General features: G+C 37.1%; 3 protein-coding genes across 3 annotated transcripts; 1 reads left to right on the forward strand and 2 right to left on the reverse strand.

Moving 5' to 3' along the window:
- Positions 1-4681: 4681 nt before the first annotated feature.
- On the reverse strand, positions 4682-9772 carry FBXO48 (F-box protein 48). The gene is made up of 3 exons (XM_023224041.2): positions 9542-9772; positions 7177-7518; positions 4682-6681 (listed from the first exon to the last, which is right to left on the reverse strand). The coding sequence occupies exons 2-3, from the start codon at positions 7480-7482 to the stop codon at positions 6520-6522; spliced, it is 468 nt and encodes a 155-aa protein (XP_023079809.1). The 5' UTR covers positions 7483-7518; positions 9542-9772; the 3' UTR covers positions 4682-6519.
- Positions 9773-10042: 270 nt separating this feature from the next.
- APLF (aprataxin and PNKP like factor) lies at positions 10043-116004 on the forward strand. Its single transcript, XM_023224018.2, is given in 11 exon segments — positions 10043-10138; positions 32866-32937; positions 46928-47100; positions 56251-56398; positions 56714-56813; positions 56816-56842; positions 70017-70198; positions 77797-78152; positions 86701-86820; positions 106542-106588; positions 115737-116004. Coding segments are annotated over 11 exon segments (1521 nt in total). The 3' UTR covers positions 115937-116004.
- On the reverse strand, positions 41936-42795 carry LOC111550541 (gamma-aminobutyric acid receptor-associated protein). The gene has a single exon (XM_023224019.1). It carries the CDS (start codon positions 42722-42724, stop codon positions 42371-42373), a length of 354 nt encoding a protein of 117 aa, XP_023079787.1. The 5' UTR covers positions 42725-42795; the 3' UTR covers positions 41936-42370.
- Positions 116005-144179: the final 28175 nt, after the last annotated feature.

Genomic DNA, 144179 nt, shown 5'->3' on the forward strand with positions numbered 1-144179 from the left:
ACCTAGCCTTCAATCCAATATCTCTGTAGTAGGAGTAAGTGGAAAGCCATCCACTCCACGAAAAACTCCAATCCTTAATTGCTGCCTGGCCAACAATTACTTTGCGCAGTCGTTCCTCATTCCCAGCTAAAAAGGGCCCCTACCGAAAGCAATCAGTGGAAATCAGTTTGGCTTTCCCCCACTCGCCTCAAACTTACTAAATTTTCTTAACTATCTCATACTCCCCAACCTTGCCACGACTATCCTTCTGGGTTTTGCCCATATTCCAACAAATGCTTCCATTCCTCATTCCTATACTAATACTGTGCCTTATTTTATTTTTCATCCCTGCGTCCAAATACCAACCATGGGCCCTGACCTTAATGACGCCCCTTAACAGCAGGAAGTAGCCAGACAGACCACGGCGCCCCTTTATCACTATTATCAATAAAAGGTTGGACTGTTTGGACGAACGGAGGCAAGATGGTGCACTTCCGGGTTCTTCATCCCCCACCCCCAACTTTTCCCGCGTGCGCGAAAATGCAGCGGGCGCCCAGGGAGGGTGCAGACCAACTGGGCATGCGCCAGGTGACGTCAATCTGAAGAGACCAAGATTTACCTGGTCGCACCTGCGGAACGCCCCTGACACGCCCATGCCCCACCTATTGCCCTCCCACTCCTAGAAAAGCCGCTCTCCGCCATTGAGCCACGCAGCCTTCTCACAGCCCCAGCGGCCTTCTTGCAGCCCCACTCCTGTCGGGATGTCGGGACTGTGGGAAGTCTGTCCGAGAGCCCCACCGCGGGGGGACTCTGCCGGCCTCCCTTGCCGGAGGCCGACAGACTTCTCCCGCACACCTTAGGTTACCAAAATAAACGTGCAGTTTTGCGCCTGACCTTTGCCTACTTGCTGGTTCTTTTGTGCTCGCTCTGGTGGTCTTAGAAAAACAAGACAGTTTCCTCATCCATAAAATGGATATAGAGTAAGCATACACCGTATAAGCACAATGCTTGGTACAAGAATGCATTTAATGACTGTCAGCTGTTATAATTAATCAGCTTCGTCCATTGTTGATTTGATTTCATCAATTTGATGTTTTCGGTCTTAAACTCCAAATAAAAAATGTGTGATCTTCCATCTTATGTATTCTTCCCAATCCATTTCCTGAAGTTACTACTCATCTCACTTTTTGTTAATATTATTAGGGCATTTGAAGTCTTGTAGAGAAGACATGATATAAAGTCAAAGCAAAGATGAAGTTAAAGTGGTCAGGGGTATGTTACATTTTTTTTTTCTTTTGACATAGGGTCTCACTCTGTCACCCAGGTACGATCATGACTCACTGCAGTCTCAGTCTCCAGAGTTCAAGCAATCCTCACACCTTAGCCTCCCGAGTGGCTTGGATTACAGGCATGCGCCACCACACCTGGCTGATTTTTAAAATTTTTAGTACAGACAAGGTCTCACTATGTTGCCCAGGCTGGTCTCGAACTCCTGAGCTAAAGCAATCCGTCTGCCTCAGCCTCCCAAAGTGTTAAGATTACAGGTGTGAGCCATCGCACCCAGCCACAGTTTTAAAATTAGGTTTGTACATATGCAAGTGTCCTCAGGTTGAAAGTTTATATTCATAGAGATTTTACTGATGATTATGTTCTGGTCTAAGATTGGGTTATAAACCAGAAGAAACTAAAAAAAGGTTTCCAAATTTATTTTTCTAAATACTAGATCTTAAAATGATTAAAAACACTCAAAGTTCCTTAATACTCTTCCCCAAGAATCTTGCTTCTTGTACACAGGGTGCACACTTAACATGTTATTTTATCTATGAGTGAGAACATTCCTTCCTTCCATGCTGCTACACCTACTCATGTTTTCAGATGCCAATGGCTTGGCCTGATAAATGCATGGTTCATTCTAAGCCCATACCATAAATTTATCACTAAGTTCCAAAGGTTTCCTTTCAGTGTAGACTTTGATCATAGCACATAATTTGTTAAAGAGTTATTTTAGTGCAGTAGTACTAAAAAAATAGAAGCTAATGTTCATTCACATAATTTGCAAAGCTAATACTTAAAACTGATGGGAGTGATTCAATAATTCAAAATAATAACTGATATTTCTGAGGTTAAGTTTATTTTCAAGAGTTCAAAAAATAAAACATTTTTATTTTCCTATTTCCCTCTTACAGGTTTTGAGAAGACTGGAACAATTATTTGTATATTTGTATTACTATCAAACACCCCACATACCTTAAGGATTGTACACTGCATTTCGATACAATCTTCTTTACTAACAATATAGTAAATTATTTTTATACATTCTGGGTGGGATTAAAATAAATAACTATAGAAATAATTTAACAAATCTTTATAGAGCACCTAGTGTGTGCCAGGTTTTGAAGACACAAAAATAAATAAAAAATGGTCCCTGCCATTAAGAAGCTCACAGTCTAAAGGGGCAAACACACAAATAAAATAGACAATTTCATGTTATATGACAGCTTTGAGAGAGGTCTATACAAAGAACTACAGGAACATTTAAAAAGTCACTTAATCCAGAACAGTAGTAGTCACTGGATTGTTTCCAGGCCAAGATGATAAGTTTTACAATAGATATTGCCAAGAAAAGAATCAATGGTGGGGGTCAGTCCAGGTATATCAAACAGCCTGCACAAAGGCAGAGAAGCGAGAAAATTTTTATGAAATAGTTTTGTAAGACTGAACTAAAAGATACAGGGTGGGGCAGTGGTGGGAGAAGAGGCTGGAGAGGTAGGCCAGACCACATCATTAAAGGCCCTATGGGCTCTAGTGGGGAATTTTGATTTCTACCTGAATGCAGTCAGGAATTTAAGTTGGGGTGATGTGCTAAATTTGGGGTTTAACAAAGATTATACTGCTAACAGTAAAAGGAAGGAACTGGAGGCAGGAACATCAGTAAGAGGTTATTTTAGAAATCCTAACTTCAAATAAGGACAAGAATTAAGTAATGAGGCAGAGATAAAGATGGAGAAGAGGTGAATTACTTAGATATTTGGATGATAAAATCAGTAAGAATTGACTCGACTGAACAAGGAGAATGATGGAGACTAGTAAAATATGGTGATTTTCTAACAAGACATGTCATTCACTGAGATAGGAACTGGAAGAAGAAATTTCATGAGATGGTAAGTTTTGATTCAGGTGTTTATATATAAACTATCTTTGGATATATTATATAAAATCCTATATATATATAAAAATCCAAAAGATAGTAGCATATGTATTTCTGGAGCATCTCAGGGAGATCTGGTGTTGGGACACAGACATGGATGTCATCAGCACCAAACATGGTAGCGGACACAGGAGTAGTAGATGGGATCACCAAGGATGTTAGAGTATAAAGACGACAGGACAAAAGGCGGAACCTTGGGGAACACTAACATGTAATGAGCAGATGAAGGAAAGTGAGTCTTTGGAGGAAACTGAGAAGACGGGTTAGAGTAGGGAAAGAAAAGTCCAAGAGACTATAGTTCCAACCCATGGAGGAGAGAGTTTTAAGAAGTATTTACGTGTGTCAGTGTGAGTGTTTATGTGTGTCAAACATATTAACAAGTAGAATGCATCCAGTGGATTTAGACATTAAGTCACTTGTAATTTGGATACCAACAGTTTCAACCACATAGAGTGATGGCCATATTATAGCAGATTAAGACCGACTGGTGAGGAAGTCAGAGTGAAATCTAAGATGCTAATGTAAGCCACAATAATACATATTTGAAAAATGGGCAAAGAAACCACATCAGGTGGGGGTCCCAGTATGATGGTGAAACTGAATTTGAATTAACTTAGGGAAGCAGATGAGGAATGGCTGGGACCAGAGTCTGGAATATAATCAGGCCTCTTGCCCTGCAATTGTTCTTTCTCCTGGTGGTTCCATATTCTCTTATTTAAGATTCGTTTTCTTTGTGTGGCAAGGAACAGTTTCATCAGCAAAGGGGAAAGGGCTTCTTTCTTCCAACTTATGAAAAGGGGGGACTGGGGCATGTTTCCATCCTTGGACTAAACATGGTGGCTAGGGAAAACAGGATAATGTAAAAAAACAAAACAAAAAACAACAATAAAAACCCACCTGGGTGTGGTGGCTCTTGCCTGTAATCCCAGCACTTTGGGAGGCTGAGGCAGGTAGATCACAAGGTCAGAAGTTCAAGACAAGTCTGGCCAAGATGGTGAAACCCCATTTCTACTAAAAATACAAAAATTAGCTGGGCATGGTAGCGGCGCCTGTAATCCTGGCTGCTCAGGAGGCTGAGACAGAGAGTTGCTTGAACCCAGGAGGTGGAGGTTGCAGTGGGCCAAGATCATGCCACTGCACTCCAGCCTGGGCGACAGAGCGAGACTCCATCTCAAAAAACAAAAACAAAAAACCGCCCCCCCCGCCCCCCGCCAAAAAAAACCACACACATGTGGTTGGAAGTGAGAAGGGCGAGTCTCCCTAATTAGGATAACTTCTATTAACAGATGATGGTGATAGATAGTAAGGGGGTTGGACAAAATAATCGACATCCATTACAAAAAAAAACCAGCTAAAAATATATGTTTACATAAACTATTGTACACAGATGCTATCCAGCAAAATGCTTATAGCTTTAATTTTTCCCATACTTTGAAAATTTCCAAGTGCTTTCTTATCTTTTATGAAATAAAATTAGTAGGATACCTTTCTTTCTTTTTTTTTTGAGACGAAGTTTCACTCTTGTTGCTCAGGTTGGAGTACAATGGCGCGATCTTGGCTCACTGCAACCTCGGCCTCCCAGGTTCAAGCGATTCTCCTGCCTCAGCCTCCCAAGTAGCTGGGATTACAGGCGCCCACCACCACGCCGGGCTAATATTTGTATATTTAGTAGAGACGGGGTTTCACCGTGTTGACTAGGCTGGTCTTGAACTTCTGACCTCGGGTGATCCACCCACCTTGGACTCCCAAAGTGATTGGATATCAGGCGTGAGCCATGGCGCACAGCCCCTTTTTTTTTGTTAAGAGTAAATGGGCAGAACAGAATGTTGTTGGGTCTAGAAATTATACTCTATAATCATCAGTGGAATTGGAGAGAAGACCTAGGAAGAGACAGGCTAGCAGTCTTCAAATATCAGGCAATCATAGAGAGGAAGGAATGAATCAGCCTGGTTCTAGAGGGTGGAAGTGGGACTAGAAGGCAAACATTACAGAGAGGTGGTCTTCAGTTCAAGCCTAGACTACAACTGGACTGTTCTGTGACATAACAGATAATGCTAGTAGTAGAAGTACAGGATTTGAGCTTGGGCTGGCTGACTGACAGTGTTCCTACTGAGAAAACTACTGAATAGTCCTGGAAACTTGACTGCCTGATTTTCAAGGAATCTTCCAACTCTAAGAAGATAGTAGGAAACAATTAATTATCTACTGCTCTATTCAACATAGGGAATTTGCATATAATGGGGCATCTTTCTAATATTTGCCTATTTGTTAAATATTACTTTCCTGGATTCTTATATTTAATGCTATAGAGAACAGTTTTTAAGAAGAAAACCCCACGCTAACTAAAGCATTTTGTAGACACTTTTTACTATGGTGGTAACCACAGATTCAGAATAAACAATTTGTGATAGTGAGTAGTATATGATGTTTTATGAAAAAAGAGAAACAAAAGTTTTAAAAAATTAAAATAAAGGTTCCTAAAAAGTTATAAACTTTAACAAAGACAAGTGTTAAGGATTCTTTAGAATAATAGTTTTTAATATGGAGAAAACAAAAAGGAGCTGTAAGCCCTTTGTCTTGGTATCTAAGAATAGCACACTAGATGGTGCTATAAGGCTGTCAGAAAGAGAGTTTTACCAGGCTAGCGTGGCATTCTGATGGTAGTTAAGTGTTCTGGAAACTTTCCACATACTTTCAGCTCCTGAGAGCCATTCCAGGTTTATATAAAAGTAATGGGAATCTCAATTGGATAAGCTTTAGTCCTAAGATGACATTAACTTAAAACTAAACCACAGGCTTAACACATTTAAAATAGTTTCATTATTTGACATTTCAATCTGATTCCACTGAAATAGAAATGTTAAAGTCATTAAAATGCCAATGTATTAATTTAAATGTATTGCTATTAATTTCACTTAGTCTTCCCATGAGCCAAGTTATATCCACCACTTAATCTTTAAGTCAGTTTCAAGTGGCTTCCTGAAATTTTGAATTATCATTAAGCTGAACATACAAATCACTCTTTCATTTAGTATTGCGAATATATTAACACAAATACACGAAACATTATATTTGGAAATCACTCTATCAGTATATTATTTCTTATAAAAATAACATTTCATGATTTTTCCACATTACAATAAAAGCAGAAAAATTTTACTAAAGTGCAAAACAAAAATAAGGCTTTACTTTTATATTTCCATTTCACTTTCTTTTAAAAAGGTGAACAACAACAAAATGAACGAATAAAGATATAGCTTTTGCAACCTAAGACTCATTTGAGTTTTAAATTTTCAAAGACCTGAGATTTGTTTGTGATTTTTTTTTCCTCCTTATCTTTCCAGTTCTGCTTCTAGAATTTCTCCCCATGTATCTGCATCCATTGGGTACATGGTTTTTTCTGGTAGGCTAATGGGAGAACAAATGTTGCTGTATCTGCCACTTAGCCATTCGTGTTTCACTTTACTCTTCTGGTAATTCCTCAGCAGTATTACCTGAAAGAGGGAAATCACTGTTCAAAAAGACTGTAGTTGGTGGTTGGTTAGTGAATGTGTTTAAAGCAAGAGAAACAGATTGACAGGGCTGAAAAAAAGAGTAAGTATTTACATTGATATACACTTTTAATAAATTTATGTGTCTGTGTACGTGTGTGTATGTATATGTGTATTTATACAGAGTGCGCCATATAGTTTACTGGGGGTTTGGGATACGGTGAAGTGAAAAGAAGGAGCTAATTCCCTTCTGGTTAATAGAGGAAAATTCCCGAATTTAGAATTTAAGAAATGCAAAAGGATAAATGAAAGATAGTGTGGAAACAGTGTGGTTAGCAGGAAAAGGCTAATATCTTTAACTCATTTCCAAAAGTCAACACACTGTTTATGTTATTCTGCATATGCAATTCTGTCTCCTCCAAGCATAAGTTAGAACTGACTCAAACCTGCTATCCTAACACTGTCAACAACACTGCAGATCGCAAAGATTAAACTTACCCTCCAGGAATAACCACTTTCTAGATCATCATCTATTTCTCTTCGGCACACAGCTCTTACAGTCATGCAGTGAGGTTTCCATAAAGAGTCACTGTTTCTTATTGCGTAATTCCAGCTCCTGCATGTCAATGAAGCCCTGCACAAACTCCGAATGTCCAGCTGACTGAAAATTTTAAAAGTGAGTTCTTGAGGCAGCAGTTCAACAAAGTTGTTTTCACTCTCATTTTTTTCCTTCTCAGCATCCACAGAGTTCGCTTCTGTGTGAGAAACTCTTGAATTACTGTTTCTCTTGGAGTTTTTATGCATAGCTTAATGTTTTAGTAAATTATCCTCATATTTAACCTAAAAGGCAAGATTTAAACATGCTCAGTCTCCAAATAGGAGTAGAAATCCTACTTTGAGTCAGATGCTTTTTGGGTATAATTTAAGAACTCTTTCTTGACTTTTGGTTCTCAGTCTGTAAAATGGACCAATGCTGCCCCTTTCCTGAAAGTTCTTGCAAGGATTAACAGGGATACTGTGTAAAACATCTAGTCTTGCTACATCTGAATTGCACATGGGAGATACCTCAACATATTAGCTTCACTCTCACCCAGGCTGGAGTGCAGCTGTGTCATCATAGCTCATTGCAGCCTCAAACTCCAGCCTCAAGTGATTCTCTCGACTCAGCATCCCCCCATTTTTTTTTTTAAACAAACAAACAGAAAACCAAAAACTGTTTTTTGGAGAAATGGTTTTTGCTATGTTGCCCAGGCTGGTCTCGAACTCTTGTCCTCAACCAATCCTTCTGCCTCAGCCTCCCAGAGTGCTAGGATGACAGGTAGGACCCACCACACCCGGTACTTTCATACCTTTGAAAATATGTATGAATCAATCCTATTAAACTCCTGAATACTTGTTGTATATAGGAACTGATGCCTCATCATTAATTTGTAATTTGTGACTTAATCATAAACTAGATGGACTTCTAGTTGTATAAGAATTTTATCTACTTGTATCTAATGGGTAGGTAGGTGCTTACATTTGACACAAATACCATCTGAAATGGACAAGAAGATGAGATCTGGATTATGAAACAAAGTCCTAAATATTCATCTCAGTCATAAGAGTGGTGTTTTAAGAAATGGCCCCTTGAAGCTATCCTATATGCATAGTTAATTATGAGCTAAGGATAACAGTCACTGAAGACATCAAGCAACAGTGAGTGACAACTGTAAACAATGTTGAGAACTCAGCTAGGTATAGTATGTGACTATTTGAAGCCCAGATATAAAGCTCAGTTTCAGCTAATTTACCTAAGGTGAATGGTGTAGGCTTCCCAAATCAGTTGAAAGCATGACTGGGTAGATCACCACCCTTGAGTTACTTTTGTATATAAAGACAGCTTGTATTGACTTAAAATCAGTTTATTCCATTTTGCACTTCCTTTTATAATGGGGGTTGGATGTGCAAGAGGAGGGGTTTGAGATACAGCTAAATACTTCTTTTAACTCAGCTGAACACAAATCTCTTTTCTAGATGAGCTACTCAGCTATGTTTCTGGACTTGACAAGACCACGGTGGTTCCCATTCATGATCCAGATTAGCTGTGGTGGCTGGAACTGTAGTCTGTGTTCAACAGAGGTCTTCTTTTTGAGGGTTTGGGGAAGTAAGAAAGCAAACTGGTAAAAACGAGTGAGTCAAGAGCAAGTTTTTGCCATGCACCTTGAACGCTTCCACCACCAATACAAACCAAAGCCAAACCACAAGGTTCTTGAAAAGAATCTCACATTAGGAAAACGTTACAGTGTATTTAAACGTTACGGTGTGTTTATCCACTTCTCCCAGGATCTTACTGGGAGAATAAAATGCCTCCCCTTGTGGAATTCCTGCAACGGGAATGAAGGTTTTTGAATTTCACAGCAGGGTATGCCTTGGCGAGGTTCTAAAATCCCACTAGGAATCTTTCTTCTACGTCCAGGTTCGCCTGGATGCCTGGAAACGACCCCTCTTCTGCCCTTTCTCCTTTATGAACCGAGTTTTGCTGAATTCTCTCTCAAGTGAGGTAAAAGCTCGTCTCCCTTTCAACTATCACTCGGGAGGATAGATTGGCGGCAGCGCAGAAGGAGGGGCGGGGAGCCCCACTCCGCCCACATCCCGCAGGTCAGGGCTAATCACCCCACGTCCCATCTGAGCCACCCTCCTTGTGTCCCGCGCGGGTTGCAGCTGCTGGAACCCAAGAACACGGAACACTGACAACTGACAACAACAACCGTCAGCGCTGTCACTGCGGCGCCAGGCCGCGGAGGGAAGGCCGAGCTTGCGTCAGGGCCGCGTCCCCGGGAGCGTAGACACCTAAGCCAACGGGAATGGAAGATCCTCTTACCTACTGGGCCGCGGTGGCTTCTCCTCCCGCGATTTAAATCCTCCGGAATTCAAATCTTTCCCCATAGCTCTTCTCTTCCCGCCCACCTGAGCCTCACCCTGCTGGCTCGGAACTCGCGCAGGCGCCGGGAGGGGCGCGCTGTGCCTTTAGGGATTGGTAGTTTTTTCCAGGGCGTCGAGCTCGGGAAAGGACGTGAAGAAAGGCGCCAGGACTACAAGGCCCGGCGTCCTCCAAGATGGGAGGGAGGTGAAAAGGGTGGTGGGGAATAAGCCGGGGTTTTTAAACAATAATTTTGAGGCGGCGTGACTGGGGAATCCCCGATTGCGTCATCAGTAGGCGTGGAGGGACTGGACTGCGCTGGGGCCGGGCTCTGACAGTACCGGCGCAGGCGTGGGGAGCCTTTGCGGCCCTCCCCAGGTGTTTTTCCCAAGTCCTGGGCTTGCCCCGCGCAAACAGCGGAGGGGCCAGTCTCCTGGCGAAGGGGCCTAATCCTTGCCCGCCATGTCCTGGGGCTTCGAGCTGCAGCAGCGGGACGGCGGTCCCCGGGTGGCCCTGGCGCCCGGGGAGACTGTGATCGGCCGCGGGCCGCTGCTGGGAGTAAGTGTGGGCGGGGGCTCGGCGGACACCGAGAGCCGTGGAGGTCCGCTCCGGCTCCTGAAGACCGGCCCTAGTCCTAGTCCTATTCCCCACCGCGCTGGTCCGCCGGTCTGGATTTTATAAGTTTGGGGCCGCAGGTTTTTCAGTTACCTTTAAGCCATTCACAAACATTTCTTTATGTTGCTTTAAAAACACTGACTGTATTACCATTATTATCTTATCCAGGGGTTGGCAAACTAGTCTGGGGGCCAAATCCAGCCTATGTTTGTATGGCCCCGTGAACTAAGAATGATTCTTAAATTCTAAAATGTAAACTGTAAACAAAAAACCCACCAATTTTTCCGAGAGAATATTACTGCAAGGGTTGAGGGTATTGTGGCTTGTCCTGTAAAGCCTACAGTATTTACGGTAGTCTCTGGCCCTTTACAGAAAAGTTTGCCAAATCGTGATATTATGCCTTCTAGGCTAGTTTCTTTTAAGCTTTGGTCTCCTTTGCAGAGCTGTGTGGACCTTATTTATTTATTTGTATTATTTATTATTTCCAGTAAAATGAGTAGCTAATCCTTAATAAGGAATGTGTATAGCGTTCCAGTCATTGGTCTAAGGAGACGTTACCTATACCAACATCTTTAACTGTCAGGTATTTTTATTATCCTCATTGTTCAGATGAGAAAATTGAGCCATACATACGTTATTTAAAGTCCATGCATAAGCTTTTGGACACATAATGCCACAAAACTAAATATTCTCTACCTTCTTTGGGAGGTTTAGGAATGAGAACATTTGCATATTGCATTCCAGAATTCTATAGAGCTCTTCTTAAGTACATCTAGTTTTTTATTTTTTTCTTTAACATTCAACATTTCTTGTTTAGTATTTAGTAGAACATTTTGCAGATTCTAGCACTGTGGGGCATACAAAGATGAATGGAACATGGGTCCCTGCCCTCTAGGAGTTTTCTCTTGGGACTGGGGAGACACCTGTGTCAGTGAGCTAACACCAAGGAGTAAGGAGTGTTTACTGTTATCCTGGTTAACTTCCAGAGTCTAAATGGAACCATTAGTACTTGCCTTAGGTCCCTTCTGGGAGCAGGGAAAGGAGTTGTAGTTTAAGGTTGTGTTATGGAAATTGGTCCTAAAGGGGTGTGTGTGTGTGTATGGTGTACATACACATGTGCGTGTAGTACGGTTATTGAGAAAGTAGATATTCAATTGCTGTTCTTTTTTTTTAACTGGACAAGTGATTATTTAAATGTTTAACATCATTTCAATTTTTTTTTCATCGTTTATTAGCCTATACAAACACTGGAAGGAACTGTCTGGAGGCTTTATTTTTCTGTTTTTCTTTTAAATTCGTAGGTTAGAAACTTAGAGTATGTGTTTCATTTAGTAATCATATGTCTGGTGACTAATGAGTTTTGACTTGCTTAAGAAATTGTCACCAGTAGAGTACCTGGGTCTGGTTAAAAGATGGATGAATTTTAGGGCTGTGTTTTAGAAACTTGGCAACAGATTGCAGACCCTTTCATTATTTGTAGCTTGTTCTTTGTGTTGTCGACTTGCTAATGTGAGATGAGCCTATTTGGTATCTGTTTTTTAAAATGATAGGGAGTGAAAGCTGGGCAATTATCTGGTCAAGATCTTGCTTTTCCTTTTAAAATAGCATTCAGGGATAAGATTCTGTTGCCAAGGTTGGCAGGTATCAGAAGTGATTATGAATGACATCCTAAGTGTGTTAAAGGAAAAATTTGGAGAACAAACAAATCACCTTGTAGTTTCTTCGATTTTGGAGCTGACAGATGCACTCAATTCTTCTCCGCAGTGGTTAAAACACAATGTAAGGGCTCCTGTTTCCAACAACAGGAATTCCAGTGAGACTTATTTTTGTATTGTGAGAGAGTGAAGACTGAGTTCTAAGTGGAAAACTCAGTAAGTTCATTGTAAATTGGTATACATTGGAAACGATTAATATAAATAAGGATGATTTTGCACTTTCTTAATTGGGCACGTTTTTCTGAGACAAGCTTCACAAACCTTGATGGCCACACAAACATAAAAGTTTATAATCCCACTGTGTAAAATAGTCTTGGTAGTAAAACAGTTTGAGAATGAGAATATTTTTGTGTTTTTACGGTGGTAGGAAAACACAGAGAAACCTGTCACAAACAAAGGACAATGAAATTTAATCTTTCTTGTGCCCTTTGCTTTCACGTGAGTCATCAGAGAACCCCAGCTCTTTGTTTACTAGATTTTGATTCTGCTGCATGATTGGCATCAGTTAGATGGTTTTACAGCAGGATTTATCTTCAGAGAACTTAAGTTAAAACAGCCAATCCAAAAGATTACATATTGTGTGATTCTATTTATATAACATTATTGAAATTGCAGATTGCAAAATTTCAAAAATAGAGAACAGATTAGTGGTTGCCAAAGGTTAAAAAATTAGGCTGGAGGGCAGAAGGGAATGGATATGGCTATAAAATAGCAACATGGGGGATATTTATGGTGATAGAAATGTGCTTTGTCTGGACTGTGTCAGTATCAATATCTTAGGTTGATGTATTGTACTGTAGTTTTGTAAGATGTTACCATTGGGGGAAACTGGATAAATGGTATAAGAGATGTTTCTATATTATATCTTTCAACTACATGTGAATCTACCATTATCTTAAGAAATTTTATTTAAAAGGGTTTTATAGAACAACATGTCAAGCACTGTTAGGCCAAAGTATTTGCTTTATGATTTTTACTTCAAGCTGTTACACTCTTAAATGAAATCTACTATTTTTGATTTCAGATTTTTCTTCTTTTGTTTTGACAGCAGGGATTATATGACACATTTCCTTATGATCGATTTCCCTTCTAGGGATATCTAGTGAGACTTTCTCATTGTAGATGTAATTAAATTGACTGCTTTTATTAAAAAGAGAAGAGTCCCCAGTTGGGGGAACAGGGAAGGTCATAGGCTTCAGTATAGACTCTTCAGGTGGCATCAGTTCACCACTTCTAAGAATGTTGTAAATATTCTACAAAGTTTACACAAAGTAACCATCCCCTGACCTGACAGCTCTATACTTGAACTGCTTATTGCAGAATCCTCCTGGCTGTCCTGGAACGCTGTTCCTACCTGCTCCAACATAGGTTTCTTCCCTGACACTTCTTTATTTCTAGATTTGCCCTTCCCTCATTTTATTATTTAGCCTACAACTAGTACCTAGCACATAGTAGGGCTTCAACACATGATTTCTTCTTCCTTCCACTTCTGCATCTCAGCCTCTCATTCACTCTACCCTCAAAAAGAGCCTATTTGTGACTTAAATATGAAAAAGGGTTATCATTGAGTTTTGAAGTGAATTTAAATATAGTAAAGATGCAGTCCTACCAACTGCTAAATCTTAAGGAGTAACATTCACAATGAATTAAGTTTTAACATTTTTCCTATTTTGTTGATTGATAATTCGCTAAATTCGGGAAATAGTTAATAAATAAATACTATGGTTGGATGGGAGGGAGTATAGGAGAAATAAAGATGAATGAGAAACAAGTCCTTGCTCTCAAGAAACTTACAGTTTTGTAGGTTTGAGAGACAAATAAACAAGTATTAATAACTAAACAAGGTTACAACCTCACACGGGGACTGGAGCCAGGCTGACACTTGGAGTGAGCGAAGTGGGAGGGAAGAAGAAGACAACATAGGGACAGTGATAAATGACAACAGTTCTGCCTCAGTGTTGGGAAGGCCACAAGGAGAGGGTCTCTGTGCAATCCCTGCTACTTTCCCCTATTCCCACTTGGTAACAGCGTCATATTGTTTTTTTAAGAATAGTAAGAAATTTGAATTTTTAGATATAATCCTTGATTTTTAAAAGGTCACATTTTATTAAAAGTTATGTTTAAATACCATGAGTCTGTTGATGAAGAGTTAAATTCTATAAAATATTTCCAGAGATTTATTCTGAGCCAAATATGAGTGACCGTGGCCCGTGACACAGCCCTCAGGAGGTCCTGAGAACATGTTCCCAAGGTGGTCAGGGTACAGCTTGGTTTTTATATATTTTAGGGAGGCATGAGACATCAATCAAATACATTTAAGAAATACATTGGTTTGGTGCAGAAAGGTGGGCCAACCCAAAGCAGGGGCTTCCAGGCTATAGGTAAATTTAAACATTTTCTGGTTGACAATTGGTTAAGTTTATCTGAAGACCTGAGATCAAAGGAAATGTGCAGGTTAAGATAAAGGCTTATGGAGACCAAGTTTTATTGTGCAGAGCTCTCAGATCGCAGACTTTAGAGATAGCAGGTTGCAAAATGTTTCTTATCAGACAGGAAAGGGTTCCTGGCTCTTAATTGATTATCTCCTGGATCTGGAAAGGAAGGAAGGGAAACAAGGGGGGAAAAGGGATTCCCTGTAGAATGTGGATTTTTCCCACAAGAGACTTTGCAGGGCAATTCCAAGATATGGCAAAGAAATATATTTTAGGGTAAAACATTTTGATTTTCTTCCTTGTTATGCCTGAGTCAGACTGGAAAGTAAGTCACGTTATACAGGGTTAAATAAAACTCATCTGATGAGAATTTATAGTTTGTAGGGCATGACTTCCCATATCCCTTAGAAAGGAATTTGGGCAAGATTTAAAAAAAAAAAAAAAAAATCAGAGCTTAGTCCTCAAGCTAGACAGAATGATGTCACAGGGTACAGAGAAGTATAAGAAGGAACCTGAAGTTAAGAGGTGGGATCAGGGAAAGAAAGCTTCATGAACTTGGTAGCATGTTGAGTTTGACTGTGGTGTGTTGGGACAGTTAGAATTTTGGTAGGTGAAGAGTGGGTGGTGTAAGGAAGGGTTTGTGTGGTTTAAGGCTCTAAGATATGGCGTGTTGGATAATTGGGTGTTGACCAGGCTTGTGGGATGATCACATTATGTCAATGATCCCGTTTAACTTTTACAAACATTGTTTTTAAATATATTAGTTTTTAAAGTAGACTTTATTTTATGGAGCAGTTTTAGGTTCACAGCAAAACTGAGTGGAAAGTACAGAGAGTTCCCATATACTCTCTGCCCTCTTACATGTACAGCTTCCCCCACCATCAACATTCTGCACAGTGTGGTATATTTGTTGCAATTGATGAATCCACACTGACATGTCATTATCACCCAAAGTTCATAGTTTACACTGGGGTTAACTCTTGGTATTGCACATCCTGTGGGTTTTGACAAATGTATAATGCCATGTATCTACCATTGCAGTATAATACAGAATTGTTCCACTGCCCTAAAATTTTCTGTGCTCTGCCTGTTCATCCCCCAGAGGCTCCCTGGGACTCCTGGCAACTACTGGACTCTTTTACTTTCTCCATAGTTTTGCCTTTTTCAGAATGTCATAGAGTTCTAGTCATATAGTACATAACTTTTTCAGGTTTCACTTAGTAATATGTATTTAAGGTTCCTCCAAGTCTTTTCATAGCTTGATAGCTCATTTCTTTTTAGTGATGAATAATATTCCATTGTCGGTTTATCCATTCACCTACTAAAGGTCATCTTGGTTGCTTTCAAGTTTTAGTGGTCGTAGATAATACAACTACAAACATTTGGGTGCAGATTTTTGTGTGGACATAGGTTTTCAGCTCATTTAGGTAAATACTAAGGAGCACAGTTGCTGGATTGGGTAGTAAAGTTGTATAGTAATAGTATGTTTAGTGTTGTAAGAAACTGCCAAACTGTCTTCCAGAGCGGCTGTACTATTTGCATTCCCACCAGCAATGAATGACAGTTCTTGTCGCTGGACATCCTTATCAACATTTGGTGTTATCAGTGTTTTAAATTTTGATCATTCTAATAGATGTGAGATAAATAACTTTTCATATATATATTCTGAGTGGACAAAAATACAACAGTCAACACAGATGACTCCTGTGTCATCGAATATGTGGTGATTTCCCCCTACCAATGAGCAAGCAGTCACTTTTGCAGCAGACATCAACTGGGTGTCCTCTAATTCAATTTAATTCTGACACCATCTATCTGGAGATAGCATCAGCTCCCACAGGTTGAGGGCTCAGTTCCCAAGATTTCCCCCCACTTCTAATGCCAATTACAAGCCCCAAGTTGTTTTACCTATGCTTCTGAACCACTGGCTGTAAACTGGGGATCCCATGGCCCTTTCCTTGGGCTCTATTAATTTGCTAGAGCAGCTCCTAGAACTGGTTTGTTATAAAGGATATGACAAACGATACAGATGAGGAGATGTGTAGGGTAAGCTATGGAAAGGGGTACTGAGCTTCCATGCCCTCAACAAGTGTGTCACCCTCCAGAAACCTCTACATGTTCACCTGTTTAGAAGCTTTCCTAACCCTGTCCCCTTTGGGTTTTTATGGAGTCATCATTATTTAGTCTTGATTGATTAAACCATTGGCCATTAGTGATCAGCTAACCCTTCAGCACCTCTCATCTCCCTAGAGGAGTCTGGGACTTGGGGCTGAAAGTCCCAATTCTCTAATCATACCTTGGTCTTTCCAGTGACTGGCTCCCACTCTGAAGCTATCTAGGGGCTGCTAGCTGTCACCTAACTCATTAGTATACAAAAAGACATCACTGGGGAGATTCTGAGGATTTTAGTGGTTATGCCAGGCAATAGGGACAAAGACTATATTTTACAATTAAATATATCTTCCCCTGAATTAATACCTTCAAATTTTCATCCCCCATTTACTACTTATCATGAATATGCTATCTTCTCACATGTCTTCATACTTTTGTGTGAGTTCCTTCCTTTGGTAATTTGATTCTGTAGGTAGTGTCTGGGTATATGTATTTTTTTGAGATGGAGTTTTTTTCTCGTTGCCCATGCTGGAGTTCAATGGTGTGATCTTGGCTCAGCACAACCTCCGCCTTCTGGGTTCAAGAGATTCTCCTGCCTCAGCCTCCCAAGTAGCTGGGATTACAGGCATGTGCCACCATGTCCGGCTGATTTTATATTTTTAGTAGAGACAGGGTTTCTCCACGTTGATCAGGCTGGTCTCGAACTCCTGACCTTAGGTGATCTCCCCACCTCAGCCTCCCAAAGTGCTAAGATTACATGCGTGAGCCTCCACTCCCAGGTGGGTATCTGTATTTTTAAAAGCTCTGAAGATGATTCTACTGCAAAGCCAGAGTTAAAAACCACTTCTAGACACACTAAGTAGAGTACTTGGCACAGAATGGGTCTTTAAGAAATGTCTGCTGAACCGAACTGAATAAGCAAAATAACTACTTAGACACATTAATTTTCCAAAGTCCCAAGTGGTGCTTTAAACCCACTTTTATCTTCTTAAGCTCTCTTTATGTCTTTATTTACTGCGTTGCCTCTGTCATCATCTATTAATGATGAGGATAATGTTCTCACACTTGTGCAGCATTCACTGTGTAAGCAGCATTGCAAGCCAAACAGGTAGGATGAGTTGAAATTTCAGTGACATCTTGATAGTCAGCACAATTTCGTCATATTGGCTGACAATTCAGCAGCCTTGAATTCGAGCTCAAAAATCATTGGATTTACTTTTTAAAATCTAAATGATCCATATTAATCAGTATTGTGAATTAGACAGGTGTTTGTGAGGTTGCCTGATAACCTACCATTTATACCATTATTCTTATGGGAAAGCATATTCACAAGTTCCAAAGAACATTTCACATCAAATATATTAACCTTTTAAAGAGAACTTGATTTCTGAATTGAAGTGTGTATGGAGAGTCTCTGGGCAAAATCAAGTCTATTTCTTCATACTGGCCCCTTTTTAACATCAGAAGTTGGACTTTGGTACATTCCAGATGCAATAATGTTAAACATCTTGTATCAACTACTTTTGCTCTATTGAGGAATAAGACTGACCTCTCATCAAATATTATGGCAGAGTCTCAGCATAGATGACTGAGCTCTGGAATGTGTGCTGGACTTGGCACTGGGAAGATCGCTAGATAAGAAAATTTTATGATTTGTAGACTTCTTTATAGTAACCAGTCTGGATTCAGTTTGAGTCTTTATATATATATGCTTTTTTTTTTTTTTTTTAGGTTTGTGCATTTCACCATAATACTGGCTCAAATCCTATACTAGATGACTTTCTGTTTTTCTCTACCATGAAAATTTGAATTTGTCTTTTTTTGTCTGTTGTTGATACAGCAAACTAGATAATCTTTTGGGAAAGTACTATACATTGTGAAGTATTGTGTAAAGTAATTTTTTTAATGTATTATGCTCTTCCCCAATTTTGCAAGATTATATAGTCAGTGTAGAAAATGTAGGACTTTCGGCTGTAATCCCAGCACTTTGGGAGGCCGAGGCGGGCGGATCACCTGAGGTCAGGAGTTCCAGACCAGCCTGATCAGCATGATGAAAGCCCATCTCTACTAAAAATACAGAGATTAGCTGGGTGTGGTGGTGCACGCCTGTAATTCCAGCTACTTGGGAGGGGAGGCAGGAAAATCGTTTGAACCTGGGAGGCAGAGGTTGCAGTGAGCTGAGATTGTGCCATTACACTCCAGCCTGGGCAGCAGAGTGAGACTAAAAAAAGAAAAAAAAAAAGTAGGAATTTCACCAAAATCAAGTAAGCAGGAAGACAAAATAAGCACTTCGAAGTCAATTACCAAGAGATAAACACTGTAAACATTCAATGTACTTCTTTCATATATTGAATCTGTGTACATAGGTATATATATTTTACTCAGTATATGTATTGTGCAATAGTTACCAATGATTTTTCATTAATATTATAAATTTTGTTATTAATATTCTAAATAGTATTTTCAGTGCAACCTTCCAGTGGCTTACTGTCACACTTAAAACCCAAAGTCCTAATGGGTATGAGGTTTCCTTTTGGAGTGATGAATACATCCTGGAAATAGAAGTGATGGTTGCACAATTTTGTGAATACAGTTAACCCTGAACAACATGGGTTTTGAACTGCATAGGTCCACTTCTATGCAGATTCAACAAATATATTGGAAAAGTTTTTGGAGATTTGTGGCAATTTGAAAAAACTCACAAACTGTATTTAAAAAACATTGAAAAATTAAGAAGATATATAATGAATAAATGAAATATATGTAGGTAGTAGTCTAGCTTATCATTTACTACCATAAAATATATTCAAATCTATTGTAAAAAGGTAAAATTTATCAAAACATACACACACAAACACAGAGTGTACATAGTGCCATTTGCAGTTGAGAGAAATGTAGACAAATGTAAAGCATAAAATTCACTGTAGTACATACTGTACTTCTGTAATAATTTCTAACCACTTCTTGTTGCTGTTTTGGTGAGCTTTACTGTTGCAGGTATCTGCTTACAACAACATGTGATGTGAATCATCTCAGCATAAGCAGTTCAACTCTCCAGTAAATTGTGTATCATAATAAAAATAGATCTCAGCTGGGTGTGGTGGTTCATGCCTGTAATCCTAGCACTTTGGGAGGCTGAAGGACTCCCAAAGGACTGCTTGAGCCTGGAGTTCAAGATCAGCCTGGACAACATAATGGGATTCCATCTCTACAAAAAGTAAATTAAAAAAAAAAATTAGCTGAGCATGGTGGTGCATGCCTGTAATCCCAGCTACTTGGAGACTGAGATGGGAACCTCACTTGAGCCTGCGAGATTGAGGCAGCAGTGAGCCATGATTGCACCATTATACTCCAGCCTGAGTGACAGAGTAAGACCTTGTCTGTATTAGTCTGTTCTCACACTGCTAATAAAGACATACCCAAAACTGGGTAATTTGTAAAAGAAAGAAGCTTAATTGACTCACAGTTCCATATGGCTGAGGAGGCCTCATAATCTTGGCGGAAGGCGAATGGAGAGCAAAGTCAAACGTCTTACATGGATGGCATCAGGCAAGAGAGCTTGTGCAGGGGTGAGACTTATTTACTACCCTGAGTGAATTTTATGCTTTACATTTGTCTACATGGGAGAAACTACCCCTATGGGAGAAACTACCCCCTGATTCAGTTATCTCCACCTGGTCCTACCCTTGACATGTGGGATTATTACAGTACAAGGTGTGATTTGGGTGGGGACACAGCCAAACTATACTATATCAATGTCTTTAGAAAAAAAGGGGGGGATCTCTCATGAGTCTTGTATTTTTCTGTTGTGTTTACTGCAATATCGTAAACCTTGATTAACACACCATGGGACCATGGGACCTATGTGAAATACCACTACTGATGCTGGAAGTTCTCCCAAAAAGCAGAGAAAAATAATGGCAGAAAAAAAAAAAGCAGAGAAAAATTATAAGAAGTTGAATTCCTTGATACATACAATAGATTAAGGTCTGCAGCTGTGTTGCCTGCCATTTCAAAATAAACGAATACAGCATATGGATGATTGTAAAAAAAGAAAAGGAAATTCATGAAGCTTTCACTGCAGCTATGCCAGCAGGTGGGAAAACCTTGCACTTTTTGTAAAACACCTTTTAATCTTGTACTGAAAATGCAATTTTTATGTGGATACAGGCTTACTATAAGAAAAACATACCTATAGACTCTAATATGATTCAAGAAAAAGCAAAGTCATTATATGACAACTTAAAGCAAAAGGAGGGTAAAAGATCTAAAGCTGGAGAATTTAATGCCAGCAAAGAATGGTTTAATAATTTTAAAAAGATGTTTGGCTTTTAAAATGTCAAGGTAACAGAAAATGCAGTTTCTGCTGCCCAGGAAGCAGCAGATGTATTCCCAGATGTCATTAAGATAATCATTGAGGAGAAAGGATGTCTGTCTGAACAGGTTTTTTAATGTGGATCAAAGTGCCCTACTCTGGGGGAAAAAAAATGCCACAAAGGACAGTTATTAGTAAGGAAGAGAAGTGAGCACTGGGATTTAAGGCAGGAAAGGATAGGCAGTTTTACTGTTTTGTGCTAATGCAGTTGGGTTTATGATTAGTACTGCCCTTATCTACAAAGGTGCTAACCCGTGAGCCTTGGAGGGAAAAGATAACCACCAGCTGCCATTCTTTTGGTTGTACAAAGAGAAAGTCTAGGCAGGAAAATCCTTTTTCTGAATTGGTTCTATCAATGCTTTGTCTTTGAAGTCAGGAAGTACCTTGCCAGTAAGAGACTGCCTTTTAGAATTCTTTTGAACAATGCCTCTGGCCACCCAGAGCCCCATGAGTTCAGTAATGAAGGTGCTGAAGTGGTCTACTTTTCCCCAAACACAGCATCTCTAATTCAGCCACTAGATGAGGGAGTCATAAGGGCTTTTAAGGCTCATTATACACAGTACTCTATGGAAAAGATTGTCAGGGTTATGGAAGAGAACCTCCCTAGAGAGAACATCACGAGTCTGGAAGGATTACACCATTGAAGATACCATTGTTACAGAAAAAGTCATGAAAGCCATCAAGCCTGAAGCAGTGAATTCTTGCTGAAGAAAACTGTCCAGGTGATGTGCATGACTTCACAGGGTTTACGACAAAGCCAATCAAATAAATTATGAAAGAGATTGTGGATATGGCCAAAAAGTCGGGGGTGAAGGATTTCAAGGTATAGATATTGGAGAAATTCAAGAGCTAATAAACACTAATTAACAGAAGACAACTTGATGGAGACATGCTTCTGAACCAGTGCCAGAAATGAGGAAGACGATGTAGTAAAGGCAGCAGTGCCAGTAAACAAACCGACACTAAACACTCTGGCAGAAGGGTTATGTTTATTCAACACTACTTTTCTTTTACAACATGGACCTTTCTATGATACAGATCCTGAAACTAAACAAATGGTAGAATAGGATTGGAAATGTATAAAAACTTTTTTTTTTTTTTTAAAGAAATGGAAAGCAAAAAAGTTAGGCAAGTTATGTATTTTCATAAAGTTACACCAAGTTTGTCTGCCCTTTCTTTTTTTTTTTTTGAGACGGAGTCTAGCTCTGTCGCCCAGGCTGGAGTGCAGTGGCCGGATCTCAGCTCACTGCAAGCTCTGCCTCCCAGGTTCACGCTGTTCTCCTACCTCAGCCTCCCGAGTAGCTGGGACTACAGGTGCCCGCCACCTCGCCCGGCTAGTTTTTTATATTTTTTAGTAGAGACGGGGTTTCATGGTGTTAGCCAGGATGGTCTTGATCTCCTGACCTTGTGATCTACCCGTCTCGGCCTCCCAGAGTGCTGGGATTACAGGCTTGAGCCACCGTGCCTGATCCCATATGTCTGCCTTTCTTGCCTTCCCTTCTACCTCCTTTACCTTTTACACCTTTGCCACCCTGAGACAGCATGAGCAGCTCCTCCTATTCCTCCTCCTCAGCCTACTCAAGGTGAAGACAATGAAGATGAAGACCTGTATGATGATCCACTTCCACTTAATGAATAGTACATATATTTTCGCTTCCTTATGATTTTCTTAAAACATTCTCTTTTCTCTAGCTTACTTTATTATAAGAATACACTGTAAAATACATATAACATGCAAAATATGTGTTAAGCAATTATTTATAATTGATTAAGGCTTCCAGTCAACAGTAGGCTATTGGTAGTTAAGTTTTGGGGGAGTCAAGGTTGGTTCCCCTAAGCCCCATATTGTTTTAAGTTAAAGTATCCTCTAAGTTTATTGAATTTGTTTATCAGTTTTAAGAGTTCTTTTGGTGGAGTCTGTAGGTTTTTCTAGATGTGAGATCACGTTATCTACAAGCAGGGACAATTCAGCTTCCTCCTTTCCATTTAGATGCTCTTATTTTGTTTTCTTTCTTTCTTTCTTTTTTTTTTTTTTTTGAGATAGAGTGCTGGAGTGCAGTGGCATGATCTTGGCTCACTGCAACCTCCATCTCCCGGGTTCAAGCATTTCTCTGCCTCAGCCTCCCGAGTAGCTGGGATTACAGGCACCCACCACCATGCCCAGCTAATTTTTGTATTTTTAGTAGAGATGGGGTTTCACCATCTTGACCAGGCTGGTCTTGAACTCCTGACCTTGTGATTCACCCGCCTTGGCCTCCCAAAGTGCTGGGATTACAGGTGTGAGCCACCATGCCCGGCTGATTTTTTTTTCTTACCTAATTGCTCTGGCTAGGACTAATAGTACTATATTTAATAAGAGTGGTAATAGTGGGGCATCCTTAGCTTGTTCCATTTCTTAGAAGAAAAGGTTTCATCTTTTCCCTTTTCCATATGATGTTAGCTGTGGGTTTGTCATATATACCCTTTATTGTGTTGAGGTATGTTTCTTCTGCACCTGATTTGTTGAGTGTTTATCATGAAGGGGTGTTGAATTATATCAAATACTTTTTCTGAATCTCTTGAGATCATATGGTTTTTGTCTTTAATTCTGTTGCTGTGATATATCACAGTTATTGATTTGTGTATGTTTGAACCATCATTGCATCCCTGGGATAAATTTCACTTGATCATGCTGTATAATCTTTTTAATGTGTTCTTGGATTCAGTTTGCTAGTATTTTTTTGAGGATTTTTGAATCTATATGTTCATCAGGGATGTTGGCTTGTAATTTTCTTTTTTTGTGTGTTTGTGTGTCCTTGTCTGGTTTTGGTTTCAGGGTAATACTGGCATTATGTAATGAACTTGTAATAGTTCCTTTCCCTTTAATTTTTTGGAATAGATTGAGAAGAATTGGTGTTAGTCTTTTTTAAAAATTTGGTAGAATTCAGCATGAAGCCATGTAGTAACTCCTTTAAGTATTTCTTGTAGGGCTTGTTGAGTGGTGATGGAATTCCCTTTATTTTGCTTGTTTGGGAAAACTTCATTTCTAAAGGATAGCTTTACTGGGTATCCTACATCCTGGCTGGCAGTTTTTTTTTTTTTTCCCCCTTTCAGCACTAAATATATCATCCCATTTTCTCAGCCTGTTAAAGTTTCTGCTGAGAAATCTGCTGTTAGTCTAATGGGCATTCCCTTTTATGTGACTTGATGATTTTTTCTTGTTGTTTGTAGAATTTTCTCGTTGTCTTTGACTTTTGAAAATTTGACTATAAGTGCCTTGGAGAGGACCTTTTTGGACTGAATTTATTTGAGAACTTCTGTGCTTCCTGCATCTGGATGTCCTTCTGTCTCTCAAGACTTGGGAGGTTTTCAGCTATTATTTCATTAAGTAGGTTTTCTATGCCTTTTCCATATTTTCTTTTCCTGGAATTCTCATAATGTGAATATTTGTTCGCTTAATGGTGTCCCATAAATTCAATCGGTTTTCTTCATTCTTTTAAATACTTTTTTCTTTGGCTTGGGTTATTTCAGAAGACTTAGTCTTTAAATTCAGAAGTTCTTCTGCTTGATATAGTCTGGTGAAGACTTGATTTTATTTTTTCTTATTCTCTGAATTCCTCAGCTGTAAGATTTCTGTTTGGTTCTTTTTTATGATATTTCTCTCTGTTGACTTTCTCTTTTAGATAATGAATTATTGGGTTATCTGCATTGTCTTCTATCTCGTTGACTTTCTTAAGGTTATTTTGAATTCTTTTTCTGACATTTTATAAATTTCTTTTTTTTTGTGGAGTCTGCTATTGGAGAATTAATGTGTTCCTTTGAAGGTGTCATTTTTTTTTCATGTTTCTCGTGTCCCTATATTGATATCTGCTCATCTGGTAGAATAGTTGCCTCTTCTAATTTGTTGGAGTAGCTTTCACAGGGAAAGACCTATTCCTTTAGATGGGTCTTATGGTGTCTGATGGGTAGAGTGCATTGGTTTCGGTTCTGAGTGAGCACAGTAGTATGGTCTCTGTGCAGTTTCCTCAGCTGTAACCCATATTAGTAACGTTTGCAAGTTCCTCAATGGCCTAGGCTGTGGAAGTATGCGGTGGTGGTGGTGGTATGACTTTGCCAGAGATGGGCTCGCCAGGCTGGTTGTTGGGCCAGGGGTATGCATGTACACATAGTCAGCTGGCTTGGAGATTGGGTCACTGAGGGCAGGTCTACTAGGCTACTTCTCAGGCTGTGGGTGCTGGTGTGCAGCTGGTTGGTCAGCTGAGGGACTGGCTCTCTGGGCTGTTTATCAGACTTAGGGTGCAGACATGTTGTGGTTTGGCTGCTCAGGGTCTGGCTCACTGAGGAAAGAGCCAGCAGGCTGTTTATCCAGCTAGGGCTGCAGGGGTGGGGCAGTTTGGCTGGTTTGTGGAATATGTCCGCCTAGGGTGGTTCCACCAGACTGTGTCCTCAGTTGGGGGTATGGACACACAATGATTAGGCCAGTTTGGTGGCATGCCCCCTGGGTGGACTGCTGTTTCTCTGGCTGGGATGTGAGCTCACAATGGTTTGGCTAGCTTGGGGAAGGGCGTACCAGGAGTGGGCTGCTATGCTGTTTCTGCAGCTGGGGGCACAGGCATGTGGTGGTTTGGCCAGCCTGGGCTTGGCTTCCCCATTATGCAGTACCAGAGTCATGACTGTCCCTGGGCCCAGGCTCTCAGTAACTGGAGTCATTGCATTGCAGTCCTTCATGTGGTCTTTATGGAATGATGGTAGAGCCTCAAAGCTAGAGAGACACAGTGGCTACTGGCCCCCAGAGCAGGACACCCTCCAGCAGTGGCTCTGGTTTCAAGAAGGTGCTATGCTGTAGCAGCTTAGGTTATGCAAGGGTGGGGAGTGCATAACACGAGCTCCTACTGTGGAGTAATGTAGCTTTGTAAATTCCAGGTAGCTCTCCAAACAGCTTAAGGCTTGTAAGGACTGTGGGATTCTCCTGCAGTAAGGACTGCAAGTTTCTGTGGTTGGGGCCCTGTGCTTACCATTACCCTGTAAGAAGTCCCTCCTGGCTCCCAGCCAGTCTCACTGGGGAGATGGGACAGCAGAGGCAGGGTGCATTGCACCTCTTTTCATCCTGCTTTTGTGCTCCACAGGGATCTTGCCACTCCCTTGCTGCACTTCAGCGCTCTCCCTCAGACACTCCAGTTGAATTGTAGTTGTTAATTCTGTGTTTGGGTCCCTTTTTAGGGGGCAAGGGCACTCATCGGGCACCTCTAGTCAGCCATCTTTCTGATTTTATTCATACAAGATAATTTTTATAAAATTAAAGTATAAAGTATCATATAATTATCTTAACCTTTCCTGTGTAATATAGTTTATACTGAAAAACAATTTTTACTATAATATACATCCTGTGTACTATATTTGTACTATAATAATATCCTGTGTAATATAGTTTATACTAAAAAACAATTTGTAGTATAGTTTATACTGTAAAACGAACTATTTTCTGTTCTTATATTTACAGGAACCAAGTTACATGAGAACATTGAATTAATGTGATATATTATAACTGTCTATGGTGTTCAGAAACTTGTCTAGAAAAGCATTTTACAAAAAATTAACTTGTGTTGTCTATATTGTATATAGACAAAAAATGAAATGAAAGGTACCACCCTATTCTATTTCAAGATCCAGTAGCTTTTCTGCTTTTACCGTATTCAGGGTTGTTTCTTTAGTTTTTAGAATTTTGAGAATTGCAGTCAAAGAGATCACAGACTTTGATTCAAAATAGCTAAGTATTTCTGCTCGTCACATCATAAGATAATTTCCATTTTGTTTGACTTCAATAAATACCAAAAATACATATTTGGTAACAAACAGATCATAAACAGTTCTTTTATGTTTTCATGTGTTTATCTTTTCTTCTGGTATAATCTTCGTATCTTAAAACTAGAGAAGGGATCTGTATGTATATTATAGTGGATGAAGTATTCTATTAATATTTAAAACCAGAAAGTCAAATATAAAGGATCCTCATGGTATCACTACAAAAGTGATGTAAGAATAGACAGACCTGTTCACATTCAAGAAACAATATTAAGAATTCAGTTTAGGGCTGGGCACGGTGGTTCACATCTGTAATCCCAGCACTTTGGGAGGCCGAGGGGGGGGTGGATCATTCAAGGTCAGGAGTTCGAGACCAGCCTGACCAACATGTTGAAACCCTGTCTCTACTAAATGTAAAAAAAAAAAAAAATTGCCAGGCATGGTGGGGCATGCATGTAATCCCAGCTACCTGAGAGACTGAGGCAGGAGAATCGCTTGAACTGGGGAGGAGGAGTTTACAATGAGCTTAGATTGTGCCATTGCACTCCAACCTGGGCAACAGAGTGAAGCTTAGTCTGAAAAAAAAAATAAAAAGAAGGCAGTTTAAGACCAGGCACAGTGACTCATGCCTGTAATTCCAGCACCTTGAGAGGCTCAGGTGGGCAGATCACTTGGAGCCAGGAGTTTGAGACCAGCCTGGCCAAAATGGGAAAGTCCCATCTCTAAAAAAAAATAAATATAACAATGGTTAGAGGAATGTGTATTAATCATAGTTGCTTTTGACTACAAGTAACAGAAATTTGACAAACAGCAATTTAATCAAATAAGGCATTGATTTTTCTTCTGTAATGTGTGTGTGTGTGTGTGTGTGTGTGTGTGTGTGTGTGTGTGTGCGCGCGCGCGCGCACACATTTTTTTCTTTCTCCTGAACACAGTTGAAAGTACATACATGCATTATGGCAGTTCATCACTAAATATGTCAACATGTGTCACCTAAGAATGAGGACATTTCTATATAGCTATATTCTGTTATTATATTCTAGAAATGTGTAACTGTGCCATAAATTTTAATGTTCCATACTCAGTTTTGTACATTGTTTTCAATAATGTGCTTTTTGCATTTTTTTAAAAAAATCATGATCCAGTTAAATTTTTTTGTATTTAATCTAGAATGGTTTTCTTGCCTTTTGTCTTTAATGACATCAGTGCTTCCGTGGGTCCAGGCCAATTATTCCTAGAGTGTCCCACAATTTTTGTTTGATTGTTTGCACATAATTTGATTCACATTAAACATTTTTGGTGAAAATATTAAGTAGGTGATGTTTATTCAGAGTACCGCATTAGGAAGCGCATCTATCAGTTTGTCCTGTTGTGGTGATGTGGTAAGTGTAATCACCTTGATAAGGTGGTATCTGCCGGATCTCTCAGTTAATCTGCCATTTCCTTTGTCAGTAATCTGTGGAGTGATACTGAGACTTCATGAGTATTTTTTCCCAACAAACCTTTTAATTGTTAGGAAATAAACATTCTTTTATCCTTTCCTAACTTAATTTTTACATTGATAGTTAAAAAATAGTGATTTTTTTGGTTCTACCATTTTTTCTACTTTAGCTGGCATTCTTTTATAAAGAAAAGCATCTCTCCCAGCCTTACCCTCTGATAATACTCGTATACAGCACATTGAATCAAAAAATAATCCATGATTCATATGGAATCTTTTTTATTATCTTTGTTTTTCTTTTTTTGAGACAGAGTCTCACCCTGTCCCCCAGGCTGGAGTGCAGTGGCGTGATCATGGCTCATGGCAACCTTGACCTCCTGGGCTCAAGCAGTCTTCCTACCTCAGCCTCCTAAGTATTAATATTTGGGACTATAGGCACATGCCACCCTGTCCAACTAATTTTTTACTTTATGTGGATTGGTACGGAATCATGGATTATTTTGCGATTCAATTTGCTTGCTGTATTCCAGTATTATCACTATTTTGGTGCTCAAATCATTCTAAATTTGGTCAGTGAGAGTTTTTTCGCACTGGTTTCTCTGTCCTTCTGACATGCACCCATCAATTTTTGAGCATTTCTTTGTCCTCTGGCACAAGAAGATATCCTAGGTCCACATTATACTTTTTGTGCCTCAGACCTGGAATATGACATTTCTCAAAAGAGCTCTGGTTTCTTTTAGTGGGGAATGGTATTTTGAAGCCAAAATCTATATTATTGGATTTATTTTTTTCTTCCAAGTATCCTTCTTCTTTCTGAGAAGTGGTGCCTTTACTGCACTTGCTATACCTGGTTCGACATATTTTTATGCCTCTCTTTTGGATTCTCTATTAGCTTGGCCTCTGTAATGTTGGATCTGAAATATGTTTTTAGTATTTCCCACTAAAAGTGTGACTTAATTTTTCTGAGAGTGATACCTGTGCTTCAGCACCCCTAGATTCCCACTCCCTCTCTCCTCTTTTTTTTTTTTTTTGAGACAGAGTCTTGCTCTGTCGCCCAGGCTGGAGTGCAGTGGCCACGATCTCGGCTCACTGCAAGCTCCGCCTCCCAGGTTTACACCATTCTCCTGCCTCAGCCTCCCAAGTAGCTGGGACTACAGGCGCCCGCCACCTCGCCCGGCTAGTTTTTTGTATTTTTTAGTAGAGACTGGGTTTCACCGTGTAGGCCAGGATGGTCTCGATCTCCTGACCTCGTGATCCACCCGTCTCGGCCTCCCAAAGTGCTGGGATTACAGGCTTGAGCCACCGCGCCCGGCCCTCTCTCCTCTTTTTCTGTCATTTGCCACCTGATTTTCTCTGCTCCAGCATAGGTTCTGGGGCTTGATCTTCTGAAATTGGCATTTCTCATCTCTCTTACATGTAAGTTAAAGTTTTTAGTAATCTCCATCTCCTAGTTTTGCATTAGATATGGGATGAGATATGGGTGGTTTTATTTGCTCTATTTGTTGATTTCTATGAAGAATGTGTATTGTGATTAGAATTTAGGTGACTATAATTATTCTATAAAAATTGGAATTCCTCAATTTAACTATTTTTATGGCTTTCTAAGATGTGAAATGTCTGACTTTCAGTTGAAGTTTTAATTTAAACTTGGTGACTCTAGTAATCAGTAAGTAAACTTGGGCAAGCCTTCAGTATATTTTGAAGTAATTTATGCCATTTGTCCTCCCTAAATGGCCTCTAACCAGTGTATTCTTTTTGAGTCCTTGGGTTTCTTTGCTTTTTAGTAGCCTTTCTCTTTCCACTTGCAGACTAACATCAGTCATTTTCTCCTATTGTCAGTATGCTGTCTACTAAATCCTATCCACTTTACGAATAGAGAATTAAGAATTTGGATGACGTATCTTGTTAGACTTAGGTATACCATTAGATAAGCAGGACCAAATGAAAGTCTGAGGTCCTCTTGGAGCTTTATTTAGGATCTGAATCTCTTCTGAATGTCTATTTGATTATTAAATAGCCATTTCTGCCTTATTTTCAGTTATTTACTATGTTCTAGTTTGACAGTTAAACTGGGTAATCATCTTAAAAACTGGGGTTTTGCTTCAGGTTTCATGTAATGATATTGAAGGATGAGATACAACATTTAGAGCATGAATGGTTCTGGAATCTGATTCCTTAGGTTCAGATCCTGGCCCTACTACTTATTGGTTGTGTAACTGAGTAGTTACTTAAACTCTCTGTACTTCCATTTTCTCACCTATGAAGCAAAGTATAATAATAGTATCTTCTTCACAGGTTTAGGTGATACATGACAAGTCTAGAACGGTGCTTTGCTCTGATAATTGATTGTTATTACAGTTGATATATTAATAAATAATAAAAATGTGTTGGATATTCACTCTGTATAAGGAGCAGTGATAGGCTGTTAACGCAGATATTCAGATCTTTAGGATAATCTGTTTGTCACTTGCTCCCCACCCCTCTCCGTATATCAATCCTGAAATTAAAATGTTTTAATGATAATTTATTAAACCTTTACGCTTCCCATTGAGAAAATGCAAATGATTATTTTATCACGTATTCACTATTTAGGGGTTTACTTTAAAAGGAACACTATAAATGAGTGATGTTAATTTCAAAGACTGATTATAGCATTCTTTTTGTATTCTATAAAGACACATAGCTTGTAATAAAAGTACACTGTTGTGGAGTTATGTGTCCACTAGAGGTCATATTATACTTTTATATTACTTAAAATGTCTTTTATCTTCATAGTGTCAGTGATGCCTACTTCAAAGAAAGACAGAGATAGGAAAAGTTCATTTATTGCTTCCTGAAAAAATACAGTTTAAATAGAGGAAAGAAGAAAGAGGAAAGAAAGATGGTGGACTGTTAAAGGAACCATCTTTATATGCCATAATTTTATATTTGATAGCTTGTTACTTTGTTGGTTAGAAAATTGGTTTGTAGTATTGAAGTAACAATGAGATTTTGGTACCCAAGTCAGAAATAGGAACTGCTTACTCTCAGTCACAGAATAATGTGCATATTTTGAAATTACTTTTGAGTGATTGCATGTAGGTATAGTCATGTATAAATGTGTTCTCATATTTATTACTTTTTTTTTTTTTTTTGAGACAGGGTCTCATCCTTTCCCCTAGGCTGGAGTGCAGTGGTGCCGATCATGGCTCTACAACCTTGACCTCCTGGGTTCAAGCAGTCTTCCTACCTCAGCCTCCCAAGTATTAATATTTGGGACTATAGGCACATGCCACCCTGTCCAACTAATTTTTTACTTTATGTGGAGATGGGGGTCTCACTGTTTTGCCCAGGCTAGTCTTGAATTCCTGGGCTCAAGTGGTCCTTCCGCTTCAGCCTACCAAAGTGCTGGGATTGCAGCCACCGCACCCTCCCTATTACCTATTTTTATTAAAAAGAGTGTGGCTTTGGAGTACTGCCTACTTGGAGAGTGACCTACCCAAGTTACCTAAATTCTCTGGACTTTGCATTTCTATATAAAGTGTGAATAATAGCTATGGCAATGTTATGTTGAATCACAACATTTAAGCGAAAGTTCTGTGCAAATGATGCAATGAGTCATCAGATAACTGCTGTTGTTTTTAGCCTGCTAGGTACATTCTGGGGAAAAAAAAGGAATCTTTAAATTTTTAGCCTCTTTTTTTCTGAAAGAATAGATACTAGTTTGTACTTCTTGGATAGCCATTGTGGCTAACAATAGAGTATGAAAAATTTATTCATGTGATACTCATTGTGATGCTTGATATTACTGTCTATGTCACAGCCTTAAGTGTGGAACTGCTATCTGGTTAAAAAAATGAGTACTGACTTCTGGCAGTTTCACAGTTTTTGTGGAACTAGGAGGTTTAATTGAGTTTATGTGTTGACATGGTCTATTTTTTACTGATGATTTTGGTCCTCATGCGGATAATGCCAGCATTCAAGTGCTAAATACCAAGGTTACCAAGAGATGGGGTCGGTAGTTATGGTGTTAGTGAAATTGGTGCTTAACATGCTTTCATTATCTATCAATCAACCATAAATAAAAAAGGCAATCTTAACTATTGTGTTTACAGTGAAAAGGGAAAGCTTTGATTGGCACTGTCAATTTTTGAACTTTGGTATGCAGAAATTATTGTGAACATAAGCAGAACACTGTTGGCTCAAAACAGGAAGCAAATAGATATTTTTAAAAAATGCTGATTTCTTTCTTACTGCCCATGTTTTTCACTATTCCGCTTCTTGCCTTCCTGAACTCGTAACTGCTGCTGATGGCCCCAGAGTTTGCATGCAGTTCTGCCTGATCTGGGTCTTTTTGACCCCAAAGCCTACAATCAGACTCTTTTACACTTACCAGATCCTTGAGCATGGGATCTCTTCCTTTGAAAACCTTTATCATCGTTACATACTATATGTTTCTTGTATTTGAAATGTTTTCTGGTAAGTACATATTATATAGGTACTTTTCCTATTTTTGAATTTTCTTGGTAATAATCTCTAGTAGATGTCTGTCATGAATGGAAACTATCATGCAAGGTTTTGAGATCCGTTAGATTCTAGGCTTGAGGCTCTGTTGTTGACTCTTCCATGACTTTGGGCAGGTTTTTTTAATCTCTGAGTTTCATTATTTGTTAAATGAGGACAATCATTTCAACATATAGTTGTTGAATGAATGATGTGTTTCATAGCTAGTCTACTGATTTCAGAAACGTTGCCAGGGGTTTTGTTTGGCTTTTTGTTTTGTTGCTTTTTAAGAAGGTGGCTATTCTTAATCTTTTAATTTTTTTACTGTATAGATAACAGACAAGAGAGTATCCAGAAGACATGCCATTCTTGAGATGGCAGGTGGTCAGCTTCAAATCAAACCGGTAAATATGTTATTAATGATTCATTTTAACTTTTGTCTCTTACCCTTTCAGTTCCCAAGCAGAGGTGCCTATTTTCTAAGGTTATGGGAATAGGGAATTAATGTCAGAATATATCCTTCTGATTGCCAGAAAATAATTAGGAGATAAATATCTAAACTATGAGTAAAACTATGTATTTTCTCATAGGACAATGCCACATTTACATAATTAGAATTTTAATGAAAGATGACTGCCAGTTCATGTGTACATTACGATTTGGTTTAAAATTGAATACGCCAAATAATATCCAATAAGAAAGCCCATAACTATGTAATGGTTGTTTTTTTGAGCTGGGGTAGTGACCAAAGTAACTTAAATGTTATAGGGATATTTTAACATATTCTCTATCACTGTGTGTAGAGTTGAATAGTTCTGAAATTTAGACCTTGTTCAACTTTGAGGTTTGAAAAATGATTTTAATTTGAAAGTTTTTGTTGAGGGCTAGAATTTTAATTGTTTGCTTTATAGTTTCCTGCTGCAAAATCACTGATGATATGCGGTGACAGCCAGTTTCTAAGAATATACAATGTGATTATTCCTTTTCTTTTGCAGAGTCTATTGTGTAAGAGAATGAAATATGTGCATGAGGGTCCATTTATTTTAGACTAGATCGTATGGTGGTAAAATTTCATGGAATTAAATTCATTATAACCTTTTTAAACCAATTTGTATTTTCATATTTTATATACAACTGCCTGTTATAGCATTAGTTCCTTCTTTTACACAGATAGTACTTGCTTTTTTATCCTATGTTTAACTGTTTCCAAATTTGGAAAGCATCTTTTAAATTTTAGTACTTGGAAGTTTTTTGAATAAAAAATTATTCAATGTATTCACCTTATCACAGCCTTGAATAAATAATCTGTAAAAGGGTTTATGTCTCATCGTCATTCTGCATTATCTTAGTGTCTTGAAAAAGTGTTAATATCTGGAGCCAATATTCCTGTAGGAGCCACTTTATTTACCATTAGTTATTCATCTCTGTATCCTCTCCAGATGACTTATTCTTCTGAGATGACATACTGGATCACAAGGTCCTTGAATATAGGAACTCTGACTAATCTTTGTATCCCTAGTGTTTATCATAGTGCCTAAGACATAGTAGGTATTTAATTAATATTTGCTGAATGCATGAGTAAATGCTGTGGTGAGAACTATCTATGGCATATGTAGGAGTGGGAACATGATAGATTTTTACAAAAGTATGTTCTTCTCTATTGCCCAATTTCTAACACCCTGCCAATGGACTACCATGGCTTAAAATGTTTTTTTTTTTGTTGTTGTTACTAAAGTATATTAAAGGAAAGGATAGAGAGATCTTGAAATTCTTATCCTACCTTTTCTAATAGAACGTGTTTATTAGATTTACTTTTTTCAAAATAGCAATTCTGGCTTAATATTACCCTTGGCTTCTCAAGTGAAGGAACCATTACTTACCACTGATTTTCTACATGATTTAAATTTACTGCTCTATAATTCATATTAACAAAAAGAGGAACTTTATAGCGAGTACTTAATTTTTTTTAAGTAGATCATTTAAATAGTCCTTAATGAGTGGATTTCTAGTTATTTTTATACTAAACCAGAAAGTATCAGCTCCTGCAGTAGAGGAATAGACTTTTCTGGTTTGTGTTGTTAATATTCAAATCCTGCTGATAACTATGCAGATGTTATAGAAAAACAAATCAATAAACTAGTAGTACTTTTCACTCTGTTATGAAGGCAAGCTCTTGATTAATACCTGTTAACTCTTGTTATAGCTTTTTTTTTTTTTTTACCTCTGCTTTTGCTCCAATGATATCTGAAAAATTTATAGTAGTATAATATTTGTAAATGGTGAGTGATTCATTTTAGGAACTTAACATATATAGAAATGATTATTTTTCATTTATATAGATTTAGGGAGTACAGTGCAGTTTTGTTACATGGTTATACTGTGAAATGGTGAAGTCTGGGCTTTTAGTGTAACCATTACCTGAATAGTATACATTGTACCCATTAGGTAATTTCTTAATGCTGTCCCACCTCTCACACTACCACCCTTCTGAGTCTCCAGTGTCTGCTGTGCCACTGTGTCCATTTATTTTGTGAGCAAATTAACCAGTGGAATTGTGGACAACTCAGTAGATATCAGGTTTTCTCTTTACACTCTTTATTTACTCAATGATAAGAAGAAACCCTTCTTATAACAAAATTGACATGGCATTAAATTTTTTTATATCAAAAATAGGTCATTAGAAAACTGTCATATTTACTAATGCATGAATATTTTGAACATTTACATTTTTTCTCAGTGTTAAGGACATTTATATTTTAAAATGTTTTATAAGTTGGCTTTAATAAAGGTGCTTAGTTGGAGTTGTGTCTATACTTGACTGAAAATTATTCAGTTATATTTTGTACTTCTGTGGTTATTCAAAAGAATACTAATAATGTAAAATAAGTATGCCCACATTAAAGATGATTTTATTAGTTGAAAATCTTGAGTTAAATTTTATCCAGTATGTAGTGAGCCAAATTTCCATGTGGGATTTTAGCAGTGTTCAATTATAAAAAGGCTCGTTTTTGAAAATACTCTTCACTTTTACTGAGTCTTTAATTAGATGGTACTCAGATCATAAAACCACTATGTATTACATTAACAGGTGTCTTTTGAGCACAAAACTGTAGTAGAAATAATGCTAGAAGCTAGAGCAAAAATTCCTCATGAGACTAGATATAAAACTAAAATTTGGAATGATTTATTTAAGTTTTACCTCTGTTTGTGATCATTTAAATCTTATTTAGTGTAATTTTCTAAACTTTCCCATAAGTGTGATGTTTAGACATGGGAGAAAGGTAGATCTTTTTTATCCTTTTTTGAGTAACTTTTTTTTTTGACAACTTAGAATGTCACAGCCTTCTGCAGAATGTCTGATCTTAAATACTCAGCAAATTCTAGAATGGGAATGAGAGCCCAGGTTCTTTGAACTCTGTGTAGTATTTTCTTGCTGTTATATTTCTGAAGTCAGGATTCCCTTGGCATTGGGTGTCTCTTCTTTAAAAAAATTTCTTTAAGTTACAACTAATTGATGTTCTATCTTAAGAAGTTTTAGTGCCTTCAGTTGAATAAAATTTTAGAACTGAAAGCAACCTTAGATTTGGACTTATGTGTGTGGAAATTGGATTGGGCCAGGGCTAGCATTGTGTGTCAGTGGGGAAGAGGAATTTTGATCAGTAAATGGTACTGGGACAGTTATCTGTTTGGAAAAAAAAATTAGACCCCTACTGCAGACCCAACAAGCTACTCCAGGTAGATTAAATGTGAGAGTCCAACTATTAAACTCTTAGAATATAATATAGGGAAAAACCCTTATGACTTTAGAGTAGGGAAGGGTTTTTAAACAAGATATAAAAAGCATGAACCATAAAAACAGTTGGAAAAAGCCAATGAAATTAAAATAAGAAACTTCATTTATCAAAAGACACTATAATGAAAATGATAACTACAACAGAGAGAAGATGATTAAAATACATGTAACTGGCACATGTAATTAGGCCATTCATGCATTGACATAAAGAAACTGAGACTGGGGAATTTATAAAGAAAAGAGATTTAGGCTGGGTGCAGTGGCTCACACCTGTAATCCCAACAATTTGGGAGGTGAAGGTGGGCAGATCACTTAAGATCAGAAGTTCAAGACCAGCCTGGCCAACATGGTGAAACCCTGTCTCTACTTAAAATACAAAAATTAGCCAGGCTTGGCCAGGCACAGTGGGTCACGCCTGTAATCCCAGCACTTTGGGAGGCTGAGGCGGGTGGATCACGAGGTCAGGAAATCGAGACCACCCTGGCTAACACGGTGAAACCCCGTCTCTACTAAAAATATAAAAAATTAGCCGGGCATGGTGGCAGGCGCCTGTAGTCCCAGCTCCTCGGGATGCTGAGACAGGAGAATGGTGTGAAACCGGGAGGCGGAGCTTGCAGTGAGCCGAGACCATGCCACTACACTCCAGCCTGGGTGACAGAGCGAGACTCTGTCTCAAAAAAAAAAAAAAAAAAAAAAAATTAGCCTGGCCTGGTGGTGGGTGCCTGTAATCTCAGTTACTCCGGAGGCCAAGGCAGGAGAATTACTTGAACCCCAGGAGGACAGAGATTGCAGTGAGCTGAGATTGCACCACTGTACTCCAGCCTAGGAGACGGATGTCTCAAAAAAAAAAAAAAAAAAAAAAAGAAAAATGGTTTAATTGGCTCATGGGTAGGCTTACAGGAAGCACGGTGCCATCATCTGCTAGGTTTTTGGTGAAGCCTTAGGGAGCTTTCAATCATGGCAGAAGGCAAAGGGGAAATAGGCACGTCACATGTCGAAAGCAGGAGCAAGAGAGAGAGAGTGAGGGGAAGGTGCTACACACTTTTTTCTTCTTTGACTTTTAAGTTCAGGGATACACGTGCAGGGTGTGCAGGTTTATTACATAAGTAAACGTGTGCCATGGTGGTTTACTACACAGATCATTCCATTATCCAGCTATTAAGCCCAGCATCCATTAGCTATTCTCCTGATGTTCTCCCTCCTCCCACCCTCCACTCTTCAGTAGACCCCACTGTGTATTATTTCCCACCCTGTGTCCATATGTTCTCATCATTCAGCTCTCACTTATAAGTGAGAACATGCAGTATTTGGTTTTCTGTTCCTGCATTAGTTTGCTGAGGATAATGGCTTCCAACTCCATCCATGTCCCTTCAGAGGACATGATCTTACTCCTTTTTATGGCCGCATAGTATTCCATGGTGTGTGTGTGTGTGCGTGTATATATATATATACACGCACACACACATACATATCACATTTTCTTTGTCCAGTCCATCATTGATGGGCATTTAGGTTAACTCCATGTCTTTGCTATTGTGAACAAGCCACACACTTTTAAATTACGAGGTCTCACGAGAACTGATGCACTATTCAGAAGATAGCACCAAGCCATGAAGTATTCCCACCCCCGTGATTAAAATACTTCCCACCAGGCCCCACCTCCAGCATTTATGGATTACAATTCAGCATGAGTTTCAGGTGGGGACAAATACCCAAACTATATCATTCTTCCCCTGACCTCTCGCACATCTCATATCCTTCTCACATTGCAAGATACAATCATACCTTCCCAATAATTCTCCAAAGTCTTAACTCATTCCAGCATTACCTCAGAAGGCCAAAGTCTCACCTGAGACAAGGCAAATCTCTTCTATTTATGAGCCTGTAAAATCAAAAGTTATTTACTGCTAAGAAACAATGGGAGTATAGGCATTGAGTAAACATCCCTGTTTCAAAACAAAGGGTCAGTAGGCCCAACACAAGTTCAAAACCCTTCAGGGCGGCCGGGCACGGTGGCTCAAGCCTGTAATCCCAGCACTTTGGGAGGCCGAGATGGGCGGATCACGAGGTCAGGAGATCGAGACCATCCTGGCTAACACGGTGAAACCCCATCTCTACTAAAAATACAAAAAACTAGCCGGGTGAGGTGGCGGGCGTCTGTAGTCCCAGCTACTCGGGAGGCTGAGGCAGGAGAATGGCGTAAACCCGGGAGGCAGAACTTGCAGTGAGCTGAGATCCGGCCACTGCGCTCCAGCCTGGGCGACAGAGCGAGACTCTGTCTCAAAAAAAACAAAAAACAAAACAAAACAAAAAACCCTTCAGGGCAGTCAGTAAATGTCAAAGCTCCAAAGCAATCTTTGACTCTATGTCCATATCCTGGGCACACTGATGCAAAGGGTGGGCTCCCAAGACCTTTGGCAGCTCCACCCCTCTGGCTTTGCAGGGTACATCCCCTGAGGCTGCTCTCACAGGCTGGAGTTGGTAAATATACTATGTTTGGGTCTGGAGGATGGTGGCCCTCTTCTCACCGCTCTACTAGGCAGTGTCCCAAGTGAGGACTCTGTGTGGGACCTCCCACCCCACATTTATTCTCTGCACTGCCCTAGTAGAAGTTCTCTTGTAAGGGATTTGCCCTTGCAGCAGGCTTCTGCCTGGATACCCAGGCTTTTCCGTACATCCTCTGAAATCTAGGTGGAAGCTGCCAAGAATCCACCACGCTAGTACTCTATGCACCCACTGACTTAACACCATGTGAGAGCTGTCAAGGCTTATGGCGTGCATCCTCCAAAGTGGCAGCTCAAGCTGTACGTGGGTCCTTTGAGCCATGGCCAGAGCCAAAGCAGTGGGAATGTGGATAGAACTGTCCCAAGGACATGCAGGGCAGCCGGGCCCTGGTACTGTCCCATGAGATCATGCTTCTCTCATAGGCCTCTGGGCCTGTCATAAGAGGGGCTGCTATGAAGGTCTCTGAAATGCATTTGAGGCCTTTTCTCCATTTTCTTGGATATGGAGAAATAATTCTTGGAATAATTCTTGGATATGGAAGAATAATTATATAATTCTTGGATATTATAATTTGTTTGTTTGTTTTTTGAGATGGAGTCTTGCTCTGTCGCCCAAGCTGGAGTGTAGTTGCATGATCTCAGCTCACTGCAACCTCTGCCTCCTGGATTCAAGGTTCAACCTGCCTCAGCCTCCCAAGTAGCTGGGATTACAGTCACATGCCACCATGCCCAGCTAATTTTTTGTAGTTTTAGTGGAGATGAGGTTTCGCCATGTTAACCAGCCTGGTCTCGAACTCCTGACCTCAGGTAATCCACCCGCCTTGGCCTCCCAAAGTACTGGGATTACAGGTGTGAGCCACCGTGCCTAGCCTGACTTTTATTTTAGTTGTGCACATATTTCTAGCAAGTGGTTGCTTCACAGCCTCCTTGAATCCTTCTCCTGAAAAAGCTTTTTATTTCTCTGCCACATGGCTAGGCTACAAATTTATCAAGCTTTTGCACTCTGCTTCCTATTTAAATATGTGTTGCAACTTTAAGTCATTTCTTTGCTTATGCATTTGAGTGCAGGTTGTTAGAAGCAACCAGGCTACTTCTTGAACACTTTGCTGCTTAGAGGTTTCCTCTACCAGATTCCCTAAATCATCTTTCTTTAGGTAAGACTTCCACAGATCCCTAGGACATGAACCAAGTGCAGCCAAGGTCTCTGCTAAGGCATAACATACTTGACCTTTGTTCTAGTTCCCAATAAGTTTCTCATTTCCATCTGAGACCTCCTTAGCCTGGACTTCCTTGTCCATATCACTATCAGCATTTTGGTCACAAATTTGCTGATCATTTGGTCATTTAACCAATCTCTTAGAAATTCCAAACTTTCTCTCATCTTCCTGTCTTCTTCTCAGCCTTCCAAACTCTTCTAACTGCTGCCTGTTAGGCAGTTCTGAAGTCACTTCCACACTTTTAGGTATCTTTGTAGCAATGCCCCAATTCCAGTCCCAATTTTCTGTATTAGGCCATTCTTAATATTGCTATAAACTGAGACTGAGTAATTTATAAAAAGAGGTTTAACTGGCTCACAGTTTTGCAGACTTTACATGAAATGAAGCACGGTGCCGGCATCTGCTCGGATTCTAGAGAGGCCTCAGGAAGCTTACAATCATGGAAAAAGGCAAAGGGGGAACCAGCACATCATATGTTGAAAGCAGGAGCAAGCAAGAGAGAGTGGAAGGGTGATATGGTTTGGATTTGTGTTCCTGCCCAAATCTCGTGTTGAATTGTAATCTCCAGTGTTGGAGGAGTGGCCTGGTGGGAGGTGATTAGATCATGGTGGCATTGGATTTCCCCCTTGCTGTTCTCACGATAGTGAGTGAGTTCTCACGAGATCTGGTTGTTTAAACGTTTGTAGCACTTCTCCCTTCTCTCTCTTTCTCCTGCTCCAGCAATATAGTATTTGCCTGCTTCCCCTTTGCCTTCCACCATGATTGAAAGTTTCCTGAGGCCTCCCCAGCCATGCTGTCTGTACAGACTACAGAACTGTGGGTCAATTAAACCTCTTGTTGTTGTTGTTTTTAATAAATTACCCAGTCTTAGGTGAAAACAGACTAATACAGAGTGGGAGGTGCCCGCTCTGTATTAGTTAAATGACCAGATCTCACGAGAACTCATTATCTTTAAGACAGCACCAAGCCATGAGGCATCTGCCCCTATAATCCAAGCACCTCCTGCCAGGCCCCACTTCCAGCATTATGGGTTGCAATTCCCCATGAGATTTGGCCAGTGACACATATCTGAGCTATATCAGGAAGGCTATCCAAAACATATGACAGATGCCTTTAATCAGTGAGAAAAAAATAAAGAATCCAGTAGAAAAATGGGCTAAAGACTTGAGTTGCACATTAGAAACCTGACTAGCTAATAACCTTGTTTATATTAATATGGTTTCAATAAAATGCCCATTATCTTGAAATAGATTGATATATTTATTCAGCAGCTTATTGTAGCTGCACTGTCTACAAGGTGCAATTTAAAGACATTTAGAGAATTTCTAACACTGATTTTAATTGTTAGTGGAAGTTTAAAGATCTTGAAAATCAGAATGAGATGGACAAGTGACTTCTAGTTCATTCATTTTATCTTAATGTTTGTCAAATATCACTTATTCTCTGTTCCCTCATCAGTCACAAATTCTTTGATCTACTAAAGCAAGGTATCTATACAAGTGTAATGAAATGTCAAGAGGGAAATTTTAGTTAAAAATATTTGTAAAATTACATAAATGAATATAGCAAATGTTTTGTTATGATGATCCCATCTGTATACTGCATACCTCAAATTATATTTAAGTGATTAAATGTTTTTCTACTTTTCTTTAACTTGGAAATCCAAACTTACCACCAAATAAAAAAATAGCTTTGACAAGGAGAGTTGAATGCAATAGGGCAATTTGTACTTTTACACTGGATGACTTTCTGCCTTTTTCCCTCTAATATGTCTCCTATAAAAAATGCTGTAGCTCTGCAGCAGTTCTTGGAAATGGTGCATGAGGAGATGGTGCTAGCTCATGAGGAGAGGATGTTAGCTTTTTTATATGTCATTTATTTATTTTTATTTTTTTGGTGGTTTCCTCTTTATTGATGTGCCTCCTACCTTTCCCCCCACAATTTCAGTCCCTTCCAACTACCCCCAAAAAAGAAGGTAGTGAAAGGAAGGGATTGCTGGGGTTCTGAGCCCCTTGGGCAGTCAGAAAGGGAACAGAAACCAAAACAATCACTGGATGTGACAGAGACTGACAATCAAGAAGTCTAAAGCAGGATGGGAAAGGCAGGCAGAGAAAGGGGAAGAAAGGAGAAAGGAGAGGTACAAGATGCCAACTCCACCATTACCCCTCCTAAGAGAGGCTGGGGAGAAAGCCTCAAACATTAAGAAGTGCCCGTCCTGAATAAGGGAGGTGGTGTTTGAGCTTGAAGGAGGAGGAGGTCAAGAAAAGGGGGCCACCTCTCTCTTTGTAGAACGAGACCCCCCTCCAGCTGAGGGACAGCAGCTTCACAGACCGTACACACTTTCGTCACTGTAGGCAATGTAGAGAAAGAAGTCTTCTTCATGGTGTTCCTGGTAGAGCTGACCCATTGTGGCACTGGTGGGTGGAATGACATTGTTGACAAAGAAAAACAAGGCATCCTCAGCTCGGAGATGAATTCGCTTCCGGATCAAGAAGTAGAACTGACCAACTGTGAGATCAGAAGGCACCAGGTATTTCTTTTTGTCCAGGTCTCCTATCCGAGCTTTGGGAGCCTTTTCTACTATCACCGGCACCCGGTCCGGGTATTTCTTTCGGATTTTCTCGCCCTCAGAGCGGCGTTTCTCGAACGGATGCTCTTCTTTGTACACGAACTTCATCCTCCCGGGAACCGGGCTGGACCGGGCTGGGCTGAGGGAACCCGGGGGGGCCGGGACGGGGGGCGGCGGCGACGGCCTATATGTCATTTAAATTTAATCTACAGCCTAGTATCAGCAGAGAGAAAAGACATTACAAAGGCAAACTGATGATGATGTTCTTTGTAAATGACTGTATCACCAGTGATTGGTTATGCCCTCAGGGTAAATTCATAGCTGTCAGTGCTTTTATTTCATTTTAATAAAATCTTACTCACTTGGGGGTCTTGGATGATTGAGGCAGTAGCTCTATAACTACATATAAGTTGCAGTTTTTCTTTTTTGCCTTTTGTTATTGACTCTCAAAATATACGTCTTTGGGTGCTTGTTATTTTTTTTATTGCACAAAGTTCTTGAATTGAGATTGTTTTTCTTCTCTTGAAATGAAAAGTGTACTTGTGAAATATCTGGAAGATCCTATAATAATAGCCTTCCTCAACTTATTTTGTTAAAAAAAAGCTATCCAAATTAAAAAAAAAAAAAAACACTGAAAATAAGGTGCTTTTGGGGGTATACATCTATCATTCTTTGATATTTAATGATAACTCTAAGAGAAAGCTGTAGGAAATTGATTTGTATTTTAGTTCCATTTTTTGCAGGGATAATGCATCCTTTGCACCACTTTTAAAGTTATAGCATAACCTATTGAAGTTTGAATTTATAATCTCATGAATTTGTTAAAAGGCACACACCAACATTACGTCTCTCGTGTAGGTAGTTATATCTTTTAATCACAGTAGGGTTGGGTTTGCCAATATTTTTCTGCCCCTTGTTTGCTTTTAGAATCAAAGTTAAACTTGTCTCATAAAGCAGTTGGGGATCCTTAACACTTTTGTGATATGAAGAAAAGTTTGAATATTCAGAAAAAGGGGTTTTGGCAGGGATTGAAAAGATTTTTAATTATTGATTGCACTTTTGAAATATTACAAGTCCAATTCAATCGCCTTTCTATAATAATTAAATACTCTCAAGCCAGGTGCAGAGGCTCATGCTTGTATTCCCAGCACTTTGGGAGGCCAAGGCAGGTAGATCACTTTAGGCCAGGAGTTTGAGACCAGCCTGGCCAAGGTGGTGAAACCCCAGCTCTACTAAATATACAAAAATTAGCCAGTTGTGGTGGCGGGCGCCTGTAGTCCCAGCTGCTCAGGGGGCTGTGGCACAAGAATTGCTTGAACCTGGAGGCAGAGGTTGCAGTGAGTAGAGATCATGCCACCGCGCTCCAGCCTGGGTATAAATAAATACTTTCAAACAGGCTGCACATACATACACGTAAACATACTTTAAAAAAATCTATTTGGTGTTATTAGGTGATTGTCTATTTTGGCCATATTTACAAATGTATTGCTGTAAAGTATTTACAGTATTCTGTTATTTTTCAAAACTTTTATGTTTTATATAATTATGTCATTGTTTTCATTCCTAATTTTTTGGTGTGTAATCTTCCTTTTTGTTTATTAATATTGTTAGATTTTTGTATACTTTGTAACTTTTTAAAAACTACCTTTTGGACTTCATGTACGTGTAGCATTTTAGTTGGAGCATATGTAGTTTGACATTGATTTTTTAACTTATTCAGTGAGTAATACAAATTTAGGTTTACATTAGAGGATCAAACATTAGACTTTAATGTCATTTTTACTCTTCATTTTGGAATCTCCTGTATGAACAGTTTTAGGAAAAGGAAAAGATGATCATGGACCATACTTATGGGTTCACTTTCTTTGTGGCTGGATTTGCTGACTACCAATGTTTAACCAACTATAATTTAAATATTAAGTGCTTTCCACTGAGGAAAATATACTCAAACAGAATATTGCATTATCTTTGGGTTTGTGATACGTTTGTAAAGAAATGTAGTTTCCTTAAGCATTTTACCTTTTCCACTCTTACAGTTTTATGCCTTTGTATTTAACATCCTAGCCTTTGTAAGTTTGGGACTATGTCAGTATTTAACGTTGTTTAGAGACTCATCTGAATTTTTTTAATGCTCATGAGTAAAAACATGAGCATTAAAGGCCTTAGCCTATAAATGCCTATAACATGAGCATTATAGGCCTTAGCCTATAATCAGAAGCAAGCCTCACTTAAAGAATATTCAGAGTTCAGACCAAAGCTATGTGGATTCCTGTTCTGACTCTTGCTTCTCCTGTTAGTTCAACATTCCTGACTCTGATGACCATGACATACTCAAGGAAAGGGAGCCTTTGCCCAAAAGGATGAGGAATACAGGGCACGATTCCCAAGTTCAGCAGTGGACACAAGCTCAGAGCCTGTGGATTTGTTGTGTGCTTGTTGCACTCAAAAGCTCAACCTGCTAAGAGCCAGAGGACAGCTTTGAGAGAGAGAAATTAGGAGTGGCTGTTAGCATGGTGAAAGATTTCTAAACATTGTTAAAATTATAACTTGAATTTAAATATCAAACATTCACTACTCTTTTTAGGAATACAATATTGCATAAATCACACTGCATCTCCATTCTTATGCAATCTTGTGTATAGTTTGACTAATAAAATAATGGCCAACCAAATTTGTATCATCTCTGTTTTAAATTTCTACCTCTGCTCTTTATCTCCAAGTTTTATTTTACTGCTTTCTTGTAACACAGATTTAAAGGATAGAAATATGATGTATGGCCAGATTCTCATGAAATTGAATGGTCAGAACCAGGTGGATTATATTCATTCTAGCTTCAAAGATGTGTCTTTTTTGTTGTTATTATTGCTCAGCATATGTCCATTCCCAGGGTGGTAATTACTTTGCTGTGATATCTGCAGAAAAAGTCTCATTTAAACTGATGAAATAGATAGAAGGAAGGGTAATAGAGATAGGTGCTCTATATAAGATTGTGCTTTAAAAAAAAAAAAAAACAACAACACAAAGATCTGCACTATGTAGATTACCTTGTCATATCCTAAAGCTTATTTATTATAAAAACCCAGTGATATTGATGACAAAAAGACTATTTGACTCATGGAAATGGCCAATTTTAGCTTGAATCTGGTTAGAATTTTTAAGGCACCTCGTAATAGGTCTTTTTTGTTTTTTGAAGCAACTCTTGTTATCTTTGCTAACATGGAAATAGTGGCAAACATAATTTAAAATAGTGGATATTGCAATAGTTCTAACTTTGAGATCTCTTTACTACTTTGATTTGAATGTGGATGATCTTCATAGTGGGAATTTCATTTAAACAAATAAGATGATTCCTCTTTCAGGAGGTAGAAAGAAAGCCATGTTGTTTGTTTGAGAGATTTGATTAGAATCTTCCTTCCCATATGTCTTAGTTCATTTTGTGCTGCAATAACAGAATACCCGAGGCTGGGTAATTTATAATGAACAGACATTTATTTGGCTCACCGTTCTGGAACCTGCAAAGTCTAAAATGCCGGGGCCACATCTGGTGAGAGCCTTTTTGCTGCATCATAATGTGGTGGAAGGCATTACATGGAGAGAGAGGATGCATGAGACAGTAAGCAAGAGAGGACCAAACTTGCATTTATGACAGACCCGCTCTTGAGATAGCAAACTTGCTCCCGAGATAATGAATCCACTCTTGTGATAATGTCATTAATCCATCCATTCGTGAGGACATTTCCCTTATGACCTACATGTTAAAGGTCCTACTTGTCAGCGCTGTTGCCTTAGGGTTGGAGTTTCCAACAAATGGACTTTGGGGGACACATTCAAACCATAGCATTGTAGTTTCTTATTTTTTAATTGTAGTAAGAAATTAGTAGGAGAAAATAAATGGTAAGAAAACTAGCCATTGTCAGGAGATTAGTACATTTTGGATATGGAAATTGGGAGACTCAGTTTTTCCATACTAAGAATTATTTTTCATGTTTCTTCTTGTGATGTCCAGTTGTCTCTATTAAGCAAAATAGAAGGCTCTTTTAACCAGTTAGTTGATAACTTTGCTTTTTTTCTTTGATTCCTGGAGAAATGGGAGGTATACCATAGCTTCTTTTCTCTTTTATATAAAATTATGGTACTCATAAGAGTTAGATTTATTAAACTTTTAAGTCTAAGTTTATGCTTAAATTGTTTTGATACCAAAGTTGTGAATTCATATTTAATTTAATTGTATTTTTGTCATAATTTTGAGTTACAACATTATTGTATTATATTCTTTTTAACATTTAATTATATTCTTTTTAAATTTGTTAGATACACACAAATCCGTGTTTTTATCAGTCTTCAGAGAAGAGTCAGCTCTTACCATTGAAGACAAATCTATGGTGCTATTTGAATCCTGGAGAGAGTTTTTCTTTGTTAGTTGACAAATACATTTTCCGCGTTCTCTCCATACCCTCTGAAGTGGAAATGGAATGTACCTTAAGGTAAGTCTTGATGAAATGAGAGTAAGAATGTTATTTTTAATCTAATTCCTCAGCCATCACAAATCCTTCGGTAGGAACCAGTAGAAACCGTTAAACTGGAGATAGAGTAGGTGTGTAATGTATGTGTACACGTGTGTGTGTGCATGCACATGCATGTATGTGTGTTTTGTGCACACGCACATGTGTATCTATTTCTGGAAAACATTTGACTTTGGAAACTTACTATGCCTTGATAGCAGTTGCTCCCATAGGTGGTATCTTTTACCGTCGTATTCAGAATGTATTTTCCATCTGACAGTATTCAATAAGTTAATTTGAAATTGACTACCTTTTCCTCATTTTTTTACCTTTTTGAATTTTATTAAGGTATTAACTTCCGACTTACACTTGTCTAACTCCTCTTTCTTATAAAAATAGCAGAAAATATAGAACAGAGAAACTGAGGAAATGTATTAGAATAAGTATACTGATGTCTGGCTTACAGTTAAAATTCATACACTAGGTTTTTTAGTTTCATTACGAGATCACTTGGCTTCATTTCAGCTTTTAAATTATAGAATGCATAAACTAGACTTATAGAAGTAGATGGACAGAATTATACGGAGTATGTTCTCTGATAGCAATGGTATTAATTCAGAAACCATTAATAATAGCTACACAAATATACAAATATTTTGAAATTAAATAACACATTTCTAAATTACCCTTGGATCAAAGAGAAGTCATAGGGAAATTGGAAAACATTTTGAACAGAGTGATATTGAAAACAGCATAAAAATTTGTGAGATGCAGCTAAATTGACCCTTAGGGGGACGTTTATAGTCGAATGCCTGTATTAGAAGAGAAGAAATCTATAAAACCAGTGATCTGTGCTTCTACTTTGGGAGGATAGACAAAAAGCAAATTAATCTCAAAGAAAAATAGAAAAAAAGTAAGAAGTAGAAGTCAGTGAAATGAAAAATGAACAAAAAGAAAATCAGTAAAGCTATGGGCTGGTTTGGTGAAAAGATTAATAAAATTGATGAAACTGTAGTAAAGCTTCCCAAGAAAAAAGTGAGAAAACATAAATTATCAATATCAACAGTAGAAGAGGGGATATCATTACTGATACTATAGACCTTAGAAGAATAATGAGGAAATATTATGTAAAACTTTATGCCAATGAATTTGGCAGTTGAAATGAATGGGTACATTTCTTAAAAAACAAAATGAATTCAGGAAAAATAGACATCTGATGAATTCTATATTTATTTAAAAAATTGAATTCATAATTTAAGTATTTCCTGTAAGGATCTTCACTGATGAATTCTGTTAAACTTACAAGGAAGAAATAATGCCAATATTATTCTTTTTTCTCAAAAAATAGAAGAGGATATACTTCCCAGCTCATTTTAGGAAGCTTCTATAATTTAGACACTAAAATCAGATAAGATTTTACAAAAAACCCTCAAAACTATGGACCAATATTCCTCATAATAAAGTATTTACAAATCAAATCCAGCAATATGTAAAAAGGATAATACTCTATTACCAAGTGGGGCTTGTCCAAGGGATACAAGGTTAGTTTATCATATAAAAATCAAAGCAGTTCACCATAACAGACTAAAGAACTATCATTTTAATAGATGCTCAAAAATAATTTTGACAAAATTCAACACCTGTTCATGATTTTTAAAATTTTTGAGAAAACAAGGAAAAGAAGGAAACTTTTTTCCTACAAAAAACCTATTAGTGAAATGTTGAAAGTTCTCCCCCTAAGATTGGGAATACAACAAAGATAAAATATATCAGATTTGAAAAGAAGAAGTAAAACTGTGTTTATTTGCAGATGACATGGTTGTGTGTTTAGAAAATCCTGAGGAATCTACCAAAAAGAAAAGCAAGTCACAAAACGGTGTCTATTATATGATTACATTTATATTAAATTCTGTAATAAGTAAATTAATCTGTTAAATAGAAATTTAATCAATGGTTGTTTCCAAGGGGATTGACTAGTAAGAAGCTACAAAGGAACTTTTTGTTTGGCTTTGTTTCAGCTTTTAAACAAATATGGACATACTCTGTGTCTTGTTAAGGGTGCAGATTATGTGGGTGTATGCATTTGTCAAAACTAATCAAATTTCACACTTCAGATATGTGCATTTCAATTTTTTTTTTTTTTTTTTTTTTTTTGAGACGGAGTCTTGCTCTGTCACCCGGGCTGGGGTGCAGTGGCCGGATCTCAGCTCACTGCAAGCTCTGCCTCCCGGGTTCACGCCATTCTCCTGCCTCAGCCTCCGGAGTAGCTGGGACTATAGGCGCCCGCCACCTCGCCCAGCTAGTTTTTTGTATTTTTTAGTAGAAATGGAGTTTCACCGTGTTAGCCAGGATGGTCTCGATCTCCTGACCTCGTGATCCGCCCGTCTCGGCCTCCCAAAGTGCTGGGATTACAGGCTTGAGCCACCGCGCCCGGCCCAGATATGTGCATTTCATATATAAATTATATCTTAAAAATGCTTAAATGTAAGTGGAAAAAAATGTCAGGAAGTTGCTTTTTAGTTAAATGAAATTCATTAACCATTGATTACTACATTAAAATACATGTCTTTTTCTCTTATCATACATGTATGAGGCATGCTATTTTAAACTAGCTGTTGAAATGAGACATGTAAAGCAGTGATTTTTTTGTTACAATAAACTTTCATAATAGAATTACATAATTTTTTCAAAAATTAGGAAAGTGTGCATCCTTATGAAACACAGTATGGTCATTGCCTGATAACTTATTTAAACTATTATATGTCTATTTAAATTTCATTTATATTGATTCAAATTAGCTTATTCCCTTAGCGTGAAAGACCAGTGTCTTTAAGGCCAGTGTCACACTTTAAATATATCAGGTTATGGGATTAGTGAATTTTGTATTTTTTCGTATTGATGAAACTGAAAATAAACCCACTTTCACAGCACTGTGCTTTTCTCAGGCTATTTAAACCTTGGGTTCTGTCATTTGCTAGAAGGGCTCACAGAACTCAGGAACAGTTTACTTACTAGATTACTGATTTATTACAAGTGCTATATTACAGGATCTGAATTAACAGCCAGGTGAAGAGATACATAGGGTGAGGTCTGGAAGGGTCCCCAGCACAGGAGCTTCTGTTCTAGTGGAGTGTTGGGGTGCACCACTGTCCCAGCACATGGACACACTTTGTCTTTTTGGGTTTTTATGGAGGCTTCATTACAAAGGCATGATTGAGTAAATCATTGGCCAATGTGATTAAGTCAATCTCTAGCCCCTCTTCCCTCCCTGGTGGTGAGGCTGGGAGTTCCTATCCTCTAATCATGATTGGTTTTCCTAACAACTAGCCCTTCATCTTTAGAGGCTTTCCAAAAGTCACCTCATTAACATACATTCAGGTACAAAAGATACTCCTTTCATTTGTTTCGGAGCTCTAGCCAGGAACCAGAAATGAAGACCAAGATATGCACTTCTTACTGTATCACACCATTAAAGGCACATTCTTGTGGTTTCTGCCAGTAGCTAGGTCCTGTAGCTTCTTAATGAGTATTTAGTTTCCTGTCGAAGCAAGGACAGTACTTCTGTAGTCAGGTAATGATGAGGTAACCCTGGTTATTAGACTAGAAGCCATGAGGGAAGGTGGGGGCAGATCTTGAATTTGAGTATTATCATGAGAGATGTCTGCCCAGGGGAGGCAGCTGCCTGATTTCCAGAGAAGGAGAGTCCACTGTCTGCTGGCAAGGGGAAGTGGTATTAGATATGTATTAGATAGGAAGCATTGAAATACACTTTTAGACGTTTCTTGATATCATTGGGATTTTCCCGTTTTTTGAACTAGCTCTGTTTTGCAGGGTCGACCACATAAAAACACTGCTTACTGTTGTACAAGCTTTACATGTGTGAACTTTTTATTCTCCATAATAATGTCTATGAGGACTAGGTATTGTTAATATCCCTATATGACAGATGAAGAAATTGGGACACAGAAGGATTAAGACTTGCCCAAGGTCACAGCTTAATACATGGCAGAGGTGGGATCCAAACTCAAGCCAACTGTTTCCAGAGTTGATGCTCTTACCAACTACACCTTGCTGTATGAGAATGTTTACTATAGCACTCATTTGAATTGTGAAAACACCTGCAGAAAGGCTAAATGAATTTGGTATAGTCCTATAATTATATGAAAGAGAATGAACTAAGAGAGCGCTCAGGTTAAAATATGGATAAATCTCCCCACCATAATATTGAGGTAAAAAAACCAAAAAGGTTATGAACATATAAAACATACGTAATTTCTATAAAATAATGGATGCATACATACAAATAATGAAAGTATAAAGACATGCATGGGAATAACAAGCATCAAATTCAGGTTAATGTTTACTGTTGGAGAAGGAATGGGAGGGAAAGGAGCAAGATTGAAGCTGGCATGGAGAGGGCTTGAATTGTATTTGTAATTAATCTGGAGCAAATATGAGAAAATGTTTCTATTGGGGTGGTGGATACACAAGTATTTATATTCGTAGATATGTAGATAGACTACATATATTCTCTGTATTTTTGCATGTTGAAATATTTAAGACATTAAAAAAGAATAGAAAAAAAGTTTATATGCTTTGTAGAAGTTGTTAGGACCCCTTTGCTGTAATTCTTTTCTTCCAACCAGTGTGAATTTAAGAGAGGGATCTGAACCATAAACCAACCGTAGAAAAGCTCGTCATTTCTTTAGTTTTTCCTTTTACTCACATTAAAATGTTTTTTCGGTGGCTCAAGCCTGTAATCCCAGCACTTTGGGAGGCCGAGACGGGTGGATCACGAGGTCAGGAGATTGAGACCATCCTGGCTAAGACGGTGAAACCCCGTCTCTACTAAAAAATACAAAAAACTAGCCAGGCCAGGTGGCTGACGCCTGTAGTCCCAGCTACTCGGGAGGCTGAGGCAGGAGAATGGCGTAAACCCGGGAGGCGGAGCTTGCAGTGAGCTGAGATCCAGCCATTGCACTCCAGCCCGGGCGACAGACCGAGATTCCGTCTCAAAAAAAAAAAAAAAAAAACAATGTTTTTTATATGGTATTTAGATTCTGTATAATTAGTCCTACTCATTACCTATTTTGAAGGAACATTTAGGTCTATACATGTCAGTTCTAGTTTGTTCATTTTTCACTCTTTTCTCTACATATGTATCTGTGAAATTATTCTGCCAGGAGTACCAAAACCCATGCTTTTTTGAGAAGTCAAAGAGAAAACCAAATAAGAAAAAAAAAGTTGGTTTTATATTTTAGTAAATTAAATTATAGCACATTTCACTTAGAAGCACTAATATTAATTCTTCCTCCCCAATAGTGGGTGCTTAGTAAGTGTTGGTTTTTTGAATGCATTAATGAAATATCTGAGGATATTAAACTGAGTGATAATGTGATAAGTATAACATTTTGTTTTCACAGCTGAATTTCATTGCTGATGAGGAAGTATGACCTTTTCACTCTAGGGAGATTATTTATTTTAAGACACTTATGAGGAAAGTAAAGTAAATCCTTTGCTATACTTAATTAGCTTTTTTTTCAAATTGTTGAAAATCTAAGTACGTAGATTCCATATAAATACTAATTTTAATCACTGATATTGAAGAAACAACAAAATGTTAATGAAAATGTCATGATAGTATGATAATATGCAAGTTTTGAATTCATTTATGATTATTTAAAATGTATTTTTAGATCCAGCTCATTTGTAATAGTAGCATATTTTATATTAAAGATATGAAAATGCATAACATATTTAAACAAAATTTGGAATATATTTGAAAGACTTAAGAGTAACTTAATTGCCAAAACAATCTTAGAAAAGAAGAAAAGAGTTGGAGGGTTCACACTTCTTGATTTCAAAACCTAATATGAATCTACAGTAATCAGGACAGTCCTGGTGTAAAGAAAGACGTATAAATCAAGGAAATAGAATTGAGGGTCCAGAATTATATCCCCACATTTAGGGCCAGTTGGTTTTTGACAAAGGTGTCAAGACAATTAAATGGGGGAAATAATAATCTTTTCAACAAATGATGCTGGGACAACTGGATATCCACATGCAAAAGAATGAAGTTAGACTCTCACTGCACACTGTATAAAAATTAACTTAAAATGGATCAGAGGCCTAAATATAAGTACTAAAACTATAAAACTCTTAGGAAAAAACAGGTATAAATCTTTGTGACCTTGCATTAGGTAATGGTTATAACACCAGAAACACAAGCAAACAAAGAAAAAGTAGATAAATTGGACTTCATTACACTTAAAAGTTCTGTGCTTCTGAGGACCCAGTTAAGAAAGTGAAAACACAACCACAGAATGAGAGAAAATGTTTGTAAATCACATATAACAGACTTACATTCAGAATATCTAAAGAATTCTCAACAATGCAAAGCCAAACAACCCAATTTTAAAATGCATAACTGATTTGAATAGACATTTTTCCAAAGAAGGTATACAAATGGTCAATAGAACATGAAAAAATGTTCAACATCATTAGTCACAGGGAAATGCAAATTAAAACCGCAATGAGATACCACTTCACATCTACTAGGAAAGCTATAATCAAAAATGTAATAACAAGTGTTGGTGAGGTTGTGAAGAAACTGAACTATTATACATTGTGGTGGGATTATAAAATGGTATAGCCTTTTTGGAACATATTCTGGCAGTTCCTCAGAAGTTTAAACATGGAATTACTATGTGGCTCAGCATTTCCACTCCTATGTATATACCCAAAAGAACTGGAAACCTATGTCCACATAAAAACTTGTTCATCGATGTTCACAGCAGCATTATTCATAATACCCAAAAAGTGGAAATAACTCAGCTGTCCAGCAACTGTTGAGATAAACAAGTATTGTGTAGTCATACAGTAGAATATTATTTGACCATAAAGAGGAATGAAATATTTACATATGCTACAACACAGATGAATCTTGAAACATTATGCTAAGTGAAAAAGCTAGACATGAAAGACCACATACTGTATTTCATTTATATGAAATATCTAGAAAGTGTGAATCTATAGAGACAGAAAGTAGATTAATGGTTGCCAGGAGCAGGAGGAAGAGGCAATGGGAAGAGACTGCTAATGCATGTGGAATTTCTTTTTGAGGGATGAATATGTTTTAAAATTAGATATTGGTGATGGTTGCACAACTCTGTTAACATACTAATAACCACTGGATAGTACACTTTAACAGGATGAATCTTATGGCTATATGGATTATTTTTCAATAAAGTGATTATAAAAAAGGATAACTCAATTACCTTTATTAGACTACATTTAACTTTCCAAGTTTTAATTTTTTATTTAAAACATTCTGTAATGATTCTTTATAAATCCTGTGATAGTTGATTACTCATACAAGTATTTGAAGATAAAATAAAAATATATATCACAGTGACAGTGTTCGATATTTAAATAAATGTGTAATAGAATAATTTGTGCCTGTGCTTTTTTGAATGAAATGTTAAATAGAATTTTGTTCTGAGATTTTTTTGTTATTGCATTTATTGTGGGTAACTATTAATACAAGTTACATATGGACTATAGAGTGTGTATGAATTCATCTCAGACTTATGCCAGAATAGAAAATAAACTAGAAATGGAATTGACGATGTTACTTAATTCCTAATACTATAAATTGTGAAAAATCATCACTACTCTTGAATGTTTATTAATGTTTTTCATGTTAAATATTAAGAAAACTTGAAAAAAATTATAATTTGGAAGTACATCTGTAACCTATGAGTAAAATGGGTCTGGGTATTGTAGTGGAGTGAACTTTCATAAATAGGACAATCAGACATTTCCAAGATATGTTTCCAGCACCTGGCACAGTGTCTGACACATAGAAGTTTTAAAAATATTGACTGAATGAACAAAAAATGTGATGCTGCATAGTAATTTACTCTAAGTAAATTTGCTCTTTTGGCTGATTCTTGCCATTGAAATTGAAGGCTGCCTTTGAAGGAGATTATTCCCTGTGCAAGAAATACTAAAATGAATAAATAAAACAAGTGGTTAATTAGACTCTTCTCAGCTAGACACACTTCTAAAATCTTATGTCTTTAGTTTTTAAAAATTCACATTTAATGAGGACAATTTACACACAGTAGAATTCATCCCTTTTAAATGTGCAATTCAGTGCACTAAAAATGACAATATAGTCATTTAAAATACTACTAGAGTGAGATATAGAACATTTCCATTTCCCCAGATGTTCTCTCATGGCTCTTGGTAGTCTGTCCCTTCACTCCACCCCTAATCCCTGGCAACCTTTAATATGATTTCTGTCCCTGTAGCTTTACCTTTCAGGATGTCATATAATTGGAGTAATACAATATGCCTTTTGTGTCTGACTTCTTTCACTTAGCAAAATGCCTTTGGGATTCATCTATATTCTTGCACACATCAGTAGTTCACTCCTTGTTATTTCTGAGTAGTATTTCATCTGTAGTTTCAAATTTTCAAGAAGACAAATTTGTTGGATCATGTCTATGCATACATAAGTAATAATAACGCAACAACTTTGGATGATCTTACTGCATATTGCAGGAGTATGAGGTAATTGGTTCTGCTGGCATGTCCCACATGTGACCATGGATGTTCCTGTTCCAGAACATTTAGCTTGCAGCCATACTACAAGTTTGGGGATATTTCATAAGTAGCTCTTTAATACTTCCCTGAACTTCGGTAGCAGTTATGTGTCAACTTAAACTCAGAATTTTGTTTATTTTTTCTCCAAGCGTCTAACTAGTTTAACTGATGCCCTTGCAGTTTACATTTTCTCTCTAGAGGCTGAGTGGTGATCTTAATTTTTGTGGACCATCTAGACAAATATTAAATAAAGAGCTCTTAAGCCTTAAGAAAGATGGCTGACACACATCTCAAAAATAATTGTGGTTTCTAGGCCCATGATTTGGAAAGATTGATGTATTTTATGGCAATACAGCAGGTAGGAAATAAAGAACATATTCTAGTCTATATACTTTATTCTAATATACTATAATCTGCTTTTTTGTTTTTGCTAAGTCTGAGAAAAGGGACATAACTTAGATGTAGTTCTAAGGCAGCAGAAGAGTGTTAAAATTAAAGACAATTTTCTGTTTTATCTTATAGAAACTGTAAAATGCTTGATGAAGATAATATATTGAATGAAACACCAAAATCCCCCGTGATTAATTTACCTCATGAAACTACTGGTGCCTCACAACTGGAAGGAAGCACAGAAATATCCAAGACCCAGTTGACTCCCACAAATAGTGTGGTGAGAAATTTGAGATCTCATCCATTTATAACATGTTCTTCAAATTATGATGAAGGCAGAAAAGACAACTGAAATTAGGCCTATTATGATAATATTGCTAGCATTTATCTACTTTTGCTGATTTTAAGTTAAGCTCTAGAGAATATGGCAGTAATCCAACACTTAATAGAAATAATTTCTTTGTTCAAGAAATTTGATGAACTCAGTCTACAGTTGCATATGGGTATTTTAATGGTAGTATTCTGCAAAGCAAGTATTTTGCAAATTCATTAAAGACATGTGTTTATTTTTAGTAATTTATAGGTGCCTGTTTAGTCTTTCATAGGTGAAAACAGAGACTTCAGTAAGCAGCAGCGAATCCTTGCCGAGAGGAAAAGAATCCTTCCAGCTTGGATGTTAGCAGAACATTTAAGTGATACCTTTCAGTACCAGCAATCAGTGGAGGTAGGTTTTTGTTTCTACTAATGCTGACTTTCAAGAAAACAGTAAATAGAATTTGAAAGCTTTTCTGAAGAAAAACTATAAACTATTTCTATGGAGAAATAGTTGTGTAAATGTATAGCTTAGCCTAGTTGTTTTTAGTTGTGAACATGAAGTCTAATTTAAAACATAGGCTATTACTTTATGCCATTTATCAAATACCACCCTATTTTTTTTTCATTTAACAAGTGCTATTATGTGATATATATATCTCAGTTTCTTTATCCACTCATTGATTGATGGGCATTTGGGCTGGTTCCATGTTTTTGCAATTGCGAATTGTGCTGCTATAAAAGTGTATGTGCAGGTGTCTTTTTCATATAATGACTTCTTTTCTTCTGGGTAGACACCCGGTAGTGGATTGCTAGATCAAATGGTAGATCTACTTTTAGTTGTTTAAGGAATCTCCACACTGTTTTCCATAGTGGTTGCACTAGTTTACATTCCCACCAGCAGTGTAAAAGTGTTCCCTTTTTACCACATCCACACCAACATCTATTATGTTTTTGATTTTTAAATTATAGCCATTCTTGCAGGAGTAAGGTGATATTGCACTGTGGTTTTGCTTTACATTTTTCTGATAATTAGTGATGTTGAGCATTTTTTCATATGTTTGTTGTCCATTTGTATATCTTCTTTTGAGAATTGTTTATTCATATCCTTAGCCCACTTTTTGATGGGATTATTTGTTTTTTTCTTGCTAATTTGTCTTTTTTTGTAGATTCTGGGTATTAGTCCTTTGTCAGATGCATAGTTTGCAAAGATTTTTTCCCACTCTGTGAGTTGTCTGTTTACTCTGCTGATTATTTCTTTTGCTGTGCAGAAGCTTTTTAGTTTAATTAAGTCCCATCTATTTATCTATGTTTTTATTGCATTCGCTTTTGGGTTCTTGGTCATGAAGTCTTTTCCTAAGCCAGTGTCTAGAAGGGTTTTTCTGATGTTATCTTCTAGAATTTTTATAGTTTCAAGTCTTAAATTTAAGTCTTTAATCCATATTGAGTTGATTTTTGTATAAGGTGAGAGATGAGGATCCAGTTTCATTCTTTTACATGTGACTTGCAAATTATCCCAGCACCATTTTAATCGGATGTCCTCTCCCTACTTTATATTTCTGTTTGCTGTGTCAAAGATCAGTTGACTGTAATTATTTGGCTTTATTTCTGGGTTCTCTATTCTGTTCCATTGGTCTATGTGCCTGTTTTTATACCAGTACCATACTATTTTGCTGGCTGTAGCCTTGTAGTACAGTTTGAAGTTGGGTAATGTGATGCCTCCAGATTTGTTCTTTTTGCTTAGTATTGCTTTGGCTAGACTTGCTTTGGGCTGTCTTTTGGTTTCACATGAATTTTGGGATTGTTTTTTCTAGTCCTGTGAAGAATGATGGTGGTATTTTGGTGAGAATTTCATTGAATTTGTAGATTGCTTTTGGCAGTATGGTCATTTTCACAATATTGATTCTACCGATCCATAAGCATGTGATATATTTCCATTTGTTTGTGTCATCTGTGATTTCTTTCAGCAGTGTTTTGTAGTTTTCCTTGTAGAGGTCCTTTACATCCTTGGTTAGGTATATTCCTAAGTTTTGTTTTTGTTTTTGTTTTGTTTGTTTGTTTGTTTGTTTTTTGCAGCTATTATAAAAGGGGTTGAGTTCTTGATTTGATTCTCAGCTTGGTCACTGTTGGTGTATAGCAGTACTACAGATTTGTGTACACTGGTTTTATATCCTGAAACTTTGCTGAATTCATTTGTCAGTTCTAGGAGCTGTTTGGATGCATCTCTAGGGTTTTCTACGTATATGATCATATCATTGGCAAACAGTGACAGTTTGACTCAGTGACAGTTTGACTTATTGACTCTTTACTGAGTTGGATGCCCTTTACTTTTTCTCTTGTCTGATTGCTCTGGCTAGGACTTCCAGTACTATGTTGAATAGAAGTGTTGAAAGTGGACAGCCAATATAGTTCGAATTTATTTTATTTTTTATGTCTCAGGTACTAGCTCTTGGATGTTGTCATGAGTTTCTTAGGCCTGGGCTGAATTTTTTTAAATGTCCATTAGTGATGGAGGAGTAAATATATTTAGGCAAAGGTTTTCAGAGTCTCCTCTTTCTTGATCTCCAGTTATCTCTGTTCCTTCAGCCTTCGAGGCCACAAGACTAATCTTAACTCTTAGGTTAGGATACTCCTGGTAGATTGAAAAAGGAACTTTTATATTTTCACTGGTATCATGCTATTCTATAGAGCTCCTTTTCCTGCATCTTCTAAGCTACCAACATGAAGTTGTAAAAAGTGGCACATGCTGATGAAGATTGAACTAGTCCCCCAACTGTTTGGTTTGCATTTAATTTTGTACTGTGAATATTTTCATCATGGCAATTTGATGCATATTATAAATATTGATCATTTATACATTATTTTAATTGGACTACAGTTCAAACTGTACTTACATTTACGTAAAGTGCTAGTTAATCTGTTTACTTTGTTTCCAGCAACTTGGCCAAGTTATTTAATTTTAGTAGTTTTTGAACCTTATATTTTCTAGCTGTAGAATCATATTACCTATAGAATTAGGGTAATTTTGGCTCTTCTGATCTATCTACTGCTTTCTTGTATTATTAGCTGAACCCTATAAACTTTAAATAAAAATGGTTAAAATTGGTCTGTTCTTGTTCATGATTTTAATAGAAATTCTCTTAATATTTTAGCATTTTTATATGGTTGGTATTAGATTCTGATAAATAGTTATATCATGTTTAGCATAGTTCACTTTATTTTTACATTTTATTTTCAGGAATAACTTGAATTATTTAAAAATGTATTGGTATAGAAATAGTTCTGCATTTTCATGTGTTAATGTAAGTAATGATATTGGTAGATATCCTAATGTAATATACTATGCTTGTGTTCCTGGAATAAGTTCAGTCTTTTCAAAACTTTTTATTTTTATACTCTGTTAGATTAAATTTGCTAATATTTGGTTTAGGACATCTCTTATCTATATTATGGTTCGTCTGTATTTTTCTTTATGTGTGACTTCTATATGAGATTTTAATGTTAGAGCACTGAATTATTTGCATATATGGTCAGGGACAATTTGAATAATTGAAAAATTATGTTTCTTCATGGAACTCTCCTGATCTGGGCCTGATGCCTGCTTTTAGTAGTTGATAATTCTGGCAGAGGAATAGGTAAGTTAGACCAGAAAAAAAGAAAAAAAAAAAGAATGAAACATGCAGAAACAGATAAAAAAATACATTTAATTTATAAACACATGCCAGTTCAAACTGATGGAGAAAGGGTATATTATTCAATAAATGATGTTGAGAAAATTGTCTCTCCATTTTGAAGAAAATAATGTTAAAGTACTACTTTATACCATATTCAGAAACAAATTTCTATTGAATTAATAGTCTTAATATAAATATTAAAACAAGGCATTTGAAGAAAGTATGAGAAAAATATTTTGATTACTCCTGTACACTTTCTTAAGATGATAGGGAACCTGGAATCCTAAGGGAAAAATTGATAGATTTACCTAAATAAAAAGGAAAAATACTTCTATGCAAAAGACACTATAAATAAAGTCAGAGGCAAATAATAGCCTGCCAAACAATATACTGAGATACATTATCTACCACACTTACAAAAGAAGGTTTTTAGAAAATTGTCTACTTAGTAACAAAAAAGATAAAACTCAGTAGAAATTTTGGGCATTATGTGTGACATACTACAGAATAATAAATACGCGTAGTAAGTGTTATGACTTTACTATCAGGTAGGAAAATGTAAATTGAAAACAACTAGTTACCATTTTTTGTTCATTAACTTATCAACATTTAAGCAATTGATAATATCCACTGTTGGCAGAAAGGAGTATTATCGAACATTACTTGTGGAGGTATAAATTAATGTAGCCTTTCAAAATCATTTGTATCTCTTAAATTTTTAAATATACAATACACTTTGACCCAGAAATTGCAATCCTAGGTATGTAAACCACCAAAATAATAACATTTGTACTTTTAGTCCTGTATATGTTTATGCATATGTATTTGTAGATATATCTGCTTAAACACAGAAAAAAATTGAGAAGTATACACATGCAATAGTTAATATAGCTGTTTGAGAGTAGTTCCTCTAGAGGGTAAGATTGGATGGATGTATTTTTAATGATACATATATATGTAAATAATTGAGCTATCATTCATGTAGTATTAGTGTAATAGCTCATATAAGTGCCATTGGTAATAGTTAAAATCAAGCTGTTTTGTAGTAATAGTTAATTTCTTTTATGTTTCTATCACTTGACTGTACCTATTTTGGATTTCAGAAGAATATTTGCCATACCAGATATAAAGATTGTTGTTAGCCATTTTAAGCTATTCGTTTTTTATACATTCTTTGTGAAGAGCATTTTAATAACACCAAAATGGCTTCTCGTGCAGGAAAAAAAAAATTAGCTCTAGTCCCTAGAGGCAGTTTGTAGTAAAGAATTTGGAGTTTTGAAGAACTGAGTATTTTAAATATATATATGTTTTAATTTAGAATTTTTGGTACATGTGTGACACTTGGAATATATAAACTACCATTTGTGTAGAAGCTGTATCTTGTTTAATTTACTATAGTTCTTAGCATAATCAGCAATACCACTAGTTCAATATGTCACTTGGTTTAATTCATAACGGTTACGGCATTTGGTCATTTGTTGTACCAAGCTACACAGTCCTATTAAGTCCTGTTTACGACAGTTTCCAAAAATGATATGAACTATTTTCTAATTTAGATTCATGATGAATGTTTAAATAATCTAGTTAAAATTTAGTTATTATAATAGTTTATTCCTCAGTTTCATTTGATAAATATATTATTTTTATATTGGTTCAATTGATTTTCCTGTTTGATAATATGAACAGTATTCTATTGGCATTTCTTTCCTGAACTGAATGAGGGAATGTTATTTCAGGCTACTTGAATGTCCTTTAGAACTGGACTAAGCAAACTACAGCCCATGGGCCAAATTTGGCCCACTGCCTGTTTTTGTAAATAAAGTTTATTGAAACATGGCCATGGTCAACCATATGTGCATTGTCTGTGACTGCTTTCATGTTACAAAGAGAGAGTTGGGTAGTACTGATAGACACTGTATGGCCTACAGAGCTTAATCTGTTTACTTTCTGGCTTTTTACAGAAAAAGTCTGCTAATCCCTGCTTTAGAACATTAGAATAATGACTACAGATTGCTTTACATACCTATATCCTGGCTCTTAAGGGAATCTTTGGACAAATTGTTTATGTTCAAAATTCATTTAGTCAGAAATATTTATTGAGCATCAGTTTTGTGCTAGGCACAGTTGAAGGTACTGGAGACAAGGGAGGTACAGTGAACAAGGCATGCAAAGTTTCTGCCTTCATGAAGACATCATTCTCAGAGGAGAAGGACAATTTGCCATGGACAGTTATTAATTTGTTAACAAAATATGATAGTGACTTAGGTTTACCAACTGCATTAAACTTTGGGTAAGTATTTTATGGGATACAATGTCCATTGTTACTGAGATTTATTTACTTCATCGGCAGAGTCTGTAGAAGTCACTTCCCTGTTTGGGTTATTTTGGGTTTGCCTGTAATCCCAGCACTTTGGGAGGCTGAGACAGGTGGATCACCTGAGATGAGTTCAAGACCAGCCTTGCCAACATGATGAAACCCCATCTCTACTAAAAATACAAAATTTAGCGAGGTGTAGGGTAGTGCGCACCTGTAATCCCAGCTACTCAGGAGGCTGAGACAGGAGAATTACTTGAACCAGGGAGGCGAAGGTTGCAGTGAGCTGAGATCGTGCCACTGCACTCCAGCCTGGGTGATAAAGCAAGACTCTATTTCATTAAAAAAAAAAAAAATGAGTTTAAGTTTAACTCCTCACTGTGGATGTGGATGTTAGGGTTTAATAAGTAGTATATGTACGATAGCAAAGACTTGGAATCAACCAAATGTCCATCAGTGACAGACTGGATTAAGAAAATGTGGCACATATATACCATGGAATACTATGCAGCCATAAAAAAGGATGAGTTCGTGTCCTTTGTAGGGACGTGGATGCAGCTGGAAGCCATCATTCTCAGCAAACTATCGCAAGAACAGAAAACCAAATTCTGCATGTTCTCACTCATAGGTGGGAATTGAACAATGAGATCACTTGGACACAGGAAGGGGATCATCACACACTGGGTCCTATTTTGGGGGGAGGGGGGAGGGATGGCATTAGGAGATATACCTAATGTAAATGATGAGTTAATGGGTGCAGCACACCAACATGGCACATGTATACATATGTAACAAACCTGCATGTTGTACACATGTACCCTAGAACTTTTAAGTATAATAATAAAAAAAAAGTAATATATGTAAAGTTCATTGGATAGCTATAAGTCAGATTTTCTGTTAGAGAAATTCAATTCTACAATTAAAAAAATAACATATATCAGGTACTCTGCTAGATGGTTTACGTATCTTCATTTACTTCTCCTAATAATTCCATGAATTATAATTCCCATTATCCAGATGATGAAACCAAAGTTCAGAAAGGTGAGATGAAATAGTTAAGGGATGGAGTCCCCATTGGCATCTCAGCCTGGTAGAATGCAGGCCTGGAGCTCTTAGCCATTTTGCTGCTTAATACTTCCTGAGATTTGCACATAAGTGTTTCCAAGTTAGCATATTTTTTTTCTTTTTTTTTTTTTTTCCTCTTTTCATCTTTTTTTTTTTTTTTTAATTATACTTTAAGTTCTAGGGTACATGTGCATAACGTGCAGGTTTGTTACATATGTATACATGTGCCATGTTGGTGTGCTGCACCCATCAACTCGTCAGCACCCATCAATTCATCATTTATATCAGGTATAACTCCCCAATGCAATCCCTCCCCCCTCCCCCCTCCCCATGATAGGCCCCATTGTGTGATGTTCCCCTTCCCGAGTCCAAGTGAGCTCATTGTTCAATTCCCACCCATGAGTGAGAACATGTGGTGTTTGGTTTTCTCTTCTTGTGATAGTTTGCTAAGAATGATGGTTTCCAGCTGCATCCATGTCCCTACAAAGGACGCAAACTCATCCTTTTTTATGGCTGCATAGTATTCCATGGTGTATATGTGCCACATTTTCTTAATCCAGTCTGTCACTGATGGACATTTGGGTTGATTCCAAGTCTTTGCTATTGTGAATAGTGCCGCAATAAACATACATGTGCATGTGTCTTTGTAGTAGCATAATTTATAATCCTTTGGGTATATACCCAGTAGTGGGATGGCTGGGTCATATGGTACATCTAGTTCTAGATCCTTGAGGAATTGCCATACTGTTTTGCATAATGGTTGAACTAGTTTACAATCCCACCAGCAGTGTAAAAGTGTTCCTATTTCTCCACATCCTCTCCAACACCTGTTGTTTCCTGACTTTTTAATGATTGCTATTCTAACTGGTGTGAGATGGTATCTCATTGTGGTTTTGATTTGCATTTCTCTGATGGCGAGTGATGATGAGCATTTTTTCATGTGTCTGTTGGCTGTATGAATGTCTTCTTTTGAGAAACGTCTGTTCATATCCTTTCCCCACTTTTTGATGGGGTTGTTTGTTTTTTTCTTGTATATTTGTTTGAGTTCTTTGTAGATTCTGGAAATTAGCCCTTTGTCAGATGAGTAGATTGCAAAAATTTTCTCCCATTCTGTAGGTTGCCTGTTCACTCTGATGGTAGTTTCTTTTGCTGTGCAGAAGCTCTTTAGTTTAATTAGATCCCATTTGTCGATTTTGGCTTTTGCTGCCGTTGCTTTTGGTGTTTTAGACATGAAGTCCTTGCCCATGCCTATGTCCTGAATGGTACTACCTAGATTTTCTTCTAGGGTTTTTATGGTATTAGGTCTAACATTTAAGTCTCTAATCCATCTTGAATTAATCTTCGTATAAGGAGTAAGGAAAGGATCCAGTTTCAGCTTTCTACTTATGGCTAGCCAATTTTCCCAGCACCATTTATTAAATAGGGAATCCTTTCCCCATTTCTTGTTTTTGTCAGGTTTGTCAAAGATCAGATGGTTGTAGATGTGTGGCATTATTTCTGAGGACTCCGTTCTGTTCCATTGGTCTATATCTCTGTTTTGGTACCAGTACCATGCTGTTTTGGTTACTGTAGCCTTGTAGTATAGTTTGAAGTCAGGTAGCGTGACGCCTCCGGCTTTGTCCTTTTGACTTAGGATTGTCTTGGCAATACGGGCTCTTTTTTGGTTCCATATGAACTTTAAAGCAGTTTTTTCCAATTCGGTGAAGAAACTCATTGGTAGCTTGATGGGGATGGCATTGAATCTATAAATTACCTTGGGCAGTATGGCCATTTTCACAATATTGATTCTGCCTATCCATGAGCATGGTATGTTCTTCCATTTGTTTGTGTCCTCTTTGATTTCACTGAGCAGTGGTTTGTAGTTCTCCTTGAAGAGGTCCTTTACATCCCTTGTAAGTTGGATTCCTAGGTATTTTATTCTCTTTGAAGCAATTGTGAATGGAAGTTCATTCCTGATTTGGCTCTCTGCTTGTCTGTTACTGGTGTATAAGAATGCTTGTGATTTTTGCACATTAATTTTGTATCCTGAGACTTTGCTGAAGTTGCTTATCAGCTTAAGAAGATTTTGGGCTGAGACGATGGGGTTTTCTAAATACACAATCATGTCATCTGCAAACAGGGACAATTTGACTTCCTCTTTTCCTAACTGAATACCCTTGATTTCTTTCTCTTGCCTGATTGCCCTAGCCAGAACTTCCAACACTATGTTGAATAGGAGTGGTGAGAGAGGGCATCCCTGTCTTGTGCCAGTTTTCAAAGGGAATTTTTCCAGTTTTTGCCCATTCAGTATGATATTAGCTGTGGGTTTGTCATAAATAGCTCTTATTATTTTGAGGTACGTTCCATCAATACCGAATTTGTTGAGCGTTTTTAGCATGAAGGGCTGTTGAATTTTGTCAAAAGCCTTTTCTGCATCTATTGAGATAATCATGTGGTTCTTGTCTTTGGTTCTGTTTATATGCTGGATGACGTTTATTGATTTGCAAATGTTGAGCCAGCCTTGCATCCCAGGGGTGAAGCCCACTTGATCATGGTGGATAAGCTTTTTGATGTGCTGCTGAATCCGGTTTGCCAGTATTTTATTGAGGATTTTTGCATCGATGTTCATCAGGGATATTGGTCTAAAATTCTCTTTTTTTGTTGTGTCTCTGCCAGGCTTTGGTATCAGGATGATGTTGGCCTCATAAAATGAGTTAGGGAGGATTCCCTCTTTTTCTATTGATTGGAATAGTTTCAGAAGGAATGGTACCAGCAACTCCTTATACCTCTGGTAGAATTCAGCTGTGAATCCATCTGGTCCTGGGCTTTTTTTGGTGGGTAGGCTATTAATTGTTGCCTCAATTTCAGAGCCTGCTATTGGTCTATTCAGGGATTCAACTTCTTCCTGGTTTAGTCTTGGAAGAGTGTACGTGTCCAGGAAATTATCCATTTCTTCTAGATTTTCTAGTTGATTTGCGTAGAGGTGTTTATAGTATTCTCTGATGGTAGTTTGCATTTCTGTGGGGTCGGTGGTGATATCCCCTTTATCATTTTTTATTGCGTCTATTTGATTCCTCTCTCTTTTCTTCTTTATTAGTCCTGCTAGCGGTCTGTCAATTTTGTTGATCTTTTCAAAAAACCAACTCCTGGATTCATTGATTTTTTGGAGGGTTTTTTGTGTCTCTATCTCCTTCAGTTCTGCTCTGATCTTAGTTATTTCTTGCCTTCTGCTAGCTTTTGAATATGTTGCTCTTGCCTCTCTAGTTCTTTTAATTGTGATGTTAGAGTGTCAATTTTAGATCTTTCCTGCTTTCTCTTGTGGGCACTTAGTGCTATAAATTTCCCTCTACACACTGCTTTAAATGTGTCCCAGAGATTCTGGTATGTTGTATCTTTGTTCTCATTGGTTTCAAAGAACATCTTTATTTCTGCTTTCATTTTGTTATGTACCCAGTAGTCATTCAGGAGCAGGTTGTTCAGTTTCCATGTAGTTGAGCGGTTTTGATTGAGTTTCTTAGTCCTGAATTCTAGTTTGATTGCACTGTGGTCAGAGAGACAGTTTGTTATAATTTCTGTTCTTTTACATTTGCTGAGGAGTGCTTTACTTCCAATTATGTGGTCAATTTTGGAATAAGTGTGATGTGGTGCTGAGAAGAATGTATATTCTGTTGACTTGGGGTGGAGAGTTCTATAGATGTCTATTAGGTCCGCTTGGTGCAGAGATGAGTTCAATTCCTGGATATCCTTGTTAACTTTCTGTCTCGTTGATCTGTCTAATGTTGACAGTGGAGTGTTGAAGTCTCCCATTATTATTGTATGGGAGTCTAAGTCTCTTTGTAAGTCTCTAAGGACTTGCTTTATGAATCTGGGTGCTCCTGTATTAGGTGCATATATATTTAGGATAGTTAGCTCTTCCTGTTGGATTGATCCCTTTACCATTATGTAATGGCCTTCTTTGTCTCTTTTGATCTTTGATGGTTTAAAGTCTGTTTTATCAGAGACTAGGATTGCAACCCCTGCTTTTTTTTGTTCTCCATTTGCTTGGTAGATCTTCCTCCATCCTTTTATTTTGAGCCTATGTATGTCTCTGCATGTGAGATGGGTCTCCTGAAGACAGCAGACTGATGGGTCTTGACTCTTGATCCAGTTTGCCAGTCTGTGTCTTTTAATTGGAGCATTTAGTCCATTTACATTTAAGGTTAATATTGTTATGTGTGAACTTGATCCTGCCATTATGATATTAACTGGTTATTTTGCTCATTAGTTGATGCAGTTTCTTCCTAGGCTCGATGGTCTTTACATTTTGGCATGTTTTTGCAATGGCTGGTACCGGTTGTTCCTTTCCATGTTTAGGGCTTCCTTCAGGGTCTCTTGTAAGGCAGGCCTGGTGGTGACAAAATCTCTAAGCATTTGCTTATCTGTAAAGAATTTTATTTCTCCTTCACTTATGAAACTTAGTTTGGCTGGATATGAAATTCTGGGTTGAAAATTCTTTTCTTTAAGAACATTGAGTATTGGCCCCCACTCTCTTCTGGCTTGTAGAGTTTCTGCCGAGAGATCTGCTGTTAGTCTGATGGGCTTCCCTTTGTGGGTAACCCGACCTTTCTCTCTGGCTGCCCTTAAGATTTTTTCCTTCATTTCAACTTTGGTGAATCTGGCAATTATGTGTCTTGGAGTTCTCCTGGATGATATCCTGTAGAGTGTTTTCCAATTTGGTTCCATTTTCCCCCTCACTTTCAGGCACCCCAATCAGACGTAGATTTGGTCTTTTTACATATTCCCATACTTCTTGCAGGCTTTGTTCATTTCTTTTTCTTCTTTTTTCTTTTGGTTTCTCTTCTCGCTTCATTTCATTCATTTGATCCTCCATCGCTGATACTCTTTCTTCCAGTTGATCGAGTCGGTTACTGAAGCTTGCGCATTTGTCACGTATTTCTCGTGTCATGGTTTTCATCTCTGTCATTTCGTTTATGACCTTCTCTGCATCAATTAGCCTAGCTGTCAATTCTTCCACTCTTTTTTCAAGAGTTTTAGTTTCTTTGCGCTGGGTACGTAATTCCTCCTTTAGCTCTGAGAGGTTTGATGGACTGAAGCCTTCTTCTCTCATCTCATCAAAATCATTCTCTGACCAGCTTTGATCCGTTGCTGGCGATGGGCTGTGCTCCTTTGCAGGAGGAGATGTGCTCTTATTTTTTGAATTTCCAGCTTTTCTGCCCTGCTTTTTCCCCATATTTGTGGTTTTATCTGTCTCTGGTCTTTGATGATGGTGACGTACTGATGGGGTTTTGGTATAGGTGTCCTTCCTGGTTGATAGTTTTCCTTCTGACAGTCAGGACCCTCAGCTATAGGTCTGTTGGAGATTGCTTGAGGTCCACTCCAGACCCTGTTTGCCTGGGTATCAGCAGCAGAGGTTGCAGAAGATAGAATATTGCTGAACAGCGAGTGCACCTGTCTGATTCTTGCTTTGGAAGCTTCCTCTCAGGGGTGTACTCTACCCTGTGAGGTGTGGGGTGTCAGACTGCCCCTAGTGGGGGATGTCTCCCAGTTAGGCTACTCAGGGGTCAGGGACCCACTTGAGCAGGCAAACTGCCCCTTCTCAGATCTCAACCTCCGTGTTGGGAGATCTACTGCTCTCTTCAAAGCTGTCAGACAGTCGTTCGCGTCTGCACAGTCTTCTGCTCCTTTAGCTGAGCCCTGTCCCCAGAGGCGGAGTCTACAGAGACAGGCAGGTTTCCTTGAGCTGTTGTGAGCTCCACCCAGTTCGAGCTTCCCAGCGGCTTTATTTACCTACTTAAGCCTCAGCGATGGCGGGCGCCCCTCCCCCAGCCTCGCTGCTGCCTTGCGGTTAGATTGCCGCAGACTGCTGTGTTAGCAAGGAGGGAGGCTCCGTGGGCGTGGGACCCTCCCGGCCAGGTGTGGGATATAATCTCCGGTGTGCCGGTGTTACAGCGCAGTATTGGGGTGGAAGTTACCCGATTTTCCAGGTGTTGTGTGTCTCAGTTCCCCTGGCTAGGAAAAGGGACTCCCTTCCCCCTCGCTCTTCCCAGGTGAGGCGATGCCTCACCCTGCTTCAGCTCTCGCTGGTCAGGCTGCAGCAGCTGACCCGCACGGATTGTCTGGCACTCCCGAGTGAGATGACCCCAGTACCTCAGTTGAAAATGCAGAAATCACCGGTCTTCTGTGTCGCTTGCGCTGGGAGATGGAGACTGAAGCTGTTCCTATTCGGCCATCTTGGAAGCTCCATTTTTTTTTTTCTTTTAAGACAGAGGCTCACTCTGTCACCCAGACTGGAGTGCAGTGGTGTGATCTTGGCTCACTGCAGCCTCCACCTCCTGAGTTCAACTGATTCTCATGCCTCTGCTTCCTAAGTAGCTGGGACTACAGGTGCACACCACCATACCTGGCTATCTTTTGTATTTTCAGTAGAGACCGGGTTTCACCATGTTGGCCAGACTGGTCTCGAATCCTTTTTCTTTTTTCTTTTTTTGGTATAGATTATTGACATTTGAAGATATAGAAGATAATTTTCTTCTTTTTCTTTATATGTGTTTAAGGTAATGTAATCCAGGGAAGTGGAAAAGGAGAAATCTGCAAAGATAAAACCCAACTAAACACAACACAGTAAGGAAGAAGGCAATTAATTTCATCAGGAAGTTCAGAAAATACATCAGCAGAACAAGATACAGGAGAAAAGTACAAAAATACTGATCAGGAAGAGTCTACCATTTCATCCAAGGTGATTTTTAAAAATTCATTATTTGATTGTTTCTTCGTTAGGTGTTTTAGATAGAAATTAATAATATGCTATATAAGGAGAAATCAAAGCTGCCTTTTGTTGCTGAGTTTATGAAGACAAAAATTAGCCCAATTTTTTCAGGCTTACTGAAACTAATCTTTAATATAATATTGTTCAATACAGTATTTGTTGAAAATTTAGAAATTTTCAGACTGGAAAAAAAAGGGGGAGACCACTTCACTCTGGTCATAATTTGGCACCTCTGTTCTGAAAACCTGGCTTCTCTTATTCCATTGGTGGTTGTTCTCAGATTGCATTTAACCATCATTTTCTTGCTAAGTGTGATGAGAAAAACATATTGATGGGATAGTTCTTAAGAGCCTGTTTCAGGATCACTTCTGGGCTAACTGACAATATTTGTAGACCTTCTTTCCTCTTTCAGTTTTTGCTAACTCACTAGAATGGTTTGGCTGAAATACGCATTCTGTGACACTGGGTTCTTGAAGAAAATGAGGACTATTTATTGGAAGTACTTAAAAAGAGAGACAAAGATAGAGATGGCCCTAGGACAGAAAGTTCAGGCATGCTTCCTTTCTAGGGAGAGGTAGCTTATGATGACAGTTTTCATGATCCTTTTAGTCCCATGGCTGAGCTCTGTGGATCCCTGTCTCAGTCTCAGGGAAACCAAAGGAACAGGATTGTTCATGGAAGACTGTGCACCAAAATGACTGAATTGCCAACATCTACCTTAGAGGTCAGTCTTCAATATATTCTCCTCACTCCTATCCTCTCTCCCAGAGAGAGGAACTGCTTCTCACTGGAGCCTGTGTTCCAGCTAGAGAAGTGGGGCCTGGTCACTATACACTCAATTCCTTTGCTTTACTTATGGAGGCAAGCTTAATAAATGAAAACAAAATGTTTTCTGGCTCAGATATATTTGCCATAAAACTTACTAAAACAAAATTTGTTTTGTATAAACTTTGGGCCCTCATATACTGTATTCTCTGAACTCTGAACTTGTCACTTGACATTGCCTTTTTTCAGGAGAAATTATTGTGTTCAGAAGAAAATCTGTAGTATACATGTTTTCCTCTGTTTATCCCAACCCATAAGGTTTGATAATCACAAGAAAAACTTTGAGAAACATCTTAATTGATGGATTATAGAGAGGAGCAGATCCAAGATATTCAAGCTATTTGTGAGGTTTTGATGACATCAAGGGAGTATTACAACCAGGTCTGAGGAATGCCCAAGTTCTGTTTGGCCAATTGCTTTTCCTTCCCTTCCTTGTAAGGAAGATTTACCTCTTCTAGCACAGGAAAAATAAGGCTTAAATTTTCATGATGCTTTATGCAGGGCTCTCTGGTAAAGCTGAGCCAGAGAATGTGACTTAGACTGAAAATCCCAGCAGAGCCTTTCCACACCCCACCCTCCATCCCTGCCTAGTTTGAGTCTGAACACTGAACCTTTAGAATAGCTAGTCCTAAAGGGATGGCTGTAGTGCAGAGCAGGTGAGAGAGAAAACAAGAGGTGAGGCTCACCTATCTAGTCTAATGGCAGGAGGTTGCCAGCTACAAAAAACCAGTAACAGTTTGGCCAGGCCTACATTTGGATCAATGTACTTGGAAAAAATTACATTCTCTTTGGGAAAAGTAGGAGAAGCAATGGAGAGAAGGAACAAAAATCACTTTTGCCCAACTAGACCCTGTTTCTGAGATTCTGATTCATTTGGTGTGTGGAGCCTGTGCATCAGTGGTATCTTAAATAAAATCTCCCAATTTTAGTGTCCCTTCAAAATTGAGAGCTACTGTTGTACCATCATTGAACATCTCAGAGGAAACTGAGGCCCAAGATCACATTTGTTAGGAACCTTGGCTTCAAATATAGGTGTATTTTCATTTTGGATATAATGACTTTTTCTACCATACATATTAGACTATGTAAAGAGTTTTGTGACTCTAGTAACTTCTCTTCATAAGACAGTTGTCAGAAATAGTCTGTATTTTTCATCAGTTCTTGTATGTCTTTCTACAACTCCTTCCCAGTTATGTAACTTTTTAATTTAGATGTGAAAATGAGGGTACTTGAATTGATTAACTTTAGCGAAAAGGATGATTGCCATGGTTTGAGTGTTTTTATCTCCTCTAAAGATTTATGTTGAAACTTAATCCTCAGTGCAACAGTATTGGGAGGTGGGCCTAATGGGAGGCTATTTAGGTTGTGAGGGCTCCGTGCTCATGAATGGATAATGCTGCTATAAAAAGGGCTTGTGAAGCTGGATGTGGTGACATGCACCTGTAGTCCCAGCTACTTGGGAGGCTGAAGCAGGAGGATTGCTTAAGCCCAGGAGTTTAAGGCCAGCCTGTGTGACATATGGAGACCTCATCTCTAAAAAAAGAGTGGGAGGCTTGGCTTGTAGAAGTGGGTTTACACTCTTTCGCTCTTCTGCCGTATAAGGACACAGCATTCATCCTCTCATGGCCTTCCACCTTCCCTCATGTAAGAATGCAGTAAGGAGGCTCACACCAGATGCTGGTGCCTTGATCTTGAACTTCCCAGACCCCACAACTGTGAGATAAGAAATTTCTGTTCTTTATAAATTTTCCAGTTTGTGATATTCTGTTATTGCAGCTACAAAACAGACTAAGACAATGTATTTCCTTTATAATCTATATTATATTATAATCTAATGAGAACTCTTATAAATGACAGAAGGAAGCCTAACCGAAACGACATAAGTGAAAATAGTATGGTAAAGTGTTTTAGCTGTCTATTGCTGTGAAACAAGCTACCCCAACACTTAGTGACTTAACACAATATGATTATGTCAGTGATTATGATTATATTCTGTCTTATAATTGTGTGGGTTGGCTGGGCTCGGCTGGGCTCAGCTGGGCAATTCTTTTATGACATGCTTTTGGTGTCAGTTGGGCTTCATTCAGCTGAGAACTCAGCTGAAGATGAAGCATCTGTGATAGCTTTACTCATGTGAATGGTGCCTTAGCAAAGGTTGGTGGAATGGCTGGGCCCACCTCCATCCCAGTACCGTGAAGTAGCCTAGACTGAGCATCTTCACCTGACAGCTGGGCCCCAAGAGAGTGATGTCAAAGCTGTTAGATCTTTTAAGGCCTAGAACTAGAATTGTCATTTAGCTGAATTCTTTTGGTTAGAGCAAGTTACCAAGTCTCAGATAGATGGCAGTGTGAGATGAGGGTGAAGACAGCATTGTGACCAGTTAATAGAGAGGGGTCCTTGAAATGTTTTCAATCACAGAGGTAATCCTGGCAGCTCGCTAGAGGACAGATTGGAAAAGAACAAGATAAAAGACTTGGAGGTAAGGGAAGAGATTGTGGCATTAACACAGTGAAGAAATAGGGACTCTAAGCTAGGGCAGTGACTTTAAGGATAGTAAGAAGTATTGGATTATAAAAACATTCAGGCCGGGCGTGGTGGCTCAAGCCTGTAATCCCAGCACTTTGGGAGGCCGAGACGGGTGGATCACAAGGTCAGGAGATCGAGACCATCCTCGTCTACACGGTGAAACCCCGTCTCTACTAAAAAATACAAAAAACTAGCCGGGCGAGATGGCGGGCGCCTGTAGTCCCAGCTACTCGGGAGGCTGAGGCAGGAGAATGGTGTAAACCCGGGAGGCGGAGCTTGCAGTGAGCCGAGATCGCGCCACTGCACTCCAGCCTGGGGGACAGAGCAAGACTCCGTCTCAAAAAAAAAATAAATAAATAAAAAATAAAAAAAAAAAGAAAAATAAAAAAAATAAAAACATTCAGGAATAAAATTGTAGGACTTCTTGCTTGGATCTGGGGAGAGAGGGCAAGAAAAGAGTAAAAGACTTCTAAATTTCTGGCTAGCATGAATAGATGGAATATGTTGGCAGAAACTTAATGCCAGAGAACACAGAGGCAGAATGTCAGTTTTGACATTTAGAGTTCGAGGAGCATAGAACATTGAGAAAGAAATGTCTAGCTAGTGGTTGAAAATATGAGTGTGAAGCTCAGGAGTGAAGTTGGGGCTACAGGTTAGGAGTTTTTAGTCTTTAGTACGTCAGTGTTAATGCGATTGAGGCAGGACTTTTAAGGTAATTTATCACCACAGACATTCTTGTCAGGAGCGGTTTGGAAACAGCAATACATTACTTGATTGAAATTTTTCTAGGTGGAAGTTCTTTATCTTGTCCCTTCTAGTACATTAACACTCAGATGGTTGAGGGACAGGGGAAGGGCTTGTTTGAGAAGTTAACTGGCTATTTTAATAGCCTTAATAATACATTCCTGCCATCTCCAAACACCCAGGTCACCCTCTACCAGCTCATGCTCTTCTGTCCCTCAGGTTTCTAACGTGTGTATTTACATTGTAGGGGATTTGACCACTCTATCATGAGTCGCCAGCCTTCCACATTTAATCCTGCCCATTTTCATCTAATCTAAGAAATAAGCAATGTGGGATGCTTAGGAAATATAGAGCTCCCTGACTTTCTCCTACTACTTCCAAGTACAGAGCACCTTCCATCTTTCCTGTTCCCTCACTTGCCAGTTCAGTGGCTTACTCTAGCTCCTGAGCTTTGTAATTGGCACAGTGCAAATTTATGTCTCAGCAAACTTACAAATTACTGCATGTAATGGATTTTGGGGTCATTTATAAATAATTTAAACCATGAATGTTAAATTCTTGAATGCCAAGAGTGTACTACGAATCAATATTTCATGGAGTTCCATAAAGAGCATTATGATTTCCAGCTTTTGTGCCTCTTAAAATATATTTGATTACCCTGATCCATAGTATTGATATTTGGGACTTTAACATTTCTTTCTCTTTTAGAATAAATTAACATGTTAAACTTACTCCTTGTGAGGATTTAAAAATAAAGCAAACTCTTTTCTAATTCGTGGAAGTAGACAGAGTTGAAATATGATACTATGTATTTTATTTCTTATATTTCGTTTTCATCGGTTTATTTTTTATTTTTAAATGGCAACATAATAGATGCTTATTTTGTCAAAAATGGAAGTATCAGGAGCATTTGAAGTAAAGAATGAAAACCTCCATTTGCCTCGTCCTTCAATCTCATTGCCTTACTAATTTTTTGGTTTGTCTCCTTCTAATTCTTTTCATTTGGATTTACACAAGTGAATGCATACATAGATATATAAGGAACTTCATAAAAGCTAAATGGCACCACAGTATAGATATTGTTCTTCTTTAGTTGAAAAACATCTTTAGATGTGTCATTATTATTTTAATGTCTGCGTGGTGTTTCATAGTAAGAATATAATATAATTTATTTAACCACTTCCCTAGTTGTGCTTTTTTTTTTTTATGTGATAAGATATTGAGTGGGATTGTTTACTTGTCCCAGAACTGCTGCTAAGGCTCAAAGCTGGGAATAGAAGTACTAATAAAATATCCCAGGTTAAGGAGCCCTCAGCAGTAAGAACTAGCCCTTTCCCTTTATGGTTTATTGAAAGGTATGAAAGTGATTGCCATCCCACCTCCCTAGGCTTGATACAAAGGGAATTGAGAGGCCGAAAGGTTTTAAGGTTAAGGGAAGTGCAGTGTTTAAGGTGGAAATTATTTCTTCCTTTTCTGAAATCAAGAGAAGAGGGGCATTCTAAGATAATTACTTGTGGAGCTTGGAAATGCCAGCAGAAACAAGAGATACGTTTTATTGAACATCTGTTAGCCAGTGGATTTGCTGACCTACCCCACTGCTACCTGAACAAGGAAAAAGAAAACTGGGGAAAACTGACCCAGCGGGGACTGCCAAGTAGGGAGGTGGGTTAGGATTGCCCAATTCTCACTCGAGAGTTCCAGTTGCTGGCACAGGCCAGTTGGTCCTGTAGTTGGGGGGTTGAGATTAGGGTGTACCTGTGCAGCCTGGGAGCAAAGAGCGTATGTTTTAGATAGACATGACATGAATGTTGCCAGTGAGGGTCAGCTTCAAGAGATAGCGAAAGGATTGCTTTCCCCATAGGTTATCTGTTACTATACAAGAACCATGATAAGATCTAGGTTCCTTTTTTCAAGGCAATTTGTCAGTTTGGGTAGCATTTTAAAGTTATGTACTATTTCTTAAAAAATGAAATCTCTTCTTAAGAAATTTAAGCTATTGAATATTAGGTCATATAAAACCAGCTTTTTTTCAGATGGCATCAAGCATACATGAGTCTTTAATTATAAGTGGAAGCAAACTGATGTGTATCTGGTATGTTGTTATCACATCCTAGAAATGGTTACCAGGAGGACTGGGATATATCTGAGTATTGTTTCTACTCTGCGGGAAGTATAAGTAATTTTAAGAGGTCATTTTTAATGAATAAGACCAGGCTTATTGTTTGTGCTGGTGGTAAGTACAAATTATAAAGGTTCTGCAGTGCTAATGAGACTATTTATTTGGTTCAAAGCACCTTCAGTTTGGTTAAACTCAAAACTTTATTAAGACAAATTTAAAGGAATCCTATCTTTTTCCAAGTTGGTCAGAACATAGCTTTAGGCAAAATTGTCTGTGGGGGCAAAACAATTTTGTTATTCAGCTATGGTAAAACCATGATTATATTTAGAGGGCAGAAATAAAATATTGCAGCAGCTCGTAAGAAGTTATAAGGAGCTAGGCACAGTGGCTCACGCCTGTAATCCCAACACTTTGGGAAGCCAGGGCAGATGGATCACCTGAGGTCAGGAGTTCGAGACCAGCTTGGCCAACATGGTAAAACCCTGCCTCTACTAAAAATACGAAAATTAGCTGAGCATGGTGGCATGCACCTGTAATCCCAGCTACTCAGGAGGCTGAGGTGGGAGAATCACTTAAACCTGGGAGGCAGAGGTTGCAGTGAGCAGAGATTCTGCCACCGCACCCCAGGTTGGGGGACAGAGAAAGACTCCATCTAAAAAAAAAAAAAGAAAAGAAATTATAAGGACTGTGCCTGTTAAGAACATGACACATTGTTGAACAGTGACTTTTAAGAGATTTTAAAGATTATGTTCAAATGAAAGCAAGTGTCTTATATTTTATTTGTATTTTCTGGTTATTTTTCACTGAATGTTTGACATGATTGTAAAGGTTTGATACAACTGTAAATTTATTTTCTTTCCTTTTTTTTTTTCTTTTTGAGATGGAGTCTTGTTCTTGTTGCCCAAGCTGGAGTGCAATGGCACAATCTCGGCTCACTGCAACCTCCACCTCTCAGGTTCAACCGATTCTCCTGCCTCAGCCTCCCAAATAGCTGGAATTATACACCCACCACCACGCTCAACTAATTTTTTATATTTTTTAGTAAAGACCATGTTGGCCAGGCTGGTCTCAAACTCTTGATCTCAGGTGATCCACCTGCCTCAGCCTCCCAAAGTGTTGGGATTACAGGCATGAGCCACCATGCCTGGCCAAATTCCTTTTCTAATAACTAAAAATGTTTTAAGTTATTAAACTAAGCACATAGAAAATAGTGGCATTTGATAACTTTAAAATGTGAATCTTGAAGTTTTAAGTTTACATTTTGCATGGGTCTTGTAGTTTTGTGCTGTTATGCTCATATCTTTTAAAAAAATGTTTTCATTTATTTCTGATGTTTTTCATATTTGTTTTACAGGAAATGCCACAGTCGTTTTCTACAATCACATTAAGTAACACAGAGATAAATAATATTAAGACTAGTGCACAGAGAAACAAACTTCCAATAGAGGAACTTGGTAAAGTTTCTAAACATAAAATTGCCACTAAAAGAACGCCACATAAAGAAGATGAGGCAATGAGCTGTTCTGAAAATTGCTTGAGTGCCCAGGACAAGTCATTCCAGGATGAGTCTCAAGGGTCTCATTCTGAGTCCAGCTCTAATCCCTCCAGTCCTGAAACTTTGCATGCAAAGGCGACTGATTCAGTTCTACAAGGTTCTGAAGGAAACAAGGTCAAGAGGACATCCTGCATGTATGGGGCCAACTGCTATAGGTAAAATGAAATTACAGTAGCATTTAGTTCCATTATTTTGATAGCGTGTAGCTATGTAGATACATGCTACAGTGTGTTAAAAACCTAATAAAACCCACTGGCCTAAAGGTTAGGGGCTTTATCGTGTTTCTGCTGTTTGTACTTCATCAGTATATCTTCTAGAAAATCCTTTTAAGGCTTTTAAGATACAGTGGGAGAATTAAGTGTTTTATGTATAAACATGCTGACTAATGTGAGGATCTGAATACTGGGAATCCAGACATGAAAACTGAATCCCTCAGATCAAAATACCTGTTATTTAGTGTTTTCTTAAATATTAGAGAGATTGCTTCCTAAGCAGTTGTTGTTTACAGTATAACTATAATTTTAAGTTATGTTTAGGTGTCTTATTTATACTTGTGCATTTTTCTTTATATTTTTCTAATGGTGTGTTGAATCATCATGGTACCCTCTAAAACAACTGAATATAATAATCCTGGATTGATAGGTTACTCCTATACTTGCTTCATTTATTTACACTGCCCTATATACTCTAATGTCTTATTTTGAGAATTCGAATTATAATCTCTTAGTTTTAGACTATACTTTCATCCATAGTGTTTATAATAACACGTTTATAATTATGCGGCCCTATTTCAGAAAGATTTCTTTGCCATTCCAACTTGCCAAACCAAATATTCTAGCAATTCTTTCCAGTAGTTTGTCTTCTGTGTCAATGAGACACTAGTCAGCGTGTGTACATATAAAACATTCAGTGCCCCCATGTATCTTAAAAGCCTATGGGAGGATTTTCTAGAAGATAGATATCTTTATTGCAATAGTATATTTTAACATATTCTGTTAATTTCACATTCACATTCTCTTTAAAATGTTTTGCCATTTTAGCACTTGAATAACTCATATTTTTAAATTTGAATAGTTCTGATTTATGCTTTTTGAAACAATTTCGTACATATGCAATGGCTTTAGTTTCACATCTGGACCATGATGTAAAAACTTGCAGAATAGAAGTATATAAACCTTCTGTTACCTTGGATTGTATTAATTTGCCAGGGCTGCCATAACAAAATACCAGATTGGGTGCTTAAACAACAGAAATGTATTTTCCCACAGTTCTGGAGGCTGGAATTCCTAGACTGTGGTGTCAGCAAGTTTGTTTTCTCCTGAGACCTCTTTCCTTGGCTTTCAGACTGCCACTTTCTCACTGTGCCCTCACATAGCCTGTTCTCTGTACACATACCTTCCTGGTTTCTTTTCCACATCTTGTAAGGACACCAGTTGTATTAGGTTAGGGCCCCACCCTTATGACCTTTTTTGACCTTAATCATCTTTTTAAAGGCCCTATCTCCAAATTAGTCACACTGGAAATTAGGGCTTCAACATATGAATTTTGGGAGGTGGGGAACAATTCAGTTCATAACACAATTTAAAAGAGAAAATTCATAATGGTCATCTCAATAGAGAAAAGTCATTTGATAAAATTCAACATCCCATTTATGAAAAAAATTCTTAATTATATAAGAATAGAAAAGACTTCTTCAGTTTAATCAAGAATATCTACAGAAACCAACAGCTAACTTCATACTTAATGGTGAAAGATTAGAGTTTCTCCCATGATGCTGAGAACTAACCAGTATGTCTGCTATCACCACTCTTATTCAACATTGTAGTAGAGATCATAGCCAGTACACTAAGGCAAGAAAAAGAAATAACTAATGTAAAGTGGAAAGGAAAAAATAAAACTGTAATTATTTACAGGTGACATGATTGTATAATTTTGAAAATTCAGAATCTTTTTTTTATTATACTCGAGTTCTGGGATACATGTGCAGAACATGCAGGTTTGTTATATAGGTATACATGCATGTGCCATGGTGGTTTTCTGCACCCATCAACCCACCATCTAGATTTTAAGCCCCACATGCATTAGGTATTTCTCCTAATGCTATCCCTCCCCTTGCCCCGACTCCCTGACAGGCAACAGTATGTGATGTTCCCCTCCCTGTGTCCGTGTGTTCTCACTGTTCACCTCCCACTTATGAGTGAGAACATGCAGTGTTTGGTTTCCTGTTTCTGTGTTAGTTTGCTGAGAATGATGGTTTCCAGCTTCATCCATGTCCCTGCAAAGGACATGAACTCATTGTTTTTTATGCCTGCATAGTATTCCATGGTATATATGTGCCACATTTTCTTTATCCAGTGTATCATTGATGGGCATTTGGGTTGGTTCCAAGTCTTTGCTATTGTGAATAGTGCTACCATAAACATACATTAGCATGTGTCTTTATAGTAGAATGATATATAATCCTTTGGGTATATACCCAGTAATGGAATTGCTGGGTCAAATGGTATTTCTGATTCTAGATCCTTGTGGAATTGCCATGCTATCTTGCACAATCGTTGAACTAATTTACATTCCCACCAACAGTATAAAAGCATTCCTATTTCTCCACATCTTCTCCAGCATCTGCTGTTTCCTGACTTTTTAATGATTGCCATTCTAACTGGCATGAGATGGTATCTCATTGTGATTTTGATTTGCATTTCTCTAATGACCAGTGATGTTGAGCTTTTTTTCATATGTTTCTTGGCCACATAAATATCTTCTTTTGAGAATTATCTGTTCACATCCTTTGCCCACTTTTTGATGGGGTTGTATTTTTTTTTTCCTGGCAAATTTGTTAAGTTCCTTGTAGATTCTGGATATTAGCCCTTTGTCAGATCCATAGATTGCAAAACTTTCCTCCCATTCTGTAGGTTGCCTGTTCACTCTGATGATAATTTCTTTTGCTGTGCAGAAGCTCTTTAGTTTATTTAGATCCCATTTGTCAATTTTGGCTTTTGTTGCCATTGCTTTTGGAATTTAGTCATGAAGTCTTTGCCCATGCCTGTGTCCTGAATGGTATTGCCTAGATTTTCTTCTATGGTTTTTATGGTTTTAGGTCTTACATTTAAGTCTTTAATCCATCTTGAGTTAATTTTTCTGTATGGTATAAGGAAGGGATCCAGTTTCAGTTTTCTGCATATGGCTAGCCAGTTTTCCTGACACCATTTATTAAGTAGGGAATCCTTTCCCCATTTCTTGTTTTTGTCAGGTTTGTCAAAGATCAGATGATTGTAGATGTGTGGCGTTATTATTGAGGCCTCTGTTATGTTTCATTGATCTGTGTATCTGTTTTGGTACCAGTAGCATGCTGTTTTGGTTACTGTAGCCTTGTAGTATAGTTTGAAGTCAGGTAGCATGATGCCTCCAGTGTCATTCCTTTTGCTTAGATTCTTGGCTATGCAGGCTCTTTTTTGGTTCCATATGAAATTTAAAGTAGTTTTTTCTAATTCTGTTAAGAAAGTCAATAGTAGCTTGATGGGAATAATTGAATCTATAAGTTACTGTGGGCAGTATGGCCATTTTCACGATATTGATTCTTCCTATCCATGAGCATGGAGTAAGAGAAGATTCAGAATAATCTTAAGATAATCTGAATTAGTAAATGAAGTTAGCATAGTCATTTGATTCAAAATGAACATTCAAAAATAAATTTATTTCTATATCCTAATAATAAATATTAGAAAAATTAAAATGGGAACATTTACAATAGTACCAAAACCTTAGACACCTAGAACTAAATCTAACAAAAGATCTGAAAGACATATTTGGTAACATTATGGTGAAATTAAACGAGGCTTTAATTAATGGGGAGGAAGGGTATATGAGTTGCAAGAATCAATGTTGTAAAGATATACATTTCCTCAAAATCGCTTTGTAAGTTTAAAGCAGTCTTTATCAAAATCCCAGTAGGGTGTGTGTATGTGCATGCGTGTGTATGTGTGTGTATGTGTGTGTATGTGTATAAGTTGACAAGGTGACTTTGTAGAGGAATTGCAAAGGACCTAGAACTCTGAATACAATCTTCAAGTGCAAACTTGAAAGACTTACATGACCAGATAGAAAGCCTTATTATAAAGCTACCATATATAATGCAGTTTAATATTGGTGCAAGGATAAACAGTAATCAGTACAAAAGATTAAAGAGTTCAAAACCAAACCTATATGTCTGTGTGTATGACAAAGGTACCACTGAAGATCTGTGGGTTAAACATGAACTTCCAGTGAGTGGTGTTTGGTAATTGGATATTCATATGAAAAGAGAATGAATCTTAACTCCTGCCTTGTACCTATCACAAAATAAATCTCAGATAGATTTTTGTGAAACATATAAAGTAAAGGTAGCAGAGGATAACGTAGAATATATTCATGACATTGGGCAGAGATTTCTTAAGCATGTTATAAAATGAAGTAATCATAATCATGTTATCCAGTTGATCAGTTGCACAAAATTAAAATTAAAATTACCCTTTATGTTATATTTAAATATAGCATTAGAAGGGTGAAAAGGCAAGGCACCAAGTAGATGAGGATATTTGTTATACATATGTCAAATGACTTGTATCCAAAATAAATAACTAGCAACCAATAAGAAAATGACAACTCAGTTAAGAAAAAAAAATGAGCAAAAGGCATTGCACAAAAGAGAATAGTGAAATGGCCAATAAGCATACAAGAAAGGTTTAATGCTTGTTAGTCATTTAGGGAAACACATTTTAAAAAATACTACTACAGATCAGTGGTTGTCAAACTTTTAAAAGTGCCAGATAGTAAATATTTTTGGCTTCTTGGGCCATACAGTCTTTGTTGCCACTGCTTAATTATGCTGTCATAGTGTCCAAGCAGCCATAGACAGCACAGGCAGTGAAGATGTTAATACTACTACTCAAGGTAGTATTTAATGCAGTCTCTATCAAAATCCTAGTGGTATTTTTTTTTTCAGAAATAGAAAAAAATTATTCTAAAATAATGTAGAATCTCAAGGAATCTCAAGTAGCCAAAATAATCTTGAAGATGGTCAAAGTTGGAGGCCTCACACTTCCTGATTTTAAAATGTATTACAAAGCTACAGTAATCCAAACAGTGTGGTACTGGCATAAAGATAGACATGTAGACAAATGGAATAGACTAGAGAGCCTATAAATAAATCCTCACATATATGGTTAAATAATTTTTCAACAGTGGTCTCAAGACAAATCAAAGAGGAAAGGACAGATGTTTTTTCAACAAAGAGAGCTCAGAAAACTGCATATTCACATGCAAAAGAATGAAGTTGTCTGCTTGCCTTACACCTGTTTTCAAAATATAACTTAAAATGGATCAAATAATCTAAAATATAAAACTATAAACATCTAAAACTATAAGACTTTTAGAATAAATTAGGGGAGAAGCTTCATGACATTGGATTTGACAAAGATTTCTTGGATATGACACCAAAACACAGACAACAAAAGCAAAAATAGACAAATTGGACTTTTTAAAGTTAAAAACTTCTGTACATGAAAGGACAAAATCAACACAGAGTGAAATAACAACTATGGAATGGGATAAAATATTTGCAAATTATATCTGATAAGGATTAATGTCTAGAATACATAAAGAACTATAACTAAACAACCAAAAAAAAATTACCCAATTTGAAATTGGGGAAAGAACTTAAATAGATATTTCTCTAAAGATAATGTACAAATGACCAACAAGCATATTAAAAAATGCTCAACATCACTAAACATTAGGGAAATGCAGACCATAACCACATTGAGATATCACCTCACACCTATTAGGGTGGCTACTTTCAAAAACAAAATGAAACACAAGTAACAATTGTTGGTGTAGATGTGGAAAAATTGGAACCTTTGTGCATTGTTGGTGGGAATGTAAATTGGTGTAGCCCCTGTGGGAAATAGTATGGTAGTTCCTCAAAAAATTAAAAATAGAATTAATATATGATGTAGCAGTTCCACTTCTGGGTCTATATCCATAGGAATTGAAAGCAGAATCTCAAAGAGTTGATAGCAGCACTATGTTCACAATACCCAGGAGGTAGAAGGAACCCACAGGTCCATCAATTATTGAAGGAATAAAGAAAATTTGGTATATACATACCATGGAATATTATTCAGCCTTAAAAGGAAGGGAAATTCTGACACATGCTCCTATGTGTATGAACCTTGAGGACATTATGCTAAGTGAAATAAACCAGTCACAAAAAGATAAATACTTCATAATTCTACCTGTAGCAGGTATCTAGAGTGGTTAGATTCATAAAAACAGAAATTAGAATGGCAGTTACCAGTGGCTGTGGGGAGAAACAGAAATCAGAATGGTGGATTCCAGGGGAGAAGAGGAGGACTGCGAAGTTGTTGTTTAATGGGTATAGAGTTTTCAGTTTTGCAAGATGAAAATATTCTAGGGATTGGTTGCACAACAATGTGAATCTACTTAACATTACTGAACTGTGCACATAGAAATTGTTAAGATGGTAAATTTTATGTTATATATATATTCTTAGCACAGTTTATAAAAAGCAGTGGGCCAGATTTGGCCTGCTGTTCATAGTTTGCCAATCTCTGCTGTAAATACTGCCACAAGAAAAAAAAAAACCACAACCTAACAGTGCTAAATGTTGGTGAGGTTGTTGAAAAACTGGAGCTCTAATAACCTTCTACTGGGAGTGAAAATTAATACAGTCATTTTGGCAATTTGGCAGTATTTATCAAACCTGAGCATATACGTACCCTGTGACCATTCTTAACTATATCCCCAGGAAAATGCATATAGATGTGCATCAAAAGGCTTATACTAGAATGCTCATTGCAGTATTATTCATAAAAGTCAATACCTGAAATCAACCCTAAAGTTTATCGGTAGTAAAATGGATAAATTATAATACCATCATCAAATGGGTGATGCTATTACTGCATGGTATTGAAAACGTACTTACTGCTACATGTAACAACATGAATTAATCATATAAACATAAAAGGGCTGGTTCAAAGAAGTACATACTAGTATATATTTTCATTTAAGTTCAAAGTCAGACAATACTGATCTGTTGTTTTATAATATCACTTCTTAAAATATGATCCAGAGATCCCTGGATGTCCCCAGAACACGTTTAAGAAATCTGTTAGGTCAATTGTATTTTATTTATTTATTTATTTATTTTTGAGATGGAATCTTGCTCTGTCACCCAGGCTGGAGTGCAGTGGCACAATCCTGGCTCGCTGCAACCTCTGCCTCCTGGGTTCAAGCAGTTCTCCTGCCTGAGCCTCCTGAGTAGCTGGGACTACAGACGTGGGCCACCAAGCATGGCTAGTTGTATTTTTAGTAGAGATGGGGTTTCACCATGCTGGGCAGGCTGGTCTTGAACTACTGACTTCAAGTGATCTGCCTGCCTCAGCCTCCCAAAGTGCTAGGATTACAGGTGTGAGCCACCACACCTGACCCAAAAGTATTTTCATAATAATATTGTGACTTTTTGTGAATGCCTTTTTTTACTGTCATTCACTCTCTCACATGTGTACAGTGGAGTTTCCCAGAGGCCACACATTATGTGTTGTTGTTAATGATTGAATGCAGAAGCAGGCATGAGAAGCCAAATGCCTTCTCTAAAGTAGAGATTAAAGAAATTGCCATAGTATAAAACAAGAATTTTTTCTTGGAAGTTAATATTTATGTTAAGACATGTTATGATAGTATGTAAAGGGTTTATTATTGTTCTATTTAAGTCAATAAATGTACTTTTTCAATTTCTCATTTATAATTTCTAATAGGGTAAATATCCTATATAAACAAAAGCTCTCTGGAGTTTTAATCTTTTTTTTTTTATAAAGGAGTCTTGAGACCGAAAAGTTTGAAACACACTTTTAGAAGTTAGGATAGTTACCTTTGGGTACTAAAATGGATTTAGTGATTGGAAGAGGGCACATGGGACCTTTCTAGGATGTTGGAAATGTTCTGGTTTTTTTTTTTTTTTTTGAGACGGAGTCTCACTCTGTCACCCAGGCTGGGGTGCAGTGGCCAGATCTCAGCTCACTGCAAGCTCCGCCTCCCAGGTTTACGCCATTCTCCTGCCTCAGCCTCCCGTGTAGCTGGGACTACAGGTGCCCGCCACCACACCCGGCTAGTTTTTTGTATTTTTTTTTTAGTAGAGACGGGGTTTCACCATGTTAGCCAGGATGGTCTCGATCTCCTGACCTCGTGATCCGCCCGTCTCGGCCTCCCAAAGTGCTGGGATTACAGGCTTGAGCCACCATGCCGGGCCAATGTTCTGTTTTTTATCTTAGCAAGGGTACAATGTATGTGTTCATTTTATTAAAAGTTTTGAAAAGCTATATATGTTTATGATATTTGTTATATGCTTACATACATATGTGTCATATATATAGTACTGTTTGCAAGTTGTCTATTGATATTCATGGCTTATCACATGACACCAGAAATGTCTTATGTTATTGTGAGAGTCCTGTACTGAGTTGATGTCATCAACTTTATGTCATCAATTTAGCATGTTGATGTAATCTGTGCTTATGTCATCAATGTAGCATGTTGGTTTATGTTCAGGAATAGTCAGATGTGGATTGCCTGGTTTCCTGCTATATCCACTAAAAATCTAGAATATCCTATTTATTTTTTCTGACAGTATATTTGTCGCCCTCCTAGGAAGAATCCTGTTCATTTTCAACATTTTAGCCATCCCGGTGATAGTGATTATGGAGGTGTACAAATCGTGGGCCAAGATGAGACTGATGACCGGCCTGAATGTGGGCCATCTTGTTATAGGTATAGAAACTGAAATGTTTGACTGTACTCCTTTTCTTTCTTATCTCTGTTACTTATCTAGGAGAAACTGACTTGTTATGTCAAGTTACTTATCTCTTATCTCTGTTACTTATCTAGGAGAAGCAGCTTGTTATCTCAAGCCTTTTAATTTTCATTTTTAAACTTCTATAGATTACAGGTTTTCATATTGGTAATAGGATTATATTTCTTTTAGCTAATTCTAAATTACTGAAGTTACACATCTATGAGTGCCTGAAAGTTTTCCTTATTTCCGACTTTCTCAAATGCAAATTAGATCACTTAAAAGCTGTTGATGCCACCCCAACATACACTTAATTCACTCTATATGTCCTAGGTGTGATATATACATCCATTTGGGATGTTATCTCTGCATCCCTCTGCTTCCTCAACTTTTACTACTCCACAATTCTTGCCAACACAGAAAGTCCAATTCTAAAACAAGAGTAAGAATACTTCTCCTCTCAGTTTTCATGGCATCCTGTCTTTGTCTGTATCATGCACACAGTAGTATTTATCTCATGAGATTATGTTTGTTTCTTTATTACAACATCTCTTCCTACAGGCAGCAAGTATCTTGACAGCAAGGACTCTCATCTTTGTATCTTGCAACTTTGCTTAATAAATGAATGAACTTGAACTGAAACAAACTACCAAAGAAAGAAGTAGTGATTTCAGCTCTAGAGAGCTTTAATTCCAGACAGCCATCTTTCTTAGATAATTTTAAATACAGATTGCCGAACCTACTGGGCTATTTGAAGTTGTTTCTATTTCTATGATTGTGGTTTTTAATGAGAAGGCAAAGTAAGTTTCTGAGACCAGATAAAACGGTTTATACATTTTTTTGAAAAGTAAGTGTTCATTATGATCAACTTTGCCAATAAACTTGACAGTTTTTGGAGAAATTAACAAATTCCTAGAAAGATACAACTTTAAGAAACATATACAAGAAAAAAATCAAAAATTGAGTTAATATAAGAGAAATTGAATACACAATTTAAAGCTTTCTACCAAAGAAATGATAGATCTGTTTGGTTTTAGTGGCAAGTTTAAAAACATTTAAAGAAGAAACACTTCATTTTTACACAAACTACTCCAGAGAAAGTAAAAGAGGGTGTATTTCCCAATTCATGATGTGAGACCAGCACAAGCTTGATACCAAAACCCAGCAAGAATAATACAAGAATGAAAAATTACAGGATAAGCTTACTTTTGAACATAGTTTTAAATATCCTGAGGGGGGCAAAAGTTATGAGAATCAAGTGATAAATAAAAAGGAAAATATAATATGACCAAATGGGGTCTATCTAAGGAATGCATGTTTTAATATTAAAAAATAAATTAATTTACCATATCATCAGAATAAGTAGAAAAGCCATCTCCATAGATGACTAGAAAGAAAAAACCTGACAAACCAAAAGCAGCATTCATTTATGAAAAAAACTTGTTATAAAGTAAGAATGGAAGGGAACTTATTTAATTTCAAAAAGAATATCTACAAAAAATGTATAGCAAATATTATACTTAAAGTAAAATATTTAAAATTTCCTTTTTGAAATCAGAAATGAGACAAGAATGCCTGTTATTACCACTTTGGTTCATCATTATATGGAGATTCAAGACAGTATACTAAGACAAGAAAAGGAAAATGGATAAGGATTGCAAAGGAAGAAATAAAACTTTGTGTTAACAGATGGTATTATTGTGTATGCAGTAAATACAAGGTGGCCCACTGATGAGTTATAAATTTAAACAGTGCTTAGGATGGTTATTGGATACAAAAATCAATATACAAAACTAACTGTATTTCTATATTCCCACATTAACCAGTAAGAAAATAAAATTTTTTAAAGATTATAACATCAAAAATAAAGAATCCTTAGGAATAAATATAAAGGCGTAGAAACCTCTATGAAGAAAATTGTAAAACTTTAAATGTAAAATGAGAAAATATTTTTCAGAAAGACCTAAATAATTATGAAGATCAAATTGTTCATGATTGAATTATTCGATAGTGTCAAAATACCAGTTTTCCTCAAATGGATTTGTATACAAACTGATTCAAAATCATATTAGCTTTTATAAAGAAATTTATAATGTGATTCTAAAATGTATATGGATTACAAAGGATAGCAATAGTCATGACAGTTGTACATAATGAAGAATAAGTGGCAGGATGTGTTATACTTTACAGTTACTAAAGCAGTGTGGTATGGGCACAAAGATAAAGTAAGATGACCAGAACAGAATGGTACTTCAAAATAGACTTATACATGTAAGGTGACATATTTATGAAAGGGGACATTGCAGGTATTAAGAAAAATGAATTTTTTCAATTAATTATAAGGGAATAAGTAGATATTCATCTGAAGAAAAAATAAAATTTGACCCTTACATAACACCATAGTCAAAAACAATTTCAGATGACTCATAGTACTAAATGTAAAAAACAAAGTAAGATAGCTTTAAAAATAAATATAAGGGCATTGTTTCATGATCTCAGAGCAGGGATTATTTTCTAAAACAAGAAACAAAAAATAATTAAAATGGAAAACATTTAAGTATTTGACTACATTAAAAGTAAGGTGTCTTTAATCCATCAGTACACAACATTAAGAGAATAGAAAGGTGCAGAGTAAGAAAAAATACATTTGCAACCCACATAATTGACAATAGCGTCTATCTAGCACACCTGAAAAAATATTTTAAGTTGCTATTGCTTTTTGCTTAGTTACATACATAGCCTTTTTGCCCAAAAGGAAATCCAAATATTAAAAACACATGAGGAAGTACTCAGTGTCATTAGTAATCAGGGAAATTACACACACATGCACACACACATAAACATATAACCTTGAAGTAACTGTTTTCTCCTATGTATTCATTCAACAAATTCTTTTCCAAAGAATCATCAAATGCCAAGTGTTGATGAAACAGTGTTGAGATGTACTTGTAGAACAAACATACTTGTATATATTTATTTATATTTTTGGAACAAAGCCACCTTTCATAACTCATGTCGTATATAATAATTCATGGCACTGTGGTGATAAGCCTTTTCATTTGTTAAAAAAAACTTTCGTAATGGAGAATTTTATCCATAAACACCAGTGGAGAGAATGTAGAATGAGTTCTAGTGAAATCCACCACCTAGTTTGTGCAGTTATCGACTCATGACCAATATTGTTTCATCAACCACCAAACCACTTGCTACCCCATCCCTATATTATTTTGAAGCAAATACCTAACCCCATATCTTTTCATCCCATTTTATCTATGAGTATCTTAGGGTGTATCTCTAAAAAGACACTCTACAAACCTACCACAACACTGTTATTAAATAAATCTTTAATATTATTCAGTATCCTGTCAAGTATCTACATTTCCCTATAGTGTCTTTTTTTTTTTTTTTTTACAGTTTATCTGAATCAGGATCTGCTTAAGTTCTATATGGCAAAAGATGGCCATGTCTCTTAATTTATTTAATCAATAGTTTTCTCTTCATATTTTTCCTTGCTATATATTTGTTGAAAAAAGATAATCATTTGTTCTGAAGAGGATTCTATCATTTGCATTTTGTTGATCGTATTTTCAAGATGTCATTAATCACATTCTCCTGTATTTCCTAATAATTTATAGTTTGAACTAGAGGGTTCATCAGATATCGGTTCTAAAAATTGTGAAAGTTGCCTGGTCCTTTGAATATTATTTCCCTCTTAGTCTCTAAAATGTTTTTACCTAAAAGTCTACTTTGATATTTATTAATGTTTGAGAATTGCTGTAATATCTACTATAATTATCATTGTTGATTTATAATTTAATTCCATGTGGTTATATAGCAAACGCTTTGGAAATTAAATCTTTGGAAATTTATTGAGATTTGTTTTGGACCAGCATATGGGTGATTTACATGTGTATTCTCTAGTTGCTGGAATGGAAGTAAGGTTTTATAAATATCGATTTGGTAAAATGGTTATAGTGTTGTTCAGATTTTTTTATATATTTGCTAGTTGATTTTTTTTCCTGTGGTTGTTCTACTAGTTACTGAGAAAGGAATATTAAAACCTTCACTATGATTGTAGGTTTGTCTATTTCTCCACTTAATTCTGTCTGTTTTTCTTAGTACTCCAGCTGTAAATTTGTCCTCAGTGAAAAAGCCATAAAAGTGGGAAATTTACTCAGAGCTGTATCTTTCTTCCACATGTTGACTCTCCAGTTTCTGCTTGCTTTTGGTAGCTATCCACTGCCTTCCGATTATTGTTTATCATGTTTTTTCCAGAGTGTAATTGTTACCTGTCGGAGTGTTGGTCCAATACAGTCTATTCTGTCATTACTGAAAGTGGAATCCTTGTTTTGTCTAATATAATATAACTACCCAAGGTTATGTGGTTAGTGTTTGTGTAATGTCTTTTTAAATCGTTTTAGTTTTCTTATATTTAAAACATGTCTTTTATAAAGAGCATATAGTTGGTTCATTGGTTTTTATTTTTAATCCAGTCCTATAGTCTCTGCCTTTTAGGTGGAGTATGGAGTCCATTTACTTTTTTTTTTTTTTTTTTTTTTGAGATGGAGTTTTACTCTGTTGTCTTTGCTGGAGTGCATTGGCACAGTCTTGGCTCTCTGCAATCTCTGCCTTCCAGGTTCAGGCAATTCGCCTGCCTCAGCCTCCCGAGTAACTGGGATTATAGGCGCCCACCACCACACCCGGCTAATTTTTATATTTTTAGTAGAGATGGGGTTTCACTGTGTTGGCTAGGCTGGTCTCGAACTTCTGATCTCAAGTGATCTGCCCACCTCAGTCTCCCAAAGTGCTGGGATTACATGCGTGAGCCACCACACCAACCCCATTTACATTTAATACTATTAGTGATATATTTTAATTTTTACTTTTTTGTATTTGTTTTCTATTTATCCTACATATTCTTTGTTTTTTTTTCTCCTCTTTTTGACTTATTTTGGATTAAATGTTTTTCATTCTATTTTTTTCTCCTCTGTTAACTTTTCAGTAGCCACACTTTATTTCCATAGGCATCTGTGACTTATTACAATCTACCTTACTGTTGGTGCTTTTACCATTTCCCAAACCGTGCAGGAACTTTACATCACTTTAATTTCATTTACTTTCTCTTTTGTCTTTTTAAACCATTGTTATCATATAGTTATACCTTTGTGTATTAACTCACAAGACTTTGTAATTATTGTTTAAAAATTGTTTTAAGCATCAACATTCCCCTTATTTACATATTTATTATTTTGAGTGCCCTTTATTTCTTCCTAAACATCTACCCTTTCATCTGGGATCCCCTTTTCTTTTAGTTTTAAAAACTTCTTTGGTTTTTTTTTTTTGTGTTTTTGTTTTTTAATTTTTGAGACGGAGTCTTGCTCTGTGCCCAGGCTGGAGTGCAGTGGCGTGATCTCTGCTCTCTGCAAACTCCGCCTCCTGGGTTCATGCCATTCTCCTACCTCAGCCTCCTGAGTAGCTGGGACTAGAGGTGCTTGCCACCACACCTGGCTAATTTTTTGTATTTTTAATAGAGACGGGGTTTCACCATGTTAGGCAGGATGGTCTCGATCTCCTGACCTCGTGGTCCACCCACCTCAGCCTCCCAAAGTGGGTTTTTCTTATAGTGAAGATCTACTAAAAACAAATTCTTTACATTTTTGTGTGTCTGAAAGTGTTCTTATTTTAAATTTTTAAAGGCTCTTTTCACTAGGTATGTAATTCTAGCTTAGCATACTTTTATCATTTGTGTCATGCCATGGACTCTTGCATCCATAGTTCCTCTTGAAACTCCGTTGTCTATCTTATTATTGCCATTATATTTTTAAATCAATGTGCCTCTTCTTTCACCACTCTTAAGATTTTTATCTTTGCCTTTAGATTTTAACAGTTTAACTAACATGTGCCTAGGTATATTTTTCTTTGCATTCATCCTATTTGGGGGTTCACTGAGCTTTTTTGCAAGTTAATGCCTTTTATTAGTTTGAGGAGACTGCTTTGCTATTATCTCATCAGATGTTGTGTCTATTTTATCTTTTCTCTCTTTCTTGTACTCCAACTAAACATATATTAAACCCTTTGACCGTGTCGCACATGTTTCTTCTAGTCTGCTGTTAAACCCATTCATGGAGTTCCTAATTTCAGATACTGTATTTTCCAGTTCTAGGATATTTATTTAATTCTTCTTCTTCTTTTTTTTTTTTTTTTTTTGTGAAACTATCCATCTTTTAATTCATTTTCCCCAATTTTCTACTCTTTTAAAAAAAACATATTAATCTTAGTTGTTTTAAAGTTCTTATTTGTGAGCCAATATTTCTGGTTCTGCTTTTTTTTTTTTTTTTTTCTTGATTGTTGGGTCATATTTTTCTGCCTCTTTGTCTCTAGCAACCCTTTATTGCAATTCTAACATTTTTTAATAAAAAGAACTATAGGTACCCTAAATGTTATCTTCCATCAGTAAGGATACCACCTCTACTTGGCAGATAGGGGCTAGTTATCTCTGTCCAGTCGGAAATTTAGACAGATAGTAGCTCTTTTGGAGTTTTATTAAAACTCAATACACTTTTGTTTTACTTCTGCTTGTTTGGCAGGGCTTTCCCGAGTTTTATGTGACAGGCAAGTCTCTGTATCCTTAGCTATAAAACTTTGCCTGATTTCAAACTATGCTATAAGGCCATAGTCACCAAAATAGCATGGTACTGGCATAAAGATAAGCACATAGACCAATGGAATAGAATAAAGAACCCAGAAATAAACCCCTATTACTTACAGCCAACTGATCTTCAATAAAGCAAACAAAAACATGAAGTGTGGAAAGGATACCCTATTCAACAAATGGTACAGGAATAATTGGCAAGCCACATGTAGGAAAATGAAACTGGATCCTCATTTCTCACCTTATACAAAAATCAACTCAAGATGGATCAAGAACTTAAATCTAAGACCTGAAACTATAAAAATTATAGAAGACAACATTGGAAAACCCCTTCTAGACATTGGCTTAGGCAAGGATTTCATGACCAAGAACCTAAAAGCAAGCACAATGAAAACAAAGATAAATAGCTGGGACTTAATTAAACTAAAGAGCTTTTACACAGCAAAAGCAACAGTCAGCAGAGTAAACAGACAACCCACAGAGTGGGAGAAAATCTTCACAATTTGTACATGTGACAAAGGACTAATATCCAGAATCTACAATGAAGTCAAACAAATTAGCAAGAAAAAACAAACAATCCCATCAAAAAGTAGGCTAAGGTCATGAATAGACAATTACCAAAAGAGGATATATAAATGGCCAACAAACATATGAAAAAAATGCTCAATATCACCAATGATCGGGGAAATGCTAATCAAAATGCTAGTGATCAGGGAAATGCTAATCAAAACCACAATGCAATACCACCTTACTCCTGCAAGAATGGCCATAATCAAAAAATGAAAAAATAATAGATATTGGTGTGGATGTGGCGAGGAGGGAACACTTATACACTGCTGGTAGGAATGTAAACTAGTACAACCACTATGGAAAACTGTGGCGATTCCTTAAACAACTAAAATTAGAACTATCACTTGATCCAGCAATCCCACTACTGGGTATCTACCCAGAGGAAATGAAGTCATCATATGAAAAAGATACTTGCACACACATGTTTATAGCAGCACAATTTGCAGTGGCAAAAATGTGGAACCAACCCAAATGCCCATCAATAAATGAGCGGAAAAAGAAACTGTGAGATATATCTATGTGTGTGTGTGTGTGATGGAATACTACTCCACCATAAAAAGGAATGAATTAATGGCACTTGCAGTGACCTGGATAAGATTGGAGACTATTATTCTAAGTGAAGTATCTCAGGAACTGAAAACCAAACATGTTATGTCTCACTCATATGTGGGAGCTAAGCTATGAGGATGCAAAGGCATAAGAAAGAAAGACACAGTGGGCTTTGGGAACTCACGGGGAGAAAGTGGGAAGGGTGTGAGGGATAAAAGACCACAAATTAGTTGCAGTGTATACTGCTCAGGTGATGGGTGCACCAAAATCTCACAAATCACCACTAAAGAACCTACTCATGTAGCCACATACCACCTGTTCCCCAATAACCTATGGAAATAAAATTTAATAAAAAAGAAGATCTTGCCTGTCAACTAATTTATTCTTTTTGTGCTGTCCACTGCTGTTTATCAGAAGACTCAATTTAATGGATGTCATTAGTTTAAGGCACTTGTCTGAATTAGAACATTGGATACTTAATGTCCAGTGATTGCTGTTCCTACCTCTGACTCATTCAGTTCCTCTGATGAATAATAGGATTTTATGCAGTGTGTATTCCTGTTCTTACTTGTTGAAGAAAGCACTTATCTTAGAATATAAACAGATATGAATGGAGTCTATTTTCAGCCAACTTGGTGTAAGAATGTAAAGTCACACTTATGTACATTGCCTTGGATTACAAAACCTTAGGCTGCCATGTGTCATGCAGATGAAAATGTTGGTGTCTTGATGTCTTTCAGAAGCTAGTGTCGTTTTTTAAATTATAATGTCTTCTGAGAGGGAAGGCCTTGGGAGGTGTGTCAGTTATCAACTGTAAGTGCTCTCAGTGTAATATTGAATCTGCAACATGGCCTGTGTATGTGAAAGAACGCAATGTTTTACCACAAGCACAATATCATTTTCTCAAGACATATAGGTGATAGTGAGTAAATTATTGATTTTTTATTTGCTGATCCTGGTATGATCTAAAATTTTTTACTAGTTCCTCTTCTATTTTTGAAAAGTGTTCCAAGTCATCATAATGTTATCTTAATTGACAGAAAGTACAATCTGTCCTTGGTATCTGCAGGGGATTGGTTCCAGGACCCCAGGACATACCAAAATCTGGGGATGCTCAAGTCCCTTATGTACAATAGTATAGTATTTGCATATATCCTACACACACCCTTCCATGTACTTTAAATCATCTCTAGATTCCTTAAAATACCTAATAAAATGTAAATACTATGTAAATCGTTATTGTACTGTACTGTATAGGGAATGATGACAAGAAACAAAAGTCTATACATGTTGAGTAAGGATGCAATCATTGTAGGCCTAACTACATTTTCAATCTGCAGTTGGTTGAATCTGCAGATGCTGAACCCCACTGTGAGGGCTGACTATATCTGCAGATGTACACTTCAAGCTGGAAGATAGTGATTTTTAGAAACCACTTAACAAAAAATAAGAATGTGTGTTGTTTATTATAAATCCAGATTATATTTCATGAAGCAAAAATAGATCTTCATAAGGAAACCTCTAGTTGTCAGGTAGTTAAGATTTTCAGAATCAGTCATGTGATGCTGTCGATCTATTTGTAGTTAAGAATAGTCAAAGTTGGCTGGGCATGGTGGCTCACGCCTGTAATCCCAGCACTGTGGGAGGCTGAGGCGGGCGAATCACCTGAGGTCAGGAGTCCAAGACCAACCTGTCCAACAAGGTGAAACCCCGTCTCTACTAAAAATTAATTGATGTGGTGATGCACACCTGTAGTCCCAGCTACTCGGGAGGCTGAGGCAGGAGAATCACTTGAACCCAGGAGGGGAGGTTACAGGGAGCTGAGATCGCACCACTGCACTCCAGCCTGGGTGACAGAATGAGACTCCATCTGAAAAAAAAAAAAAAAAAGAATAGTCAAAGTTGACAGCACCTTAATCCATTTTAATAGGTTCTGCATATATAGAAAGTAACTTATCATCATTTGCCATGCTTACAGTTCTTTAATTGTGTATAAGAATATGATCTTGGAAAAAAAGTATCTTAAATATTAATCACTTGCTACACAGTTTTATATATGACTTGGCTACAATTTTTTTTAAACTTCATTTAGAAATAACAGTAACAGGCCGGGCGCGGTGGGTGGCTCACGCCTGTAATCCCAGCACTTTGGGAGGCTGAGGCGGGCATATCACAAGGTCAGGAGATCGAGACCATGGTGAAACCCCATCTCTACTAAAAAAAAAATACAAAAAAAAAAGTTAGCCGGGCGCCGTGGCGGGCGCCTGTAGTCCAAGCTACTCGGGAGGCTGAGGCAGGAGAATGGCGGGAACCCGGGAGGCGGAGCTTGCAGTGAGCCGAGATAGCGCCACCCGCACTCCAGCCTGGTGGAGAGAGCGAGACTCCATCTCAAAAAAAAAAAAAAAGAAAAAAGAAATAACAGTAACAACATCAATTATATTCATGTAGGCTTGACAAAATTTGCTGGAATGTCTTCTGTGGTTTTGTTTTTCTTCTTCATTTATTTTAATGTGCATTCATTTTCATAATAATAAATTTGTTCTTTGTTATATTTACTGTTAATTACACATATATAAAAATTTTCAGAGATCTTTTTGCATACACAGTAAATTGTAGTGATTATCAGGTAACAAAGTGAGTACTTTTTACTGTTCTATGCTGGTTTGCTTGTTTTTTATTTAATAAAGACCGTATTTAAACATTTTCCTTTTTCTTCTGAATTTTGAGACCTAGATATTTGATAATAATGGGATTTATGGTTTTACTTTAGGTTTTAAAATACGTACTAAATTTCAAAAATGCGAGATAAACTATTTTGTTTTGATGGGACAAAAATATAGTATGTTCATGTCTTCAGTGGGTAAATATTGAGCATCTAAAATGTTCTAGTCACTGATCTAGGAGCTAATGTAAAACAGTTCTTTTTGTTTTTCTCTTCAGCTTTTATTTTGAGTTCTGGGGTACATGTGCAGGATGCACAGCTTTGTTACATAGGTAAACATTTACCATGATGGGTTGCTGCACAGATCAACCCGTCACCTAGGTATTAAGCACAGCATCCATTAGCTATTCTTCCTGATGCTCTCCCTCTGCCTATGCCCCGACCACCCACCACTGACGGGATCCAGTGTGTGTTGTTCCACCCAATGTGTCCATGAGTTCTCATCGTTCAGCTCCCACTTGTGAGTGAGAACATATGGTGTTTGGTTTTCAAACAGTTCTTTAGGTTCATTTACAATCATGGTGTTAAGTTAGCAAATCTTTGGAAGTAAATAAAACTAAAAACTATTATTCTGTTGTTGCTCTAGTTAATCTTTAGGTACTCCTTTATGACAAAGTGATAAAGTGTTTTTAAATTAGCAGACTTAGGTTCTAGTTATGGTTATGCTAATTCTGTAGCATGACTTTGCATCAGCTAGTTGATTTTCCTGGGTTTCAGTTTCTTGTGAAAACATGAAAAATACAGAGGTAGATTGCTTGTGCTCTGGGGGTCTTCAATTCACTATGGAGAAATCTAGAGCAGAGAGCAGTAGCTTCATATTCATAAAGTCAGCTCAGTTATGTGCCTGGCTACCCTTCCTTAGCCTTCTTTTCTGTCTCCTCTTTTTCTTCCCTACTTGTAAATATTACAGAGCCACAGGGCTCAGTTCTCAGATCTCTTCCTTTCTGTTCTTATTTCTTAGGTGAACTAATTCAATTTAATGGTTCAGATTCATATGTTTAAATGCCTCCACTTTGTGTAATAGGTAGATCAAACTTACCACCTCTAAGTCAGGATTCTTGATTTTTATCGTGAAAACAACTCTTTCGCAAGTGTTCTTTACCTCTGTAAATGACTCCACCATTCACATAGTACTCAGGTGCTTCAGCAAGAAGCACCTTTGACTCTTCTCTTTCCTTCACATCACTCATTCAATCTATCAGCAGTCCTTGCCATTTTAACTTTTGAAATATAGTAGGAGCCTGCTCATTTCTTAGGTCTCTACCTTTGCACTCTACCACCCCAGTCATAACCACCATCCTCTCTTGCCTGGAATACTGCAGTAGTTTCCCGACATCCCTGTTTTCTCTTTTGTCCTCATGTAGTTCATTATCCTCATAGCAACCAGAGCAATTCTTTAAAGGTAAGTCGTTTCATGTTGTCTTCTTACTCATAACTTTCCAGTGGCTTCCTGTAACAAACTTTATCGTGGATTACAAGTTCTCTGACTTCATTTCCTACTATTTTCCTTTTTACTCATTCCCCTTGAAGTGTACCAGTCTTCATTATGTTTTTGTGTTTTACCCAATATCCTAGCTTGTTTTCACATCAGGGCCTTAACAAATGTAAGGACATTTGCTATTTCCTCTTCCTGAAGCGTTCTTCCTTCATATATGTATGTGATATACTTCCTCAGAAATGCCATCTCTGACCTCTCTACCTATACGTTCAGTCACTCTCTATGTCCCTCTCTTTATTTTTCTTCATAGCAATCACTTCCTGAAATTATATATACATATTTGTTTCCTGTCTTATCCACCAGCATATAAACCCTGTGAAAGCAGAGACTCTCTGCTTGTTTGTTACTAACTGAGTCTCTGGAACCTAGAACAGTGCTTGGCATATAGTAGGTATTCAGTGAATTTTTATTGATAGAGTGAAATGGATGGCAATAGGACTGTTTTATTTATTTCTATTTAAACATTGTTTGTAGGAACATCATCAGGAAATATTAGAAAGGGTCAAATTTTCCATTGGTTCATTATAATTACAAAGATTTATAACTTTGTCATAATGTAAAAATTTATAAACCACTATGTCCTTACAGTATTTAAATATGCTGTTATCTAAATTTTTGTTAGGCACCTACATCATTAAAATCAGAATAATGTTTTTGAAAATACATATTTTAAAATATAACAGCTCACAAAAATCTGATGTGGTTATGGTTGTATAGCTTTATGTTTAGATCTCAAACTGTTAATAATTAACAACAATGAAAAAAACAAAAAGGACTTTGAGACAGACTGAATTACAGAAAATGCCATTTGAGAAAAAGGTTGATGTAAATCTTTTATGAATGAGCTCTGATTAAGTAATCCCCTTCATTGTTAGGAAAAAGATCTTGTGGAATTTGGCATTGCCCTTGAAAGTTCAAATGCTCATATTCCCCCGAAGAGCTGTACAGAGTTGCCATTTAGCTTTGACTTAGGGTTACATGCAAAAGGTATTTTGCCTTGTTATGAAATAACTGACTTTTGAAAATGGAATATGCATAGACAGATGTTAGAAAATATTATATAAATGTGTGAGATATGACAGGGAAAATATTCAACAGGAATTTTATATATTATTGAAGGAAAAATTCAGCTATTTAATATTAATTGACAGTGACTATTACTAGCACATAGGATTTCTAGCCATTGTTGGATATCTTAAAGTAAAATTGATTTTTATGTCTAGCTGAATACCTGGTATCTCTAAAATGCTTAATAGCATACAGATTTTTATACACACTACTTTAACCCTTGGAACAATCTTATTTGGGGTAGACAGTGTTATCCACTTCTTTTCAGATGAGGAAAGAGAGTTGTTTCAAAGGAGTTGCCCTAACTTGTACAACAATAAATAGTGGAATTTGAATTAGGCTCAGCTCTTCTGATCCTAAAATCTGAGCCCCTTCCACAACAAAATGGTGGTGATCCAAAGTTTAAATTGCCAGATGAGAACAGGCCCAAGACACTGTGGCATCTATGTCTTCAGCATTCGTGAAGGACTCTTGGTGTTTCTGGTTGACCTGAGTGAGTGATTGACTAGAGCTAAGTGTCTTACAATGCTGAGCAGTCTGTATCTCAGGAATCTGATTGCAATAGAGTCTGATTAATATGAGTGTCATATTTTCATTGTTTCCTGAGGAAGTAATATGCAGTGTTAATGGCAGGAAATTCTGACATATTTTAGTCTTGGGTTTGTGTAAGATGATTCAATGAGTACTTTGATTATTAACTTTATAGGTGTGAGTGCAGAGCAATTTCAGCACATTGACAGTGTATTTAACCTAATGAGAATAGCCATTTTCTGGAATATATCCCACAGAAAAACTGTTTTTCAAAGGGTAGATTTCTGAAAATCATTAAAATCTATAGATTAGGGTTTACTAAAAATAAAAAATTATAAGTGTTAGCATTAACTCGAGAAAGTTTTAGTCCAGAAATTATTAGAAACTGTTTTTTTGTACTCCAACCAATGAGCATTTTAAACTTTCTGGTTTGTGTTGCAAATGATGGAATCCATGTAAGTGTCCATCAGTGGATGAAGGGGTAAAAAAAAATGTGGTATAGATACACAATGGAATATAATTCAGCCCTTAAAAAGATGGAAATGATAATGTTTGTGATAAGGTAGATGAACCTAGAGAACATTATGTTAAGTGAAATATGCCAGGCACAGAAAGGCAAATACCACATGGTATCACTTATATGTAGAATCTAAGAACTTCCCACTCATAGAAGAGGAATGGTGGTTACTACAGGCTGGGAGGAGGGGTGGGTTGGAGAGGTATTGGTCAAAGGATACAAAACTCATTTTGAAAACGCATGTGTAAGCTTAATTTAAAACATGTTTTTGAAGGAAAAAGGTTGATTATATTCTAGTAGATGGATTGATCTGTGAAAACTATAATTGAAAACTGGCTGGAGAGAGATACATTTGTAGGTGCTATGAAAGACATTAAAAAGTTTAAGAAAAATCTCATGCCCTCCCGCTGCTCATTTGACAGATGATAGAGATAATGCATACATGTACAAGTGTGTGTTTGTGTGTGTGCTGAAAATTTAGATGACAGGACAAGAAATGGCATGGTAGGTACCAAGTGGTAAACAGACAATACATTCTGGAGCTATTTCCCAGTGATTATCAAAGTTACTTTCATGAAAGAGATATGATTTGAACTTAGGTAGTAGTACAGAGTCAGAAGAATATACTTGGCAAAAAAAGCTATGAACAAGTTCCTAAAAATGGGAAAAAATCACAAAGTACTCCCCTAGAGTAGAAACAAAAGATTGAGCTGCTAATAAAAGTTGGCACTGAGATTATGAAGGACCTTGAAGGAAAAGATAATTTAAGAAATTTAACTTTCAGAAGACTTAATTTATCATTTAAATTTTTATGTAAACTAAACATATCTAAAATTTGTTTTTGAGTGTGTGATTTTGTGTGTGATAAACTATCTTTTCTGTTTGGGCTCATTTTCTTATTAAAGTCCATCTATTCTGTGAGTTCTGTTTATCATCAAAGAGAATAAATACCCCAATAGCAAATTTTTGAGCCTGTCATAGATATTCTTTTCCTTCAGTTTCGGTGAAATAGCTGGCAAAGTTTTATTAATATTATTTATTTTGCTTTAGGTTGGAAGTTCATTGTCCAGTTGAAAAACACCAACTCAGCTAGTTTCTTTGGTCTGCATTACAGTCTTTTACCTGTCTTTTTATGAAAAGAGCAAGTTCTAGGAAAGGATGGAAGATTCTCAAAGAAGCAATTTTCCCCTTCTAAGGCAGATGAAAACCTGTACATGTACCTGAAAACTTTTTCCCATTTTTAAAATATAAAATTTCACATTACATTTTCTGCTCTTCCTTTTTGGAATGATTAAATGTAACACTTCTTTCATAGTTTTTTGTTCACTTATTCTGAAATGGCTTGCCTTTTCCTAAGTAGTATGTGAGGTTGGCGGATGTAGATGGTGCATACGAGTGCAACTGTGAATGTTTTCCAAGGTAATAGAGAATGAGGAACTACCTTCTGAAACTTTAAGTTGAACCCCAGTCCCCCACTTTGTGATACTCTGTCTTCACTTTCTCTTTTTAAAAAGTTACTCTCCTTTTTAATCTTTCTAGCCTGACAACTGATGTCAGCAGTTGTTTAGTTGGTATTTGGTGCTTAAACCATACTTAAGTCTCTAACTCCTTAGGTTTCGTTACTGTACTTTATTTAAAAAGCCTGACATTTAGTTACTTGAGCATTTCTAAAGCAGCTTTTGAAGTAGCAAGCAATTAAGACTATATTTAACTTTTCAGTTATCCTACTTAACTGTTAAGGGCAAAGCAGGAAAAGAGAACTGCTTGGTACCTAAAGCAAACATATTAAAAGAAGGAGGAAAAGCCTTATTCTGAAATGATTATAGATAGATAATAACAGTAAGACAGCCATATAGAATGTTAACTCTTGAAAAATCTTGATGAAGTTTTATGGAATTTCAGTGTACTAGTCTTGGTTGCTTTTTAAAGTAGGTATGACATTTTTTCAAAATAACATGTTACTGGAAATAATCTCAAATGAGTAGTAACCATTTTTTCTAAAGTAAAGTGAAAAATATCTTTGGTATTAATGTTCCCCATTTTTATCTTTCTCCGTTCCTGATGCCCAGCATTAATTATACTTTAATAAAGACTGAATTTAATTAAGTCAATGGCCTGCACCAGCATGGTCAGTGTAGGAAAGATCTTCCCACAAATCATCACCATAACTTTGTTCATTTGCAGCTGTCTTCACAACTAAGTTGTCCAGCTTATTTTTTTCAAGTTTAAATTTCTTTTTCATCGAAAGGTCAAATTTGGGTTAATTATGCTAAACACACAATCTTATATAGAATCTTTTTTCCACTTTTCAAAACTGTTGAATTAGGACCTTAGTTAACTGTGGAGTTACACTTTTGCACTGTGTTTAATGCTCGCATTGTAGGAAAAGTTACCAGAAAGAAGAGAGATTAGGGATGAGTGTCATACTGACACAAGGCCTGGCATGTAATAAGTATTCTGTAACTGTTTCTTGAACTAATAATGAAGGAGTCAAAGGCTGACATTATTTATTTACCACCTGCCAAGCCCTTAGATTAAAGACTATTGTGCATTATCTCATGAATCCTCACAACAGCTTCATGTGAGTGTGGGTTCTGTTGTTATCCCCCTTTTACAAATGGGAAAACTGAAGCTCAGACAGCATGCAGGAAGGCGGCTGAGTTAGGATTCTAATGGGGTCTTTCTGAGTATAGTCACTAACCTCATACTTTCAATCATAGCATTTCTACCTATAGAATGTTTTTTTGTTTGAGAGTCACTTCATAAGAAAGAGGGTGTTTAGTTGTTGGTTTGGGGAGGATTAATTGTAATTAATCTTGGCTGCGGAGAGAGGATCTCCCTTTTCTTGGTTTTTGAATTGAAACTGTTGTCCAATATGATAGCCACTAGCCACATGTAGCTGTTTACATTTAAATATGGATTTACTAAATACAATTTAAAATTCATTTTCTCAGCTTTATTACCCATATTTCAAGTGTTCATCAGTCACATGCAGTTAGTGGCTTTATTGGACAACACGGAGCAAATTTCCCTCATCACAGAAAGTTCTGTTGGATAGCATTACAGAGGCTCCAGGGTTATCAGTTGAAACTCTTGAAAGTAACACTACTTAAAACCTATCTTGGAAAATAGATTTCATGATTATTACAGCTCTCAAAAGCAGTAACACTCTATTTTTCTTGGGTTTTATCAATTAATTTAAATTTGTATATTTGTAATTACTTCCTATTACCCAACAAATTATGATGGAGGGGCAGGAAATTAGGATGGGCTGAGTGACCCATACCTGCAGTCCTAGCTGTACTCAAGAGGCTGAGGTGGGAGGATCACCTGAGCTCAGGAGTTTGAGGCTGCAGTGAGCTATGATTGTGCCCTGCAGTCTAGCCTGGGTAACAGAGTGAGACCCGTCTCTAAGATGGATGGATGGATGGATGGACAGAGTGAGACCCGTCTCTAAGATGGATGGATGGATGGATGGATAGATAGATAGATAGATAGATAGATAGATAGATAGATAGATAGACAGACAGACAAAGGAAGTTAATATTTGGAGCAAATATAATAGGCAATGCTGGAAACAAGAAGACAAATATTTTTCAAGCAGATGGTTCTGTGTTGTTAGAAATTATTTTACTTTGTTTACTGATATCACAATAGTGTCGAAGGCACAGAGGAAATACAAAATTTTTTTTTTTTTCCTGAGACGGAGTCTCGCTCTGTCTCCCAGGCTGGAGTGCAGTGGCCAGCTCACTGCAAGCTCCGCTTCCCGGGTTCGCGCCATTCTCCTGCCTCAGCCTCCCGAGTAGCTGGGACTATAGGTGCCCGCCACCTCGCCTGGCTAGTTTTTTGTATTTTTTTTTTTTTTTTAGTAGAGACGGGGTTTCACCATGTTAGCCAGGATGGTCTCGATCTCCTGACCTCGGGATCTGCCCGTCTCGGCCTCCCAAAGTGCTGGGATTATAGGCTTGAGCCACCGCGCCCGGCCACAATATTTTTAAAGTATAATTTTTATTATGAAATATTTTAAACATACCATACTTTTTTAAATGGTGAAAAAGAGCAGTTGGATACATTTTTTTTTACAGTAGACTCATAAAGGAATTTATAAGTGGAACATTTAATCACCTGATTATTTCAGAGATATTTTGAGAACGTAGTCCACAATTTTGCCTGGACGTCTGTCTTAATATGGTCATCACCCAAGTTGGAAAGCACAAACCCTGGGCATGAACTTCATCTCCTTAGGCTCACATTGCTCATCTGTCACCTGGAGGAGGCAGAGTATCTTCTCTGAGATCATTCCTAGGACATATTTACATCCTATGACTCAGACTAGGTTCAGGGCTAGAGATCCACTTCCTGAGACTGGCCATTTTTCTGCATTGCAGTAGATGTGGAATTATAGGGTTGAATGGGAGGATTTATAGAAAAATTTAAAGTCATATTTTACCTGTTATATAATTTTTTTAGAATTGCCTTACTTGTCCTATGAAAAGATTTAAAAAATGAAGAACAAATGTTATTTCGCCTGAGAAAGGGAAGATTTAAGGCTTAACTTAGTTCCTATGCCCTAAAAGATATAAGGAGTATTTCCTATCTTCACAGAAGATGTTCTTATTTTTCAGTGAAGAAAATGCTTGTTTAATGTCTACCTTGCTCCTGCCCCCAGACTCTGTCTCCTTAGGGGCAAGAATGTGTATCTGGTAAATATTTTATCCTCAGTGCCTACTTAGAGCCAGAATATAGTGGAACATTCAGCCAATATTTGCTGAATGAACAAATGAACATTTGTCATGTAAAAATAATAGCTCCTGACACAGGTATATTCAAAAGTTGTCACCTCAGCACATATCTGTTGTTAGTGTACCCCAGCTCTGCTTCGTCAGTTCCCTAAGAAAGGGGTACCAGACAGTTTGGTCATGATGAACCTGTTGCCTTGGATTTTACTGCTGGGACATTTGGAGAATGTCTTGTACATATAGGGTACCCAAACATTTGTTTAACAAAATAATAGAAGGGATCATAAGTACATGTAATCAAAAATAGATCTTCAAACACTAATTTTTGTTTGACTTCAGAATATGTTATCTGAATTTATCAACAAAACTAACTTTTGTGTTTTTTTCATGACAAGTGATTGGTGTTCTTTTGAAAGAATACTGCTTTCTTTAGATTCAAGAAGAGCCTTAGAATTTTTTAATACTGTATGCACATACGTACTTATATGCATATTTGATATTTGTGTCATGAGTCTTGGATTCTGTTTTATATTTTAATATATGTGATACATGACAGTTTAGAAATATGATATATTTTGGAAATACATATTTTGTCTTTTCCATCTTTCTAGAGTATAAGTTCTTGAGGTAAGAACTTTGTCTTCTTCATCACTCTATCTTTGCATCTAGAAATGTGCCTGGCGTGGAGTAGGCATACAGGAAATATTGTAATTAAACAACAAATGCTTTTTCATAAGAGGTCTATTGGATCCTAAGTTTATTTGTAAGTTAGTCAGTGTTCTAGTTTAGTGTAAATAGTCATCAATTTTTAGTCATTGGAAGACTAGCTCTTATTTTTGCATTCTTCTTTCAGGAAGAATCCTCAGCACAAGATAGAATATAGACATAGTACGCTTCCAGGTAAGTAATTTTACTTCAGGAAATTCAAAATGAAACCTTTAAGTGGTTCTCCTATTAAACCTAGATAGTTTCCAGTTATTATGAAAATATTTTAAAATTTCTGCTGTGAATTTGTTGAATTGCTGATTTTAATGATTTTTCTTAAAAAAAATAAAAATCTGCAACCCTTTGATATAGCAAATGCTTTCCCCATCACAATATATATTTGCCTTATATCTCTTAGGATTCTTTTGTTTGCAAGTACCTGAAAACAAAATCTTAAACTGGCCTAAATGATAACTGACTTCTATAACTAAAACATCCAGAGCTAGGGCTGGATTTATATAAGCTATATTGCTTTGGCTCATTAATAATGTCAATAGTGTCCCCTAGGACCCAAATGTTTTCCTTTATTCTGTCTTTAGAGGGGTCATTATCATCCTAAGGCTGGCTCCTCTTCCAGTGAGGGACTTTATGTATCCTTATTCAGCTGGGACGATAATCACCCGTAAAGAGCATAAACAACTTTGACCCTCATGATTCCTGGGAAAAATCAGAAAATTCACTTTTTATTACTAGATTAGATCACATTCTTAACCTTGATCCAATCACCATGGCCACTGATTAGTTTGTACCACTCCTAAAACCAGAGTGGAGTCACTTTCATCAGAACCACAGCCATCTCCAATAAAAGCTAGAGCTTTGAGGAAGGGAGGAGAGGGGAGAGACACCAGAGAAGCAACCATCAAATGTCCATCTGTCCTACTTACCTCAATCTGTTTTACCTTCTGTTTCTTATGCTTCTAAACTGTTACATTTTTCTTCTTTAATAAAATCTGATTTTTTCATATCATTCATATAATACAGAGGCTGATTCAGCACATAATATTTCTGCTCACAGAGTGAGAAAATAAAATGCATACTATCAAGGCTGTGCTTACTTGATTTATATGTGCATACAAACAGCTGACTTGTAATCAAGTAAGTGAAGAAAGTAAATGATTTCACTACACAGGAATTCCATTTGATGTTTCTTATTGAAACACACTTTAGTGCTTTAGTACTCCAGACATAAAAATATTCCCTTTATCTGAGCTAACATAGTATGGAGGTTACATGTTATATATTATACTTTCTTTACTGTGCTCGTATCTCATGATGTGGCAGTTTTGGTAGTTTAAGTGTCTTCCTTTCTAGCAATAATGTAATTGTATTTGATTAAAAGTATATATTGTTCACAAATTGTAGCATTGTCCCATGCAAGAGCATTTGACACATTTATATAACTTTATAGAAATAGGAAATATTTACCTAAAAACTATGAATACACATCATATAGCATAGTTAAAAATATCTGAATTTTTGTTGAAAATTTCTTGAAATTATGGAAGTATTTTTTGAATGAAGAACATATTTTAAGACACTTAACTTTTTAAAGAAAAACTTGATTTTATTGAAAAGATCATTTTTAATAGAAGTATATATATTTTAAAGGAATAAGTTTAAGGCTATAGGTTTAGTCTTATATTTTTAATATACTTTCAAAAGTTGCTATGTGGCAATATAGTCAGAACATCTCTTACCCTACAAAATCTAAAAATTGGGGATTTTGAGTATTTCAAATATTAAATGTTGAGGTATCATTGTATTTTTCTGATTTAGAGATACCTAATAAAGAATTCTAACATACTTGTTTTTCTTGTATCCCAAATCATTAAGATTTAACAGTACCCCCAAATCTTAATCTCAGCTATGTATTGATTCATTTACTCACACATTCACGTATTCATTTGTTGAATGTCTTCCACGTGAAAAAAGCTACAGAGAGATGAGAACCAGCTCATAATTGTGGTTATGGGAACCAGCTCTGGCTCTCCCCACTTGCGGTGAGATGCTCTGAAGTTTCTGGGGAAAGAGAGGGAGTACTTTCTGCTGGGGATTATCAGGTAGACTTGATATGAGAATTTTAAGTAAAAGTTGGCCTTTAAGAGGGTAGGATTTCAATCACTTTTGTTTCTTTGCTGTGTAGGAGGTTGGTATAGGACATCACAGGCAAAGTGAATAATAGATCAATCAAGGACATCAAGGTAGAAGTGTTGTAGTTGGAGTTAGCAAGTGGATCATTTTAACTGATGTGGGAAGTCTCTATAGCTGCTTTGGATGTTGCTAAAAGGGTGTATTGAAGCTAGATTATGGAAATTCTCTACGGCCAGACCAAAGACATGGGCACTTTGGCACATAATGATGAGCCAGTATTTTACCAAAATCAAACTGGTAATAAACAGTTTGAATTAGAGAGGGGGAAGCCTGGAGATTAGTTAGGTAGAATAAAGGGCTAGAACTAGGGCAGCTATCATGAACATGGAAAGGTTGGACTGGATATAAGAGGGATTTTTGAAGGATGAATCAAGAGGATTTACCAACTAATCAGTTGACTATGATATGGGGATGAAGTAAATGAAGTCAGGATGACTCAGGATTATAGTACACATTATCAGGAGACTGGACAAGGCACACGATAGAGAATAGGGTGAACTAGGGAGTTTTGTTGTTTTTGCTTTCATTTAAACATGTTGAATTTGAGGTGGGGGTATCATAAGAACATATATAACAAGATAATGCAATTATTAATATAGTGCCAGCATTAAAATAACTACATTAAACTGTTACTGTTTAATTTCTGATTTGTAATACCCCTAAAACACTTTCATCTATAGAGTGCTTCTATACATATAACAGTTTATATAGTGCATTCTGTTTCTTGTAGGTTTGACTCCTGTCATTTGTTATGTTTCTTGTATATATAATTGGTTTAAAATTTTATTTAACTTTCCACACTTTTTCAGAGTGCTACAATGTTTGCACAAGTTATTGAATGCTAAAGTAACCAATGCCAGGAAGATTTTGTTTTATTCTTTTTTAGCTGCCTCACCTGTTGATAACATTTAAAGGAAATTATCATCAATATTTTATCTAATTATTGGGGTCCTCCTTTCTGGCCTCTATTATTATGTGATATGTATTATTCTAGGTGATTGATACCATTCATGACTGAAAATTTAGAATGGTCCCCTGATAGCTACTTTAATGTTTCTCTATGTCTACAATTGTATACATGTACGTGCTTATATATACTTTTTTATTCAGAAGGTAAAACTAAAAGATCTAGAAAGAAAGCTTTTAAGGAGGCTTAGTGGGATTTACATGAAATTCTATAAACTGCTACTTAATGTGTAGAAAGCTAATGTACGGAATATGAGAAAGCCTGATGCAATGGAATTATAAAAAGAAATGAACTTTATATATAATAAAGTAGATCAAAAATATACAAAAGCTAAAATATAAATACCAACTAGTTGCTTAGTGCATTTTTAAAAAATAGTCTTTAATAGTAAAATGAAGCATTATTAAAAATGTTTGTTCTTGTAAACATAGTAAATTTTCAGCTTTAGGAATATTGAGCCAAAATATTTACTTAATAAAAATTAACATCCTAATTAGTCCTAAGATTTAATAGAAAATTAAAGAAAATAAAACATGGAGAATTATCAATGTTAAACTATTAATCTGCTGTGGAGCGCCTGTCATCTTAGACCTAACACCAAAAAACTATTGGTAAAAATCTGCAGTTTGGCTGGGTGCAGTAGCTCATGCCTATAATCCCAGCACTTTGTGAGGGCCAAGGCAGGAGGATCGCTTGAACCTAGGAGTTTACTACCAGCCTGGGCAACAGAGTGAGACCACATCTCTACAAAAAATAAAAAAAAATTAACCAGTTGTGGTTATGGGCACACCTGTGGTCCCAGCTACTTGGGAGACTGAGGTGGGAGTATCGCTTGAGCCCAGGATGTCAAAAATGCAGTGAGCCATGATTGTGGCACTGCACTCTATCCTGGGCAACACAGCAACACCCTGTCTTAACAAAACACTGCAATTTGAAAAGATTTTTCTCCATGCAAAATCAACATTTCTTGCGGCATGTATGTAACACAGTATGCTCTTCAGTAGTTTGAAGATTTAGTTCTTGAGATAAGAATTAATGGTGAAATTTTAAATTGTAAAAGAAATATTAGACAAAAATGTGTAATTGTCATTCTCATAGTATAAATTCCTCTGCATATAAAAAATCAGAAATTACCATATTCTAATCCATATAGTAAATAATGTGTTGTTTTAAATATGTTAAAGATTTTATTATTTTTTTCTAAAAGTTATTTTTCATAATGATAGTTCAGCATTACCCATCAGTGTTTACAAACCAGTGACAGCGTATTTCACCAGTTCTGGCTTTAATTAGTCAAGCTGTCAATCCCTGTCCACATTTCATTTTATTTCACTGATTTGTAGAGAAAATGAAGGTTCCTATTTGGGCCTTAAAATTAGAACTCTGGAGTTAGAAATATCTCTGTGATCATTTAATCGAATGATTTGCAGTTTAAAAAGTAATTTCTGGCCAGGCGCAGTGGCTCACACCTGTAATCCTAGCACTTTGGGGGGCTGAGGCGGGTAGATCACCTGAGGTCAGGAGTTTGAGACCAGCCTGACCAAAATGGTGAAACCCCGTCTCTACTAAAAATACAAAAATTAGCTGGGCATGGTGGTGGGCCCCTGTAATCCCAGCTACTCAGGTGGCTGAGGCAGGAGAATTGCTTGAACCTGGGAGACAGAGGTTGCAGTGAGCCGAGATTGTGCACTCCAGCCTGGGCAACAAAGCGAGACCTTGTCTCAAAAAAAAAAAAAAAAAAAAAAAAAAAAATTAATTTCCAGTAGGTTAAGTCACTTGTTCATTGTCATGAGCTTGTTTATAACACAGATAGTTGGACTTCTAACCCCTGGTCTAGTCCTCTTTCTCTTAAACTATGCTATTTTTAAGAGTCTTTTTGTTGGGTAAGATGTGAATGCACATGATCACATAACATGTGCTAATGATCTCTCAATAAACAGTTTCCTTTCAGATTCAGAAATCACTTAACAGCTTTAAAAGAAAAACAGATAAAAAGCCGGAACAACTTCTGGTTCTTATAGACAATCAAATGAGATCAGAGGTAACTAGCAGAAAGAAATTTGTAAGCATTCTAGGCAAAAATAGAGAAAAGACTTATTTCTTTCAAGTTTACCTTAACTTAGAAGTGTTAACCCAAATTAAAAAAAAAAAAAAAAGCTTTCTAAGATAAATTTACTTGGAAATATTGTAATGAGAATATGTGTGTCATTGTAAAAATCAGTATTCAGAGTATTTTCCAGGTAAGTAAAGTTTAATTTTTTTTTTTTTGGCCCAGTTACACTGAAAGGCAGAATTGGATATTTCTCTAAAAACACCTTCAGATTCTACTAGCAATTTTTAAAAAAGGAAAGTCATCTAGGTAGCATTTGTTTTATATAATATTTGAAGTTATTAATTGAATTTTCCACAATATAATCTATTAAATAATTGGTCCCACAAAGATAATCGCATATTAGCATTTACAACCCTGTTATGAAGGATCTGTGTGACACCACTAACAAAGGACACAGTGCTGAATTCTAGAGCTGACTTTGTGCTCGTGTCATGACTTGGCTCTTCAGGTGTCTTCACTTAAAGTATAAAGTACCTGTTCATATGAGTTAAGGTGGATTAAATTTGACTACTAGCTACGTTGAATTCTGTTACAGATGGTTTTGTTAGATTCTGGACTTCTTGTTAAAAGAACATTAATGTGTAAAGGTAAACATAAAATGTAAGTGATGATAGATAGGAGCTTTTTTTTGAGTAAACAAACAAAATTATTCCGATTAATGTGGCCTTACTGCCTCAACAAATGGGGCTTCTTAATAAGTTGCTAAATATTTCCAGGGTTCACTGAGGCTTCATTTAGCAGAATTAAGGTCTTTTACATAATTCATTATATTGACTGGCAGGCTAGTGATCAAAAGTGTAGGCTAAAATAAGAAGGGTTTCTGTAAAACTAAAGATGTTCAGTAGTTGATTTGCAAATGGTTCACTTATTCATATTGATACATTCAACAAATATATTTATTAAGTGCTCCCACGTGTTAAGCACTGTTGTCTGAGCTAAGGACACAATAGAAGCAAAGCCCTGCTCTTGCAGAATTGTACACAGATGGGTAGTGCACACATAAGCAATTATTTGATGTCATGTGTTGATAATTAGAAGAAAAATAAACTGTGTAGGAGGACAGAATAGCAAGGGTGTGTATATGGTATGGGGAGTGCCATGTCAGATAGGATGGTAAAAGAAGCACTCTGATAATTTGACATTAGAGCCAAAGCTTGAAGGAGGGAGCAAGCCAGGTGATTATCTAAGGAAGAATATGCCAGGCCTTAGGAATCATGAGTTTAAAATCCCTGGTGATGACCATGTTTGTACTGTAGGAATAGCAAAGAGCAAATACAATTGGAACAGTGCGAGTAAACAGAATGGCATGGGATGAGATCTGAAAACTACTAGTGGGCTAGTTGAGTACAGTCTTCAAAGCTGAGACATGTAAATAAAGACTTTAGATTTTATTTAGAGTGAGACAGCTATTGGAAGGTTTTCTGACTTTTTTTTTTGTGAAGAATGGACTAGAATGGAAGCAAGGGAGACAGTTAGGAGGATATTGTATCCAGGAATAAAGTGGTAGTACTGGGGCCAGGGCATTAGAGTGGATGTAATGAGAAGTGGTGGATTTACTTTGCAGGTAAAGCTAACAGGATCTCTTGAGGTATTAGATGTTGGGTTCTCGGTAAGGGATATTCAAGGATGACTACAAGATTTCTTGCTAAAACAACTAGATGGTTGGATGATTAGAGAAGTCATATATTCAAGACTGATAAATAGAATGACCAGATCTGGGTGAAGCAACTAAAGAGTTATGTTCTGGAAATGTTATATTCCAGGTGCCTGTAAGTCATCCAAGTGCAGATAATGCTTAGGTATCCAGATAAATGAGTCTGGAATTCAGGGCAGTAGGTCAGGGCTTAAGATGTGAATTTGGGAATTTAGGACATAAGACTGGATGAAATCATCTAAGGTGTGAGTTAGAGAAGAAGTTCCAGCTCTAAAAAATTAGAGATTAGGATGATGAGGAAAATCCAGCAAAGAAAACTGAGAAGGAGCAGCCAATGAAGTGAGCAGAGAACCTGGAGTTGTTTCAGCTTTGTATCTGTTTTTCTTGAAAAGCTGCTAAGTGATTTCTGAATCTGAAAGGAAACTGTTTATTGAGATATCATTAGGACATGTTATGTGATAATGTGCATTCACATCTTAGAAAAGAAAATTATGTGTATAAGGTACTTCCAAGAGGAAAATTGACAAAAATAGAGATATTGATGTTCTTTCCTTCTCACTCCCTTTCCCAACTGCAAACTGCCTTCCAATTTTTAAAAAATGCATGTTATTATTTTAAAAATATGCATAACTGAGATTAGACATAGAACATGCCCTCAAGATGTTTACAGGAGCTGTGTATACAGATAAATGTAATGCAAGATTTTCCTTAAGGAACTGGTGAGCTTCCTACTATAATGAGAATTGTGCAAGTTATTGTATTGCCTTGTTAGCCGTGGCTACCAAGAATCTTGGGGATAAATTTGATGCTCTGTTTTTAACAATTGTGTTAAAAATTGAGATTATCATATGTGTATTCTGCTTTTTATGTTTTTGATTTCTACCTTTATTAGCATTTTATTATTATAAACTGTCTCAAATCCTTTCTGGAATGAGTACTGATATTAAGAAAAATATAAATGTGGCCGGGCGCGGTGGCTCAAGCCTGTAATCCCAGCACTTTGGGAGGCCGAGACGGGCAGATAATGAGGTCAGGAGATCGAGACCATCCTGGCTAACACGGTGAAACCCCGTCTCTACTAAAAATACAAAAACTAGCCGGGTGATGTGGCAGGCGCCTGTAGTCCCAGCTACTCGGGAGGCTGAGGCAGGAGAATGGCGTAAACTGGGGAGGCAGAGCTTGCAGTGAGCTGAGATCCAGCCACTGCACTCCAGCCTGGGCGACAGAGCAAGACTCCATCTCAAGAAAAAAAGAAAAAAGAAAAATATAAGCGTATTGGGCTATAAGGGTTAAAAGGCCAGATATATTACTTCCTTTGTCATTTTTCCCAATTCATTGACTTTATTTTTAAAATTATAACTGTATGTTGCATGTGAACATTTTAGAAAGATATTAACCAAAGTATATACTAAAGTACAGACATTAATATTTTTAACCTATACATTTGCTGTTCATCAGGGACTGTCCTCTGCCATTCAGATTTCTAGATACAGTCTTCTTAGTTGTTTCTTGAATGTTCCACACTGTCCTAGAGTCTTTCACTGCTTTATTTTAAAGCAACTCTGTAGCTCACTGTGGAAGGAGTAGGATGAGGGAAGAAATGAATTTGGAGACAGAATAATTCTAGTATTATAATATTACTTAGAAATCTGTAAATTATAATGTCTGTTATGATGGCAATTCTAATCTTATTAATATCTTAGACCTATAAAACTAAACTTTCCAAAGTATCTAAGCTAACGCCCTGATGTGTCAATAAGCTTTTGCTAGGTTTGCTGTAATAACAAACATTTCTAAATTTCAGTGCCTTATAACAATAAATACACTTATTTCAGTGTATTTCTTCTTATTGCAGCTGTGAATTGGCTATGGCCCTGTGCCATGTGTATTCTCATCCTGGAATCCAGACTGAGGGATCAGCCTCTATCTGGGACATGCTATTCTTGTGGCAGAGGGGAAATGGCAATAGCAGAACCAGAGAAAGAGTCTTAAAGCATCCTTTTGGAAGTGACACACACTATTTCCACTCACATTTCTTTGGGCAATCCCTGAGAAGTGAGGAAGTATAATCATATCACAGGAAGGGGCAGTGAATAACTGGGACAAAGATACATTCTACCACATGGGAAGATGGGATGTTGTGAATATGATTATGAGATTAAGGAACCATTATTATTAATCTCGTGGGCCATTTTAGTTTCAGGAACCTCATGGTAGGAAAAGTTAGAATAATAAATAACAAGCATCATTTTAGTGCCCTTTCCAGAAATTTGTAGTGGTAAGCTATGCATTAATAAAATTAATTCTCTGGATGCAGAAAGACATTTTATAGGTAGATGTCTGTCATCCCAGGTTGAGTGGTGATTGATGTGTTGTGTACCAATCTTCTGTTTTTCAGTGAGAAATGTTTTAGATGAAGATAATGATAATGTTGGGCCCAGTGAGTATGACCTGAACGACAGCTTTCTAGATGATGAGGAAGAAGACTACGAGCCAACAGATGAAGATTCTGACTGGGAACCAGGAAAGGAAGATGAAGAGAAGGAAGACGTGGAAGAGCTTTTGAAAGAAGCAAAAAAGTTTATGAAAAGAAAGTAGTAACTAACTTCTGTAGTCGTATGTGCCTTACATTTACTTTTTCTTTGTGGGAAAACATTTATGAACTAAGGAGGTACTTAAGTGACAGTTATTTCCTTCTTTTGATAGTTGACTTCTACTACTGACTCTTTACAAATGAGACATTGGAAACGTCAGCCTTCAGTATAATAGATGGAATTTTTTGTTGCCTTGCCTTTTCTTTCCTACTTAAAGCATCTGGAAATAGGAAGACAGAGAAGGTAGAGTAAAAATGGATATTTTTGATGTACTTTGTATATTGGTAATAAAAAGTGAAAGCCATAGGTTGCGCAAAACTTTGGTCTTTGTAAATTTTTTTCCAAAGATTATCTTTATGGAGTACTCTGCAAGTATAACCAGGCAAATTACATGAAAACATGCCTCTTTTCATTGTTACTGAAGTAATTCTGTAAGCAGAACCAGGATTTTAAAAATGCAGCCATTACATAATGGCTGTTTTTTTCTAGTACCTTAGATGTGAGCTTTGCAATTTCACTTACTACTTTTGTCCTTCAAAACTTGGGAAGATTGGTTCCAAATGGATACTGAAAATAGATTCAACTAGGCTGTAGAAGAGAAATGTTCACCATGCAGGGAATGTTATTTTGTGTTCCACATCTGCAATTTACTGTATGTTCGAATTTAAAAGTAAAAAAACTCAAAAAATTTGACCTTTTTTTTCAAACTAAAATCCTACCTGATTATTTTAACTCTCAACGTGCTGTCTTTATATTAAGAATAGAGAAATGACATAGCTTTCTCAAATGGCGTGAATTTTGCCTTAGTTTTTTTGACCTCTGATGAAAGTAGCAAGTTGTTTACCAGTTGAAAGTTCAAGATTCTGGCCTCCCATATCAAGAAGAAACCACTTATTCTTCAGTTTCATGACATATCTTTCTGTATTTCTGTTCTAAAACTACTTTAAGCCCTATAATGCTCTTCATTTTAAGTGACTTTGAATTGTTAAAATGTAGTTTAGAATCTTTAATAACAGTTGGGTTGCATACACAGAGCAGGAGATATTTATTGAAATACTAAATCACTAAGCCAAAAGAGTCTTTGTTAAATACTAATATTTTCTACTCTAAAGGAACCTAAAAATTTATATTTTAAAAGAGCAAAACATATTTGTAATATTATTTCTCAGTGCTTTTAAATATATCTCCCAGTAATTGTATAATATTTAATATTTACTTAAACTGGAAGAAGAATAAGATAAACATTTCTCTAGACTATTACCTATTATTCTGATTTTATCTCTTATTGTTATTTGGGAACTATTTTTCCCCTTATAATGTCCCTTTAACCTTGGTAGTATAACAAGTCTATGAATGTTAATATTTAACTTATTTTCATCCCTGTCACTAACTTAATCCTTGAAGTGTTACTTAATCTACTCCTAGGTATATACCCAAAGGAATTGAAAACATTTCCATATAAAAACTGCACACAATGTCGATAGAAGCATTATTCTGAAAAGCCTATTAAAATATTCCTTCCTTTTCAACTACATATCTGTGTAAGGCCTGGTTTTCTCCATGTAATTCAAGCAAAACAACATATGAGAGCAGACATAGGAATCTGCCTGTCTTCTAGAGAAGACAGACATTAAAGAGATTTGCAGAAATTTAAAACAATGCCATTCATCTCACTAAATTCTTTAAAATACCTAATTTTTAATAAAATATGTTTGTGTTAGTGTGTAATGGGTTTACTCTTCTTTTTAAGTGAGTTACTAAATATTTTTAAAATTTCTCAATTATAATCTCCCATATGGTAACTATCTACAAATACGACCCTCATAAACAAAAGCTTTTTGGGTTTCTCAGTAATTTTTAAGAGTGAAAAGAGTCCTGAGGCTGAAAATTTTGAGAACCACTCCAGTAGGTCACTGTACCATTCAGTTGGACTAGTTATGCTAGGGTAACCCCAAAATCTCAGTGCCTTAACACACGGAATGTTTTCTTATGCCAAGATTTTCTGTGTTGGGTGACCCTCTAGGGCACTGTCTTCCATGTAGCAACTCAGCATTCCAGCATTTTAGCGTCTCTGCCTTCTTGTAGTTGTGTCATCTGGATCATGAGACCTTCTTAATCATGACTGCAAGGGGAATACAGAAAGTAGAGGGTTATAGTGTAATTAAAGGCTTCAAGCTGAAGAGACATCACTCCTCTTTGCAGCCCTTTGGCCAGAAGTAGTTACATGGCTTTATCCACTAGAAGGGGCATGGAAAGTACAGTCTATGGATGTCCAGAAAAGATGAGAAACAGAGTGAACACTAGTAATGTCTACCACAGTCGCCAAAGGAGTAAGTGAAAAAGAGAGTTGAGGACAAGATCTTGAGTGTGTCTAAGGGATAGGAAGATAAATAAAAAGATTCTTCAGAGGAATTAGAAGAAGAGGAATGTTAGGAACTTTCCGTGTCACAGGAGCTGAAAGTAGAATGAATATTAAGAAGGAAGAAGTAGTCAATATTGTCAGTTGCTATAGAATGGTTACACGCCTAAGAACTGAGATTAGATTTAGCTTCCTACTTCACCGAGATAATTGAAGCTATTCGATGAGAACTTTTACAAACTCTCACTTGCATCTACCCACCTACCAGCTATTCTCAAATTCTTTATCTTCTCCCCCGGTATTGTAGATAAATTGTTTATTATTTTATTTAAAACCATTTCCCTAGATCCAGGCATCTCTTACGTGCTTAAGAACATTACACTGGTAATTCCTCCCCACCCCCCCATCTCATCAGTTTTTTCCTATGTACTGATTCATTCCCATCACCAGGTAAACTTAATGGTATTTCTTCCATCTTAAAGAAAAAACAAAAAACTTCCTTAATTCACTCCCCCCAACAGCTTTACTACCCTATTTATCGTCTCCCCTTAACAGCAAAATTCCTCGAAAGTGTTGTCTATACTCGCTGTCACCAGTGCCTGTCCTTTAAGTCCTTCAAATCGTAACAGAAAAACATCAAAAGAACTAACATAACTAATTCCATTTTCATTTAAGGGACCTTTGCTACACATAGGCTGGGATTTCAGAGCACTGACATTAAATGTAAAAACAGGAATCATGTAGTTTTTGAAACTAATTCTGGGATTATATATGTAAACAACTATATTTTATTAAAGATTTCTAGGTGTATGGTGACCTGAAAGCACAAGGAAGTTCCCAGCCCCCTTGGACCCTTGCTGGTGCCCAGATATTTGTACTCATTGGTCACCTCTTGGTCCCAACTCCCTCCTCTTCCTTTTGCCCTTAACATAAAAACAGCCTGAAATTTGTTCTGATTTAAGATGGTACTTTAGGACGTTAGTCTGCCATATTCTCAGTTTACTGCCTTTCCAAAATTAAGTTGCTTTCCTTGCTCCAACTCCTTGTCTCCCTACTTATTGGCTGTTGTGCGGTGAGCAGGATGAGTTTCAACTTCGTTACCAAATCAAGCCTTTCCTACCACCTTTCCATTGAAACTGCTTTTGTCAGGTGCATCAGTGATTTCCACTCTCCTGAATCCTATGGTCATTTCTTAGCCTTCTTCCTTCTCAACCTTTCCTCAGCATTTGAAACAAGCAAGATGTCAGGGTGTTCAGGAAGAAATGGTGGAGAAGAAATAAATATATTGATTGCAATCACTCCAGGGAAGTTTAGAGATGATAAAATCAGTAGAGGTTTGTTTTGTGTGGCATTGTTTTTACGGTGGGAGCACAGAGCATGTTTTACAGGCAGAAAGAAGGAATCTGTAGAGAGAGATTACAATGTTGTGAAAGTTAAGGAATAGGTACTTGTACTTCTGTTAGCATTTTTGTATTAGTTAAATTTATTAATACAATGATCCTTAACCTAGCTGTGCATCAGAATCCCCTGTGAAGTTCTTTAAAAAAAAAATAGGTACTGGGTTCCCTGAGAGACCGACTGAGTCAGAATCTCTCAGATGGGGCACTAGTATTAGTACTAAAATATGCACACATACACACACACACACGCGCAAGCACACACACACTCATACACTCTGTTTCATGGATTAGATGCTGTTGAAGGACAGCTTTGGAAAGCGGGCAGTATAAGCCCACTTCTATATATCTCTAGTGAGCAGTTCAGTCTAGCCCCAACAATGAAATCAAGCAGAGTTTGCGACACCTCAAAAGAAAATTAATCATTCTGAAGTTTGAGATTAATCTGTGAGATTTTCATTTTTCATAAAGCATAAAAGATGGGAAGTCAAGAATAGAATTAGCCAATACTCTTCGAAACCATAAAATTATACACACAGTAATTCCATCAGTGACACACATTATTCTTGAGATTTTAACCTTCATTAGCTGTGAGTTTAGCAGCTCACATTGGTGCTAACTACACTGTCAGGAAACTTCCTTGTATGTGCCATGGGTGTCATTTTGTCTGTGGAGCCCACAGTGGAAACTTCCTATGGTGTAATGAAATTAGAAACGAACAACCAAAGGACAGGAAATATCAATCTAATGGATGTGACATTTTAATCCATCCTTCTGAATAGATTAAAATCGTACCTCTGGAAAAAAAAGCATCAGGTTGAACTTGTAAACTGTTTAAAAATAAGCAACAATCAGAGTATTATGTTACTATTATGTAGCAAGTAATATATTTGAAGAAAAATAATATTGTCTTACATGTATATATTAGAAAAAAGACTAATAATAAATCAACTAAGTATTTTAGAGCTAGACAAAAGCAAAGCATCACAATTAGCCAAGGATAGGACAGAATTTGTAAAGTAAAATCTCGAGATAAAAGACTAAAAAAAGAAAACCCAACAGACTTGATCAATAAGACAAAAAATAGAGACAACTCTTAGCAAAAAAAAAAAAAAAAAAAAAAGACAAACATTAAAAATAAAAAGGGTTAGAACTACAAAAAGGGATGTTTTAAAATTTTGTAAGGGAGTATGTACAACTTCATGTCAATTTATAAATTTAGATTAATGTATGACTTTCTAAAAAAATAACTTTCCAAAGTATACTTTATAAAACATTAAAAAGGGTGAACAGATTAACAGCCACAGAGGAAATGGAAAGTATTCACATTTCTACTCCTAGGATAGTACTAAACATTGGGAATTACAAATGAATTATGTAAAACTTTTATTCAGCAAACAATTTCTCTGTTACAAGAATTACTATAGAATATGGAAAAACATGGAAACTTTCCAGTTCTTTGAATTAGCCAAAGAAAACTTAAAAGTAACCTCAATATGAACATGGATATTAAAATCCTAAATAACTATTCAATTGACTTTAACAATGCACTAAGATATCCTGACCTAGAAGGGTTTCTGTTGAGAGTGTAAGGGTAGTTCAGTGTCAATAAATCTATTACTGCAATTCATCACATCAGCAAATTAAAGGAATGACTTATGATCTCATGAAAGGCCAAAAAAGGTATTGATAATTCTGTATTGTTCACCTTCAAAACACAAACTAATAAAAAGAAAACTCGTGGTAAGATAGGAGTAGAGTGAAATTGTTTTGACTTGATGAGTACCTTTCAGAAATCCACAGTAAGCTTCTAAGCTCACAGGGAAAGATTAGAAGTGTTCCCGGTGATGTCTGACACAAGACAAAGATGTCCACTATCACCTCTACTCTTTTGTTTTCTTCTGAAATCCTTAAGAAATTATGTATTGAATAGGAAAAAAAAAAAAATAGACCCTGGTACTATGCATAACATGTTTAACTAAGAAACACAAGAATATCAACTGAAAAATTATTAAAACAAGATTTTTTTAAAAACAGTTGGCTAAATACAAGGTCACCCCAATTAAGTTTCCCTATATATCAGCAATAAACGGTCAGAAAAATGTAAAGAATAAAGATCTTATATAGACGATCCACAACCCAAAATGCCTAGTAATAACCCTAACAGAATTGTGTTACCGGTGGAGGGTGTCCAGGTTCTTGGCATTTTGAACAAAGAACTGAACAAAATGCACAAACAAAGCAAGGAAAGAATGAAGCAACAAAAGCAGAGGTTAGTTGAAAACAAAAGTACACTCCACAGTGTGGGAGCTGGCTGAGCAGCAGGCTCAAAGACCCTAGATACAGAGTCTTCTCCTGTCCAAATACCCCCTAGAGGTTTCCCATTGGTCACTTGGTGTTCACCTCATGCAAATGAAATGGTGGCCTGCAATCAGTCTGATTGGTTGTGAAAAGCAACCAACCAATCAGAGGCTGAAGTAAAGTTACAAATGTCACACTCCTATGCGAATTCCTATGCAAACACTGGTTGCTTCCTGCAACCAATCAGAGGCTAAAGTGAAGTTAAAAAGTTGCATGTCTATGCAAACAAAGACTTGGCCAGCAATCAGTCTGACTGGTTGTGAACAGCAGGCCTCAGTCTGATTGGTTGTAGACAGCAACTAATCAGAAGCTGAAGTGAAGTTACAAAGTTACACTTCTATGCAAACCAATCAGAGATACTTTCTGCAACGAATCAGAGATACTTTCAATTTTCCATCTGCTGCCAGAAAAGGTGGGGGTTTGCAAAGGGAGTAGCCTCTGGTCCTTTTGTTACTTAGGCATGGAAAGTTAGGGTTTTCCTTTTGATTTAGTTCTAGGAAGTCAGTGTGAATTGGCCTTAGGTTCCCTGCCTCCAGACCCTATTCCCCTGCCTCAATTGCACAAGACCTACACAATTAAAACATTAAAACTTTAAGGGACATGAGGGCCTGACACAAATGGAGATGCACACACCATATTTCTAGATAGAAAAATGCAATGTTGAAAGATACAAATTCTCCCCAAATTATAAATTTCATGCAGTGTCACTCAAAATTCCAAATGGATTATTTATGTATAAAGTTCTATGATCTAATTCTAAAGTTCATTTTAAAGAAAAATGCACTAGGCAAATCAATAATCTTTGAACAAGAACATTGGGGAGACTTGCCTACCTTGTTAAAATGTCTATAATCAAAACAATAGAGCTATATGTCCTTTTTTTAAAAAAAGGGATACTGGTGCAGAAAAAGACAAATAAATAAAACAGAAGAGAGACTCCAGAAACAGACCAAGTTCTATATAGGATAAAAATGCAATTTTAAACCAATTGGGACAATTCAAAAAATAATGAAATTATACTCTTGCCTCATATTCTGAAAAATAAAATTTAGGTGAATTAAAAAGCAAACATGAGGAAAAATTAAAATATGGGAAGGAAGTGCTCCTTAACCTAATGTTGAGGAAAGTGCTTTTAAGTAAAGTATACACCTCGAAATCTATAAAGAAAAAAAATTGGCCAGGCATGGTGACTCACCTCTGTAATCCCAGTACTTTGAGAGGCCCAGGGCAGTGGATCCCCTGGGCCCAGGAGTTTGAGACCAGCCTGGGCAACGTAGTGAGACCTCATCTCTTTAGAAGAAAAATTAAAAGTAAAAACATTATCCAGGCCTGGTGGTGCATACCTGTAGTTTCAACTACTTGGGTAGCTGAGGCTAGAGGTTCGCTTAAGCCTGGGAGGATGAGGCTGCAGTGAATCACTGTGCCACTGCACTCCCGCCTGGGTGACAGAGCAAGGCCCTGTCTCAAAAAACAAGAAGAAGAAGAAGAAGAAAAATGGACGTATTTCATTTATAGAAATTAAGGAACTTTTGTTTTAATGAAGCAACAGACTGGGAGAAAATATTTGCAGCACATATAATATATACATATAAAAAGCTCCTAAAAATGTAAAAGAAAAATGGATGAGAGGTAATTTTTCTCTTTTTGTAGAACAATTCATAGAAGATAAACAGTTTGCCAATGTATATGTAAAAACATGTTCAGCCCCTCTTGTAACCATAGGTACAAATTAAAATGAAGAAATATTTCTTGACCATCAAGTTTAGAAATCTAAAATATTTATAATTTTCAGTGATAACAAGGAAGTGTTCATTGGTCAAACCTTCCCGGAAGGTAACTGAGGCATAGCTATCAATATTTAAGGTGCATGCCCTTTGACCTGGTTGTTTCTATTTTAGGAAACTGTCCTATAGAAACATTTGTGAATCAGTGTAAAGAATATATTGGGAAGTCCAGCTGTGTCTGTAATAAGAGAAGAAAGAAAAATTAAAAAAAAAAAAAAAAAAGAACCCAGATTTCCATCATGGGGAAGTAAACATGTTGCATCCATAGTGTGGAGTATTATGCCATCCTGAAGAAAAATGAGGTTGACCTATATGCTGATGTGAAAAGATCGGCAAGAAACACATTTTTTAAAAAAGGAAATAATTGAATAATGATCTTAGTGTAATTCTGTTTACACAAAAAAGAAGTATCAATGTGTATTTATTTACCTGTGAATAGAAAAATCACTGGGAGGGTACAGAGATAACTGTTATAGAACTTACATGTGAGAATGTGAATAAATGTGAGGAAGGAAAGGGGAGGAAGGGTGGACTGTCAAATTCAATCTACACTGTAATGTATGGCCTGAATCTTTTAACGAGAATGTATTCAGGTACCACCTGTGTCAAAACAAACATTGCTAGAGATACCATTGAGGCTCGCAGTGAAAGAGACCAGATGTAGTCTCAAGATGAATCTCACAGAGGCCTGGTAGACAATCCTTGTGTTATTTCTGATACTATCAGTAACATTTCTGTCAATGAAAACTATTTTGGTGACCAGCCCAAATCCTCTTAGGTAAGGCCATGTCCCATGGCGTTTTTCCAAAACATAAATTAGAACTACAACCATTTAACTGGTAGAATCTTAGATTTCATGGATTTGAGGCATATCCCATGCCATGGGTGTTAAGCAATGAATGCCCTAGTCCAAATCTGGTGGTTGAACTTTCCCAGTATCCTCCAAATTCCAGGCATTTACCAACTTAACCCTGTAAGGCAATGTTGGGTAGGGAGTTTATGGATGATGCAGGTGCAGGATGATTATAAGGTAAAATAGGATGAACCAGCTTGGTGCTGCATCTTCACTCTTCATCTTCTCACCCTCTTCTGGACAGTTGCTGACATTCTGTGATATTCAGCATTCACCATAAACATTGCATGATCCAGTTCTCCTGGATATCTTAGTGCTTGGACTCTTCACTGTGTTGGCATCATTAGGTCAGCAGGTGAACTCTCAGGATTGTTTCTACTCTGTTAGCAGAGCACCAAAAGGTCAGAAGCCAGGAGGCTTTCTCCTCATGGTTCTCATCACTGGATAAGAAATGTGGGTTGAAGAACTTGAGCTAATTAGGACTCCAAACAACTTTTGCCCCTTCACCTCAGTGCTTAAGTGGGAGGTCCAGAATCTTCCTAATTGTGTTAGTGCTAGCTTAAGGGAAGTATTTCATTGGAATTCATCTCTTTTATTTTGAAAGAGAAATTTGTTGTTCCAAAACTGAGATTAAGCAAACTGTATGCCCAGCACCCTTAATTCCATGCTGATAAAAGTCACTTTCCTTTGACAATTTTGATTACTAAGAGCTAACTGACAGAAGATCAAATCATGTTGCTTGGTAGGTCTAATAGCCACAGATCAATCTGCCTGTTACTTTATTCTTAGATATAGCACTTGTTATTTTTAATTAATGGTTGACATCTCAAAATGGCATTAGTCATCCATACCTAAATTTTTTTTTTTTTTTTTTTTTTTTTTTGAGACGGAGTCTCGCTCTGTTGCCCAGGTTGGAGTGCAGTGGCATGATCTCAGCTCACTGCAAGCTCCGCCTCCCAGGTTTACGCCATTCTCCTGCCTCAGCCTCCCGAGTAGCTGGGACTACAGGCGCCCGCCACCTCGCCCAGCTAGTTGGTTTTTTTTTTTGTATTTTTTAGTAGAGACGGGGTTTTGTTGTGTTAGCCAGGATGGTCTTGGTCTTGTGACCTCGTGATCCGCCCGTCTCGGCCTCCCAAAGTGCTGGGATTACAGGCTTGAGCCACCGCACCCGGCCCATACCTAAATATTAACACACGCCTCCTGCTAAGGAGATGTCCATTTTTTGACTTAGCAGGCTTGCTGGCCTGTGAAATAAACATCTGTGTGGAATTAGCAGCCTGAATGTTTATGTAGATATTCCCTAAGGAAGGATACAGGTTTGTTTTCCCCAAACTTTTTTTTCAAACTGGCACACTGACTATTGTCCTCCTAAACCAATACAAATCACTGGCACTTCACCTTAGAAATGTTAACAAAATAGAGAGATCAAGCCTTTTGGAGTGTCAGTGTTGAGTTAATGATATTCCCTGCATCTCCTCTCAACACGACATCACACCAACAGAAGCCACCATTGGTTCATTTTATTCTTTTTAGTTTAATTTAATTTTTTTAAGACAGGGTCTGGCTCTGTCACCTAGGCCAGAGTGCAGTGGTACAATCACAATTCGTGGGAGTCTCAAATTCCTGGGCTCAAGCAGTCCTGCCTCAGCGTCCCAAGCAGCTGGGACTACAGGCATGTACCACCATGGCCAGCTAATTAAAAACAATTTTTTTTTGTAGACATGGTGTTTCCCTGTGTTGCCTAGACTGGTCTCAAACTCCTGGGATCAAGAGATCCTGCCACCTTGGCCTCCCAAAGTACTGGAACTACAGGCGTGAGCCATTGCACCCCACCTAGTTGGTTCATTTTAAAGAAGAACATTTGCGCTTCCCTTGGTGGAGACCCTGGGGAGCTGCCTCACTGGCTGATTTGCTCTCTGGAGACAGTGCCCGCGCACAGAAGAGGGCCTCCAGGGGCCACAGCCCAGGCCCATGAGCTTACCCGTCTGGCCTCAGCAACTGCTTTGGGGTGACCCCTTACGCTAGCAGGGCCAGTCGGGTGCTTTTTCTAGGGTCTTTTTTTTTTTTTTTTTTTTTTATTGGATAAGGACAGGGACAAGGAGTCATATCAGAGGCGCTGTCTACCACAGCACTCCAGAGAGCAGGTCCCCAAGCCTCCATTGCTGAGGCCTCGGAGCTGTCTGGTTCTCTGGTTGGTCAACTCTTTCTTTCATCAAACGACCCCAGCAGCTTTTCATATTTCCCTTAAGCTAGTCAGACCTGTCTGTTACACACAGCATAAGGAGAAACAAACCAACTTTTAGTTATTACACTAGAGTTTAGATTAAGATTAAGTTATATAATGAACACTACAGTTGTCATTTAATTAAGGAAATTTTGGTCATTGCTTCTTATGATCTTTCTTTTCTTGTCCTTTCTCCAAAAGTTAGTAATTAAGGAGTCAGGCTGACATAGAAATATTGCAAAGTTAATGTTTGTCTTTTAAAAGTCTGACAAGGCTGTAACATGAAATTCTGGCATTGTGCCAAGAAATGAGTCTATTCTGTTATACAGGTGCTATATAAATGCTTCCTGAGCTAAAATACATATAGGGACTAAAAAAAATGTTCTTCAGATCTTCGGACCACAGAGTGCAACGTGTCGCACCAACATATATTAGCTTATTATTAGACAGTTAAGTATAGCTTTAAACTGCAGCAGCTGGGAATGGAGTTTTAGGTAAAGAAATAACATTATAGGTGAAGAAATAACACCACCAAAGCTGGGAAGCAGAGCAAGGGCCACACAGGTCACACCCATTGGCAGGCTGAGGAGCTCCTTAACCTTTTCTCAAGGTTGTCCTTGGGAGTTCCTACAGCATGAGAGGGACAGATGAGGCAGAGCAGCCTGGGGCCTTCCTAGGGACTGGGGGCAGGACGTGCTCCCTGCCCACCACTTCCCACACTGGCTCCATGAGGAGAAACAGGGCCGAAGACAAGGTTGGAGGTAACTTTGCAGAGGAGAAGCCGCAAGCAGAACTCTCAGAACGTGGGGTACAGCAGCTTACACCTGTAATCCCAGCATTTTGGGAGACCAAAGTGGGTGGATCACTTGACATCAGGAGTTCAAGGCCAACCTGTTCACCAACATGGTGAAATCCCGTCTGTACTAAAAATACAAAAGTTAACCAAGTGTGGTGGTGCCTGCTTTAATCCCAGCTATTTGGGAAGCTGAGACAGGAGGATCGCTTGAACCCAAAAGATGGAAGTTGCCGTGAGCAGAGAAGATGGTGCCACTTCACTCCATCTGAGCAACAGAGCAAGACCCCGAGTAAAAAAAAAACGGAGTAGAAACAGAGAGGGGCAATTCAACCTTCATCCTGGTCAGTGGGGTGGGGGTGTCAGCTGAACACTCAGAAGCCTCATATCTTTGTGCGACCTCTCACATTCTAACATCGTCTTCTGAGTCACTGAATGCCTCCCAATGCTGCAAAGGAAGGAAAGCAATTGATATTTGGGAGCTCTGGACAATAGGGGACAGCTCAGCTTGAGCCTGTTTGAATTTGTTAACTCATTTTCAGCACAGGACATGATCTGTGCCTTTGTGATCTGTGACCATTAAATGCCAATGCTATGAAGTTGTACTGGCCTATGTAACTCCTAGCATTCACTCATTTGTTCAACAAATAAATATTTATTGAGCTCCCGCTTAGTGCTAAGCTCTGCTCCAGGTACTGGGATGATAGAAATCCAGGCCATCCAGGAACTTCCTTCTAGTGTATGGATTTGTTCCTTCTAGTGTATGATTTGTTCAAACCAAGATCTAAAGTCATGTTTGTGGGAGGATGGTTGGTTGTCTTTCCTCCCACAACTTTTGTTTTTCAACCCTGCCATGTACACAAATGCATTAGCTAGTCTCTTGGGCAAGGATCTAAGACTCAGAATAGCAAAGTTGGGCTTTTAGGGGGTGAACAGCCCAAAGACAGGCAGAAATGAAGTTCTCAAGCAGATGAGACAAATGAGCATGGAAGACAAGGCTAGTGTTCTCTGTACGCAGGGGCCAGCTCTTCTCACATCTTCTTTCTTGACCTGTCGACAGCTGATAATACCTGGAGCTGAACTTGGGAGTCAGCTCAGAGCTATGTAGGCTACAAAAGACTCCGTTAGCTCCTCCTTACGTAAGGTGTATTTCTCTTAAGTAGATAATTGCAAAGTTTCTGATACTCATTTTATTTCTTCTTTTCCCTGGTCCTCAATTTTAAAACACATTCAGGGAAAGATCGCAATTCTTAAAGCATTCCACCTTCCTTCTCAGGACGAGCAAATTGAGGACTGGAAATCAGATGGATTTGGGCAGCACTAGGCTAATGCTGAGAGTTCTAGCCAGAATACAAGCTCACAACTTTGGCCTCCAGTAGATAAGGTGGTTTACATTATTTCTCCCATTTGCTTTAATTTCTAAAATCCAAAGTGTTTCTTTCTTCTACAACAGTTTTAGTACTGTGAAAGGCAATGCAATTTACCATTAAATGCCAATGGAAATGGCATGTCATTACCCAGTATGGTGCAGTGCTTCATGACCTTCAGCTCTGAGGATTAAACTTTGCAAGACAGACAAATAAGTATGTCAACACACGCCAGCGTCTTCCTATGCCTACAAACATTCTGTTGCTCTGTGGATTTACATTCCTGCCTCATTCCATTAAGGAACCAAGGCAGCTTACAGAAATACACAAGATGAAAAAGAAATAGATGAAGAATGGAACACAAATGGAGTTTATAGTACAGCAGAATAACAGGAAATACACCAACAAAATAGAGACTATGATATGCGTAATAGGTGCTATAGAAATAAAGCAGGGAAAAAGCATAGAGAATGATGGGGTGGGAGCTTGTGGTGGGTGTGAGGGGTGGTGGCTGTTTTAAATCCTTGGTCAGGAAAGGCCTTCCTGAGGAGTGATATGTGAGTACAGACCTGAGTGAACAAGGCAGTGGCCAGGAGAAGGTGTAGGAAGAGAGTATACCAAACAGAGCTGACAAGTACAAAGGCCATGGGCAAGAAAGAGCTTGTGGAGTTCCAGAAACAGCAGGAAAACTACAGTGCTTACGGTAGAAGGATCAAGGTGGAGAGGAGGGGTGGGAGAGGGCTCCCTCTAGCAGAAGTAGGCAGGAGCCAGATTGTATAGGGCCAGATCAGGGGACTGTTCAGAGAAGAGGTGAGTATTTAAGGAATTTTGCAAATGACAGGCTGTGAGTTACAAAGGGCAAGAGTTTAGGGTTGTGAAGGAGTGAGAAACTGAGTCATATTTGTATAACTGTTGAACACACAGGTATAAGATATTAGATGATGAATAAGTGAACTGGCATCTTGGATTCTGGTGGTGACTGAAGCAAACAGGCATGACAGCATGTTGGGATAAGTTGTGATACAGGGTACTACTGAGCTCTCATTGCAACTTCCAACCTGGATTTGTCCATGGACAGCCAAGTCTTGTGGCATCCGGAAGGTGGGGAAGAGGAAGTATTATCAAGGACATCTAGAGCTCTTTGGGGCTCCCTTACTTCCAGCTGACAGCCCTATCTCAATAGGGAAGAAATGGTCATGTTAGAAGTGTCACCGATGGTCTACTTTTCTTGAGGGAATGGGCTGTGTTTTCTTTTTCTCACATAATACCTAGCCCAGTGCTGTATACAAGTCTGATTATCTGTGAATATTTGTTCTACTAAACTAAATGTATATCTTGTGACTTTGAGAAAATGAATATTCTAGAATATTCTAGAAGAGAAAGTGAGTTACACTACAGCCAACAAAATCCAAGCCCATGTCAGCTGAATAATAAATCCATACATGGGAAGCATAAACATTTCTATCATAACCATTAATAGCACTCAAATTATTCAAAAGTTTAAAAAGAACTCCAAGTGGAAATGATGAAGATTGTGCATGCATGTTAATGAAATGTGTCATTACATATGCTGAGGAGAGATAGAAACTTAAAAATAAGACTTTCTTTGGTATTAGGTATACATTTGCATCTTTGTTTTCCATTTTTAGTTATATCATTTTAATTTAATTCAATATAATTTTAAAAATCATTTTTTTCTTTATGACCATCATTGTCCTGAAAAAAAATTAAAGACTATTCAAAATGTAATTAATCATGACCTTTAAGTAGTCTCTTGAATTGATGAACTTTTCTATATTGTTCATTAATCCCATGTCAGACATTAAGCCCTGATGGTATTTCTGTACCATCATGGTCACTGGAAAATATGTACGGAAGAAAGTAATAAAGGTGTCATAATCATTTTATTTTCCTGCTGGAAGGAAGCTTTAGAATTCATCGAGAAGCAATGTAGACTGTAGATGAACGTTGACTACAATTTGAGTCAATGATGAATTCCTTCCCCTATTATAAACCCATATGTAAACATGGATTTTTCATCAAAACATTCATCAGTAGCTAGTCCATAACTCAGTCTTAAGGAAACTTTGATGTATAAAAATCAAAGAATGTTTAAATTTTATAACATGCTTTAAATTCTATTTTGGAAAAACCAGAGAAAACAGAAAAGCAGAAAGAACAATATAAAAATCACTTATAACCACTCATAACCACCACCACCTTCAAACCATTACTAGTAGCTTCCTTTTTGAGTGTCCTATTCCTGTTTTACAACTGGTAAATTAAAGATTCAAGAGTTTATGTGAATTCACCAAAGTTACAGAGGAAAAATTAGTTGCGGTGGTTGTTCTAGAGGCAATGGCAGGTGTTTGAGGCCTCTTCCTCATTCACTCTCTATCAATCCAAGTACTCCCTTCCCATCTATCAATCTTGTTTTTTCCCCACACACTCCTTTAGTTTTGGAAGCCACTGCTAGTTGGCAGTGGTGGATTCAGGGTATAAAACCAGTTCTTCTGTCTGAACCAGTCACTCTCATGCCTCAACTTATAAACAAAATGAATTGCCATTGGTATCTCATGTTTTGATCTTGCTTCAGGGCACTACTTTAGAATGTGGATCGTTAATGACAAATTAATACAATTGTGTTAGCACACTGAAATCCATCAAATCTTAGTAAACCAGCATCTTGTTTGCTAGATTTGCTATTAAAAACAACAACAACAAAAACAAGACACAGTAAGGGAATAAAATAGATGCCAGCTTGGCATTATTCTTTCAGTGATAAATAAAATATTCTGACAGAGGAGTTCCTGATTAAAGATGCAAGGACCTTGTCATGCTAACTGCAGTTGATTTCCTGCCTTGAAATGTCTTCCTGCTTGTGTCACTGCCAGTGACTGACAGCTGGCTTAATAATTAAATTCAAGCAGTGTTTGCTTTTCTTGACCTTTACCGAGAAACAAAGTTTTGAGCTCTGGACATGAGTAGAGTGTTTTAATTTGGGGAGAATAATGTGTTTGCATCATTTCCAGCAACCCGTGTCTGTGATTACCTGTGTTATTTCACATTCCACTTCACAGTGGACTTCTAGAGGATGGCTGGTAGTTGAAGTCACTCGATAATTAATACCCAGCTTTGGCTCCCTGCACATGTGTCACTCAAAAGAGGGCATATTTGTTTCTGGTAGACTTAATAAGGTCTCTAGCAGCCCACCGTTCTCAAGTGTATCCAAAGCCAATTTATTTTGAACATCTAGGGTTTTCATAGTCTGTTAAGGTCTTTAGTCATTCTTGCTTATAAGAACAAATCATTTTCTCCAGTTGTAACCTTGATTTACTTGCCTTTCTTTACTTAAGTGCTTTTCATTTTGTTTTCTTTTTGTTTTCTTATGTGCTTTCCACCGCCCTCTACCGGGGCAGACGGGGTGGTGTAGCAGCAAAGAGCTCCCAGACGTGGGTGAGCTTCAGATTTTTCTATGGAAAATGGGGATAAAGCACCCATCTTGCAGAAGTGTTGAAAGGATGAGGAGAAAAGATGTATGTAATGTGCCCATCAAGTGCTTAGCACATGGTGTGGTGGCACTAAATACATGTAACTGCAGCTGTTATTTTCTTTTTCTCTTTTTTTTCAAGTTCATCAGCATTTATTTATTTTTATTTATCAACGTTTATTTTAAGTTCCAGGGTACATGTGTCGGATATGCAGGTTTGTTACATAGGTAAACGTGTGCCATGGTGGTTTGCTGCACAGACCCACCCATCACCTAGGTATTAAGCCCAGCACCCATTAGCTGTTCTTCCTGATGCTCTTCCCCTCGACAGGCCCCGGTGTATGTCGTTCCCCACCGACCCCATGTGTCCATGTGTTCTCATCATTCAGCTCCTACTTATAAGTGAGAACATGTGGTGTTTGCTTTTCTCTTTCAGCATTAGTTTGCTGAGGATAACAGCTTCCAGCTCCATCCATGTCCCTGCAAAGGACATGATCTCATTCTTTTTTATGGCTGCATGGAATTCCATGGTGTATATATACCACATTTTCTTTATCCAATCTATCATTGATGGGCATTTGGGTTGATTCCATGCCTTTGCTATTGTGAATAGTGCAGCAGTTACTTTCTTCTGTATTCAAAGTCTTCTTTGTGACCTTTCTTTCCCCTACTTTACGGGCTCTGCAGGTTGACCTCTTTGAAATCCCAGTGTCCTTTTCTCAGATCTTTCAAAGAGAACCAGTTACTTGGGAGGAAATTTCCCTTCCTTATCAGGATCAGGTTGGCTATTGCAGAACATGCTGGGGTTCTTTTTTTGTCTGTTGGTACCTAACTTGGATTTTCTCCAGTACTCCCACATTAGTGGAGGGTGCAGCCTTCAATAATACAGCTGCCTATAGGAGGCAGCCTCATCTTTAAATAAAATTTCTGAGTCTAAAGACAAAGTAAGGACGAGCCTATGTTTAGCCTATGTTTAGGGATGTGTAGATATGTTACGAATAGTGAGGGTGACCGTATAATTCAACACCACACTGGAACACTTCTGAAAATGAAAGAGAACACTACAATCTTTTAAAATGCTTTTAAAATATGTATTTATTAAACAACAAGTTGTTTTTGTTGTATTAGCAGACCTGCAAAATAGTTTTATTCAAATCATTTTTCAAAAATGAAATGTTTTTAAAAATATAAATACATCTGTGTCTAAAATTAACCAAAATTTAAAATTTCATTATGTTTTTAATTTTTAAAAAAATATAAGCAGAATATTTATTCTTCATACATATTCTTATACTTGGATCAGTTTCTTCACCATATTTGTCTCTAATTCTATGACAGTAGTATTTTACTAAATAATGTATTTTTTAAAATGTTATCTAATTTTTAATTTTTTCATAAAATTATCTGGTCTTGTTCACAGTTGTTATTGATGGTTGATCAATTTGAAATTGTTTATGCCTTGATTTGTTTCTTCTCTGCAGAACATAATATCGTTAATGGAGAAAATACTGTCAGTATAGATATTGAAGTACCCAGTAAGCTTAAAGAAAATTCTTCTAAATGGAGGCTATTCCCAAATCTATTTGGTTTTACGTTGAAATGAAACAATATGTCAACCCCAGCATTTTTAGAGGTACTATCTTTTACCTGTATTCAGAATATCTTTTCTTAAGGAATGTTTTTACATGACAGACACATCAAATATAAGTTGTCTGTATATGCTTTTGGAGTCTTTTAGCAGAGTTTCAGATGTTATAAAAATCATAGGCCTATTCAATTTCATTTCATTCCAGCACAGGGTATACAATTATCTATTTATAAGTAGGAGCTCCATCAGAAAATTCTTTTCTGAGGAACCAAACAGCTATAAGACATACAGAAAACAATTAACAAAATAGCAATAGTAAATTCTTTCCTATCCATAATTATATTAAATGTAAGTGGTTAAACTCTCCAATCAAAATACATAGATTGGCTGAATGAATAACAAACCATGATTCTACTATATGCTGTCTCACTTTAGAGACAAAAAGGACTCACTTTAGATTTAAGGACATGCATAGGTTGAAATTAAACACATGGAAAAATATATTCCTTGCAAATTATAACCAAGAGTGATGGAATAGCATACTACTAGTATCACACAGAGTTGACTTTAAGTCAAAGACTGTTACAAGAGAGAAAAAGAACATTGTTAATGATGAAAAGATATCCAAGAGGATATAACAATTATATATGCACCAACATCAGAGCTCCTAAATATACAAAACAAACACTGAAAGAATTGAAAGGAGAAATAGACAGATCTACAATAATAGTAGGAAACTTCAATATCTCAATTTCAGTAATGGAGAGAACAGCTTATAAAAGATCAATAAGCCAACTAAAGGACATGAACAACACTATAGAACTATTGGTACTAACAGACATATACAGACCATCAACCCACAAGAATAAGATACACATTTTCTCAGGTGTGCATTCTCCACAACAGACCATATATTAGTCCACAAAATAAGTCTTAACAAATTTAAGAAAATTTAAATCATACAAAGTATCTTTTCCAATTACAATGGAATGAAATTAGAAATTAATAGTGAGGGACAAAACTTCAGCTTAACTAAGAAAAAACGAGAGAAGACCCAACTAAAATAAAAAATAAAATGGGCCATTACAGCCAATTTTACAACAATAAGGATTATAAGATAATACTATAAACACTTGTACATTAACAAATTTTGTAACCAGAATCAATGAATAAGTTCCTAGAAGCACACAGCCTACCAAGACTGAATCATGAAGAAACAGAAATTGTGAACCCACTCATAACTAGTAAAGGAGATTGAGTCACTAATAAAAAACCTGCCAACAAAGAAAATCCCAGGATTAGATGCCTTCACTGGTGAATTCTACCAAACATTTAAAGAAGAATTGACACCAATCCTCCTCAACCTCTTCCAATACGTTGAAGAGGAGGGGCCACTTCCAAACTCATTTTGATACCAAAGCCAGACAAAGACATTACAAGAAAAGAAAACTACAGGCTAGGATTCCCGATGAAGACGGATGCAGAAAAAGGATTTGACAAAATTCAACACCCTTTAATGAACAAAACACTCAACAAAATAGGAACAGAAGAAAACTACCTCAACATATAATGGTCATAAATGAAAACCACACAGCTAACATCATACTCAGTGGTGAAAGACCAAAAGCTTTTCCTCTAAGAACAGGAACAAAATAAAAATACTTGTTTTTAGTAGTTCAGTAACACAGTACTGGAAGTCCTAACTGGAGTAATCAGACAAGTTTTTTAAAAAGCATCAAAATTGGAAAGGAAGAAGAAGTAAAATTATCTATGTTTAAAGTCAATATGATCTTACATGTAGAAAACCCTAAAGATGCCACAAAAGCTATTAGAACTAATGAGTAAGTTCGGCAAAGTTGTAGGATATAAAATCAACACACAAAAATCAGTTGTATTTCTATACAGTAACAATACACAATCTGAAAACAAAATTAAGAAAACAATTCCATTTACAAGAGCATAAAAAATAATAAAATATTTAAGAATAAAGTTAAAGAAGTAAACACTGAGAAAAATTAAAGAGAAAAAAATGCTGAGAAAAATTGAAGAGGACAAAAATAAATGGGAAAATATTCTGTCTTCATGGATTGGAAGACTTAATATCATGAAGATGCCAACACTCCCAAGGGGATCTACAAATTTAATGCAATCCTTATCAAAATATCAATGATATTTTTTGCAGAAATAGAAAAATCCATCCTAAAATTAATATATTTCAATTCTCAAAGCATCTCAGATGGCCAAAACAATCTTGAAAAAGATCAAGGCTGGAAGTTTCACACTTTCTGATTTCAAAACTTACTACAAAGCTACGGTAATCCAAATAGTGTGGAAATGGCATAACACAGACATACAGACCAATGTAATAGACTAGAGAGCTCAGAAATAAATTATCGTATATATGGTCATGTAATTTTCAACAACAGTGTCAAGACAATTCAATGGAGAAAGAATAATTTTTTCAAAAAATAGTGCTGGAAAAATGCAAAGTAATGAATTTGAATGCCTACTTCATACCATATTCAAAAATTCACTTAAAATGATTTAAAGAACCTAAACACAAAACCTACAACTATAAAACTCTTAGGAGAAAACATAAGGACAAAATTTCATGCCATTAGATTTGGGAATAATTTCTTGAATATGACACCAAAGCACAAGCCACAAAAGTAAAAACAGACAAATTGGACTGCATCAAAATAAAAAATCTTCTGTGCACAAAAGGATGTAATCAACAGAACACAAAAGCAACCTACAGAATGGTAGAAAATATTTGCAAATCTTATATCTGATAAGGGTTTAATATTCAGAATATATAAAGAATGCCTACAACTCAACAACAAAAATACAAATAACCATTCAAAAGTGGGCAACCAACTTGAATAAACATTTTACTAAAGAAGATATACAAATGATCAACAAGCATATGAAAAGATGCTCAGAATCACTACTCATTAGGGAGATGCAAATCAAAACCTCATATCTGTTAGGATGGCTACTATCAAAACCACATAAAACAGAAAATAATAAGCATTGATGAGGATGTGGAAAAATTGGAACCCCTGTGCACTGTTGATAGGAAAGTAAAATGGTGCAACTGCTATGGAAAACACTATGCTATAAAAAAAAAAGCTTCTCAAAAAATTAAAAATGGAATTATTGTATGATTCAACAATACCACTTCTGGGCATATTTCCAAAAGTACTGAAAGCAGGATCTCAAAGAGGTATTTGTACACTCATGTTTATAGTGTCACTATTCATTATAGTCAAGAAGTGGAAGCAGCTCATGTTAATTGACAGATGATTGGATAAACAATGTGTCATACACATTTGATGGAATATCATTCGGCCTCAAAACAAAAGGAATTCTTACACATGCTGCAACATAAATAACTCTTGAAGACATCATGTTATGTACAATAAGCCTGTCACAAAACAATTGCATGATTCTACTTATATAAGGTAGCTAAGGTAGTCAAATTAAAAAAGAATAGCGGTTTCACAGGATAAGGCTAGTAGGAAAATGGGGAGTTGTTTAATGAGTATGGAATTTCAATTTTGCAAGCTGAAAAAGACTTGGAGATTAGATGCAAAACAATTTGAATATACTTAACATTACTGAGGCTGTACACTTAAACATTGTTAAGATGGTAAATTTTATTTTATGTGTTTTTTCCTCAGTTAAAAAAATAAAAAGATTCTTCTCACATGTAGAAATATTCCAAAGCACTATCGGAGTTAAAGCTCTCATTTAATTTTTCCATTTCTCCAGCTTTGAAAGAAATAAATGTCAACATTGCTGTTTAGGAGATTTGTTTTCAATAATTGAAATTTTCTAAAGGTTTCAAAAAAATTTTTTTGATAATTTACTCAATAAGTCCTTTATTGGTGGATATGTCAGATGCTTCTAGTTTTTATTAAAAATAATTCCACAAAAGTAACCTCATACATGTATTATTTCATAATTATGAAAGCATGCCTTCAGGGTAAATTTCTAGATATGGGATTGCTAGGTCAAGGGGAAAATGTAATTTCATTATATATTACCAAATTCCCCTTCCTGGGACTTGTTCCATGTTGCAAAAAGTTTCAAAATTTAAATTGTTTTGGTGTAATAGTCATTGAATAATTAGACTTCAAATTGTTTATGCTCAAAATGCAATCAAAATTTAGAGGAAGTATTAAAAATTCTAATACATTTCTGAGACAAACTGATTTATGAATTAGTTTTTCAAAGGCACAAACATTTCTAAAATCTGATTAATAACAGAAAGCAAAGAGAAAAAGTACCTGATGCCAACCTAAAGAGTTTTTTTTTAACTGAATGATATTATCAATGTAAAGATGTTGTACTTATGTTATTCTGTGTATACATGTAATATTTGTAAATGGTGCCAACTATGGCTTCTATTTGTTTTGTAGAATATTGCAAGTTTGATTATAATTATGAATTTGTGTGTAAAAACCTAATTTTGTATGTTTCTGCTCCATAAATTTCTTAACTTAATAAGAACATTGTTTTTACCATAATACTAAGCTTCATTAAAATTTAGATGGAAACACACAACAAGTACTTCTATTTTCAGTGTTTAACTTATTACTTGGATTTATAATAGCATTTACAATAATGTCAAATGTTTTCCTTTGCTAGAATAAACTTCCAAAAACTTTACTGTAATTCTGAATGTTGAAAAAAAAGATTAAACCTTTGTTGGAATCAGCTCAACTGAATTGCAGTTGGACTCATTTGAGGACACCAATATAAAATGTTTATAAAGAATTTTTCTTTTATAAATGGAGCCAATATATTGATAGCTATTGTTTTATTTTTTGCACACACCAAAAAACTTTAAATTAAAGCAGAGTTTAATTAACTTAAAAGAATGGTTATTTGATCTAAATGAAAAGTCATACATAATGACTGTGTCCAATTTGCCACTTCCAATGGTAGAAGATGCTTTAGTCACCATAAGCACGAACACTAAATACTTCTGCCCTCACCAGAAGACCTGAGGCATTTGATAAACCTCAAGTCTAGTTATCTCTTACTGCTTAACCTATTTACATTGCCTTCTAGGCAGACATGTAGGTTTGAAACTCCTGGTTCTAAAATGTTTTATGGCATCCAGACTTGTTAAGGTGAATATTTGTTTCTAGTGGGTTTCTCTAGGTGATTTCAAATACCTCTAATATGCATCCACTTACTTTCTCAAGTACCTGTAATGAAAGTAAAGTGATGCTCCCCTTCCTGCAGTGGAAGTTAAAAGTACTAAATGACAGCATAGAATATGGACCTACATTTGTCTGATTTCAATGTGTTGGGGTGATCAGACCCAACACCAGATCATGGGGGCGATGCAGTCTGGCAGAGTCAAAAGAACGAGAAAAAGACAGTTTGAGAGAGAAAGTGGGAACCAGGGGGCCATCGCGAGTGTGGAGGCTGTGAAGGCCCCAAGTTCTGGGAGCCCATGCTATTTATTGCTGCTCAAACAAAGAAACAGGTGGTGAGGATGTGTGGATTGAAAGGAAATGGTGTATTAAGTGAATGAGAAACATGGCTGCTTGAGATAATGGGAGTGCTAGAAGCAAGGAGCCAGCAAGTCTAGCAGACATGCAAGCCCTACCTCAGCTTCTCTCCCAACACTCAACTTTTCTCCCAACATGCCCCTTTCTCTTTTTTGTAAAATCACCACAGCTATCATTATTACTAGCATAAGGTGGCCTCTTTTTTAAATTAATTGAGCAAAGCAATTGCAGGCTGTGCAGCCCTTAATTGCTGGTTGGTGATTCAGCTTCAATTTTCTTAAGCCTTATTCAAAATTGAGTCGCTCTGGTTTGAATGCTTCCCACATATCTCCCCTTTCCCTTTTACAAGAGGACCCTTAATCCTAGGGGTTGCAGAAGGATGAAGGTCCGTCTTCTGTAACTTCTTCATGCTGAATAGGGGCGATGATACTCCTGCCTACCTGTTAGGGTCTCTTGTATTCAGGGTAGAGAGGAGTTCAGTCAGAAAGCATTGGTCCGTTAAGCACCTATAGGTAGAACCCTGGTGCTTCAGCAGTTTCTCAGCATGGCTCATACTGGGGGAACCCAGTCCATGGTTGGGATCCATGGGTCCTTCCAGTCTCCTGTTTCATGGTCATACACATCTTGAGGGTACCCACATGGTTTGTTCATCTCCTGCAAAAATACAAGCATACCCTCACCCCCATGTTAGTAAATCTACTGAAACAGAAGCAAAAACTTTTGTGGCTGTAGCCAGGAAGCATGCCATTGCTGAAGCATTTGTAACTCAGCTTCTGCCTCTTTGGTTAATTATTGCAGTGTAAAACTTACCGTCGATAATGAGAAGCAGGCGCCTTCTAACAGAAGGCACGGAGAAAGCAAATTCAAGCTTAAAAGCAATCCTTAAACCTTCAATTTGCACTATACAAGTGGGTCCACTAGATGCTGTGGTTTATGATAGATCTTCAGATGTTTGGTGGGCACCCACACAGTCACCTGATTGTCACCTGGAGAGACATAAGCAAATCCTCTTCCCCATAAAATTACCTGTCCTTTTCCCCAGCTCTTTGTATGTGCATCCCTCACCATATATCTTGTCCAGGCTTTTTATTTTCCTTTTGTCCTGTCAGGTGTTTTTCAGCTGCAGTCATGGGCTGATCTTTTTGTAAATTAAAAAAACTTATTGTTACTAAAGCTAAATGCAATTGTATATGCAGTGTCTTATATTACTAGTCCCCTCCCTTTTGCTTTTTTATTTGAGTTTTTTTTTTTTTTTTTTTTTTTTTTTGTTGAGACGGAGTCTTGCTCTGTTGCCCAAACTGGAGTGCAGTGGCTGGATCTCAGCTCGCTGCAAGCTCTGCCTTTCGGGTTCACGCCATTCTCCTGCCTCAGCCTCCCGAGTAGCTGGGACTACAGGCGCCAGCCACCTCACCCGGCTAGTTTTTTGTATTTTTTAGTAGAGACGGGGTTTCACCGTGTTAGCCAGGATGGTCTCGATCTCCTGACCTTGTGATCCGCCCGTCTTGGCCTCCCAAAGTGCTGGGATTACAGGCTTAAGCCACCGCGCCCGGCCACATTTATTTGAGTTTTTAAAGTATGATTAGCTCTTTCCACTATTGCCTGTCCTTGCGAGTTATATGGAACACCTGTAGTATGGGTAATATTCCACTGTTGAAAAAATGTTGCCATGGCTTTACTACAGTATCCTGGGCTGTTATCAGTTTTGATTTTTTTCTGGGATTCCCATAACTGAAAAGCAAATAAAAGATGTCTTTTAACATGAGCTGTAGCCTCCCCTGTTTGACATGTGGCCCAGATAAAATGTGAATAGGTATCTACTGAAACATGAACAAAGGACAATTTTCCAAAAGCAGGAATATGTGTTACATCCATCTGCCAGATGGAATTTGGAGATAAACCTCTAGGGCTAACTCCTGTTCCTTGATGTGGCAGATGCACGACTTGGCAGGCAGAACAGTGTTGCACAATTTCTTTAGCTTGTTTCCATGATAGACCTTATCTTTTTCTAAGGCCTGTGGCATTAAGATGGGTTAAAGAATGAAATGTTTGTGCATCAGCAAAGACCACAGACACTAATGCATCCGCCCGTTGATTACGTTTAGTTAAAGGGCCAGGGAGGTTAGTATGTACTCCCATATGAGTGATGTAGAAAGGTGAATGCCTTCATTGTACTGCTTGCTATAAAGAATGAGATAAAAGATTAAGTTGTTCATCAGTCACGTTTCGAATTAAGGCACATTCAATATTTTGCGTGACTTGCATTACATAGGCTGAATCAGAAACAATGTTTACTGTCTGTTTAAAAGTTTTTAACACTATTGTCACAGCCATAAGTTCAGCCCTTTGAGCAGAAGTAAAGTCAGCTTGAAAAACCTGCTGTTGAGGTCCTGCAAATGAGACTTTTCCATTAAAAGAGGTGAGACATAGCATAGGTAGGAATGCCTAAAGTTGGACGAATCTAATTAATGTCTCTTAATAATTTTTGGAAATCATTTAAGGTTTATTTATGGTGGGAACAGTAAAAGCAAATTTTTCATAATTTTGGGCAGCTACTAAGGAACGGTAAAAAAGCAATCCTTTACATCTATCACTATGAGAAGCCAGTATTTTGGGATCGTTGTTGGGGACGGCAGCCCTGGTTGTAGCATGCCCATGGGTTGAATCACAGCATTAACAGACTTTAAATCTGTTAACATTCTCCATTTCCCTGATTTTTTCTTAAGGAAAAATACAGGAGAATTCCAAGTGGAGAAAGTAGGCTCTATATGTCCCTTGTTTGCAATTGTTTCTGTGCCAGTTCTTTTAAACCCTCCAGTTTTTCCTGTTTCAGCGGCCATTGCTCCATCCAAACCAGTTTGGCAGTTCATCAAACAAGAGGAATGGGAGACAGAGGCTCAACAATAGCGGCTCCTAAAAATGACACTCTTATCCGGTCCGATCTGTTTGCCCTTCTAATTCTAAAGGTTCTGATTGGCCATTTAAATCTTTTTCTAGTTCTTTCCCTGGGTGATATCCCATATTTTTCATCATTTATCTACTATTATTACTATATTGATCTGTAGGAACAGATATTTCAGCATCACATTGTTGCAATAAGTCTCTACCCCATAAATTGAGAGGAATAAGTGTAATGATAGGCCGAATTGTCCCTTCCTGACTATCCAGCCCTTGACGTGGTAAAATCAAAGAACTTGAAAAACTTCCGAGGCAGCTCCTACTCCAACAATACCAATGGATGCCTTTTGCTTAGGCCAGTGCTGGGGCTGTTGATTTATAACAATAATAGAGACATTAGCCCCAGCCTCACCAGCATCTGTTGTTTTTTGACTTTTTAATAATAGGCATTCTGACTGGTGTGAGATGTTATCTTGTTGTTGCTTCAATTTGCATTTGTCAGATGATGAGTAATGATGAGCATTTTAAAATATATTTATTGGCCACTTGTATGTTTTCTTTTGAGAAGTGATTGTTCATGTCTTTTGCACATTTTTAAATGGGGTTATTTTATTTGTTTTTTGCTTGTTGAATTGTTAAAATTCCTTATAGATTCTGGATATTCCACCTTTGTCAGAAACATAGTTTGCAAATATTTTCTCCCGTTATGTAGGTGGTCTATTTGCACTGTTGATAGTTTCTTTTGCTTTACAGAAGCTCTTTAGTTTAACTGTCAGTTTTTGGTTTTGTTGCAACTGCTTTTGAGGAATTAGTCATAAATTCCTTCCCAAGGCCCATGTTCAGAATGGTATTTCATAGGTTTTCTTCCAGAATTTTTACAGTTTGCGGTCTTACACTTAAATCATTAATCCATCTTCAGTTTATTTTTGTATATGGTGAAAGGTAAGTGTCCAGTTTCATTTTTTGCATATGGCTAGCCAGGTATCCCAGCACTATTTGTTGAATGGGAAGTCATTTTCCCATTGTTTATTTTTGTCAGCTTTGTCAAAGATTAGACGGCTGTAGGTATGCAGCTTTTTGACTGGGTTCTCTATTCCAGATTTGAGATCATTCTAACTTCTTGATGTAAGCATTTAGCACTATAAACTTCTCTCTTAACACTGTTTTTGTTTTTTGGTAGTTTATGTGGCTGTTTTGTACCAGCACCATGCTGTTTTGGTTTCTATAGCCTTATATACTTTGAAGTTGGGTAATGTGAAGCCTTCAGCTTTGTTCTTTTTGCTTAGGATTATCTTGGCTATTGAGGCTCTTTTTCGGTTCCATATGAATTTTAGATAGTTTTTTCTAATTCTGTGAAAAATAACATTGGCAGTTTGATAGGAATAGTGTTGAGTCTGTAGATTGCTTTGTATAGTTGGACCATTTTAATGATATTCTTTCAATACATGAGCATGGAATGTCTTTCCTTTTGATAGTGTCATCTGTGATTTCTTTCAGCAGTGTTTTGTGTTCCTCCTTGTAGATATATTTTATCTCCTTGGTTAGATGTATTTCTAGGTATTTTATTTTTGTGTGGCTATTGTAAATGAGATTGTATTCTTTATTTGA

This window comes from Piliocolobus tephrosceles, chromosome 15 (assembly GCF_002776525.5).
Source record: "Piliocolobus tephrosceles isolate RC106 chromosome 15, ASM277652v3, whole genome shotgun sequence".
NCBI lineage: Eukaryota > Metazoa > Chordata > Mammalia > Primates > Cercopithecidae > Piliocolobus > Piliocolobus tephrosceles.

Bases quoted from the DNA above. Each gene is read 5' to 3' on its own strand.
- LOC111550541 (XM_023224019.1), bottom strand. From the start codon at position 42,724: ATGAAGTTCGTGTACAAAGAAGAGCATCCGTTCGAGAAACGCCGCTCT.
- FBXO48 (XM_023224041.2), bottom strand. From the start codon at position 7,482: ATGCATAAAAACTCCAAGAGAAACAGTAATTCAAGAGTTTCTCACACA. The intron at 6,682-7,176 runs GTAAGTTTAATC...TCCCTCTTTCAG, and splicing joins AAAGTGGTTATTCCTGGAGG to GTAATACTGCTGAGGAATTA.